The 136,802-nt window shown below is 36.1% G+C and overlaps 10 protein-coding genes and 1 pseudogene across 12 annotated transcripts; 6 read left to right on the top strand and 5 right to left on the bottom strand.

Annotated features, from left to right (window-relative positions):
- Nucleotides 1-7,610: 7,610 nt before the first annotated feature.
- Nucleotides 7,611-11,835, top strand: LOC110699645 (annotated as a pseudogene).
- Nucleotides 11,836-16,463: 4,628 nt separating this feature from the next.
- Nucleotides 16,464-20,681, top strand: LOC110699642 (serine/threonine-protein kinase SRPK-like). The gene is given in 5 exon segments (XM_021877154.1): nt 16,464-16,912; nt 17,864-18,581; nt 18,584-18,780; nt 19,612-19,659; nt 19,868-20,681. Coding segments are annotated over 5 exon segments (1,572 nt in total). The 5' UTR covers nt 16,464-16,723; the 3' UTR covers nt 20,288-20,681.
- Nucleotides 20,682-25,510: 4,829 nt separating this feature from the next.
- Nucleotides 25,511-29,846, bottom strand: LOC110699643 (magnesium transporter MRS2-11, chloroplastic-like). 2 transcript variants are annotated; one of them, XM_021877156.1, is made up of 12 exons: nt 29,338-29,846; nt 28,968-29,040; nt 28,727-28,797; nt 28,320-28,405; nt 28,111-28,201; nt 27,827-27,895; nt 27,476-27,556; nt 27,222-27,387; nt 27,095-27,137; nt 26,723-26,803; nt 26,264-26,390; nt 25,511-25,867 (listed from the first exon to the last, which is right to left on the bottom strand). In XM_021877156.1, the coding sequence occupies exons 1-12, from the start codon at nt 29,701-29,703 to the stop codon at nt 25,772-25,774; spliced, it is 1,350 nt and encodes a 449-aa protein (XP_021732848.1). In that variant the 5' UTR covers nt 29,704-29,846; the 3' UTR covers nt 25,511-25,771. The 2 variants fall into 2 exon arrangements, with proteins under 2 accessions (XP_021732848.1, XP_021732847.1); XM_021877155.1 differs by having other exon boundaries at nt 27,095-27,140; nt 29,338-29,845.
- Nucleotides 29,847-31,013: 1,167 nt separating this feature from the next.
- Nucleotides 31,014-33,797, bottom strand: LOC110699644 (40S ribosomal protein S4-3). The gene is made up of 5 exons (XM_021877157.1): nt 33,648-33,797; nt 32,432-32,509; nt 32,166-32,346; nt 31,816-31,913; nt 31,014-31,653 (listed from the first exon to the last, which is right to left on the bottom strand). Exons 1-5 carry the CDS (start codon nt 33,648-33,650, stop codon nt 31,222-31,224), a joined length of 792 nt encoding a protein of 263 aa, XP_021732849.1. The 5' UTR covers nt 33,651-33,797; the 3' UTR covers nt 31,014-31,221.
- Nucleotides 33,798-56,707: 22,910 nt separating this feature from the next.
- On the top strand, nt 56,708-57,917 carry LOC110699640. Its single transcript, XM_021877151.1, has 2 exons — nt 56,708-57,109; nt 57,198-57,917. The coding sequence occupies exons 1-2, from the start codon at nt 56,854-56,856 to the stop codon at nt 57,812-57,814; spliced, it is 873 nt and encodes a 290-aa protein (XP_021732843.1). The 5' UTR covers nt 56,708-56,853; the 3' UTR covers nt 57,815-57,917.
- A 71-nt stretch (nt 57,918-57,988) lies between these two features.
- On the bottom strand, nt 57,989-58,978 carry LOC110699639. The gene is made up of 3 exons (XM_021877150.1): nt 58,753-58,978; nt 58,257-58,673; nt 57,989-58,172 (listed from the first exon to the last, which is right to left on the bottom strand). The coding sequence occupies exons 1-3, from the start codon at nt 58,765-58,767 to the stop codon at nt 58,032-58,034; spliced, it is 573 nt and encodes a 190-aa protein (XP_021732842.1). The 5' UTR covers nt 58,768-58,978; the 3' UTR covers nt 57,989-58,031.
- A 5,392-nt stretch (nt 58,979-64,370) lies between these two features.
- Nucleotides 64,371-65,195, top strand: LOC110699799. Its single transcript, XM_021877313.1, has 3 exons — nt 64,371-64,404; nt 64,518-64,645; nt 64,953-65,195. The coding sequence occupies exons 1-3, from the start codon at nt 64,371-64,373 to the stop codon at nt 65,193-65,195; spliced, it is 405 nt and encodes a 134-aa protein (XP_021733005.1).
- A 351-nt stretch (nt 65,196-65,546) lies between these two features.
- Nucleotides 65,547-68,315, top strand: LOC110699798. Its single transcript, XM_021877312.1, has 4 exons — nt 65,547-65,868; nt 65,921-66,877; nt 67,425-67,700; nt 67,807-68,315. Exons 1-4 carry the CDS (start codon nt 65,547-65,549, stop codon nt 68,313-68,315), a joined length of 2,064 nt encoding a protein of 687 aa, XP_021733004.1.
- Nucleotides 68,316-85,684: 17,369 nt separating this feature from the next.
- On the top strand, nt 85,685-100,872 carry LOC110699637. Of its 2 annotated transcripts, none has more exons than XM_021877148.1 (11): nt 85,685-85,981; nt 86,717-87,100; nt 87,806-87,871; nt 87,986-88,125; nt 92,555-92,681; nt 94,565-94,713; nt 95,825-95,960; nt 96,642-96,726; nt 97,055-97,326; nt 97,469-97,621; nt 100,487-100,872. In XM_021877148.1, the coding sequence occupies exons 1-10, from the start codon at nt 85,781-85,783 to the stop codon at nt 97,619-97,621; spliced, it is 1,713 nt and encodes a 570-aa protein (XP_021732840.1). In that variant the 5' UTR covers nt 85,685-85,780; the 3' UTR covers nt 100,487-100,872. The 2 variants fall into 2 exon arrangements, with proteins under 2 accessions (XP_021732840.1, XP_021732839.1); XM_021877147.1 differs by having other exon boundaries at nt 85,686-85,981; nt 100,502-100,872.
- On the bottom strand, nt 100,796-102,438 carry LOC110699638. The gene is made up of 3 exons (XM_021877149.1): nt 101,866-102,438; nt 101,679-101,740; nt 100,796-101,209 (listed from the first exon to the last, which is right to left on the bottom strand). The coding sequence occupies exons 1-3, from the start codon at nt 102,128-102,130 to the stop codon at nt 101,102-101,104; spliced, it is 435 nt and encodes a 144-aa protein (XP_021732841.1). The 5' UTR covers nt 102,131-102,438; the 3' UTR covers nt 100,796-101,101.
- Nucleotides 102,439-102,904: 466 nt separating this feature from the next.
- On the bottom strand, nt 102,905-105,382 carry LOC110699636 (GDSL esterase/lipase At5g22810-like). The gene is made up of 5 exons (XM_021877146.1): nt 104,688-105,382; nt 104,227-104,357; nt 103,855-104,088; nt 103,478-103,733; nt 102,905-103,277 (listed from the first exon to the last, which is right to left on the bottom strand). The coding sequence occupies exons 1-5, from the start codon at nt 104,929-104,931 to the stop codon at nt 103,084-103,086; spliced, it is 1,059 nt and encodes a 352-aa protein (XP_021732838.1). The 5' UTR covers nt 104,932-105,382; the 3' UTR covers nt 102,905-103,083.
- Between the last annotated feature and the right edge of the window lie 31,420 nt (nt 105,383-136,802).

Below are 136,802 nucleotides of genomic sequence, written 5' to 3'. Positions count from 1 at the left end.
TAATACAATACGATTCGATTAAAATGGGATGGAAATACAACATAATTTGTCTTCAAACCAATTTAATCATCTGAAAATCAATAAAATGGAGCTAATATATGAATAATCTGGAAAAAAAAAAATTACATTCCTTTCTTTTTCCACTTTTGAACATAAGATTCATACAAATAAAATAAAAAAATTAAATCACAAAACAGATCTGAAATAACAAGGATAAAGAACAAATAATTAAAAAAAATTGTACAACGAAACATTGTACATTCATATCAAATCCTGAAAAATCAAACAAATTTTTAAGCAAAAGATGAATAACTAATTTTTACAGAAAATATAGAAGAACATGAAGAACATGATATTATAAGAGGGAAACAATTGGACCACAAAAATTCAGCCAAAAAAAAAAGTGGAGAGAGAATAGGGTGATTGGGAATTTGGGTGCATTAATTGTGCCTTGAAAGTAGATATCAAATTTGAAATTAGGTTTGAAATTTGAATAAAAGAATTTTAAAATAGGTTTTTTTGGCCCCAAAGCAAACACTTATCACAGGCTGCTTCATCATTGGTTTATGTCTGGCCCCACATAAACCCAGTTTATGTGTAGGTTTTGCAGGGAAGTTCACAATAAGGTCAGTGTTTAGTATCATGCGGCATGAAACTGATACAATTGATGATGATTGTTGGAATGCGGTGTGGAAAGGTCCAGTACAACAACGCATAAGAGCTTTTCTTTGGATTGCCTGCCATGATCGTGTCTTGGGAAATCAGAATAGATACAAAAGGCAGCTTACAGACAGCCCCAAATGCTACATTTGTGGAGCACATGAGGAGAGCACATTACACGACATTCTTCGTGACTGCTCTGCCGCAAAGGTAGTATGGCGAAAGATTCTTGATCAATCTATTTTTGATCAGTTTTCCAGAGGAAATTTGAAGGAATGTATTACCAAGCATATAAAAAACACAGAGATCACATGGAAGATGAAAACTGGACTAATTTTGGCGTTGCGGCACGGTGGATTTGAAGGTGGAGGAATTGTTTTGTTTTAATTTTAATCGCCAAGATGAAATTCCAGTAGATATAGGTGCTTTTCTCCAAGTACGATATGATGAAGCTAGGAGTAGCATTCTTGGGTTACAAGAGGAAGTATGCTCTGGCAGCCCCTTGAAGAAATAGATCCACATTGCTTGGCAAGCTCCTAATGTAGGATGGTATATTTTAAATTGTACGTGATGGTGCGACTAAGGGGAGCCCAGGGTCAGCTGGTGGGGGTGCTGTAATCAGTGACCGGTGACCATATGGGTGGATTTGTCTTAGCTATTTTAGCCTGCTTTGGGGTATGTAATGCATTCAGGGCAGAAATCCTTGCTCTGACTCAAGGTATCAAGCTTGCTCGAAGTCTACAAATTCAGCATCTTGGACTCCGATTGGACAGCCTTGCTTGCGTCCAAATTCTTCAAAAAGAAAATTTAGGCAGAAGTGAATGCGTACATGAAATCACATATCGCCAGAATATGATACGAGAGGCTAGTTGGAAAATCAAAGTGGCTCACATCTATAGAGAGCAATCGCGCGGTAGATTGGTTGGCCAATCTCGAAGCCTTTAAGACACAGGAGTTCATTTAATTGAGTCGGTCCTGTTACAACTTAGTAGAATTTTAGAGGAGGACGCTAGAGGTGTGGCTATACCACGTTAGTTTAGTTGGCTTTATGATGACATATGAATAATGGAAAATCGCAACTCTAGCTTATAAAAAAAACGGGTGGAGGGAGTACTAAGAGAGCATAACTGTGATTTTTTTTTTTTCAAGTGTTGAAATTACTTATCACGTCATGAGTCATGACAATGATTTTTCCTTGCTAGACAAAAAAGTATCTAAAGTATCAGCTTGGGTCAAAAATGGAAAAATTGAATTATACGGAGTCTCGCTCTGAGTGTCTAGGGTTCCCTCTGAGGTCTGAGTTGGTTTCTCTTGCGCGTTCAAGCCTTGCTCTCCGTTTAAGGGGGTAACGGAGACCGTGGTTTCTTGTGTTTTGCGATTCGATGGCCGAGGATATCACTGAACAATGGGCGAAGCTTAAGGTTACTGCGGAAGAGGAGGAAATCGTTGATTTGGGCGATGCAAATTCTGAGTCGCAGGAATCAAAACTTGCGTTCTCTTTGGTCGGGAAATTGGTCACTGTTAGATCCTTTAATTTCGAGGCGTTCCAGAATACAATGAAACAAATCCGGGCCTTAAATCGAGGTGTGGTTTTTCGAAAAGTTGAAAATAATTTATTTATTATTCAGTTCTTCTATTGGAGGGATAAGGAAAAGGTGCTTGATGGGGCTCCTTGGAACTTTGAAAATCAACTGCTCCTGCTTACAGAAATACATGGGGATGAACAGCTGGAGTCGATTGAAATTAAGCATTGCCCTTTCTGGGTTCGGCTGTACAACCTTCCCTTGGGCAGTCGATCGGATGAAGATGTGCGCAAGGTTGCGGAGAAATTGGCTATGTTACAGAAGTTGAAAACGTCGAACTTGGATGGGACAAATTGAGAAGAGCCAGAGTTGTGGTGGACATCACTAAATCGCTTAGAAGAATTCAGAAAATTCGGAATAAAAAGGGGATGATAACCACAGTTCAATTCAAATACGAGCGGTTATCTACCTTTTGTTTTTAATGTGGTATTCTTGGCCACACGGAAAATGACTGCACGAATGTGGAAGAAGATGAGGAGTGCGATGCGAAGCCGTGGGGTCTTTGGCTACATGCATCACCGCGTATGGGTCGAGTGAGGCTCAAGGAGGAAGTCTCAAAGCTAAAGTTGAAGGCAAAAACCCTTACTTTTACCCATAAACCACAACCTGGAATGAGTAAGAAGTCTGCTATGATGGTTCATGAAGGGGGTGGGAATGTTGAAGGAGAGGTAGAATACACCAAGGATCTTATCTCGATGGATGAGGGGGAGGGGCAAGCTCCTGCTGGCATCCTGATGGCTCAGTTCGAGTGCAATGTTGGTGAGTTACGAGAGGGTATGAAGGGTAGGACCTGGAAGAAGATTCCCCGCAAGGCTTATACTAGTGGGGCTGCTGCTAATTGTGATGAAAATCTTGGAGAAAAAAGGGGTAGGGAGTGTTTGGGAGACCGGGGTTATAGGAAGGTGCATATTTTTGAAAGCGTGGTTGCTTCGGCGGAGGTTGGTGATGACCAACCTCGCCAACCCCAATGAGTATCTTAAGCTTAAACTGTAGAGGGTTGGGCAAGCCCTCTGCAGTTTCATCCCTTCGTGACCTTATTAGAAGGGAGGCCCTGTCTGTAATATTTTCATCAGAGACGAAATTGAGTAGTATTGAGTTTGATAGAGTTAGAGAGAGGCTTGGTGATTTTGAGGGTCTTGCAGTTGATAGTGTTGGAAGGGTGGTTGCTCTTGCTATGTTGTGGATAGAGGGTGTAAGTTTGTCTCTTTGATCAATGTCGGTTCATCATATGGATTTTTGGGTGGATGCAGGGCTTGGTGATGGAGGGTGGAGGCTTACTAGATTTTATGGGTAGTCGGAAGTACAAAATCGGCATCTCTCGTGGAGTCTCCTTACAAAATTGGCCGCTCAAGTTTAATCGGCTTGGGTTTGTATAGGTGACTATAATGAAATTCTTGCTGACTCTGATAAAAATGGTGGGGGTGATTGTGCGGATTGGTAGATCTCGAACTTTAGAGAGGTTGTGGACTTATGCGAATTTCGTGAAGTTCGTTTGGAGGGGTATGCTTTCACATATGATGATGGCAGGGAGGGGGTGGAGAATGTTCAGTGTAGATTGGATCGGGCTTTGGGGACAGATGCTTGGTTCGATTCTTTTCCCCGTGCTAAATTGGTTCACATTGACCGTGAATGGACTGATCATAGCCCCATCAAATTAATCCTAGAAGGTGACATTAGTGAGGTTGAAAGGAAGCAGAAATTGTTTCGATTTGAACAAATTTGGGTGGCCGAGGAAGATTGCGAAGGTGTCATTAGTGGTGCTTGGGATTGCAGACATGGGATGGAGCAAAAACTTCAATTATGTGCTGAACATCTGCGCTCTTGGGGTGACCAAAAATTCTGAAGTTTTTTTTAAAGATCTCAGGAAGAAGAGAAAAAAATTTGAAGAAGCTAAATAAGGGAGGGTTGTCCGCAAATCAGATGGCTCAAAGGCGCAACCTTGTACGAGATATTGGTAATCTTGTGCGGCAGGAGGAGGTCTTTTGGAAACAAAGATCACGTGTTCTTTGGCTTGAAGCAGGGGACCGCAACACCTCGTTTTTTCACCGTCAAGCTTCTGGCAGGAAACAAAATTTTTTTATCTCTTACTTGGTTGATGATGAGGGGAATGATAGGAGAGGAAATGCGGGTGTTGGAGCAGTTGCTAATGCCTATTTTTCTAGTCTATTCTCGGCTGGTGAATGTGTGGGACTTGATGATGCCTTGCGTGGAGTTGAGGGTCGTGTCACTCCGGAGATAAATGCTATTTTGTGTGCGGATTATAAGGGTGAAGAAGTTCAGGAAGCCTAGAGTCAAATGCATCCTATTAAAGTCCCAGGATCGGATGGTATGTGCCCTATTCTATCAAACTTATTGGCATATTGTGGGCCCTTCGGTGTGTAATCTTGTTCTTGGCATTTTGAGAGGTGATACTATTCCTAGCTTCTTAAATAAAACTTTTATTGTTCTATTCCTAAGAAGAAAGATGTTGTCCATATGACTGATTTCGCCCAATTAGTCTTTGCAATGTGATCTATAAGCTTGTGTCGAAGGTTTTGGCTAATAAAATTAAAGTCTTCCTTAATGAAATCATTTCGATCTGTAAACCAAAGTGCTTTTACTCCGGGTAGACTTATTACTGATAATTTTCTTGTGGCCTTCGAAATGTTTCACCATATGAAGTCGTCAAAAGCAAAAAAGGGGCATCTAGCTCTCAAATTGGATATGGCTAAAGCTTATGATAGGGTGGAGTGGGATTTTTTGGAAGCTGTGTTGGTCAAGATGAATATTGATGCTTCTTGGATTAGTAGAGTCATAGAATGTGTGCGTACTGTGAATTTTTCGGTTTTGATCAATAGAGAACCGAGTGATGAATTTTTTGCCTTCTCGGGGTATTCGAAAGGGTGATCCTATTTCACCATATTTGTTTTTTCTGGTGGTGGAGGCTCTCTCGGTTTTATTGCGCAAGTCTATGGAGGATGGTGCTATTCACGGCCTTCGAATCTCGACGGGGGCCCCTGCTATCTCTCATCTTCTGTTTGCCGATGATTGTGTGATTTTTGCAAAGGCCACTAGAGAGGAAGCTGAGGCAATTAAAAATACTCTCCATATCTATGAGCGAGCGTCGGGTCAAGAGTCAATTTTGATAAAACCACGATCTCTTTTAGTGGTGGCATTGATGAAATTAGAAAACAGGAGGTGGCCTCGACTCTTGGTGTTCGAATTGTTAACATTCATGATCGCTATTTGGGGTTGTCGACGGTTGTGGGTCGGTCTAAAAAAGTGTTGACTAGAGGCATCAAGGAGAAGCTTTGGAAGAAGTTGCAAGGTTGGAAGGGGATGTGTCTATCAAAAGCGGGTAGGGAAATCTTAATAAAGGCGGTGGCCCAATCTATTCCTACCTACGTGATGAGTGTTTTTAGACTACCCTCCTATTTTTGTGATGAAGTTCGCTCTCTCATTTCTCAGTTTTGGTGGGGTCAAAAAAAGGAAGAAAGAAAGATTCATTGGCTTGCTTGGAATAAAATTTGTAGGCCTAAATCCGAAGGGGGCTTTGGTTTTAGAGATTTGAAGATGTTTAATTGGGCTATTTTAGGGAAACAAGCTTGGCGATTAACTACGAAGACTGACACGCTCTTGCATCAGGTTCTCAAAGCAAGGTACTTCCCTCAATCCTCTTTCTTTGAGGCTAGTTTGGGTTCAAACCCAAGTTATACGTTGAGGGGAATTGTTGAGGCTAGGTGGGTGGTGAATAAGGGGATACGGTGGCGGATTGGCAGTGGCCAACAGGTTAAAGTGTGGGGTGATAGGTGGATTCCTGGAACACAATCTAGGAAGATTATCTCTCCGTGTCTTCCAGGTTTGGAGAATATGATGGTGGGAAAGCTCATTGACTCGAATGGTGGAGGTTGGAATGTAAGCAAGGTGCGTGCTACTTTTATTCCTTTTGAAAGTGATCGTGTGCTTGCCATCCCGCTTAGTGAGCAATTTCCTAATGATACTTACTGCTGGGACCTTGAAAAAGATGGCCATTACTCTGTTCGATCTGCCTCCAAATTAATTTTTGGTGAGCATTCTGAGGCTAGTAGCATGTCACGTGCCGACTACTTTGCCCTAGTCACGCACCGTGCGCCACCCGCTTACAGTCCGTCGTAAGACGAGTCAGGCTTTCTCCTTGGCACTTACTCCTTGTGCCCACGTAGCACAACTCCTTGTGCTGCTAGTATAAGTTTGCTAGCACGATCCCTTTGTGCTAACAAGTCCCCTTTGGTTGAACTAAGCACTCACCCTTAGTGCCTTAGTCCGAATTTACGACTAAGTGTCGTAGACAATTGAGCACCCAAGCTATCACCCTTGCTGGTATGCCCGATCACTCACTTGGCACCCTCGTGCCTTAGTTTTCCTCACACTCTCTAAGTGTTGGAAGGAAAGGATTGAGTTGCAAGAGAACACAAGTGCTTAAGAAAGGCTTTTTTGTATTGCTCTTAACTTATAGCTCTTAACTTGTTGATCTCTCAACTTGAATGTACAAATGATGCCTTGGAGCCTATTTATAGTGCTCCACCCTACTTACTCTCTTTCTCTAGAACGTTCCTAACCTCCTCAAATGGAGGGTTCTAGACTACAACAATCTAGAGAGTTCCCACCTCCAAAGGAACATACATACAAGGAGGTTTCTACATACTTCCTACCTAGAATGTTAAGGACTACCCTAGAACATTCTAGAACTTTACAAGAGTTATGTACATATGTAGAGAGACCTAAAAGACTCCTAATATGTACCAGACCTTCCTTGATTATTCTAGAGTCATCCACTCTAGAATAGTCTTCAAAAGAACCTCGTAGATAGCTCCGGAACCTTCTAGAAGCTTCCCACGTTTTCCGGACTACCTGCTGCCAAAACTCGTATTTCGGGACCTTGTCTCGGAAAACTGACACCACCATCGTCTTCCTTGGCCCAAAATACTGTGGACCCCCAAATTTGGGCCCATTTGGACTTCATTTGGGTCTCCAAACGACCCATTATTGTGTTACTGTCAAGTGGGTGTTCACTAGGATTTTAAGCAAGGTGCAATATAAAGCTCTTTAGGGGGAAGTGCTTACCTGAGCACCAAGGCAAGCCCCCTAGCCCCGATTGTTGCCTTGCTGCCTAGTGACCCTCTTGACGCTCATCCTTGGTGTGGGAGATGACCCGTGACAAGCAGCTCTTATGATCATTCCTTGCGCAAGGTGTGGAATTTGATTTGGAGTGAACCTGTCCTTCCCCCCATCAAAATGTTCTTTTGGAGAGCTTGCCATGAAGCTCTTCCAACGAACAACAACCTACATATTAGAGTGCCTACTATTGCTGTAAGCTGTGGCGTGTGTGGAGGTCAGTGTGAGGACGTTGCTCATGCTATTTTGAGCTGCCTAAGAGCGTGCAAAATATGGGAGGCGTGCGGCTCGAATGAGGATGTCTGAGGTAGGTGGATTTCTTTTCTTAATTGGGTGATTAATGTGTTTATCAATTTTGAGAAAGAAAAGCGTAGGCAAATTATGGTTTTTTGTTGGGCCATTTGGGGGAGGATGCCCCAGTTTCTCATAGGGAAATAAAATTTGTTTCTCATTGCCCACCTTGGGTTGTTGGTAGATCTGTTTGGTTTTTTAATTTTCCTCTTCTATTTGTAATCTTGTTTCGGATGATGTTTCTTTGATTGAATAAGTGTTCCCCTTTTTGGGTTGTTTAACAAAAAAAAAAAAAAAAAATGGCAATTGTATTTTTTTTTTCTTTTTTTTAGGCAAAAATGGCAATTGTATTTCGTACAACATTATTCAAAACATCCAAACCCAAAAAAAAAAAAAAAAATACAATCCATGCTAACGAACGCCTCTACTCAACATTTCTATATAAAGTTGACTACTTATTCCCTTTCTCTTTCTTCTTCATCACATTTTCTCTGCAATTTCTTAATCATCTCCATTTTTCTATCCTCTCATCATTTTCATCCTCCATTCAGCTACCTCTTCAAACCCCCACTATCTCATCGTAACCTTTTTTTTTTAAAAAAAATAAAAATTATACTGTATTTTTTTTCTTCAGTTGTCCATTTTTTCTTACAATTTTCTCTCTCCTCTTTCCAGCTTAAACGATGTCGTATCGTGGGGGTAGCAGCAGCAGCAGAGACGGTGGACGAGGCTCTGGAAGAGGCGACTCCAGCGGACGTGGTCGCGGCGATTACGGCGGTCGTGGTCACGGCGATTATGGCGGTCGTGGTCGTAGTGACTCAGGAGGAGGAAGAGGCTACGGCGGTAGCAGTGGCCGAGGAGGACGCGGTGGTGGTGGTTCAGGGCCACCGAACGAAGGGATATTGACGAAGGCAAGCTGGGAAGCAGCGACGGGTGTTAGGCTGATCGATGAAATGAAGAAGCTGAAAGTGTTGGAGTCATCGTCGTCTTCGCTAGGTCAGGTTCGAAGGAGTCGTAAACCGTTAGTGTTACCGAAACGGCCTGGGTCTGGTACTGTTGGACTCCGCTTTGCTGTGCGCGCTAATCACTTCCTCGTTCAACTTTCTGATAAAGACTTTTATCACTACGATGTAATTTACTACTATCTCTCTCATCTTCTCCATTTTTGTATAAACTTTTATTTCATTGATGATCACGTCATTATTTCTGTGAATCTGGTTGATGAATGGGTTTTTAAGTTGATGGATGTTAAAATATGTTAAGTTTTTTATTTATTATTATTTATTTTAATTTTTACAGGGTTTTGATGGTGGCATAGTTTTGTCTTAATTTTGATGCTACCTTGATTTTTGTTTTTGAGTATTTTTTTTTATTATTATTATTTATTTTTAGAAAAAGGGGGGTTGATGGTAAATACGAAGAATGTCACAATGTTTGTTGTAAGAGTTACAGCATTCTTTATATTTCTCACTGGTCAATTTGTATATGTAGAAAATGTATATTGGTGCTACTGTGTCTTACTGGACTTGCTTGAGTTTTTCAAGTCTAGATCAAGTTTTAGTGCTGAAGTTTTGTGAGGAACTGGTTGCCATGTGCTCTAGCAAGGGAATGGTATGGTTTCATTAGATGAAAATTACCACTTTCTTTGAATAAATGTTTCCTTTGTTGATTTTCTCTTCATTGTCAGGACTTCAGCAAGAAACCTTGTATTCCTATATGCATTTTTCAACCTGCTCAGATTGAGAAAGCTCTTTCAGAAGTGGGAGATTATTCAGTTAAGGTGCAGACCGTGCAGTTGCTAATTATTACTTTGCCAGATGTTACTGGGTCCAATGGTATGTGATTTTGTGACTTTGTCTATTCTCTAGATGTATATGTTGTGCTTGTTGGTTGAAAGTAACAGAGATTTCTTTATCCATGCAGGGAAAATTAAAAGAATATGTGAAACTGAGCTCGGTATAGTTTCTCAATGTTGTCAGCCTAGGCATGCTAAAAATTTAGCATTCAGTATCTTGAAAATGTGGCTTTGAAAATCAATGTGAAGGCGAGTGCTGAAAATTATGAGTCTAATGTGAGTACCTAACACTTAATTTAGCATTTTCTTACCTACTGCTAAGCCAATGTTTGCCGTAGGCTGGAGGAAGCAACACAGTCTTGTGTGATGCAATACAGAGAAATATACCCCTCTTGACTGATCGTCCAACGATAATTTTTGGTGCTGATGTCACACATGCTCAACCAGGGAAGGACTCTAGTGCCTCAATTGCAGCTGTATGGTTGTTCAAGCTCTGTTGTCTTTCTTGTTAGTGCTATGGATTCAAGGTGTTCAGTTGATAATTGTTGCTGGCTATTGCAGGTTGTTGCCTCAATGGACTGGCCTGGGGTGACCAGGTACCGAGGGCTTGTTCATGCCCAGGGTCATCGGGAGGAAATTATTAAGGATCTGTATGCATGTGTTAGGTAAAATAATTGTAAATGTTGCTCAGGAAGTTGCCAAAATCATTATTCTTACTAGTGAGTTTCTAATCTATCTCTTGTGCTTATAGAGAACTTCTGAGAGCTTTCTACCAGGCAAATAATGGGCGGAAACCTGAGAGAATTATCTTCTTTAGGTATAATTTGTAGCTCAAATCGTGTGCTGCTCAAAAACTTTGTTGTCTCTCTCATACTCACTTATTTTTAATTGGGCAGAGATTGAGTAAGCGAAGACCAATTTGCTCAGGTTTTGCTGCATGAGGTTGATGTGATACGGCAGGTATCAGTCTATTGACATATAGAAAACTGAGCTTAATTTTCTAAATGAGTTGATTATTATGCTGTGACATGTAGCTGGTAGCAACAAGTAAGCGAGTCTGAAATGTTAATTGCAGTTGAAGTGCATTCTGCGGTGTTATTGAATATTTATTTATCTGTTCAATCCTTATTGTATAATGTTTTTGTTTTCAAGGCCTGCGAATCCATAGAAGAGAACTATCAACCACGTGTGACATTTGTGGTTGTGCAAAAAAGACACCAAAATGACTGCTAGGAGTGGCAATATTCTGCCAGGTTATTATATTTCCAAATTCATGCTAATCTAGTAAAACACTGTCTCTATCTATTTATGATCCTCGTAATGACCTTTTCCTCCCTAATTATCTATCCCAGGAAATGTGGTCGACAGCAAAATTTGCCATCCATCGGACTTTGACTTCTATCTATGCAGTCATGCAGGGATACAGGCAAGTTATTTTGGTTGGCTTCATTCTGTTAGTTTGCCTATTTAGGTTTGACTGTCTATGATAATTCACCACCTAATAATCAGTTAATATTACTGGTCATTGACTATGTGCATTTTGCTGCCTAGTTGATTTCACTTACTGCAACCCAATCTTATGGTTTTATTGACATTGTGAATGACATGTTTAGGGAACAAGCCGACCTACACACTATCATGTGCTTTATGATGAGAACAATTTTACTGCAGACTTGCTCCAGCTGCTGACCAATAGCTTGTGTTACACGTATATATCCATTCTTACAATTAGTTTCTTGATGAATGTAATTATGAGTTTTTACATTCTCTTTACGAACTCGTGTGTTTGAATCCTGTTTTTCAGGTTTGCTAGGTGCACACGCTCAGTATCTGTTGGTAAGTGTTAAAGAAAAGTTGTTTCTTTCTTTCATCACCTCTATGTGTTTGGATACACTAACCATAAACCTTGATTGGCAGTTCCTCCAGCTTATTATGCACACCTTTTGGCTTTCCGTGCTCGGTATTATGTTGAAGGTATGACCATGTCTGATAGTGAATCAACCAATAGTCCAATACCAAAGATCTGACCAAGGACAAACAAGCAGAGGTTCAGCCCCTTCCAAAGATCAAGGAAAATGTGAGGGATGTCATGTTCTATTGCTAGGAGGAATTGCAGCGTCCTCAACCTTGTTACTAGTTTTTGCAGTTTTCACTAATTTTCTGGGGCTATGAAGTACGAGTTTGCTATTGAATCGAATATCGATTTTAACTTATAACCTATTTGTATATACCTATTATAATAGAAGGCATGACTTGTATATGTATAAACGGTAGATTTTGAAATTTAAATTATAGATCTCGATGAACTATGCTCATTCTTGTGAATTTGTGATTGATCAAGATGGAGCTTATTTCCTACTTTTCTTATGGTCTTATGCTTATTGCTTAGTACTCGTATTATTTTGCAAAGCTACTCATATTTTCCTACTAGCTCAAACTAGGAGTTTGAGTATCATAAATGATATCCCTTATGTATCTCATGATCAACGGGGTTACTTTACTATGATTTCATTTTTTTTTTTTTTTTTTGACATGAGTTTAAACAAACTAAAACGCATTTTTAAAGGAAGATAAACTACTATTAGCCATGATAGCAAGGATACGCGTCTTGTGAACTTGTTCCCTTTGAATCTTGTGGATGCTTGTGTTACACCATGTAAAGGCCTTACTAGTTCGGCGAATATCATCTATCGTCCATCTAAGATTGATATCAGTAACAATTTCCTCCGTGAGCATCTTAACCAAAGAAACATAATCCATGTAAATTGTGATAGCATGCAATAAACGCTTTGCTCCACACCGATGACCTTCAAGACAAGCATTCATCTTCGCATGTAAGGCTGATTGAACCAAACCATGACACCCCCCCCCAACATTCCCTGATACCAACCTCCTCTATTTTTGGACACCACCCCCATCTCGAACCATGAGTACCTTTATTCCACGAACCATCTACCAATATTGTCGTCGTAAAAATACCACCCGTGCCATCATTATGTAAAATAGCTTGTATGAACCTTGGTGGATGATCTAGTCCTCGCTTTGGAGGGTGCAAACATCATAGATTGTCCCCTATATATTCTAAAATAGACTGTGCTGCCTCAATCCTTCTGAGATAATAGTCGGCATCAACAATTGACTGCTATTTGTGAAAGGAATGATGTCCTTTGAACAAGTGTATTATTCCGATAGAGGGTTCGGAATTAATTAGAAAACTAATTATTCAGTGAGGTCAAGTGATCGGAATGCCTAGCTGGAGGCCACTTCCGATTAGTAATATTAATGAATAATTAATATTACAGCTTAATCCTGACTTAACCCTTCGAGTCACACCCAATCGTGTAACCGAACCGAAGTGACGAATTAATCCGAAGGATTAAATAAGTCGATAAAGATTTTACGAACAAAACGTCGAATTCCGAGCTTAGAGCGTCGAAACTGAGCGTCGTACGTCGAGTCAATTTTAGGAATCGACGAAGACGAGAAAAATAAACAAATGACGTATCGTGCTAAAAATTACAAGGATAGCAAGAGCCTTAGCCACGCCTTGGATCGAAGGCAAGTGGCTAGGGGCCGCAGGCACCAAAGCACCAAGCCATCGCAATGCCCAACTAGGTTGGCCGTTGCGTACGGGCTGCCTGGGCAGCCTGGTGCACCTGCACTGCAAGGCCAGCAAGCAGGCCAAGCTTGCTAGGTTACTGCTGGGCTCGTGCGTGCTGCTGCATGCTTGCGATAGGTGCATGGCCTGTGCGTGCTGCTGCGTGCTTGCGGTAGGCGCATAGCCTGTGCGTGCTACTGCGTGCTTGCGGTAGGCGCATAGCCTGTGCGTGCTACTGCGTGTGGGCTTGCGGCATCATAGCAGGCCAGCCGAGGGCAAGGCTGCCAGCTAGGCGAGCCTTGAGGCCCAAGGCATGTGGCCAGTCTTCCTTGTGTTGACCAAATATGTGAGTTGGTGGGTTTATGCTTGCTCTCCAAGGATGGGTATGTGGTCCTTACCTACTCCCTCCCTCATGTTGACACTTGTCATTTGATTATTGTTTCATGGCTTTTGCTTTTTACCAACTATCCCACATTGAAAGATGATGGGAATTCTTGGGGAGATTTCCCTATAAATACCCATCATGGGGTATTGGGATTTTCACTTGAGTTGGTGAACTCCAAGGGATTTCCAAAAGCGAGAAAACCTTTGTTCTTAAACTCTAAGTTATTTTTTGTCTAGCCCCAACTAAGCTTCGGGGTAGGGACCGGTTACGGTTCGGTAGCGAGGGTGTGAGCCGTTGGAGGTTCTCGCACTTGCGAAACTTGAAACTTTCAAGTCCGAGCTCGAGGTTGAGCGAAGCACGTTACAAGGGTGAGCATTCTCTCTCTTCTCTTATGTTTATGTTTATTTTGCATGATTTTATTTATGTTGTAATTATTATGAATGCGATCCGGTTAACGGGTTTTGTTTCCGCGCGATGTCGGACATCGCAAAACCCAACAATTTGATCCTCCAAAAATTCTGATGTTTCTTGCAACCAATAACCCCCAAAGTATGGCTATAAACAAAGTAGTCCTATGAACACTATTTCTATCCTGGCCTATAAATAGGCGGATATGGTACATAATTCAGTCAACAATTGGCTGGTCTGCATTTGCTTCTAAGTGGATCTGTAGTATTCTACCCTTCTAAGCATCCGTTGTAGTCGTGCAAGATCTGAAAAGATGCTATAAATCTTCCTCTTTGAGCCGACACAGATCACAAAGTGTATCAATAGCCATTCCCTGCTGTCCCAAACTACCCTTTGTTGCAATCCCGTTTGATAACACTCTCCACATGAACATCTATCATTTAGGGAGAATATTGAGAGACAACAAGACCTTAAAAAAGTCCTTCATACCTTCCAAAGGAATACATCCCTCTAAATTCATCATGAAAGCATAGCCCGTTTTCACCGTAAAACTTCATGATCTATGATGCTACCAGTACATATAGTCCGCTGAAATCTAATATGGTATTCCAAGCTCGCAATTCAAAGCAGGACAGTAGCTTCGCCTGATTCCATCCACACCCAAGGGGTGCCATAAAGTCAATTGCTTTCCATATCTTCGCTTGTGATAAAGTCACATAAGTCTTGAATTCTGGACCTTACATGTCATGCATCTATCCTTTCCTGCCACAATAGATTTGCCATTCCCTATCTTCCAACTACAACCCTTGATGAGCAAGTTTGCCACTCTTACAAGATCCCTCACGCCCCATGAATAATTTCTTGTGTTGAAGAAAAGGCGAACACCCCTTGTGAAGCCCTGCGCACACTTTTGAAAGAAGCAATTGAGGATTATGGCTAATCCTCTATACTTGCTTCATTAGTAGAGCTTTATTAAAGGATGTCAACCTGTGAATTCCAAGTCAACTCATACCTTTCAGAAGATGCATAGTCTCCTTGTTCACCTATGCATACCTTTGTGCTCCTTAGTATCCCAGAAGAACCAGCTAAAAGAGAATCAACCTTATTTGCGATGGATATGCAGGAATTTCGAAACAAGTCAAAACATGTGAGGCAATCGCCAGGCTCCCAGATTAGGGTCTATATAGAGCGTGTTAAAACAGAGTTAATCAATATAAGTTTTTGTGGCTGTGAAAGAAAGACTACATTCCAAGCTGAGATTTTTTGCCCAATGTTATCAATGATAAAGTGAAAAGATATGACTTTCCGTCCTACGATATTGGTTGGGACCCCTAAGTGCGGGCCAAACTGATTAACCTACTCCATACACAAAAGTCCATTGAAATATTGTTGGACTTCAATTGGAGTGCTAGGGCTAACCTTGAAATGTGATTTTCCTAAATTTAGTTGTTATCCCAACACGCTGCAAAACTTATTCAGCACGTCAGTGATTGACCGATAACTTTGATCTGTAGCCCTAAAAAAAAGAGGGCATCATCCGCAAAGAATAGATGAGAAATATGAGGTCCCCTCATACCCAATTGTAATTCCTATTACCATTGGATTTACCACCTTTAGTGTTAGCTATTTTAATTAGTTTCCAAAAATCAAATTTGTTTACATGATAATGTATGGTAATTGATTCATGTCTCTTATGGGTTCGATCGTGCAACACGCCGGTATCCATTATTCATTGTTTCATTTAATCCATGACATCAATTAGATTGAGAAAATTGTAAATATACATTATTTCATTTAATCCATGTCATCAATTTAGATTGACAAAATTGTAAATAAAGTCTATTCGAAATTCGATCATATAACCTCAAATTTTAACATTAAGTTCCTAGCTAAACAAAATAGATTTGTCATATTTCATGTTATCTTTTGCAAACATAAGATTAAAATTTAGTTTGACAATGTGAAAGATAAATATTTAACAAACAAAATATTTATTCCATAATTAAACATATAATCATTAATTCCATGTCAAAAGCCACACACCACACCCTCCTTCATCTTCTTCCTCACCACTTTCATGCTCTTCTTCCTCCACTTATCCTCACCCACCTTCATCACCAACACCACCATGTCCATACCCTATCCTCTTATTCGACATACACCGACGTCATCACCAACACCACCATGTTCGGCGGTGAAAGAAAAAATGAAGAAAAAGGACATGGTTAACCCCACCCAAATGGTAGATGAGTTTTCCCTTTTGATATCTCCATTGAAGATTCTGAGCTTTCTCCATGGATGCTTCATCTTCTTGAATGTTTTTGAACTTTCACCATAAATAACTTGACCAAACGACATTAATTATGCTGAAATAGAGTTGTTTTTGTACTATTTGTTAACGCACATATATCGAAGCAATTTTATTTCATATTTGCCACTTGATAAACATCAAGATGATAATAAATTTAGTAGCGTAACACACGTTTGATCAATAAATACCAATTCATAAATTCATTCAATTAATAAATACTTAGTTGCAATAATTAGAGTAGAAGAGTAGAATCAATTATAATCCACCAAATAGATTGGACAAAAATTAAACTTTCCTCTTAACATAAATACCGTTGAAAAACGTAGTAGTGACGTAAACAACTACTCTACTTAATTTAGGAGTCCCTTAAAATTTCCCGGCAAACTTTTTAGACGGCGGCGTAATCCTTTCCTATCTAATTCCTGCAAAACCCTAATTTCCAAACTTCTCTCTCTCTTCCGACAAAATTATCTCAAAAATCCCCAATTTATTCAGTTTTTTCGAGAATCAAGCTTAAAGTTAGGGTTCTTATTGATGTAATTTGCTGTTAATTGCTTTAATGGCGGAGGATAGAGACGAAGAGAGCGATTACACTTCGGATGATGAAGGAACTGAGGATTATCGAAGAGGAGGTTATCACGCAGTTCGAATTTGTGATACTTTTAAAAATGGAAGATATGTGATTCAGAGGAAGCTTGGTTGGGGCCATTTTTCCACTGTTTGGCTTGCTTGGGACACTCAAAATTCTGTAAATTTCTTGTCTATTGATCTTTAAGTTTATTGTGATTTGTTCGTTTTTATGCGGTTTGAAATTTTGGTTGAATTATTTGTGTTCTTCGCTCTGTTATTGATTCTCTATAGTTTGTTTTTTCTGCTGGGTTAGTGAGTTTGATATGAATTTCCGGTAATATGTAAGATACGGAATGATTTTTGAGTTAGGAATATTGTTTTTGTACGGAATGAATTGTGAAAATACAATTTGAAGTAGCTTTGTAATTAGAATGAGGGTAGAGTTGACTTGGAGAATGATTATAAGTTTCGGAGGAAATTATAGTTGCGTAGTATGATGGAATTGCTGATGAGTAGTCTGTAGCAGCATTGATGCTGAGAGTGAGGTTGTGCGGAGACGGAATGTGAATGGGAAGTTGGAAACGTAGAAATGCGTCATCATGTATTTTCAAAAGTGAATTAAGAAAATGGCTTTGATAGTACAAATTATGTTTGTGTAAGGTAGACAGAACCCAGAAGTTTGCTGTGTGAATACCTATTGGAAAGGCTACTTTTGTGTAATTATAACTAGACGAGGGATTTTGGGAGCCAAAGGTTATTGAGGTTAACTGAAAGTGTGAACGTATAGGTAAAGGTCCGGTTATAGTATAAGATTAATTTAAGAGTTTCTTCCATAGTACATATCCGAAATGTGGAAACATGAGGTTTCATGTACCACTCCTTGAGGAAAACATAGGTTGTATCACAGATTAAGAAAGTCAAAAGTGAAAGGCCCAAGTAAAAATATTTTTGTATTGTCTTTTTTGGATTCATATATATGTTGATATTTGTTTAGTTTGATAATATGCTCAAGGATTTTTTTAGGAAAATGATTTATGATTTTGTCGCTGCAATTTTCTAACTTGAAATAGGAGAATAATTCATGTCCATTCCTAATGAACATAAAAATACTATTACTTGCTTCTGGTAGATGTATGTAGCTCTGAAAGTTCAAAAAAGTGCAAGGCATTACACGGAGGCTGCAATGGATGAAATAAAAATCCTCAAATTGATCGCGGATGGTGATCCTGATGATAAAAAGTGTGTTGTGAAACTTTTGGATCATTTTAAGCATTCAGGTCCAAATGGGCAGCATGTGTGTATGGTGTTTCAATATTTGGGGGACAACCTCCTGACCCTTATCAAGTATTCAGATTACAAGGGGATCCCACTTCACATGGTTAAAGAAATTTGTTTCCACATTTTAGTTGCTCTGGATTATTTGCATCATCAATTGTCAATGATACATACTGATCTTAAGCCAGAGAATGTCTTACTATTGTCCATGATGGATCCATCAAAAGATCCAAGGAAGTCAGGCGCATCTCCACTGCTTCCAGCTAGTAAATGTAAACCTAAGACTGAAATAGAGCCTCCGGTAACTACTGAATCCACAAATGGGAACTTGACTAAGAACCAGAAAAAAAAGATTAAGAAGAAGGCCAAACGGACTGCACAGAAGGGTACTGGAGAAGAAACCTCTGGGGATTCTGAATCCAGCATTGGGTTGCCCGGTCTAGAAGTATCTAGTCATGAAGTGATATTAAATGGAAACTCTGCTGAACAAGGAAAGAAGAGTAATAGAGGACTCAGTCGTGCCACAAAACAAAGATTATTGAATTCAGTAGATGCTAAATGCAAGTTGGTTGACTTGGAAATACTTGTTGGACATACAAGCAGTTCACATTGGATATTCAAACCAGGCAGTATAGAAGTCCAGAGGTTATTCTTGGATCCAAGTACTCAACTCCTGCAGATCTATGGTCGTTTGCCTGCATATGTTTTGAGCTTGCCACTGGCGATGTTTTGTTTGATCCTCATTCTGGAGACAAGTACAGTAAGGATGAGGTATGGCTTCTAGTATCATTTTATGTCCCTTGATAGAAGAGCTTCTTTTCTTTCTTGAATTATGGAATCATGTTTCTGTGAATGGATTGGATGCTAAATGAATCTTTTTACAAGGATGAAGATTATTTCCTAAATTCTGAAAAGGATTTTTTTTTTTCTATTCTTTTTTTCCTTTTTTTTTGGGCATATTGCTAATTTTGTTGATAGTGAATGCTGTCTATTTATAGTAATTCTTCCTTGAAATCCTTTTGTGGACTTTTATTTACTGACAAGTGAGTGAACTGTTGAACTTGAGTTATCTAGCTTATCTTGTATCCCGTTCACGGTTCACTGCAATTACCTGTCATTGAGTTGTTATCTCTGGTCCAGATTGTTATAAATTAACCTATTAGAACATTCATCCGAAAACTATAGCTTGACATGCTTTATATGCACGATATATGAAGCTGTTGTTTACTTTTGTAGTTTACTGTTTTTATGATTCTTGTAAATGTTGAACTCTTTCTGTGCAAGGGTCGTATTTAGGTCGTGAGCATTAGTATTTGAAACTGTGTTGATTTGTACTATAATTGGCTCTTTCTTTTTCTTTTGAGTTTTATCAGCAAGATAGGGTAAAATTGTTAATGATTTGAGCGTATCTTTTGATTGTTGGTCTGTGGCTTAGATCTTTTGAGCACTGCCTCAGTGGGTTGACCAGGCCAGGAGTATGTGTAATGGCTAACGGGTATCTTAATGGCCAAGAATTTATGCCGATGTCAAAACCTCTGTGAATATGTATCTTTCAGCGACTAGTTTAAATCAGTGACTTATGACTATAACGTTATTCCGCAGGACCACCTTGCTCAGATGATGGAGCTGCTGGGCATGATGCCTCGCAAGGTAAACTAATATGTTCTTCCTTTATTGTTTTTGTTTCCTTGAATCTTTTGTTCTTGTTGATGTATTTGTCATGGTTTCTTTATTGTAAATTCTTGAGAAGACGGAATATTTAAACCTTTTTTTTTAAGGCAAACGGAATATTTAAACCTTGTTGCAACTTGCATGTTGATTTTTGTGAATACTGTTTGAAATTGCACAACATTTGCAGGTAGCTCAAACCGGACGTCGTGCAAATGAGTTTTTCAACAGAAATGGGGATTTAAGACACATTCGTGATTTAAAAATTTGGCCACTCAATAAAGTGCTTGTTGACAAGTATGGTTTTGGGGAGCAAGATGCGAAGGACTTGGCAGATTTCCTCATCCCTATCCTTGATTTTGTTCCTGAGAAGAGGCCAAAAGCTGCACAATGCCTTAATCATCCATGGATTAGTTCAGGTCCTCAGCTTTCGGTGCTTAGCAGTCAAGTCCAGGCTGCAGGGAGTGAAATTTGTGATGATAAAAAGGCAGAGATTGGGGATAGAGGGGATATTGAAGCTGGAGTGAGGAATCTGGTTCTTGATACCGACTCCAACTTGACAGAAGATTTGAAACCTATCTCTATCTTGTCAACGACAACTGCGGGATAGTTTGTGCTTAAATTGGTCCTGTTCTGTTTCCAGCTTCAAATTATGCTTCTTATAGGGCACAGTCTGAATTTTTATTGAAGTACTTGTCAAGTTGCCATGTGGTATGTGCTTAACAAGATATACTTCGGATCATTGGTAGACGGCGCTGGAGGTATTTATGATTGGCTGAGCATTTTCAGTTACATTATATAATGTAGTAGTAAAGGAATGATGTACCTGTCGGGAAAAAAAGGAAGGATGTGAAAGTGGTCTTCCAAGCATCGTTCCTAGTTCTGGGTCAAATTTGGCTCTAATTTTTGCCGGATATCAAATGTACATTTGAGTGGGATATACAACTTTGGAGCTTGTTTCTTTTACACTTCCTGCATTTTATATACTGCTATTTGAACTTCTATTTTTATCTTTTTTTTTTTTTTTTTTTTTTTTTGGTGGTGGGTCTCCAACATATGGCAGTAGCCCAAGAGTTTAGAAATTCATGAAGTGGGCAGAAAACCTGCGTCAAGGATGATTCCTTATGGAGGAGGGTGGTGTTAAAACTTTGAGAGAGATTCTTTATGGTATGCAAAATGAGAAGATGGATAGGGAAGGAGATATGGGGGTAAAAAGATAAGTGGCGGAAGGGAGTTCATAATGAATGGCAAGAGCGACATATTGCCAAACCCATCATCCCAAATTATATCCAAAATATGAATTCATACAACAGCTAGCAGAGCAAGGGGTTCTTACATATCTTCCAGGGTTAGATCTGAAAATAATCAGAAGCTTGTTAGGGTACGTTCACATGATTGTGGCGACTATAATTTGTTTAAAAAGGATGGCCATTCTGTGGGATCCAAGAGGCTGAGCCTGCTGGGATCCAGTACTGTGATTTTTGCTGTAAGCTTAAGCGGGTGATTAATCTGATTATGTTTGCCTGGAAGGTAATGTCTTTGACTCTCAGTGTCAAATTTATTTTCGTTGTGAAATGTAGTTTTGTCATGTAAAGGTGCTTTCATGAAGAATTAAGATATCTTGACAATTATCCACTCTTAAGAGTTCAACCTGTTATATTAATGCGCCAACAGTCCAACTCAGTAACTCATAGATGACCTGATGCAAATGTTTTAGTTCCTTGTGGCTGGATCATTGCCTATGAATACTAACATGGCAGCAGGTCGAAGTCCTTGGGAGCAGTATTAGTTCCTTTAAAATTTTGGTCTCATTCTCGGTGTCCCTTACAGTACATACGCAGATGTCATTTGAGGCAGCTGCGGGAATTACAGTAAGGGGAAAAGTACAATATCAGTTGTTTCAAGGCGCGACGACGACAAACATCTGGAATTATCAGGTGGAGGAATCCACTTTGATGTACTTTGGATGATCAGACATTCTCCATATAACACTTGACATTTATAAATTATGCTATACTAAATGTGTAAATCAAAGCAGTAAAACTGACCTCGACAATAACCACAAGTAATTATCAGGAATATTCACAAGAACCTCGAATGCAATATAAAGTTTGTATGTGTATATCAACAATACTTGTACACTTGTATGATAGAGTATCCTTGCCCAAAAGAAAGGGTGTGAGTCATTGGTAGTTGACTCATTTAAATAGTATGCATGTTGAATACGAGTAATTTTGTTAACTTTCCTTATCATTTGTCCTCGCCATTCATCCAACAATCCAGACGCCCGAAAAAAACTTTCTAGAGAGAGAGCTGTCTGTTCTTATCCCACCGCTTATAGCACCGCCTTCCCCACCGCTCCCCTGCTCGCGGCGTCTGGCTTTTCTTCTCCTTGCAGTCGCCGGCGAGTCCTGTAATCTCTTGTTTGCTTTAGCCAACTCTTAGTTTCTTTCAAATAAAGAAGGCCAGGGAGTTCGAGGACGAAAACATCTGCCGAAGTAGCAGCGTTTCGGTGTGAAGTTGTTGTTTCTCCCCTGCACCGTTTCTTTGAGGGAGAAGAGTATTTTGTCTACTTCAATTATACTTCTTCTGGGCTCTGTATTTTCATCTCCCAAGCTAAGCTTTCTCGTTTCTACCTAGTTTGCTGTGTGTTGGCTTGGACTTTAATTAAGTTATTCTTGTTGTTATGGTTGATTTTAGTGTCAGTGCCTGGGTTTAATCTAGTTGTGTCAGAGTTTCAAGTTGGTGGCTTTGGTTTAATTTCGTTGGCTTGGGGTTTCATTTTGTTGCTGTGTTCAAATTTGTTCTTCGTTTGGATATTGCTCCGTCGACTATCCGTGGTCAGTTAAGGGACGTGTTCTGTTCTTTTAGCCTTGGGTGTTATTTTGTTCTTAGTTTGGAACGCGTTTTGAGATGGAGTTAGGAATTGTGTCCTGCTTTTGCTGAGTTCCATCTTCCCAATGAATTTAATGACAAGCATGTTGTGCGTATTCTTGATTCTTTGGTTTGTCCGGATGATGTGTTAATCTGTTCTAAAGTTTTCAAGGAGGAAGGTAATTCCTTGTTCAAAGAAAGCAAATTTAAACTTGCTCTGTCCAAATATGATTTAGCGAGTAAATTGTTGTGTTTTAGTTTGCCAGGCTTTTGCTATGTTTTGCTCATTAGCATTTGCTTTACATCTCAATCTGGCTACGTGTGCCCTGAAATTACAGGAATTTGATAGAGTAATTAGGTAATGTTCGTTTGTGTTGAGGTTTGACTCCTATCATACTAAAGGCTTTTTTTAGGAGAGTCTTGGCTTTTAAGGGGTTAGGCGATCTTAAACCCGCCAAATCCGACCTTTGCAAGGCAGTTAACTGAGATTTGAGGAATTTGGAAGTGTTAAAAGAATAACCGGAGGTTGAAAGACTTTTAGGTTGTGCCTCTTCCGTAGATCACAATTTGGGGAGTTCAAGGTCCGAGTCAATCCTTGAAGCTACCTCTACTTCGGACATGCAAGGAGTTTGTGATATGGAGGTCATTGCAGAGGTGTGGCCTAGTGGGATGATATGAGTGTGATGTTGTAAGTCCTATGAGTGGGGTTTCTTCGCTAGAGTCAGATGCTGAGGTCCCTAATGTTTTGGGAAGTGAGTCTCATCTCAGCTGGATAATGGTTTACACCAGCGTAGGTTCCGATCCCGTGGAAGTTCTGGTTCATCTCTTCAGATTACATCTTCTAATTTGCAGCGTCTTATCCACGATGATTTGCTCAGTTTTTATCATTCAAAGTTTGTATCAGTAATGACGGTTCGGGTTGTCCCGAGTAAAACTCAAATCTTGACAGAGGTCCCCCTAGGTGAAAAATCCAGGGAAGCGAAGACCTCTATTCCTTTGGTTCCTCCAATGTGTGGCTTGAAGCACTAAGCGGCTCCCCTTCAAAAGGTCTCGCGTGCTTCTTCTCAATCGCCCACAATTTACACAGCTGCAAATCATGTTTCCGAAGAGTTGATCAAGGCCTCAGCATTTCAAGCTAGCCCGCAGATAGAGGCTAGTTCTCCTGGGTTTGTAGGCAGTCTTCGGGATTCTGCATTTCGACTTCCAATTTTGCCGTCCAGGCTTAGGGTTTCGTCTCGCTTGAATCGCCAACAACGGACTATTTCTCATTCTCATATTCGGACGTCAGGTAAGATGTGCTCTGATAAGGTTTTTACAGGTTGCGGGATGGATCGTGTGGGTTCAAAACAACGTGCGGCTTCGCCTCTTGTTCTGGAGTCTAGCAACTTAAATCGTGTGAAGCTTGCTCACATTGGTCCTTCCTAGGTTTAAGTCACTTAATGTAGTGGTTGTCTTGTGTGTGTTGTTGTTTCGTTTTTTTGTTTTTAGATCCTCTTGTCAAAAAAAAATTAAATAAATCCAGTGAAGCGACTCCCTAATAGTGATATATAACCAATTATAATGCATCCTTCCAATTGAGGTAGAGATATTGCTATAATTTGTATGGGTGGAGTAAAACTGGAGAGCATGACTAGAACTCCTTTCAACTAGGGGTGTTCGCAGTGCGGTTTGGATCCTAAACCGCAAAATTACGGTTTGTAATTTTTCAAACCACACTTCTAAAAAAATCACACCAAACCACACTGCAAAATGCGGTTTGGTGCGGTGCGGTTTGCGGTTTAACTATACTTTTTTAAAATTATAGTTATTCTTTTTAAAACAAAACTTTTATTTTATTTTGTAATTATTAATTTATAATTCAAATATTAAACATTTTTTTTAACCTTTAATTAACTAATAGTCAAAGATTAGCTCGTATATTTTAGTTCTTTTATATTTTTTAATATAAATATACTAAAACCGCAAATCGCATTAAAGTGCGGTTTGGTCTAAATAGTTTTTGAAACTGCACCAAACCGCAAACCGCGGTTTAGTCATTTTCAAAAACCTTACCGCAATTTTCAAACCGCACCAAACCGCAATTGGTTTGGTTTGCGGTTTGGTGCGGTCTAAACCGCACTCTATACAGCCCTACTCTCAACCTCAATCTAAATATAAGCCATTTAAAACGTTAGTGTTAAGAAATTAAATATTCTCCCTCTATTCTATATATTAGGCCCGATTCTCTTCAACAACAAGTCAACAACAATAACAAAGCTTTAGTCCCAAAAATAATGTTTAGTAAATAGTAATAACAAATTTAGTTTCGTAAAAATCAGTAATTGTAAAGAAGAAATATAATGGAGAACCAAAAAAATAATTTCAAAATAATAAAATTAATTTCAATTCAGTAAAAATAATTTAAATTCGGCAAAAATAATTTCACTTTAAAAAAAAAAAAATTGAAAAAAAAGGTCTTATACTCGTTATTGTATGCAATCTTGAATAATTTTGATAATTTATATCTTTAATTATGTGGAGTTATAAAATATGAAAATTTGATAATTTTAAAATAAAAATTGAAACAAATCTAATTACATAGATATTACGGAGTACATCCTACATGACCATGTAATTGAATACAACATACAAGTATAATATAACAATCAATGTTATAAAAATTTAACCACATGAACAAACAATAGTAACTGAGTAGAACTTTATAAAACAACTGTAGTACGAGCAGTATTATTAGTGATAATAAACCTTGTGATCATAGAGAGTATATGACAATAAATACTCGTATGTACTAGTATAGTACGAAATGCTTCATAGTATCGTAGAACAGATTTTATAAACCAACAATAAGTCAATAACAAGATTGATTGACCTTATCTGGAATTAGACTATTAGAGGGAGTAATTCACAATCCGTTTCTAAAAGGTCAAGTAAAAATTGGGCACAAGAATGAAACGGAGATGAATTCATAAGCCAAACAGCTTTATTTAGATATTCTGTGATTTTGTCAATTACTACCAGAAATAATGAGTTTTTTACATGAAAAATACATGTAGTAATACACCCCCGTTTACATGATCTCTCTTCTACACTTATACAGCCTTCCTCCCTAAAATTACAATAAAAATAAATTAAGCTAGCTAACCTAGTGAAGCGGCCCAACAATGAGATGATTATACTAAACTAAGATACCCACTTTACTTAGATTTTTGAGAGAACAAAGCTACAATATTTTCCTTTTCTTGAGATATACATACATAAGGTAAAATCCAACCACAATACCAATCATGATCCCTGCTGTTGTCGTCCAAAATGCAAACTGCATCAAAAGAGCGAACTATTAATTTCACCTCAGATTGAAAATCGACAAACAAACAGTGCTTTACATGAATATGCACATTTTTTAAATGAACATGATCGTGATCCATACAATATTTGTCTTGTATGTAACAAAAGTCATTATGAGTATATTTTGGAAATTGGTGTTGGTAGAAAAAGAATATAGATTGTGATTTTTTTTAAAAAATATAATGAAAAGTGTGAAATTAAGTGAGCATTTGAAGGGAGAAGATTTCAGGGTTTACCTATATCTATCTTAAGCATGCAATCTACTTAGATCTCATATTTCAAAAAAGCTATATTGTAGTGAAACACATGTTGGCCCTATCTTTGAAATAATGATATTCAAAATATAACTAGACTACCAAAGACATACCACATGTTCTTCAAGATAGGACCTCAAATTCATGCCAAATATGCCTGCGATCAAAGCTCCAATTGCTACGCAGAATGTGCCTACTTGGAGGAGTAACTCCACTTTGCTTACTTCGAGTCTCCGGGAACTGAAACATGAGAAGACATTTCTGTCATTAGCAAATGCCCGCAACAATAACTAAGTCTCTGGAGCAAAAAATGAAATACGAGCATAAAAGATCAATATATACACGCTTCTTGATTTGCCATAAATATGATCCTGCTCTTTAAGTTGAGGAATGATTGGTAGGCGAGGCTAACATAGTATGCATGTTCTGGGACTACTTACTTCGCATCCTAGATCAAAAAGTTTTAAATTACGGTTTGGGCAATTAGAGACATGCCTCAAACCTCCAGTAACCTAGGTTGCACAAATCAAAATAATGAAGGGTATAAGTACAAAAAGTATCCCAAAACTGACCTTAAATTTACAGCAATTGAGTCTTCCATCTCTTTGGCAGAGTCAAGAAGCCTTTCAGCTTGACCATGGATAGATTCACACCTGCAAATGCAAGCAATGAGATTCGTCTCACAACTTTAAAACTTTCTCAAAATGAATAGGAGCTCTCTTAGACTCGCTTCCCCAAAACACACTACAGATCATCGCAGATTAATGAGTGTTACAGCCTACTAGTCTGCATGATGCATAATGAAGATATTAAATAAATGCACGGCATTACAAAAACAAGTAGATCATGGCAACATACAGTACAAGCATTCTTGATGAACTGCCTGGTATATTAAATAGATGAAAGAAATGAGAAAAAAGGCATGTTTGAAGGGTTAAAACTACCTTTGAAGATAGTTTTCCAACAACATTTCAATTTCTTCCTCCTCTGCTGCATCAGACACACTATGTTAGGACCCATTTCAAAGATTTCATAATACATGCACACAACAGTTTTCCCTTTATGACTCACCCTCTGCAATATCTTTGTCCAAGGGGACTGAGCATTCTAAGGAGTGAGTTATTCTATCAACTGTGCAATTCCTTCCCATAATACATATCCTGCGCAATTCCTGTGTATCTTCCAATAGATCAAGTAGCATCTGCCTGAGATCCCCAGCTCGAGATCCCAACTCGACCTTGACAAATTTAGGAATAGATTTCAGGTTCTTTACCACTAAAATCACAATACTATTGCTTGTTTGTTGAAAAAATGACAAGACATACCAAAGTTTGCTTGCTAGTGCGAAGTTGTTCCAAAATATCACCTGTTAATCGATTGGGGAGAACCTCAAGTAGTGATTGAACCTGAGGTGCATGAAATAATACTTCTCTTACAGTTTGGAATGGAATTACAAAACCAAAGGAATATAGAAATAGAATAACCCCAATCTCTAATGATTTTCAGAAATTTAAGAATAATTTGGCATAACTTTCCTGTTTAAGGACAAAGCTAACTGGGAAACACCCAAAACACAATTGGAATTTGGAATACAATTTTAGTTTCCAAGTTCTGGATTGCCAAGATATCAAATAAGAAAATAACAAAAACTATACTCACTGTGTTGCCATACTCACACGAGGTTCTATTTCCATCATCCTCTGCTCATAGCGCTGTATTCTTGAAACCAAGGCTGCTTCGACAACCTAGAAACATTAACCCTCAGAAGTTTGCAATTATAAAGTATGCATACTATACTAGACATTTCAATTAGTATGAAATCATCGGACATTTCGACTGCTTGCATTGATACAAAGAAAGTAACGCCAAAAATAAAGCAAATTTCACCACATAATAATGTTCTAGTCCATATGGACAGATTACAGCCTAAGATAACCAAATTCATGACAATTAAATTTACCTCCAGTACAAATGGCATAGATAACACTCCATTTGTGTTTACAGACTTTAAACGAGGCAACAACGAGTCAATGAATGCTTTTCCTCCCCTCCTGAGATAATTAACAAATACACACATGCACTGTTAATTCATGTTGAAAGGTATGTTAGAAATCAGCAGAGAAATAATTTTCAAACAGCAACAGCAATCCTGTTAGGAAATAAATTTACCGGTTATAGTTAAATATGAGAACACGTTCCTGCATCACTATCGCCCTTAATGAACCCAAATTCAGTAGAATAGCATGCTCCCGAACCTATAACATATATTCAAATGGATGATCAAACTTTGCTCACAAAAAAATAAAAATAAAAAATAAAAACTGAAAATGCAGCGGTGAAAAGGGTTTCGAGCCAACATAAGCAATTCGATGTGTTGTAACCAAACTCAGTGAGCTACCACTAGTCCATTAGTTCATTACTGATTACTGATTACTGATTAACATGTACTATTGTCTATGGCTTTGTACATAGTTTACTTTACTTCCTACATTAGCCTCATATGTAAATTGTGGTTCACTGAAGATGTTGACAAAAACTAGCTATGTCAATAAATATCAAGATATCTATTTCTGTACCAGTAATGAAGGCATCGAGTTTGTCAGCCACAAGGACGGATCAACACTGCGAATATCACGAGGACGAAGACCTGACATTAAACAAGCTCATAAGCAACTGGCCAGTTAATCATCCGAGTTAATAGTCATGTCGATCGTGTAATTTGAACTATTAACATGACAACTAAATCCGAACAAAAAAGAGAGCATGTATGATCACAAACCATCACCTAATCAACTAAAAGATCTTTTATCAACTCACCACTAGTTTTCAGCAAATTCCTTCTATTAATCGTTTTCGTCGATACCATTCCATCCGACTTTACCTCCACCACCTATACATCCATTACATCAGAACATAATATAATCGAATTCAAGAGAACAAAAATAACATGATTTTAAGAGAAAGCAACTAAACTTGCAAATCAAGTGGCATTTTCGTAAATAAGTCAACAACTTTACTCAAGGCATTTTCTTACTAAAATCAACAAAGTCCTACAAAAATGTCATTTGATTTGCATATTTTGTTTAAACAGTTACGCAATGATAAGCTTGGATTATCTATGATTTTAACCATTAATTAGTAATTAATGAAGTATTCACTAAAGTACAAGTGAAAGTCATGAACAAACCTGATAAACAGGCTCAGGAATTCCAAGAGGAGAAGGCGGAGGCGAATTCACCTTGGGAACATCATTACCAGAATAATGATCAACTTTAACATTACTAGCAATTTCTCTCTCATCAAAATCAACAACACTGGAATCATCGCGAGTCTCGGAATCGCTAATCTGATCTTCGGCAGTAGATTTGGCGAAGCATCTAGATTTCGGCGTATATTTGACGGCAACAGAGAGGTTGAAGTTGCGGTGGAGAGAGAGGGAGGGAGGAGTGGAACATGGCGGACGAAGGAGGAGGAGGTCGGAGAAGAGGTGAGAAGGTGGAATAGAGAAGAGGGAATGCGGTGGTGGCGAGGAAGTTGTTGTCGCCGGAAACATGGAGGTTGTGGAGTTGGAGTATGATCATCAACAGAGGAAAGATGGGATTTGATTTGAGGATAAAGTGTAATGGCGGATAATGTTGTTGTTATGTTAGTAGTCAATTTTTGAATATGTGGGGTTTATAGTTTGTGTGGTTTTGTGGTTGTAATTGTAATTCGTCATTCTATAAACAATGTAGTGCCAAAGTGGAATTTATTTGAGTTTAAATTACGCAATCTAAATGGGTAGCAACTAGCACGAGGTGTTAACGAGTAAAAATGAGTTCGACTTGAGTTTTTGGGACTTTTTAAGGTCAGACTACTTTGGCTCGAGACTTGATCAACCTTGACTCAAATCTCAAATATTTGATTAATAATGCTTGCATGCCATATTTCAGCTTTAGAACAAGGACAACATTGTTCTTATCCTCATCCTCTTACCTTTTCGTTTAACACCTCACTTTCTCTTTCCATGTACCGGACATTTTACTTTTTCCATCCTCTTACTTTTTCCCATCTTTTATTTCCTCCCACATCAATAAAGGATCCTCTTTTAATTTTCCCGATGCAACTAAAGTGTCACGTGTCTACTTATGGTTGGTTGGTCGCATGTTGCTGAGTAAAAAATAGGATATCAACAATTTTTTGGGTGAGCTTCCACGCATCAGACAACAAGCCCAAATGTGGCTCTTGCACCAAGGAGTGTACATCCTCCTTCTACAAAGGATGGTGCTTCATCCTCATCAATTGAGGATCCTCTACTAAGATTCCACAACCTCCTCTTCCTCTAAAGTCAGAAACTCACCATTTCGGAAGAAGATTTAGTTAGGGTTGTGGGTGCTCTAAAAGTTTTTAGAACAGACTAAAGTTTAGCATAAAATATGAGTATTATGAAAAATATTAACATTAAAAACATAGCGAAATTTTAAAGTTTCCCTAATGTTTTATCATCGGTCTAGTATATGTTACGGCAAATTAAAGTGTTATTCAACTGAATTGAACTGAATCAAACCCAAAAAAACAAATTGACCCAACCCAATCTAGCCTAAATATGACTGAAATGACCCAATCCTATTAAGCCCAAGTGTTGACTCAATACCCAACAGTTTATAAAACTGAATCAAACCCAAAAATCAAATTGACCCAATTTAACCCAACCTACTAGTTACTACACAAGATCATGCACATTTTATCCCTAAACATACATAGGCTCAAAAGTGTTCTATGTTTGGTTCTCAAAATGGACGTCGTACAACATTGATGGAATCAAAATCAATGAGGTAGAACTCAAACTTAATTACAACCGAAATTTCTAAAGCACCACAACCATTTTGCAACGAAATCAAAATCTTGCCATGAAAAAGATAAATTTTAGCTAGTCACATTCATCTCCAATACAGAAATAACATCTATCACAACCTCACAGCAAGTTTAAAAAGCCAAAATTGTAATGACAGGGAAATAACTAAGCCATTCATCTAAGAAAAATATGTAGAGCAGTTCAACACGAGAGAAACCATATTGGCATTACATAAAATTAAGCAGTAGCTGCTTCCTTCTGCAGCCTCTTCCTAGCCTCCTCAATAATAGACAACTTGATACCCTTACCCTTGGGAACAGATACCCATGGCTTGGTGCCCTTGCCAATGATAAAAACGTTGCCTTGACGAGTTGCAAATTCGTGACCAGCAGCATCTTCAACGTGAATGGTTTCAAAACTTCCCTTATGCTTTTCTCTGTTCTTCAGGATTCCAACACGCCCTCTGTTTCTACCTCCAGTCACCATAACAACATTACCGACATCAAACTTGATGAAGTCAACAATCTTGTTGGCTTCCAGGTCAAGCTTGATTGTGTCATTGGCCTTGATAAGTGGGTCTGGATAACGGATGGTGCGACCATCATAGGTGTTCAAATAGGGAATACCTTTCTGGCCAAACTGAATTGATCGGACCTTGCAGAGTTTGTACTGCAAAGTAGATGGATGTACAAAATAAGACACAATTCTCTATTATTATAAAGGAGACTTAACTGGTGGCATCATGGCACAAGAAGAGCATAAAAGATATCAAGTCAAATAAATGAATCAGAACTAAATGCAGTAAATTCTTAGAAGCAAATGACAGTATACCTTAGCCTCTTCATCTCTGATAGAGTGCAAGCGGAATCTTCCCTTAGTGTCGTAAAGCAGACGGAAATTCTCATTTGTCTTGGGAATGGAAACAACATCTGAAAATAAAGGCATTTCCCATTAACAGGTGCCAAAAAAGAGTTTATAAATAGTAATCAGGCATTAGTTATCCTAACAAAGATTGTTAATTTGTTATAATACTAATTGAACAACAACAATATGTATAATATGGGGGAAAAAACATCATGTCTGAACTATATAATGGTGAATACATCATGCAATCCAATCTTAAGGAATCTTACCAACTTCGTATAATGCTAAATTAAGACAGCAATTGAAAGAGAACATACCCATAAAACCAGCTGGATAGGTCTTATCAGTCCTGACCTTGTTATCAACAAGGACATGTCGTTGCATCAAAATAGCTTGGACCTCCTGGTACGTAAGGGCGTACTTTAACCTGTTACGCAGAATAAGGATCAAGGGCAAGCATTCCCTTGCTTTGTGGGGACCAGATGAAGGTTTAGGAGCCTGCATATCATATAAAGCAAACATAAGAAACAAATTACAGTAGCATTACAGCCAGATGAATAAAGTGCAAATTTGTGTCACTTACAAATGCACCACCAAGTTTGTCAAGCATCCAATGCTTGGGGGCATTGAGCCTCTTCAAATGTTTCTTCAATCCTCTCGCCTGCAATTCAGATAAACAGAAAGGCATGAATGAAAGCAACATTGGAGAACATATATGCATATCCTAAACTAGTAAACTAAACGATTGATAAGTGCAATGACAAAATAGAATACTAGAAAATTCTCAACAGCATTATAAGATCAACTCTGCAATTAATACTCTACTAGAGATGATGTCAAAAATTCAATACGAGCACAGGAAGAGGAAGCTCTGCAGCCAAGTGACCACCAAGAACAGTGTTATACATTTCCCACCTGAATTTAACTCCTACCTTACAACACACTACCATTTATAGCACGATTGAATGAAAAATAAGTAAAATAAAACTTTCATTTCACCTTTGCAATAAGTCGTATATGAAATTTAATAGCAAACTCAGATTAAATAGCCATTTCGATCAAATTGTTAAACATATCATTCGGCGAAAACAATGAAACATATCCCATCATCAATAGACGAAAATGCTAAAAAAAACGCGCTCAAACACTCTTCATCCATTTCCCCAACCGAGAGAAACCTCGGTCAGTACCACACTAAACCGGGTTACTAGATAGCCGGTAATTAGGGAAGCACCGTTACAACATAACCAAAGCAAAAGCTATAGTCATCACTCATCAACCACCTCACTATGGCATCATTAATACAATCAACTGATACCTTCAATTCAAAAGCAACACGAAATGTATCTACATTAGAGGCTTCAAACCACATTCCAACCAGAAATTACCCAAAAAACCAATATACAAAATCATTAGATCAAGATAATTATACAATTAACAAATTTCATCACATTTTTTATCAATTCACAGTCTTTAACCACATAAATCACCCAGTAAAATCTCAAAAATTAAAAAAAAAAAAAAAAAAAAAAAAAAAAGACCCAGTTCACATTTTCACAAGAGAAAAATAACAGAAATGCATATAAATGAAAAATAAAAAAAAAAATAAAAAAAAAGATTAAATTGATGAAAAATTAAAGACCCGTATACATGCAGCCGATCCCAGAATCAAAATTCCACAGAAAACAACAATTACATTCAGAAAAAGTTCAGATTATGCAATGAACAAAAATCATAGTATTGGTAATTAGAGAAAACAAGAAACGAGTAGATTACAAGAGATTAAAGAGAAGACTGACCATGTTTGAAGATTTGGGTGGAAGAGAGAGAAAGTTGTTCTCTCTTCAGCGGCGTTTGTTCGACAACAGAGATTGGTTAAGCAGGAATGAGTGAGGATTCAAATCAAAAACCCTAGTCTGTATCTGTTATCAAAAAGCTTTGCTAGGGTTTTCTACATAGTTGGGCCTTTTTATAAACAGAAATGTAATTCTAAACTTAGCCCAACTAAGTATCCCCTTGGACGGTTGGACTTGCTCCTCGTGGACTATGTGTATTTTTTCTTTGGATGACTGCAACGAGCCGAGCCGAGCCGAGTCGAGTATTGCTTTGTTTATACTGTATTACGGAGTATTTACTTTTTCTGTATTTTTTACAAAAAATTTGACACGTTTTGACTTATACACTGTTATCAAATTATATTTTGACTAATTTTTGTAATTTATAGCTACGATAAACATACATAGTCATGTGAGATTTTGTTTAAATCGTCTCAATGTGAATTCATAACTACTTTTTACAATTTTATAATGTTGATAATTAAAATATTAACTGTTAAAACTATGCTCTGGCAAACGTGATAAAGAAATATGTCAACTAAAAAAATGGAGAAAGTATGATTTAACTTAAGCTAGTTCAGATCAAGTTCGATTTCGAGTTTTCAACTTACAATAATGAAAATATATTCAAGTTCAATTGATTTAGGAGATATAATTTACTGATCGAGCCGAGTTTATATAAATGTTTTTCTTATATATGAGCTTTGCACTTTTGACATTTAAAAGTCCAAAATTAAAGCATAATTATAAAAAGGAAAATTTAACGGGAATAATCCAACCTTTGCTCCGTTCTCCCATTAATCCAACCTTTCGATTATTGCGCATTAATCCAACCTTTGCCTCCCATTTTCTCCCAGCAACCCTTGTAGGTCAACAACCAGTTTCAACCGGTTTTTATGATGACGTGGCACTTACCGTTGTTGTTTGAATTATTTTGTTTTTTTAAAAAAATAGAAAAAAACTCCCCTTTATTTAACAACCCCCCTCCCTCCTCTGTTCAGCTTTTCCCTTGTGTGTTCCTCCTCGATTCTTCACAACCATTCTTTCTCAATCCTGCTTTATTATTTGAGGTTACGAATTAATTTAGAAAAAATCTGTAATTATGGATAGGGCAAAACAGCGAGGAAGTTGCAATTCTGGTTCGTCTTCTTCAATGGGTTGTTTGTCGAACTTGAAATGCAAATGTGGAACTGATGCGGTGGTGCGTACTGTGAAGAATGGTCCAAATTCTAGAATGAAATTCTATGGCTGTCACTCATGGCCTGTGAGTTGCGTTGTTGTTGTAATTGAATTAGGGATTACAATTTAGGGTTTATTTGGGAATTTAATACTGGTTGTGTGTTTTTCAATTTCAGGATGCGGATTGTGGATTTTTCAAGTGGATTGGTGGTGTTAGAGAAATAGAGGATGAACTCCGCTTTCAGTTGTTCGAGAAGGAAACCACAATTGCGGAATTGGAAATGTAGAAGCAGATGGTTGAAGAGAAGGTTAAGAAGTTGCAATTGAAAAAGGAGAACATGGAAGAAGACTTGCAGGAGTTGAAAGCAGAGGTTTCTCAAATGCGAATTGAACTTATGAAGAGTTCTAGGAATGAGAAGAATTTTTCTTTGGCTTTAATGTTATCATGGGTGTTATTTGGGATTATTGTGATGTATTTGAAGTAGGTTGTATTAGAATTGTTGAATGTAATGTGTTGAAGTTATTAATAAAAGGAAGGTGTTTGGAAACATTCAATCTTTTCTGTGTGCATATATATGTATGTGCCTTGGTGAAATGTGTTGACAGTGTAACAAAAACCATGTTGACAGTGCATGACAAACCATACATAGTTGACAATAATTTGGCCAACAATGATAGGCATAAATTACATGCCACCATATTGACAGTGTAGCATAAACCATACATAGTTAATAGGCTAAAACATTGTTCACAAAATATTCCCTAAGTCAAAATAAAGGCTAAAATATTGTCAATACATGCAACTGATAGGCTAAAATATTCAGAAAACAGGAAGTACATATTGTACTCAAAATATGGCTAAAATTACATGCCACCATCTTAGTTTTGATCCAGGTACTTGTTGTTGTTGTGTTGAACACCTCATCACAGCTTGTCAAACTTGGTTGCCTTGAGTTCCAGGGTCATTCTGCCTGCCTTGAGAAGGTCCCTGTGAACACATGACAGCACAGTGTAAGTGAACAAAGAAGATCATAAAGACATGAAACTAAACAGAGTGAAATGAGCTAACTCACTCCTTGGATAGCACTGCCATCAGCTGAAATAAGCATCCCAACACCAACAGGAGGCATGTTCCTTCCTCTTCCTCTTCCTCTTCCCCTTCCTCCTTGTCCTGTTGCAGTGCTCCCCCCAACAGATGCAGTAGAAGAGGATCTGCCACCTCTTGAACCCCTGCCACCTCTTGAACCAGGTCCTCCTCTTATCATCCTCCCCCCCTCTCCCAAGCTGGGTAGGTTGTGTAGTAGCAAGGTGATGTTGTTGGGTGGCACCAGTAGGTTGCTGCACAGTAGAGGTTTGAGTTTGTTGGTCAGCAGACCCTTCTGAATGGGGTACCTGACCATCATTCCTTGGTCTGCCCTTTGGTCTTTTTGCTGGAGGTTCACTAGAAGTAGCTGTGTTGTTGTTTGGACACCTTCTTTTGTTATGACCCTTCTCTTTACACACACTGCAGGTCATTTCCATGCCAACCCTTGTCATTGTCCCTGGTTTTTTGGGATTCTCATGAGGATCCTTGATCCTATTCTTCCTAGGTCTGCCTGTTCCTATCTTGATTGGAGGGGGTTCAAGGCTACAATTCACTTGTGGCCAATGTCTTTCCCCCTGACATGGTGGAATTGACCCTGAAATTGAGAGCATAATCATATATTAACAACATTAACATTGACAGCATAAGCCTAACTTTAACTAAAAACAAACCTGCATAAGCTTTCATGTACACATCCTTCCTGTACCATTTATCAACATAGTCTTCAGCATTTTGGTGCAGGAAAAAGATGCATGCAATTGCATGGCAACATGGTATTCCAACCATGTCCCACTTTATGCAAGTACAGGTTCTTGTCTCCAAATTCACAACTAATTGATCTAACTGGTAGCTGACATTAAACAATGATTCAGTTGAAGGCATGACATCACAGTATGCAGCTTTGTCTTTCTCTTTCTCAAGCTTCTTCTGAATATTAGGGCAAAGAACTGAAGTACATTTCTGCATTTCAATCCTCTTTAGCACAAGCCTCTGCATCAAGGCAGCCCTAATCTCCTCAAGCATATAAATCAGATGCTTTGTTCTAGCATTAATGATATACCCATTAAAGGTCTCAGCCATGTTACTAGTGATTGCATCTATTTTCACAAATGTGTCCAAGAAGGCTCTACAGAATAGCTTAGGGTTGTAGCCTTTAAATGCAGTGGCAGCATCTGAGTTTAATGTCTCCAGCTTCTCTAAAGCATCATTATAATCAGCTAAGTTGTATGCCTTAGCTATTGTCCAAAACAGAAGCTTCAAATCATCCCCCTTATAAGTTCTATGCCACAGTGCAAACACATGCCTAGCACAGTGTCTGTGCTCTGCCCTAGGGAGGACAACTTTAACACCATTCAAGATAGCCTTCACAACAAACAACATAACCATATATCACAAATAAGGCAATAAAATGCATAACAATGAAATAACTTCAACAGACAGAAGACATACCATGTGTTCGTTTGAAATGATGCAGATCCCTTCTCCATCTCCAAGATCTAAACACTTTTAAAGTTCCCCAAAGAACCACTCCCAAGACAGATTGTTTTACCCCTCAGCAACTGCCCAGGCAATGGGATACATTTGCTCATTGCCATCCCTGCCAACTGCTGTCAACAGCTGCCCTCCCAGAAAAGTTTTCAGAAAACACCCATCCACACAAATCACCCTTCTACACCCCTCTTTCCAACCATTTTGCAAACCCTCAAAACAAGTAAACAATCTCTGAAAAACAGGTGTGAGTGGCTTTTTCTTCAGTGTTGTCACAGTCACCAACTCAAGTGAACTCCTTGGACTACTACTCTTCAAAGAAGTCATGTACCTTCCAACCTTTTGATAATGCTCATGCATTAACCCATGGAGCAATTTGTGTGCAGCATATTTCACCTTATATGCAAATCCCCTCCTCACTACCACCTTAAAAGCCCTCCTGATTGTCTCAATGATCTCTTTGGCAGGCCAATGGGGTCTACTTTTGAACACCTTTAAAAATTGCCTAGCTACCCAAGTAGAATTCAGTTGTCTATTTCTTTTCACGTTTCTTTGACAGGTATGGTCTGACTCAACCCTTTTAACCACAAATGTTGCTCTCCTAGAATCCCAAGCACCATACAGGTACAAACCACACCCTGGCACACACCCAACTCCAAGTCTTTGCTGCCTTTTCTGGTCACTGATCTCAAATACTAGATCCCTTCCCTGTAATATAGCATACTTAGCCACTACATCTTTAAAAGCATCCCTAGATGCAAACCTTTGACCAACCTTCCAAGTGAACACAGCAAAATCTGTGTCTGCTTTCACCAGAGTACCTGACCTCTTCTTTCTTTTTTCCCTAGTTTCATCCTCATCACTGTTTCCTGGAGTCAGTAAATCATCATCACTGTCATCATATTCACTCTCATTTCCTTCCTGACCAGTCCCTACTGTTGCTCCTCTTACTTGAGTCCGTTCCCCATGGTTGCCTAACCTCCCTTCAGCAGCTTCCCTCTGAAGTTGCTCTGCTATTTCAACAAGCTTAGCAGAACAAGTCCTCACCCTCTCTTTTGCAGTATTGAACTCTTCATCATCTACTTCTGTTTCATACCCTCCATCATCTAAAAGCAAACTTTCATTGAACCCCTCCTCCTGCTCATCAAACTCATCTTGTAGATCTAAACTTCCATCTGACTCATCCTTAGTGATAGGATCATATAGTGGATCTGAATCCTCACTCTGCTCAGAAAAGTTTAAAAGCTCATTCCATTGTAGTGGACTTTCTGGTCTGTTATCTAGCCAAGGGTCATCCTCTACCACACCAACCCCTTTTCCTTTATCAGTGATAGGATCATAGACTGGATTTGAATCCTGAGTCTACTCAGAATATTTTATAAGCTCATTCCATTCAATTGGGCTTCCTGCTCTGTTATCTACCCAAGGGTCATCCTCAATGATCTTTTGGGGTGAGTTTGGGTTAGGTTCTGTGGAAGGAGAAGCAAATGTTGTTTGACTGTATTGACTGCCAAAGGTAGATGTAGAGAGAGGTGTGGGTGTGTGTCTGTCTTTTTTTTGGTTTATTAAGGGTTGAGTGTAAGGTGGCTTAGATTTCTGTGAGACAAGATCTGAGGTACAAGCATCTTTCTGGTTGGAAGCATCTTTTATCGTTAAAGGTTTGGGTGGCACCTCCTTATTGGCAACTTCTGCTTATGTTGAAAATGTGGGCCCTCCATTCCATCACACACATAAATTTCAATACATCTGTTTTTCTCAACTAAACTCCTCATCTCCAGCACTTCAAGGTCTGAGTAAACCTTTCTCAAACCATTTGCTAAGGTCATACCAAGAACTAAATAAAACAGGAAGTCTATCTTATCATAGTCCCCACATTTTTTTGCAAAATCTTCCAACCACCACCAATACAACTTGTCAGGATCAATGCAGAAAGTCCTAACTTTTCCACTTTTATATACTACCTCTCCATTTGCATAAGTTTTGAAAACACCCCCAAAACAATACTTCAGTGTGACAGCAGAGAAAGGGTCATCAAACTACCAACAAACCACAACATACACAACAATTTACAACTAATTAACCAAAGTAGAGCAAAAAATTCGCAATAAAACAATCAATTATTATCAAACACCACATTCATAACACTACACCAAACATCACAACAATTGTCGCAATTACATAGCATAGGCATCCAAAAAAAGCAAATTTACCACACCTAACATACAATTAGCCATAAAAGGAAAAAAAATTTAGGGTTCGCTGATGACATACCTCCATGTGTAATGCATTGATTCGAGGACCACAGCAGTCTTCTGCGCGAATTCGTCCGGCTTTCACCAAGTACAAATTTAGGTAGAACAGAGTGGAGAGCAGTAATTGGAGTGAAAGGAGGAGAGTGAAAACAGTAAGGAAAAAAAGTAATTTGAAGGGAGTAGTAATGGCGATCAACGCTCATCAATTGATGGTAATGGTGACACAAGTGGTTGGAGTAGTAATGGCGCCTAATTCATTGAGGAGGGAAAGCAAATAGTCAACATGTCAACGGTAATAAGATTGACTTCTTTAGCCGGTTGCCAGTTAAAAAGGGTTGCTGGGAGAAAATGGGGGGCAAAGGTTGGATTAATGCGGAATAATCAAAAGGTTGGATTAATATGGGAGAACGGAGCAAAGGTTGGATTATTCCCGTTAAATTTTCCTTATAAAAATCCTAATCATAAAGTGTAGCATTTTATTTGAGTGATCAACTAATTTACGGCATGTTCTCTTCATCTTAGAAAAATAAGTTTTAGGTCAAATGAGTTCAGATAAGTTCAGAAGATCAGTTAAGATAAGTTATAATGAGGTCTAATAAGTTTAACAAGATCTTATAAGTTCCAATAAGTTTTATTCACCTTATTTTCAGTTATTTCAACCCTCCATAGGTGTGAACCAATGAGAGGGGTGAGTAATAAAATCAGATAAGATCAAATAAGTTCCGTGGAAAATAAGTTTTGATAAGGGTTACCTAAGTACAAATTACAACTAAAATAAGTTTTAATAAGATTTAATAAGTTCAATTTAATTCAGTTAAATTCAGAAAAGTTCAGTTAAGTTCATATAAGTGAAAATCAGTTGAATTCTTGAATATAACGCACCCTTAGTTTCAACAAGTTCTAATCAAGTCTAATATAATTATATCAAATACTACTTTTTAAAATAATAAAGTATTATATATAATCACGAAAATTATAGTTTAAACTCCCTCGAAAGAAAGGGTTCTCTCTATTGATGATAGCGAACTCCTAGTTGTGCCGGCTATTCTACCCTAGATAGGGTTCCGCTCCCCTTTAGCAATGGCTGAGGGGATTATCGAGAAGTGTGTGAATTTGAAAATTGATGATGAATCAAGAGAAGCCATAGACCTCAGTGCTATAAACCCTAACGATGGTGAGGAGAATTTGGGACTGATGCTTATAGGCAGATTGTTAACAGAGAGATCATACAACTTTGAGGCGTTCAAAAGAACTATGGTCAATATTTGGGCGCCATCAAAAGGTATTGCAATTCATAATTTGAGCCCTAACCTTTTCGCAATTCAATTCTTTCGTTGGAAAGATAAAGAGAAGGTTATGGAGTGGCAGCCATGGTGTTTTGATAACATGCTTATTCTCTTAAAGGAGGTGGAAGGGCATGAACAACTAGAAGAGGTGACAATCAACTTTTCTCTGTTTTGGGTGAGAGTGAAAAATTTACCTTTTAATTACTGTAGGGAATATTTCAAACATCAACTTTGAGCCCCACTGTGATCATGCATTTAAGTATGGTGGCGCCCAAAGGGAAAGAAGCTAGAGATAAAAGAATCGCCAACAAGTTTTAGGAACTTGTAATCCGTTCACGGGTGTGAAGGTTACACCCCATTCACGATCACGGAGATCGCTAACTCAACAGTGGTCCGGAACCATGACTGGATATTTGGGGATGATGGTACGAATCCAACCTAAAAGAGATTGAACCCGCCCTAAATCGGCCTCTACTTAATTCTTAAGATATTCATGTGCGCTTCCCGATTAACATCCATACAATAAGTTAATCCTAAACCTGTTTAATCTATATTGGTTGATTATTAATGCACAAATAAATCTATTATTGGCGATCACTTGAAATTAAAATCATATAAAACCTAAAATCAGATTATTAATTATCTTATTAGGCATGATTTCAAGTACAAATTCCCTTTAAACCTGCAAGAAAGGGCGTGATCAAGCGATAACAATGAACAATTAAGTAACATAATAATTATTGACACAACAAATCATCATCATAATCAAAACATCATTAGCAAGATCCTAGGCATGATACTAAACGGATTAAGAACAAACCCTAGCATGTCACTAAATAATAATCAAGATTAAAGCTTTAGCCTAAACATGATACTAAAAAGCATGAAGACAACGTAACATGACACTAGAAAGCAAAAGCATCCTAACATATACTAGAAATCACAAAAGCATCCTAACATGATACTAGGAATTAAAATAATATTTTAAGCATGATTTCTATATCAAAGGAATAAATACGTATTAGGGAGATCAAATTACTCACTTTGATGCCTCGTATCTCTTTCTATCAAAACAATAAACACGTTAGTAACTTCAAGAGAGATTAAAATCAAACAAACCAAATAAATCAAATAATAATTGAAATATAGATTAGGACCAAACCCTTAGAACTATCAACCTTCCACGTCGAGCTCGAAGGCAACTACGAGAAGGGCTTGGAGTATTCAAGTCTCGCAAAGGACGTATGGTGTGTGATGTGTTTAGGCTAAGGCTAAGAAAGAGAGAGAGAAAAGCTTATAGCTTAGAGAGGGGTTAAGATGATGATTGTTGGTGATCAAGCTTGTTGATGATTGAAAAAGAAGGAAAACAACCTCTATTTATAGGGAAAAAAGAGGGAAAAATCAGAATAAGAGTTAGAATTCAACTCGGAGTAAAACTGATAGTATCGTGAAACGCCAGCTATATCGCGGCACGATATTAGTATCGTAGCGCGATATGAGCATCGTTCAGCGATACTTTTGGAAGATAGAATCCGTACGGAATCCGACTTCCAATCAAATTGGGACAATCGTATTTCCGTACATATTCTAATTTTATCAGAATTAATCCTATTAAAAAACAAGTATTTCATCCGAAGTAAAATTATTAAATTTTATCATTTCAAAAAAAACAGGATAAATCAAAACCTTCTAGAGGATTGTAGAAGCTAATAATAAATCATAAGGGATTTAGGAATGATGTTTAAGGTTAATGGACCCTCCACATGATCATTGGGTCGTAGGTAAGGTAGACCTAGGTTCGGTTTGGGCTTGGTTTAGTATTTTGGCCATAACTTATTCGTTTTAAGTCGGATTTGGGCTTATAATATATCGTTGGAAAAATCTTTTCAAACCCCATCCAACTACACAATAATTGGACCAGGATTATGGACCAAAATAAACTGGTTTGGACGATTTATAAAGAGGACACGAAATGAATGATTTTCAAAGACACGAAATGAATGATTTTGGGTTTAAAGGCACGAAATAAATGATTTTTGGCTTAAAACATTTAAAGAAATGCTAGAAATGGTCAAAGATAAAGTTCACAAGACTCTTCAACTCTTCACCTAACTCGATAATCAAAGACGTGAAAGGTACTCATCATTGGGTTTGGTTTTTGGGGAGACACAATCAGGTGTCTACAATTACCGTTCGGATGAGCATGTGAAATCACTAGTGCGTGATATGGGAGAGATTTTGGAGCTTGAGGAGGATGTGCTTGGAATAGGTAGATATCGTAGAGTTAAGGTGATGCTTGATACCACACTCCCATTGAGACGATTCTAGCGCTTTAAGGACAGGAAGGGGCATGAATTGAAGGTGGACTTTGCCTATGAACGACTACAACATTTTTGTTTTGCGTGTGGAAGGATGGGTCACTTAGAGAGATTTTGCCACTTTGTGCCTGACTAGGAGAAGGAAAGAAAGTTAGGGTGGAACTCTACTCTTAAGGCTACTCCCAGAAAAGGTAGACTTAAAGAGATGGAGGAGGTGGAAGGAATTGGTGGAAAGAGAGTTTTATTTGTGACAAAAGCAGGGGAAGCTTCTTCAGATTCGGATATAGCCAAGGAAAATCTCGAGGTGAATGTTACTAGTGGTGTGGAGACCAGTGAGAATAAGGGGGATAGGGCTACACCTTATGAGACGTCTGTTGTTGTGCAAGAGAGGCAACTGACTGCTCCAAACCTGTTGAAGTAGATGCATGAAGCTCATCAATCAGCCTCTGCTACCCAGGTCCACCTTACCTACGACCCAATGACCATGTGGAGGGTCTATTAACCTTAAACATCATTCCCAAAACCACATTTGTGGTGATGTTAGGAATAAAGGAGGGGTGGTTTGGAGGTTTGTCGGCATCAACGGATGGCCGAAGGAGGAAGACAGGCATAACACTTGGAAGCTCATCACTCATCAATGCGAGAATAGTGAAGTACCGATTTTACTTGGGGGCAATTTTAATGAAATTTTATAGCATAGTCAGAAGGAAGGAGGAGCTGATAGAACCCGGAAGGAGGTGGAGGGATTTCATGACTGTTTGAACACTTTAAATCTCCGTGACCTTGGATATGTGGGTCAATGGTATACTTGGGAACGGGGTAACACTGTGGAGACTCGAGTGTGGGAAAGATTAGATCGGTTTCTGGCCTCTCAAACTTGGTGGGACTTATATCCAAATGCCTTTGTTAAGAATATCCTTCGCTATAAATCTGATCACTCTGCAATTGTGTTGAACACGGAGGTCTGAAAAGAAAAAAGAAGAAGGGAAAAAGAAGTTTCAAGTTTGAGACTAGTTGCCTTCTTGATGACACTTGTGAGCTTGTAATAAGGAAGGCTTGGTCAGATTCTTGTGGGCTGCCTATCTTTGATAAAGTTGCTGCAGCTGGTCGTAAACTAGTAGAGTGGAGTAGAAAAAAATTTAATGACCTTGGTAGCCAAATAGAAGAGACCGAAGCTCTTCTTCGTACAGCCCAACAGAAACCAATTACCAGAGCCAGTTGTGAGGAGTGTGCTTTACTAGAAGGGAAATTGGATGATTTAAATGATAAATGCGAGGCTTATTGGTATATTTGATCGAGAGTATCGGAGGTGAAGGACGTTGATCGCAATACGAGCTACTTCCATCATAAGGCATCACAGAGAAGAAAGAAAAATCGCATTGATGGCCTTTATGATGAAAGTGGTTACTAGAAGTCGGAGGAGGGGGAAATTTTGCAGATTATTTCAGATTACTACAAGAACATTTTTTTCTTCTAGTAACCGGCCGTCTCATGAAGACCTGTAAGAAGTCCTTCGTTTGATAAATACGATTATCTCAGGGAGATAAACAGTATACTTCTTTGTCCTTTCTCCAGGGAGGAAATCTTTGCGGCTCTTCAACAAATGCATCCCTGAAAAGCTTCAGGCCCTGATGGTATGCACACTAGGTTTTATCAACGGTTTTGGCATATAGTTGGTGATGATGTTTTTAATTTTGTTAGTACTATTCTACATGGAAACCTCTCCCCTAGAAGTGTAAATAATACTAAAATTGTGTTGATTCCGAAAGTTAATTCCCCAACTAAGATGACAGAATTTCGACCCATAGCTTTGTGTAATATCTTGTATAAATTAGTCTTTAAGGCGATTGTTATTAGATTGAAGAGTATTCTCCCCAACATTGTAACGGAGAATCAGAGTGCTTTTGTGCCAGGAAGGTTAATTACGGATAATTCTCTTATTGCCCTTGAAATTTTTCACACTATGAAGAAGAGAAATAAAGGGCATAGGGGTATTGTGGCTATGAAATTAGATATGAGCAAAGCATATGACAGTCGAATGGGGTTTTCTGAAAAAGCTGCTATTGACGATGGGGTTTGATGGGAGATGGGTCAATCTAATTAAGGACTGTGTCTCAACGGTGTCTTATTCATTCGTAATAAATGGGGTTATTTGTGGTTCGGTAGTTCCCGAAGGGGCCTTCGACAGGGAGACCCCTTATCTCCGTATCTTTTTATTCTGGTAGCCCATGAATTTTCAAGAATGATACATTACAGGGTACTAAAAAAGAGGATTCATGGAGCCCGGGCTAGCCGAAGTGGGCCCGAAATCTCACATCTTTTTGCATATGACAGCTTACTTTTTACTCGCGCCACCCGACAGGAATGCTCATCCATTGTTGATATTCTCAACCAATACGAAGCAGCTTCCGGGCACAAAATTAATTATGACAAGTTGGATCGGAGGTGTCTTTTAGTAGAGGGGTTACTGTCGCTTAAAGAGACGAGATTTTGGGGATTCTTAACATAAGAGTGGTGGACAAAAACGAAAAATATCTTGGCATCCCTACAATTGTCGGAAGATTAAAAAAGGCAGTATTTGGTGCACTGTTGGATAGAGTTTGGAAGAAACTTCAAGGGTGGAAAGAAAAATTTCTTTCTCGCGTCGGGAAAGAAATTTTACTCAAGTCTGTAATACAAGTCATTCCTACGTACCTCATGGGAGTGTATAAGTTACCAGTTTATGTCATTTAGAGTATCCATTCGGCCATGGCTAGATTTTGGTGGGGGTAAAAGGATTCACAAAGAAAGATCCATTATTGGAAGAGTTGGGAAGTCTGTTCTCCAAAGTGTGTTGGTGGGATGTGATTTAAGGTCCTAGAAGTGTTTAATGTAGCTTTGTTGGGACGTCAAGCATGGAGGCTAATTCGGTTTCCAGATTCTTTATTGGGCAAAGTTCTAAAGGCAAAATATTTCCCGAATACTTCTTTCCTTAGTGCTTCTTTGGGGCCGAACAGTAGCTTCTCTTGGAGAAGCATTTGGAACTCGAAGAGTCTTGTGATGGAGGGTATGATATGGAGGGTTGGGAATGGATCTTGTATTGAATTATGGTCTAAGCCTTGGCTTGCTAATGAACACGGCCAGTTTGTTATGAGTGAAGAGGTGGATAGTCTTTCGACAGTGCAAGATTTAATAGATCGTGAGAGAAGGGAGTAAGATCTTGAAATTATTGACAATTTTTTTGATGATCGTGACAAGAGATGTATCCTTTCAATTCCCTTGATAAGTAGCCATGATATTCTTGATGAGATCACATGGGCATTCACACAGGAGGGTGCTTACTCAATCAAGACAACTTACATAATCGGTAAAGGTTGCAATCTAGATGCTTTTCACAAGGCGTTTGTTGACATATGGAAGCTAAACGTGACACCAAAAGTGCGCCACTGTTTGTGGAGATTGTGCACTAACACACTGCCAGTTAGAGACCTCTTGCATATGCGTCATGTAATTGATTCAACAAGCTGCCTTTGGTGCCAGCCAGAGGGTGAGACTGCAACCCATGCTCTCTTCGAATGTGGGAGAGTTCGTGACTTATGGTCGTATTGTGAGTGTGAGGCCATGCTGATTGAGGAAGCTGGGGATAATATGTGTGACCTGGTCGAATGGGGTAAGTTAGACAAGATGGTGCGGCGAGGTGCTTTTTTAGCCGGGTGTATTTGGGGGGAACGCAGTAAAAAGGTTTTTGAAAACAAGATCACTCCAAACTCAGTGCTAGTGGATAGGGTGCGATGCTTGGTGGAAGAACAAGGCACATATGTAAAGAAGATTTATGTTAGACCTACTATGAGAAGTGCTACCAGCCCCAAGGTTTGGCATCCTCCCCCTACTGGCTATGTGAAACTCAATGTTGATGCATCGGTCTCAAGTGAAGGGATAATTGGTTTGGGAGTAGTGGCTAGAAATCACGAGGGCAAGGTCATCTTTGTTGCCACCAGAAGGATGCACGCATACGAGTTTCTAGAAATTACAGAGGCGAAAGCTCTTGCAATGGCTGCTCGTTTAGGCAAGAGGTAAGGGCTCAAGGATGTCATTTTGGAGACTGATTATTAAACTCTCACCAAGAAGCTTGATAAAGGAGTCGTGTTTCTCTCAAATTTAGACTCTATAATTAGTGATATTTTCTTTATATGTACTGCTTTTGATTCTATAAGTTGGTCCCATGTTAAGAGGGAGGGCAACTTTGTTGCTCACCGCCTTGCTAAGCTAGTTCCATTTGGGGTAGAACAAGTGTGGGAGAACTTTTGTCCACAAGAATTTACCCCTTATGTACTATTGGATAATCTCGTTTCTTGATTAATGCTAGCTTGCTTTCCTCAAAAAATAATAATAATAATAAAGTATTATATATTATATATCATATTAACAGTATCATGTTATTTCGTAGTTATTTTAGTACAGTGAGCTTTGTGTGTGGCTTGTCACATGGTGTGGTCGCTTGTAAAATAACAAAGTAACTCCTATAACAACAATAACATTTATATGAGTTACTCATAGACACCCTTTCTATGAATGATTAAGTCATTCTTCCCCACGGAGAAAAAAAAAAAAAACCCTTCTATAACACTAACCGAGTAACCCTTGTAATAGTAGTAATAAGCTTCTACGTCACACTAGCATTGTTGGTCTTGGTGGAGCCTTTGAAGATTCGTTGAATCTATTTAATAGAATTATGGAGTCTGACATTTTGTGTAATCGTAGTGGGGTCGCTGCCCCTAAACTCATGAAGAAATTAGCATATATATATTTCGTTCACAAAGGTTACCGTATCTGTAGAATCCACCTTTTTTTATCTCCTCAACATCACACCTCTGCTTGCCTTCATGCGATTCTTATATCGGATTTGGGATAGACGATGAATGCGAAGACTTACCGTTGTGTGTTGTGCTACTGGTTGGGTGTTCCTTTATTCTCTATATCGACACCAGGCCATGTTCTACTTGCTCTAGAGTTTTTGCGAGGGATATCTTCGGTGATCATGTGGTGTCATGTGCTGGTATTATGGGTATTAAACATCGACATAATGTTGTTCGGAATACCCTTGTTGATGTTTGTTACCGATCTGGGATTTCAACAAGGAAAGAGGTGGACATTGGGCATTTACGTTAATTTTTGCCAAATATGAGCTTAAATTAGATCCTTAAAGCATCAAAATGACCCCCCAAACCTTACCCGATCATTTTTTATGGTTAAAAAATGACGATACGCTAATCGAGATATTTTTCGTCACACAAAAGGGGGCATTTATGTTATTGTATTGCCAATGCTATGCTTAATTTGAATCCATAAAAGGGTCAAAATGACCCCCAAAACTTTACCCGAACAATTTTTGTCACGAAAATCGAGAAAAATATGTTACTTTATTAATTAAAATAAATGATTAAAATGAATCAATCATATCATGACACGTGTCATGATTTAATCCTAATGACTAACGGAATTAACAACATTCTGTGAATTTTTTAAAAGCTCGATGACATTTGGTGAATTTGTTTTATGACATTTGGTGAATTTTTATAAAAATCAGTGGCATTTGGTGAAATAGCCGTTATGATGGAGGACCTTCGTAACTCTGCGTACGCCCCTGATGACATCTTGAATGGTATGACATGACTCTCCTTTGTGTGGGTGTATACCACCAAAATCATGTTTTAGCTGACAATTGCTGGTTGATTTACTATTGCCTAATTTACTACTGGCTGAGTCTCTACATTGACTCCCTAGCTAAGTCTCTACAGATTGACTCTTTGGCTGAGCCAATAAGTGCAATGACTCCAACTGCCAAATAATAATAATAATAATAATAATAATAATAATAATAATAATAATAATAAGTGCAATGACTTCTGTCTGGTTACAAGCGGTCCCGATATCAGGTTTGGGTCAGACTATGAATGGTAAGACTTACCGTTGTGTTCTTTGCTACCAGTTGGGTGTTCCCTTGTTCTCCGTTTCAACACCTTGTTCTGCTTGCTCAAGGGTTTTCGATGGGGATATTTTTGGGGATCATGCAGTGTCTTGTGCTGGGATGGTGGGTATTAAATATCGGCACAACGTTGTTCGTGATACCCTTGTTGATATTTGTTTCTGCTCAGGGATTTCTGCAAGGAAGGAGGTCAATGTTGGGTTGACTGGAGGGAACGACGGGGCTTTTCGACCAGCAGATGTGTTGCTTTACTCTTGGGATAGAGGCCTAGATGTATGTGTTGACTTGACGGGGTCTTCTCCATTGACACAATCTGGGTTGTCTGACTTCGTTCCTGGTCGTGTTGTGTCGGCTGCGGCTCAGCGGAAGCGAGACAAGTATGGGGCGCGTTGCAGGGCTATTGGCTATGGTTTTCTTCCGTTCTCCTTTTCTTCATTGGGGGAATTAGAGAAGGATGTTGTTGCGTTGCTGAAGCGGGTTCAGGCGTTCTCTAGGACTCAGGATATTGGTGCTCGTGCGGCTACTCACATCTTCAACAGGATTGGGTTCGCTATACCTAGAGGGTGGGGGCCCAGATTGTATCTCGGCTTCCCACTAATTTCTTGTAAATCATTTGACTTTGTAGATTTTTGTTATAATAATAATAATAATAATAATAATAATAATAATAATAATAATAATAATAACGAATTTCAAACCACTTCAGGTAAAATTAAACAAAAAAAATAGAATAAAATCGAAAAAATACTCATAGCTAAATTGGAACAAAATAGAACAAATTATATTAATATTATTTATAAATTAACAAATAATGTAAATTCTGCATATTATTTTTGTCATAATTTGACAATTCAATCTTTAACATCATCATAATTTGGTACCTTAGTTTCAAATATTTGGAGATTGATATTAGGTTAATCAATGTCATACAATAATTTTTTTTTTAACTATGACATGTGATTCGTACAGTTTACGGAGTTTTAATTTTTGGTTGTTTAGTTTAACCTTATTTCTTTCTTGACGGATTCCAAACAACACTCTTAAATACTCCTATTCTTTCATTATTCAAAGAGTACTTAGAGTAGTATTTACTTATTTTTCTCTTCATACTACTTTGCTTTCATTATTCTAGTTTAACTTGCATCAATTGAGTATGAATTCAGAATTCGGAATTCTGATGAGAATCACAAAAATAGTTTAACTCAAAAGGTTTGAAAGAGAAAGAGAGAAGTAAGTATACCTTATTCTTCCTCTTTAAATATTTTAAATCAAAAAATTGAAAATATGATGCATCCTTTGTCCTTTTATTTTCTAATACATATAACTTAAGTATATTATAAAATAAATATAGTTTCTTCAATTTAGAAATATATGATAGTGTTATGAAATATTGTGTGGATGCCCATTATACTCCTTGTATGTTGTATCATTCCAGAATATTCTAGATAGATCTAGGGTTTATATTCTTATCCAACCAAACCCTAATTATATTGTATATATATATATATATATATATATATATATATATATATATATATATATATATATATATATATATATATATATATATATATATTATATATATATATATATATATATATATATATATATATATATATATATATATATATATATATATATATATATATATATATATATATATATATATATATATATATATATAGAGGAAGGCTCATGTAAGAACCCTCCTCTATATAAGAACCCAATCTTATATAAGAACCAATCTCAGCCCTTTATTAGTTTTGATCTAACCACCTAAAATGATCCTTTAGTAATGGCATTTCTGTAATTTTGAAAAGTTTACATTTAAAACATAGAAAAAAATTTAGAATATGGGAAAAATTTTAGAACATAAGCAGAAAAAATTTAGAACATACAAAAAAAATTTAGAACATAAGCAAAAAAAATTTAGAACATAAAAAAAATAATTTAGAACATAAGTTGAAAAAATAATTTGATTTATTTTCATGTTTTACTATTAAGTTATTATTGTTTACTTTCGAATTTTTTTTTTTTTTTTATAGAGATAACCTATGTAGGAATCGAACCTACATCCTCTATGCATTTGCATAGTGCTCTACCAATTGAGCTAATAGGTTTTAGGCCTTTTAGCATATGTTCTTCTTTTTTTTCATTTACCGTAAATGTTCATAAGTTTTTTGCTAATACTTTAGTTTTTCAAAAGTTTTTTTGCTAATACTTTAATTTTTTTTTTCTGCCAATGCCTTTTTATATGTTCTAAATTATTTTCCTATCATCTAAACTTTTTTTATCCATTACTTAAAAATTGTCTGTCTATGCTTTGAATTTTCCATATATTTCTGAAAATTTTCACCATATGTTCTAAACTTTTTCTATCTATAATCTTAGAACTTCTCACCCTATTTTCTAAACTTTTATCCTATATACTAAATTTTTTCACTCTATGTTCAAAACTTTTTCCTATTCTAAACTTTTTCTGATGTACTAAATTTTTTCGCCCTATGCTCTAAACTTTTTTTTCCTATGTTCTAAATTTTTTTCACCCTATGTTCTAAATATTTTCACCCTATGTTCTAAACTTTTTGACTATGTTCTAAACTTTTTTTTCATATTCGACATTTTTTATCTATGTTCTATATTTTTACCTATGTTCTAAAAGTTTTCATCTATGTTCTAAATTTTCTGTCTAAGCTCTAAATATATGTTCTGAATTATTTTCATATGTTCTAAATTTTTTCACCATATGTTCTAAACTTATGTTCTAAATTTTCTTTTATGTTCTAAATTATTTTTCCTATTTTCTACACCTTTTCTTAAGTTCTAATTTTTTTTTCCCTATATTATAAATTTTTTAAAATTTTTTGCACTTATGTTCTAATCTTTTTTCCCTATGTTCTAAAATTCTTATGTTCTAAATTTTTTTGTTGTGTTCTAAACTTTTTTTTTTCTATGTTCTAAACTTTTATCCTATGTTCTAACCTCGATCTTATACCCATATTGAAAACTTTTATACCTATGTTCTAAATTTTTCTCTAATAATCAAAATAAAATGTTCTAAAATTTTGACTATGTTCTACTCCGTAAATTTTTTCCCCTATGTTCTAAATTTTTCTTCCTATGTTCTAAACATTTTTTTCTATGTTCTAAATTTTTCATATGTTCTAAATTTTTTACTTATGTTCTAATCTTTTTTTGTTCTAAATCTATATTATTCTAAATTTATAATAAGATTAGTTTTCTTCACTTTTCGTGCACTACTACTCTTGCAATAACTAAGCAAAATTTGTGGCTTAATCAACCAAGCTATCTAGTTTAATTCCAATATATGATAATTAGTTAAAATGACATGGAATCAAGAATAAAGATACCCAACTACATATATAAATAACAGCATCCAATTAGTCGGTCATCAACTCATCATGGCTCCACATATATATATACCCAACAATCAAATTCAAATAATCTCAAAAAATTAGTAAGCCAAATTACCAAGCTAATACAAATACTAGCATTCTCTTTAGAAAACGCAAACAATATGAGCAGATATGAGTACGAGTATAAACAAGAGACGACTATTCTATGCCACAACTCACAGCCACCCCAACACCACAAGCAGTCGCGGACCACCAAATCACCATTCAGTAGCACCCCACGCTGCTCCTAACCACCGCACCACCATTACTCACCCTCGATCTCCACCTTCACTCACTAAAAATGACGCCAAAAAGAAAAAAAATCGAAAAAATGGGCTGAAATTATCTAACAATCAAGAGCAGCGGTGAAATTACCCCATATTGCTGAAATTCGAAACTAAAATCGCTAAAATTCGAACATTAAAATCGCTGAAATTCCAGCCCTAAAATCACTGAGTTTGAACCCTATAATCGCCAAAAATTAACGAAAATCAAATCAGAATAGAATTCGAACTGAATAATAGGACTTAATAATCGTACCCAAAAAAATCGAATAGAAATCGCAAGATGAAATCAAAAAATCGAAAGCAACAAAACAATTAAAAAAAAATGGAACAAAAATCACACAGAAATCTAAAAATTGAAGTCGAAATTAAGAAAAAATTGAACATCATGCGAAATTTGAATAAAATCTAAAAAAAATGTACTTGATTTGAACAATTTAAGTTGGTTATGCGAAATTCATGCGAAATTTGAAGAAAATACTTCAATAAGTTCAATTTACAGGATTTGAGGAGAGAGAAAGTAAAGAGGATTGAAAATTTGAGGAGAGAGTAGATTTTGGACGGTTGGGGGAGGGTTTTTGGTTTTAATCCTGACCGCTCATCCTAATATAATTCTACGAATGAGATTGGTTCTTATATAATTAAGGTTCTTATATAAAGAGGGGTTCTTACCGGATCCCTCCCCTATATATATATATATATATATATATATATATATATATATATATATATATATATATACCCCCGTCATATGGAATTGAAATATACTGATCGATTCTCTCACAATCTCTATCATGTTTCTCCTTATTTTATAACACGTTCTCACCACTATAACTCTACCTAGTGGTTCACCACGATGCGGTAATTATCAGTTTGGTCCACCACAACACGGTAATTATCAGTTTGGTCCACACAACATTAGGATAAGTATTTATCGTTTTATTTACTTATTTTACTAACAATCTAAAAGATGATTTATTGATTTCAAATATATGATTTTTGATATGTCGAATTTATAATGATTTTATTTGGAGCAAATTCATGTTGTGCATATGATTGATATCGTTGAAATTGGTGATGGAATTTATTTGTGGCTATCACTTACGGTGAGAAGGGATGTAATTTGTTTCGCCGTATACATTTTATTCAAATAGATAGATCGTTAGGTGGGTTTATTGTTGGGCCTTCATCTTTAGTTAATTTAAGAGCACATGTATTCTAATTTCTTTTATTTAATGTGTTCTGTTATGCATGGAGGTTGTGCCGCTTAATTAGATGTCGATCGAGTACTCTAATTCTTTTATGGCTTTATGCTAATTTCGAGTAGTTAATGTTTACTCGTTAATTTCATGCTCTATACAATATTTTAATTTTAATTGCTAATGGAAAATATATTGTTATATGCACTCTTGCAAGTATAATAATGATTTGCAATCTTATACGCTAATATGATGGAATGTTAACAATCTTGTATTTTCTCCATTGTTATTTTATTGTAACATTTATTTGGATTTTCTTGTTTTCGGTGATCGTATGTCTTATAGACTTTGCTTTATTTGCACATGATTTTGTCTAATATATTTGATCTTCCTCCAATTACTAATTAAAAAAAAAGGGTGTTCTATAAGTGTCTAAAGAAGGATGAGGATTATATATGGGACTTGTTATTCATCGCCCGCAAATCTCTACATAAAGCCCACATTTTATAATTTTTTGACAAATTTGCCCTTTTTATAATTTTAACGGAAGATAAATTTTTCGCACTAAAAAAATGTGGAGCAGCACCGGATCGCCGAGGATCACCGGAGAATCGCCGTCGTCATCGGAAAACGAGGTTCGTAACGCATCGTAAGGACGAAATGGTGGCTGGCGCCTAGCCAAAAGGCCATGCCGTGGTTGTGGCGCCTAGCCAGGACGCCGCCACCGTGGTCACGGCGCCTGGTGGAGAAGCCTCGACCATAGTAGTGGCGCGTGGCCAGGACGCCGTAGCCACGGCCAAGGCGCCTGGCCAGGACGCCGCCACCATGGCGGCGGCGTCCTGACCAGGCGCCCCGGCCGTGGCTCCGGCGTCCTGGCCAGGCGCCAGTAGGGGAATATTTTTTTTTTTTATTTTTTTTTTATTTTTTAATTTAATCCCCTTTTTTTTTTTGTTTGTTTTTGTTAATTTAATCTTAATGTAATTATATTTATACGTTATATGTTATTGTTACAGGATTATGGTGGAGACGGAAATGATTACAGTGGGATTTTTGTACATGATGGCCTGTTCGAAGATGCTCAACAAGCGATTGATTGGGCAAAACAGGTTGCAATTAGATCAGGCTTTTGTTTAGTAGTAGCAACTCATAAATCTCAACGGGATGGTAGAATGGATCGCATTTTGAGATGCGACCGTTATCGCAAAAGAGAAGAACGAGATTTCAGTAAAGCGATTCGGTTTGACTCAAAGCGGAAAGGTTGTGGGTGTCAGTTCCGAGTTAAGGTTCGACAACATCAAAGGCGTGACGGTTGGGAAGTGAAGGGTTACGGCAAATGGGGATATCACAACCATGAGCTGATAGCATACAAAGTGGGGCATCGGCAGTTAAGCGGCCTAAGTCCAGCTGCGAAACTAGTTGTAAAAGAAATGAGTGATGCTCAAGTGAAGCCCGCTAAAATATTAGCGTCTGTGTTAGAGAAATTCCCCGAAGACCAGCCAAACCGAAGACACATCTACAACGTCAGACAGAAATTGAGGTTTGAACGGTCAGAGGGAAGGAACCCTATACAGCAGCTTCTGCACCAGGCACAAGCACGTGGTTACCTTTACTGGTTTGAATCTGACGAAGACACATCGGAGGTAACTCATTTGTTCCTTGTCCATCCTGATTGTGCTGATATGATTTCGTCTTGGCCATCTGTGATTTTGATCGATTCAACGTACAAGACAAACAAGTACAAGTTCCCACTGGTTGAGATGGTTGGGATGGCTCCAACGAACCAGAACTTTCTGATTGGTTATGCAGTCATGAAGGATGAGACGGCTGCGAGTTACCGTTGGGTGTTGGAAAAGTTGAGAAACTACATCGGCCCAAATGTACAGCCATCGGCCATCGTAAGTGATTGTGAGGGAGGTCTTTTTGCCCCTATAGCGGAGCTGTTTCCGGAGTCGAGCCATTTACTGTGCACATGGCACATCAACAACTGCGTGAAAGTCAAAGCCTACAATCTTTTCAACAAGAATTTAGTAACAGCAGAGACATTGGTAAATGGTAAGTGGCGGAAGATCATGCAAGCTACCACAGAGGCAGAGTACGATCGAGCCTTGGAAAACTTCAAGGATGCGTACAAGTGGTGCCCGCCAATCGTAGACTATGTGATGCATCAGTGGGTACCTCAGAGGGAAAAGTTTGTCAAATATTGGACGAACCAAGTTCTTCATTTTGGGAACACTACGACATGCAGAGTCGAGAGCGCTCATAGAGCTTTGAAGGACTGGATTGATTCTTCCACGGCTGCTCTGGATACACTGTTCGAGAGAATAAACAAGGCTATTGATACTCAGAGGAACGGCATCAAGAACTATCTCGAGGACTCCAGACGACGACATGGCATGTTGTATGGCCATTTCATATTTAAGATTCTCCACGGTCGTGTGTCACACCACTGTTTGGGGTTGATTCTGAGCGAGTATACCAGGATGAGGGAGTTGGGCGATGAAGTGGCTATTCGGTGCGGATGTGCTATATCAATGACTCATGGATTACCTTGTGCATGCACCATTCACCGCGTAATTACGCAAGACAGGGCGTCGTTACATGTCGATCAGGTTCATCCATTCTGGCGGACGCTCGTTATCGGAGAGCATGCTGTTCCGCATACGGTTCACCGTGAACAGGAGGAGTTGGAGCAGTTTCAGATGATGTTTGACCAAGTGTCCTCCAGTCACCCTTCGATCATTCGTAGTGCTACACACATACTTCATGACATGTTCAATACATCGTGTTTGGATACCGAGGAACCGGAAGGGGTCGAGCGACCTAGGGGTCGACAACCACGGCGGAACAAGAGTGCGTTTGAGTACATTCGCGGTCGTGGCCGTGGCCGTGGCCGTGGTCGTACATCCTCATCAAGTGGCAGCCAATCATCGTCGTCGGTGAATATGCCCGGCACCGGTAAGACATTCGACTTCAATTTCTTTTGTTGACTATTTGATTAGTTTACTGTTGACTTGTTTATTGTGTTTATTGATGTGTGTAACAGGGAGAATGGACATTGAACATTTTCCATATAAGGACAGGATCCCTAATATCATGATGCCATTCTTGGACGGGTGGAATGATGTCATTGCAGATGGTAACTGCGGATTTCGGGTTGTGGCGGATGTGTTTCAAATGGGTGAAGACAACTACGGTTTAGTGCGGCAGTTGATGTACAGTGAAATCGCATCAAACCGAGATGTGTATGGCCATGTGTACGGCGAGGACTTGGATAGGTCTCTGCAGCGTATCCGGTGGGGAGGGGGACCTTGCGGTCAAAATCATTGGTTCGATGCGCCACTTGATCTCTTTGCCGTTGCAAACATCTACAAGTGTGCAGTCATGCATTTCGGCCTTGGTTTACATAGTCGAGCCTATTATCCATGTACAACGGTTCTGCCCTGGTGTTCGCGCGAGACCGTCACCAGACCGGTAAGGGACGTTGCTATTGGATTTCTTGGGCCGTCATACAGACATTTTATCCGATTAGACATGTCACCCGATTTTCCGGTCCCAAATATCATACCGAAGTGGTATGAAATTCGTAGAGCAAGCGTGGAGGGTTGGGATGCTTTGTACCATGCTCGCGTGCAACAGTGGAACAATTTAATTGCCATGTAGTTTTTGTTGATGTACACCTACCTTTTACTATGAGGCCTTGTATTGTCAATACTATGTCATTTCTATGTGTTCATTTTTAAAAGATAATGTTTCATTTTAAAAACTAACAACAATAATTTCAAATATTACAAATTAAAAAGATAATATTGAATTTTAAAAACTAAGAACAATAATTTCAAATATTACAAACTAAAAAGATAATGTCTAATTTCAAATATCAGTAATCCCTCTGTGACGCCCACTGCCACTGCTCAAGGGTCCGTTCCAGATCGTCAATAACAGCTCTGCCTGATGCACTCGTCATGCAGTCCCTTTCCTCAAAAAGTCGGTGTCCCAACTGCATAATCTTGCCCATCCACTACACAAAACAAAAAACATGAAACGACGTATTATACATATATATATTAAAATAAGAGAACAACAAATAAAAGATGAGACGTACCGCATAAGAGGCAGTGGCAGGTGGCACATCGTCATCATCTGCGTCGTCGATGTCTTTGATCAACCTCGGGTGCGAGTGCCGGATGTACCATTCCATGTAGTGCTGGTCACACATGGCAGTCACCCCACTTGGCGGCCGCTGCAGCTCCGCCGTCCATAGGCGGGCAACCATCGGAAACTGCTCCCACATGGATATCATGTTTGACGGCCATTGGACGACGTACTCCTTCGACGACGCAGATCGTACCGCCTTACTGGGCCATGCCGGTGGAGGTGGGACAACTTGGACAAATCCAAGCTGGCGAAGACAGCGCTGCGGCATGTACGCCTCTACGATCTCGCGATACTGAATCAGTCCAGTGTAGAGGGTCCTGGGTACCCTATTACTAGGGTTCTGGCCGAAAGGCATCCAGTTCACCTGCACATTATTTAAAATCAGTAACAGTCATAAAATAAAGCATCAGATTGTAAAAGTAGAAATAATTTAATCACTGTACCTCTAAGGGGGACATCCTGTCAAGCGATAACCGTATGGAGCGCAGGCGGTCAACGGACTTCTTCTCGACACGCGGACTCCACGCACAGGCACGTGGCTGGCCATCACCAATGGGAACCGGGTCGCGGTGTGGTCGAAACGCAGGAAAATACTCGTATATCCAGGTCTGTAACAACGTCAGACATCCAGTGATACCTGCTGCATCAGCCCGGCTCGAGAATCCTAACTGGCGATACAGATACGCCAGCGTAGCCGACCCCCAAGAAAACTGGCCTACTCTGTCGGGCTCACACGCGTCAACTATGTCGCGTGGCCTGAGCTTGTTCCCGCTCTTATCCGGAAACAAGGTACACCCGAGAAGAAGAAAAACATATGCAGCCAGCTGTGTGTCCTGCGTCCTACGTGCCGTAGGGTGCAAACATCGCTGCAAGACGGCTGCGATCTTAACGCCGCCGTGATCCCACACACCAAGTGCCGATGTGTACAGCGCAGCCCTATCCACCGCCAACAGCTCCGCTAGTAAATCTGCCTGATCCGCATCAGTGACGACAGATGCTCGGTTTCCCTCCACGGGAATCCCAAGGATGGCCTCGACGTCATGCAACATGATCGTCATCTCACCGAACGGAAGGTGGAACGAGTTCGTATCCGGCTGCCATCGCTCAACGAAAGCCGTGATCAGCGTCCAGTCAATCCTGTCGTGCATGGTGGCAGGAAGGTGACTCACTCTAGTGGCCCTCAATCGCCCGACCATCTCGCTCTCCTCCGGCCAAGCATCAGCCCAGCTACACAAAAACCTACAAGTCTTTTCCCGGGTTTGGCATTTCAAAATGCCTGTATCCAAAGCCCTCTCCTGGTCCTCCCAAATACGGGTAGCGATGTGTCCTAAAAAGCTAGGAATCACACTCCCGTCTATAGGTCCCCCGGCCACCTCACCCCTCACCATCCAAGAATCATTAACGGCCCTCGACCGTTTTCTGCTACCCGCAGACACAGTGGACGCAGATGATATGCCAGATCTACTAACAAACCTACCATCTCGACCCTTACGCACATCTACCCTATGCGTCTCATACGTATCATCAAGCCTCTGACTGAATGGACCGTAATCATCATATGGTCCACTCTGATCGTCGACATCCTCATCTGCATCATCCTCGTCCTCGACCTCCTCCTCCTCGACCTCCTCCTCCTCCTCCTCATCATCATCATCATCATCTTGATCGTCCGCAGAACAGTGCACCCGTTCTCTGCGGGCCGAGGCCGAAATACCACGGGATCTAACGTGTCTGGGCCCCGAGCTCTCCATTGAGTAGATCGTACTCCTCACGACGTCAATACTCTTCCCCGCACCAGGTCTAAATTGCGATGCCTAACTCCAAGTAAATAACGAAACATAATAACGAAAACAAATTAAAAAAAGTCGAAAATAAACACAAAAGCAAATAAACAAGTCACGGAAATAAAATTATAAACATAAAAAATATAAAATTAAAACAAATAAAAAAACAAAATTTAAAAAAAAAAAGATAAAAAAAAAAGGGAACATACAATTTAAAAAAAAGAAAAACAAATTTTTTTAAAAAAAAAAAAAAAAAAAATCGAAAATAAAATTTAAAATTAAAAAAAACAAAAAAAAAAATTTAAAAAAAAAAAAAAGAACGAGGCGCCTAGGCAAGACGCCCGTACGGTGGTGGCGGCGCCTAGCCCAGACGCCACTACCACGGCCGTGGCGCCTAGCCTCTGCGCCGCCGCCGTGGTAGTGGCGTCTGGGCTAGGCGCCGCCACCACCGTACGGGCGTCTTGCCTAGGCGCTTCCTCCGTGGTGGTGGCGTCTCGCCTTGGCGCCCCACCGTCGCCGGAGGTTTTTTTTTTTAAAAAAAAATTACAAAAATTAAAAAAATTACCTTCTGGCCGGCAAACCGCCTTCCGCCCACCGCCGGTGCCGCCACTTCCTTGCCGGGCCGCCTCGACATAGCTCTGGAAATAATTTAGAGAGAGAAAGTGGAAGTAGAGAGTAGAGAGAGAAATTGTGTGTTTTTTAGTATGAGGGCAAAAGTGTCATTTCACTCTTATTTTGTGGGCTTTATGTAGGAATTTGCGGGCGATGTTTAACAGTTCACTTATATATTTATACAATGAACTCTTGACGACTTAGCATTTATATTTCTCAAAAGTGAAATGTCAAGTTGAATTTGTTATTTTTCATAGTGCTTGACTTCTTGAATTATTTACCTATCAAGGATTAACATTGGCATTTTTTTTTATTTTTTTTATTATTTTTTTTAATAATCCTCCTATAATGTGGGGTGAGTGATTAGTTCAGTTGCTGCCAGTGTCTTAATATACTATCGACCCCTTAGAATGTAACCAAGAGTTTTACTGGTGAGTTTGCGCTTATTTGTGCTACACTTTTAGCTAGAATCTTTTGTTGTTGGGTTAGTTGTTCCTAATGTTGCTTTGTTGGGCAACCTTTGGATCTTTAACTGTATGTATATATTATACTAGTAGATATTCCAATCAACTAATCGTTCATTAAGTAAATGGATAATTATGCCACTAAAATTTATCTTTTTCATGTTTCGCCTTCGGAATTTAGGGCTATCATTAATTAGCCTTATCGTATGATTTTTTTTTTTGTTATGTGTATGTCATGTGTTCACTATAATAATCTAAGAAGATTTCAATTACTCATGATATGATTTATTATAAATATTTCTATCTAAGCTATTTCCTAAATCCGCATTTATAATTTTTATTTGTCAGGCTATGTTTATATCTTATAATCCATATTATAGATGGCGTGCGTTTGGTATATTGGTATATTAATTAAGTTCACTCCTAAGGAAAGTACATATTGGGTGATAAGTCTATCTAAGCTAGTTGCTCAAGGAGCCTAACGTTGATTAAATTAATGATTTTGATGAATATGAATTAAACTTTGTAGAGTAAATTTTTATGGGAATGCAATGAAGTCTTTGACGATAATCGTAATATGCCGGTACTTTATGAGTGAGATTATTTGAATTTGGGTGATACATAATTTCATTGATCACATGAATATTTGTTTACAGATATTTGACGTCATTATTAAGAATTAAAATTTATGAGTATGATTTGGTTCTTTGATGATAGCATTGTTTCTAATTACCCTTATGAGTGAGATTGCTAATATTTGCATGATGTCATAACCTCCATTAATTGATGTGTGATTCTATAAACACAATGTCATAAGAAAGAATACACAATTTTTTTTTTAATACATAGTACTTTGGATATCCAACTCTGGGTTAGAATCGATGATTTAATTTATAGATTATTAGATTTACTCAATCCCAGAATCGAATGAGAATTTATAATATTAAAAAGGTAACAAGCTTGTTTTTATATGATATACTTTTGATTATAATTCATTTAAAAGTTCATTAGAATATCTATTTGAACAAGCTAGAAATAGTGTCATGAGCTCAAGAAACTAATCATGACATTATGAGTAACTTATTTAAAAATATATATTTATTATGCCCATACTTATAAGAGATCGATTAATATAATTGGGCAAGAGTTACGAGTTTATAAGAATAATTTTATTATGCTTGATACATGCATTGCTAAGAGAATTTATGCCTTAAAAGGTGGAATTGTTGGATTCATTTCATGCCCCATATGCAAGGATTAGGGGGAGATTGTATTTATTCCATTATTTTATGTAATCCTTGCACATAAATAATAAAATATATTGATGGTCAATTTGGTACATACATTAACTTAAATATCAACTATTTATTTAATAAAAGTGGCCACATGTTAATTAAATATTTTGAAACGATACCATCCTGCAGATGGATAAAAATAAATGTCATTGATCATATATACTAGTTGTAAATGCTACAATCAAAATTGATGTCCCAGAAGATGATAAGCCGTGTTATGTGCATAATTGTTAGCTTATTTCTAGTTGTTTTTATTAGTTTAGTATAGTATTTTAGTTCATTTTGGTTTTATTTGATCTAGTTTCGATGATTCGATGCTTTTATGGGTAGTTTCGTTGTTTTTAATGTATTTTAGGATTAACGGAGCTAATTTGGAGATTTTATGAAGTCGTGAGGCTAAACCGAGGCCCACGGACCTTCACGAAGCTCGTTGGTCGAAGAACGAGTCATTTGGGCCCTTTTGGAAAGAGGCACGCCCATGCCCAGCCGAGGCACGTCCGTGCCTGAATCTCAGTAGCTGAAGAATTAACATTCGATATGAGGCACGGTCGTGTCTCATAGAGGCACGTCCGTGCCTGCTGCTACCATCAAATTTCATGTGAGGCACGTCCGTGCCCAATATAGGCACGTTCGTGCCTGGATTCCAGAAGACATGAGGATTTACACTCGATTTGAGGCACGTTCGTGCCTCTTGTAGGCACGTTTGTGCCTCTTAGGAAGATTGCGCGATATATTTTTGTTGCGTTTTCTTATCTTGTTCGGAGTATAAATACTCTAGACTTTGTATTATTTCATTATTGAGTATTTATTAGCATCTAGTTTTTATTATTAGACCTAGTTCTCTCTATTATTTTTACATCGCTTTTGTAATTCAAGATTTGACATTCTCCATTTATTTAAGATTTAGTATTTTCTTTTCATCTTTTGTTTCTTAATTATGTTTTCCTTGATTATTATTGTTATTGTTTCTTTCAATATGCGTGAGTAGTTTTCTTATTCCAAGATCTAGGGTAGCCCAATTATGATTGATGCATGATTTAATTCTTTAAATTCTCTAATAACTATTACAATTGTTTATGCTAAATTAATTGTGATTATGCCAATACTAGATTAGAGATAATTAGTATTGTTATTATTCCATAGTTTCAATCACAACGAGAGGTGGGTTTTAACGGATTTGAGTAAATTGATTTAGGGTTTGAAATTCATCACGAGAGTAGTTGAATTGATAATTGGGAGGTGAAGTAAAGTGTTTAACGTCTCTAATTTGCATGATACCATGAGAATAGGCTTGATTGTGGGTTAGGGAAGCCATTGATACTCGAGAGAGGTCCTTGGTATTGGTTAGGGTTTGCTTTTCCCCGTGTTAATTGGAATTGTATGTTAGGGGTAGATATATAATTGCATCGATCGTAATTGTGGTGATACTTGATCTTGGATGTTTTAGCTTATTGATTCATTATATTCTTTTGATTTATTCTAGTTTTCCATATTTTAGCTCTTAGTTTATTCCATCATTGATTGATTCTTGCTTAGTGATTACTTGAGTCTAGATAATTTAGGTGAACCATAGTCTCTGTGGGATCGACCCTGACTTACCCTACTACATAATTAGGAGGTCTAGTTAGGTATTATTTTTGTTAGGTGTGCGACCGCCTATCAAATTTTTGCGCCGTTGCCGGGGACTAACAGTTTCATTTGATTATTTGTGATTCGTTTTTACTAAGCCTCATTCGTTGCTTCGGCTATTGTTTCTTGTGTTTTTGATACTCTTCTTTTAGATCCTTGTTCCATGCAAACTCGAGGTTCAGGATCAGACGATTTAATTCCTTTTGATTCTAAAATCAAAGCGACCGCAAGAAGACGAGCAGGTAGAAGAAGAAGGAGAAACCAAGCCAACAGAAACATGGAAGATGCCACGAAATCCCTCTTGGAGTACGGTATTCCTGATACAACTACCGGACTCCTTTCTAGCATTGTCAGACTGTGACAGCTCAGCACTTCGAGCTAAAGCCATAGTTCATTCAGTTCATCTCCAATGATTCATTTGCAGGCTCACCGCATGATTGTCCGGTGAGTCATATCGATAGTTTTCTAGAGAAATGTGATACAATGAAAATGAATGGTGTTATAGATGATGTTATTAGACTTCGCCTTTTCCCTTTCTCATTACGGGATAGGGTAAATTAAAGGAGTGGTTGAGAGATGAAGGCACTGGCTCGTTCGACACATGGGACAAGCTAGTGAAAGCCTTCTTAGTAAAGTTTCTAGGACAGGAGAAGACTGCTAGGTTGAGAAACGAATTATCCACCTTCAGGCAGTCAGATGATGAGTCCCTATGCGATGCGTGGAGGAGATTCAAGCGATTGCAGAGGCAATGCCCCCACCATGGTATTCCTGAATGGATGTTAATCCAAACCTTCTACAATGGTCTAACTCACGAGTTCTGTATCTACATTGATGCTGCGTCCGGGGGTTCTTGACAAAGAATCCAACTGATGCAAAGGAGTTAGTTGAGAAAATGGCGGCCAATGATAACTATCATCCAGGTGGCCGAAATAGTGTGAAAAAAGGAGGTAAATTAGATGTTGATGCTTTAACTCTTTTGACTAGTTCTGTGCAGGCATTGACAAGCAAGTTCGATAGGTTCCAAGCTAGAACATCCACTAGCTCACTTGAGATTTGTCAATTGTGTAATGTGGAAGGTCATATTGCACCCAATTACCCATAAAGTTTAAATGAGATGTCGATTGAGGAAGCTAATGCATTCTACACCTCTAACCCCAAAAGGCCATATGACCCCCATTCAAACACATACAATGAAGGTTAGAAGAATCACCCAAATTTTTCCTACAAGAATACCCAGGCTCAACAAAATCCACCTCCACCACCACCTCGAAACAACAACTACAATGCACCACCTGGTTTCCAACCAAGGCCACCTCCAATCCAACAACCTACTCAACCACCTCCTTAAAAGTCCAACCTTGAACTAATGTTGGAAAACTTTATCACCACAACCAACAATTCCATCCAACATCAAAACAGTTCCATACAACAGCTACAAGCCCAGAGTAAGCTCATGGAAAATCAGATAAGCCAACTTGCTCACCAAGTTGGTCAATCCTTAAAGACACCGGGGACCTTTCCGGGTCAGACAGAGCAACCACAGAAATGGCATTTGAATGTTGTTACTTTGAGAAGTGGAAAGCAATTGGAAGATCCTCCTATCAAGGAGCCATCGAAGGAGATCATTGAAGAAGTAGGTGAAAGTGAGAAAGAGATTTATAATGCTAAGGTCGAGGATGAATCAAAGGAAGCAACTCCAAAGCCGCTTGCTCCGTATGTGCTTAAGGTTCCTTTTCCTCAAAGGTTAGCCCAAGCTAAGCTTGAGAAAAAGTACGGTAAATTTCTTGATATCTTAAAAAAAACTTCATATTAATATTCCTTTTTTAGATGCTATATCCGAGAGGCCTTCTTATGCTAAATTTTTAAAGGATATGCTTTCTAATAAGAAAAAGTTAGAAGAGAATGCTACAGTTGCTTTGACTGCAGAGTGTAGTGCTATTTTGCAGAATACTCTCCCTAAGAAATTAGGTGATCCAGGTAGCTATTCAATTCCAGTGAAGCTTGGAGATATTGAAATAAACAGGGCACTATGTGATCTTGGTGCAAGTGTGAGTCTCATGCCACTGTCCATCTGTGAGAAGCTGCAAATGGGTGAACTTAAACCCACGCGCATTTATTTGCAACTTGCAGACAGGTCAGTTAAATTTCCTTTGGGTGTACTTGAGGATGTACCTCTTCGTGTAGGTAAGTTTTTCATTCCCTGTGATTTTGTTGTGATGGAAATGGAGGAAGATGTGAATGTTCCAATTATTCTTGGTAGACCTTTCTTAGCTACTGCAGGCGCAATCATTGACATGAAGAACGGTAAGATTACTTTTGAAGTTGGTGATGAAAAATTAGAATACTCACTTTTAAACGTTATGGGTACTCCCTCTATGGGAGAAACTGTTTGTCAGGTTGATGTGCTTGATGAGTTGCAGAATGAGCAACTACCTCTAAGTCAAATAGATGATGCACTCGAACAAGTGCTAGTAGGAAAGGATGATGGTGATGGAGATTGGGAATCAAGGGAGTATGTCAGGCTACTTGAAGAAGCAAAGGCCAACCCAATCGCTAATCCAATCAGAGAAATACTTAGTGCAGTGAGTATTGGGGAGAGTACTAAGCCTCCCGAGGTAGAGTTGAAACCTCTCCCTTCTAATCTGAAATATGCATATCTTGGTCCCAATAATTTATACCCTGTTATTGTTAATGCTGAACTCAAGGACACAGAATTGGAGCAATTGCTCAATGTTTTAAGAATGTATAAATGTGTAATTGGGTACACCATTGATGATATTAAGGGTATTAATCCTTCTTTCTGTATGCATAAAATTATTCTTAAAAACGATCATGCCTCCTCTGTAGAACCTCAAAGAAGGCTTAATCCAAACATGATGGAAGTAGTGAAAAAAGAGGTTCTAAAATTGCTTGCTGCAGGAATAATCTACCCTATCTCCGATAGTAAGTGGGTTAGCCTTGTACAAGTGGTACCAAAGAAGGGAGGTATGACCGTTGCCAAGAATGACAAGGCTGAGCCAGTCGCCACTAGGACTGTTACAGGGTGGCGAATGTGTATAGATTATAGGAAATTAAATAAGGCCACCCGCAAGGATCATTTTCCCCTACCCTTCATTGATCAGATGCTTGAAAGGTTGGCAAAGCATTCATTTTTCTGTTTTGGATGGATATTCTGGTTTCTTTCAAATTCCTATTCGTCCTTGTGATCAGGAAAAGACTACATTCACATGTCCATATGGCACCTTTGCATATCGTAGGATGCCATTTGGATTATGTAATGCTCCTGCCACTTTTCATCGTTGTATGATGGCTATTTTTTCCGGTCTTATAGAGAACTCTATGGAGGTATTTATGGATGATTTTTCTGTCTACGGAACATCTTTTGATATATGTCTTGGAAATCTCAAAAAGGTGCTCCAAAGATGTAAGGAAGTCAATTTGATTTTGAACTGGGAAAAATGCCATTTTATGGTGCAACAGGGAATTGTCTTAGGTCATGTTGTATCCAATAAGGGTATTGAGGTTGATAAAGCTAAGATAGAGGTTATAGAGCGTTTACCACCCCCGAATTCTGTAAAAGGAGTTCGAAGTTTCCTTGGTCATGCAGGTTTTTACCGTCGTTTTATCAAGGATTTTTTCTAAAATAGCTCGGCCTCTAACTGAGCTTTTAGCTAAAGATGTTCCTTTTGTTTTTACTGATGCTTGTCTTGAAGCTTTTAACAGGTTAAAGGAAGCTTTGATATCTGCTCCTGTCATGCAACCTCCAGATTGGAACCTGCCCTTTGAAATCATGTGTGATGCAAGTGACTATGCGGTAGGAGCCGTTTTGGGGCAAAGAAAGGAGAAAAAGCTTCATGCCATTTACTATGCTAGCAAAACTCTTACTCAAATGAATTATGCCACAACTGAAAAAGAGATGCTAGCTGTAATATATGCAATTGACATGTTTCATTCCTATTTGGTCGGTTCTAAGGTTATCATTCATACAGATCATGCAGCACTAAGATACTTGATGACCAAAACCCATGCAAAGCCTAAGTTGATCCGATGGATTCTTCAACTACAGGATTATGACATAGAGATCAAGGATACAAAAGGGACGGAGAATGTTGTTGCAGATCATCTCTCCGCTCTTCTCCTTGACCCTGAGGATGAGGACGATACTCCTTTTGATGATTCTTTCCCTGCAGAGCATTTATTAGCCTTATTGATTGCAAACTGAATCACCTTGGTATGCTAACTTGGCTAATTTCCTCTTTACAGGTACAAAGCCTCATGGCTACTCCTCTCAACAAAGGAAGAAATTCCTTTTTGAGGCAAGGAGATATTTCTGGGATGATCCGTTCCTATACAAGCAATGCGCGGATACTATGATTCGAAGATGCATTCCAGAAATTGAGGTAAATCACATTATTTCTCATTGCCATGACTTACCTTGTGGTGGACATGCAGGCCCTTCGAAGATAATTGCAAAAATCTTGCAATGTGGATTTTATTGGCCTACAATGTTCAAGGATACATATGCCTATGTCAAGGCTTGTGATAGATGTCAACGAACGGGCACAATATCTAAGAAGAATAAGATGCCACTCAACAACATAATCGAGGTCGAGTTGTTTGATGTGTGGGGGATAGACTTCGTGGGTCCATTTCCTTCTTCCTATGGCAACCGTTACATCTTGCTAGCCGTTGATTACGTGTCAAAGTGGGTGGAAGCCATAGCTACTCCAACCAACTTTGCTCGAGTGGTAAGTAAGTTCTTCAAGAAAATTATTTTTCCACGATTTGGTATCCCACGTGTGTTGATTAGTGACAAGGGCACACATTTCTTGGAGCATCGATTTGAGGCAATGCTAAGGAAGTATGGAGTACAACACCGGCTTGGAATTGGCTATCACCCTCAAACAAGTGGCCAAGTCGAGGTATCCAATCGAGAGATTAAGTCCATCATTGAGAAAAAAGTTGCAAGAACAAGGAAGGATTGGTCCGCGAAGCTAGATGATGCGCTATGGGCGTACCGAACGACCTTCAAAACGCCAATTGGTACAACCCCATATAAACTTGTCTACGAGAAAGCATGCCACCTGCCCGTTGAGCTAGAACATCGAGCATTTTGGGCCATTAAAAGCTTGAATTTCGATGCCAAGGCAGCGGGAGAAAAGAGGTTGTCAACTCAATGAACTAGATGAGCTTCGTCTCGAAGCTTATGAAAGTTCAAAACTATATAAAGTGAAAACAAAAAGGTGGCATGACAAGAACCTTGTGAGGAGAGAGTTCAAAGAAGGAGATCAAGTCCTTCTTTTCAATTCTAGGTTGAGATTGTTCCCAGGTAAGCTTCGGTCTAGATGGTCGGGTCCATTCAAGATCAAGAAGGTGCATCCCTACGGCACTATTGAGTTGGAAAACGCAAGAGGAGAGCCCTTTAAGGTCAATGGGCAAAGAGTAAAGCATTACCGAGTTGGTGACCCCATCGATGAAGGATTGGACATCACACTCTCCACCCCGCCGCAGGAAAATTGAGCATAAAGGAGGTCGAGCTTAAGACCTTATAAATAAGCGCTAGATAGGAGGCAACCCATTCTCGATCTCTTATTTAACCATTTTTGTTTTTATTTGTTTATTTATTTATTTATTTATTTATGTATTCACCTCGTTATCTCTCTTATGCAGGTATCAAAAAAAAAAAAAAATTGTGTTCTGCCAAAGAGACACGTTCGTGTCTCTTAGAGGCACGTCCGTGCCTCAAACCCAGAACCCCAGCTGCAGACTCTGCCTAAGAGGCACGTCCGTGCCTCAGGCCCGGCTGCAATTCTGCTACAGAGGCACGTCCTTGCCCCCCCTTTTTATACCAGGCACGCTCGTGCCCCCTCACTCCACAACTTCAATCTCTCATCTCCCTCCCCACGCACACCTTCTTCTCTAAACTTCAAATCCTTCAATTTCCCCCATTACCCATTCTCAATTTCATCAAGATCCCAATCCTCTCATCCTTTCTACTCCACCTACACACACCATTGTCATCAAAAGCACAGTTTAACCCCATTCTTGCCAAAAATTCTTCAAACCCTATGTTTTGAAATCAAATTGGGGGTTTTCATTTGTGGTGATTTTGAAGTAATTGGGTGACCAAGATAACTTCCTACGGTGTTTCAAGTTGCAATAGTGGATCATTTGCGGGTATTTGACACCCACCACACCTTGGGTATACTCTCTTCATACACTTTCTCTCTCTAAGTTTTCCATGCTTAATTTGTAAAAAAAAAAAATTCTTCATAAAATTGCTGGAGTAAGTTGTTTGTGATTGAGCTTTGCCTATTTTGCTATAGGATGATTGTGCTTGAACATTGGTGATAGTATAGTTGTGGATTCATTATTGAATCTTGTTGAATATTGTGGAAAATTGTGAAGTCCCTACTTTTGTAGTAGTATAGTTGGTTGATTCTTGTGCTTGAATTACAAATTTTGTTTTGGTGTTGTGAATCATGGCTTATTCTTCTAACCCTAAACGAAATCGCCCAAGGAACACATCCACATCGGGTCTAAGAAACCAACCCCCACCACAACCAACCGCCCAACTCCCTCCCATAGAAACCTACGGAATAAACTTCGGAAACAATGAAGAACACATGAAAAACTTTCTAAGAATCCGAACACGATCCATTGTCCCCACTAGGTTTTGCGACCAAGAAGCTATTGCAACTTTGGGGATGGGTGATGAAGTCCCTAGGATTTTTAGGCGTTTGGGGTGGAGTGGATTCCTAACGAAACATGCCCTCACATACTCCAACATCACTTACGAGTTCCTGTCGATCTTAGTTGTCCGACGTAGATCAGATGGAAACACACCTAGGGATATCTCATTTAATTGTTTTGGAGAGCGCCACACCCTTACGGTGAGGGAAGTCAATGTATTGCTAGGTTTCCCCACATACGGACAGTTAGGCAGACCCAACTACGATAGGTTAGATGGATATAGTGATCTCAATACGTGGCGGAACCTAACCGGGCTAGATAACTATGATCCTAGTCACTCGAAATCCACCTGTATCATTCACCCAGCCATACGTCTAATCTGCAGACTCTTCTCATGGACCCTATTTGCTAGATCGAACACAGGGGGAGTTTGTTCGACTAAGGAACTCTATTTTTTGTGGCATTTGCTAGACCACCCCGACCCTTCTGAACATGAGGAGTCAATTAACCCTGGGGCATGGTTTATTGACCATCTATATCATGTAGCTCTAGGGAGTAGGGATATTGCTATTGGAGGTATGATTACTTTGCTTGTTAGTGGTTATATTACTGACTTTGCAGATTTGGAAAAGTACAAGGTAGCCGGCCCCACCCTGCTGAACTTTCAGGGGCTGCAGCAAATGAATTGGGTGAGGAGACGACGTCGTGGTCAAGGCTACGAATGGCTTGTAGGTCGACCCACATTACCCCGGCCCGTACCTTATGCATTTCTCCCACGGGAAGGGATTCCACCGGTCGCTGGAAAGGATACCTGGATCATCCCCCCGATTTCATGTGGCCCCCTCAACATCTAGAGGCTGTCCCATTACACGTGGGGGAGGGCCAGGGACACATGGACGAGGATATCCCGGGCCAGGGCCGCAAGCACCACCTACCTTGGAGGAGAAGGTTGCCTCCATGAGGACTGATTTGGGCCACGTTATGCATGACATGGGTGAGCTGAGGAGAGATGTCAGTGACACTCAAAGGGCGGTCACAAACTTATCGATGTCCCATGACAGCATGGCGACAACCTTTGGTGATTTGAGAGACCAGATCACCGCCTTTCAGTCTGAGTTCTATGATATTGGGGGCATGATGCGTCAACATTTTCAGGGCGGTCCTAGCTCCGGCCCGAGGTATGATTCTCCCCCTCCCGCTCGGTAGACCTGTTTCCCTCTCCCCTTGTCCACTTTCCACTGATTCATGCATACATTGAGGACAATGATATTGAGTATATATTAGTTTTTTTATAATGTTTGGTCAGTTTTTCTTTCTTATTAGTGTCTTTGATATGCCATTCCACGCTTATGCTTCTATGATAATGATCATACATGTGTGCTTTGTGAAAAGCTTTTCGAAAACCCATTTACCAATTTGCTTGGAATTGAGTAGGTTTGTGGCTAGGATGGTCTCCCCGCTCTACTTATGTGAATAGTTTGTGTACCCGGTGAGATTTTTGAGCCATCTTTGACTGATTTCACTCTAACTCGGTCTTATTCTTTCATGTGTGATTAGTTGTCCTTCATATAATTGAATTCTTGGTTTTGCTCTTTGACTATTTGAGAGTTGAATGATGCATGTTGCAGAAAAGTGATTGAAATTTCCTTTGTAGAAAATAGAGCCTTAACATTATAGGCCTACATAAATTTTATTTTTTTTATTTTTATATTCACCCGTAGGTTGAGCCATTTTGAGCCGTGTTTTCCCTTTTCTTGATACCCTACATTTAAAGCCATAGAGCCATTTTCCTAGGTTCTTTTGAAGGAGCATTACACTTGTTTAAGCCCTATGAGTGATCAAAAAAAAAAAAAAAAGAAAAAAAAAGGAATTTAATGTTATTGGAAAGAAGGAAGGAAAAAGAAAAAAAAAAGGGGGTTTTGAAATTTCATATATCCGTACCTCAAAGCAAGGAGGAGTTCTAAAAGTCTTCCTAAATCGTAAAATACTATAATTCCCTTCTTTTTGCAAGTTATAGAAGAAAAAAAGTGTGATTGAAAAGAAAATAAAAAGGGCTTATGCTTATATTGTATGAAGATTGGAGGAAATAAGGTTGGTTTGAACCCAATATTTGTATGTGTAGTAGGATTAGGATTTGTTATATTTTGAGTACCACATTCCCAAATAACGTCGTCCAACCCTTCATTTTCCAAGCCTACCCTTTTTGGATTTCATGATTTTCATAATTGCATCAATCTTTAAGAGTGGAGAAAGTCACATTGCAAGTTTAAAGAGGACAATTCATGTGAAGTTGACATGCATTCTATGCTTAGGTTGAGTGATATCATATTTCACCCGTAAACACATGAGCGTTTATTGTTTTTATTTTTCACAACTAAAGTGAGAGCTATTCATGTTTGTGTGAGTTGGTATGGGGAGATGTGTGGTAAGATGTTTGTCGATTCCAAGTGTGAGAGGTTTATGGTGGTTTTATACACATTAACTCTAATTTTTGCTTTCCTCTTGATTTCAAATGATGACACATTATGATGACTTGAGAAGTTATCTTGTTCCTCCTTTGTGATTCATGGTTAAATGCTTGAGGACAAGCATTAGTTTAGCTTGGGGGAGTTTGATAAGCCGTGTTTTGTGCATAATTGTTAGCTTATTTCTAGTTGTTTTTATTAGTTTAGCGTAGTATTTTAGTTCATTTTGGTTTAATTTGGTCTAGTTTCGATGATTCGATGCTTTTATGGGTAGTTTCCTTATTTTTGATGTATTTCAGGATTAACGGAGCTAATTTGGAGATTTTATGAAGTCATGAGGCTAAACCGAGGCCCACGGACCTTCACGAAACTCGTCGGTCAAAGAACGAGTCATTTGGGCCCATTTGGAAAGAGGCACGCCCATGCCCAGCCGAGGCACGTCCGTGCCTGAATCTCAGTAGCTGAAGAATTGACATTCGATATGAGGCACGACCGTGTCTTATAGAGGCACGTCCGTGCCTGCTGCTACCATCAGATTTCATGTGAGGCACGTCCGTGCCTGGATTCCAGAAGACATGAGGATTTACACTCGATTTGAGGCACGTTCGTGCCTCTTGTAGGCACGTTTGTGCCTCTTAGGAAGATTGCGCGATATATTTTTGTTGCGTTTTCTTATCTTGTTCGGAGTATAAATACTCTAGACTTTGTATTATTTCATTATTGAGTATTTATTAGCATCTAGTTTTTATTATTAGACCTAGTTCTCTCTATTATTTTTACATCGCTTTTGTAATTCAAGATTTGACATTCTCCATTTATTTAAGATTTAGTATTTTCTTTCATCTTTTGTTTCTTAATTATGTTTTCCTTGATTATTATTGTTATTGTTTCTTTCAATATGTGTGAGTAGTTTTCTTATTCCAAGATCTAGGGTAGCCCAATTATGATTGATGCATGATTTAATTCTTTAAATTCTCTAATAACTATTACAATTGTTTATGCTAAATTAATTGTGATTATGCCAATACTAGATTAGAGATAATTAGTATTGTTATTATTCCATAGTTTCAATCACAACGAGAGGTGGGTTTTAACGGATTTAAGTAAATTGATTTAGGGTTTGAAATTCATCACGAGAGTAGTTGAATTGATAATTGGGAGGTGAAGTAAAGTGTTTAACGTCTCTAATTTGCATGATACCATGAGAATAGGCTTGATTGTGGGTTAGGGAAGCCATTGATACTCGAGAGAGGTCCTTGGTATTGGTTAGGGTTTGCTTTTCCCCGTGTTAATTGGAATTGTATGTTAGGGGTAGATATATAATTGCATCGATCGTAATTGTGGTGATACTTGATCTTGGATGTTTTAGCTTATTGATTCATTATATTCTTTTGATTTATTCTAGTTTTCCATATTTTAGCTCTTAGTTTATTCCATCATTGATTGATTCTTGCTTAGTGATTACTTGAGTCTAGATAATTTAGGTGAACCATAGTCTCTGTGGGATCGACCCTGACTTACCCTACTACATAATTAGGAGGTCTAGTTAGGTATTATTTTTGTTAGGTGTGTGACCGCCTATTAGAAGGACAACATCAATTGCTAATGAACCTATAGCACGCCTGAAGCGTGATAGATCAATAGGTTCTAAAGATAATTCAGTATCGTCGCAAAGGAAAGGAACAACTATTGACAATGACAAATTTGAGAAAGTGATAAATCCCATTACATTTCTAGAAGAAATCACTTTTAGTAAAATTCATATGTTCCATGATTATATAAAAGACTCTAGAAGAGTATGAAATGTCCAACAATATTAACATGTATCAAGATTATAGTCAAAACTCCAGCAGAGTATGATTAATTATTGGATAAAATATTAGTTGATTGTCTTGCCACTAGTATAAAGAAACACATGTTGGTGTTCAAATATCACATCATATTCATGGCCATGCATAAAGTAAGTTTAATAAAGTGATCACTAGTTTTGGAAAACTGACCAGAGTTCAAATTTAGAGAAGTGATTGGATGTGAAATTAAATTAGGCCATCCGGGTTTAATAATTACCCGTTATGAAAACCCGAAGTTTCATTTGATAATGTGCTGACACTCTCTCAATTTTAGATATATGAAATGAATTGAATGGCAAGACATAACATTGAGATTGATCTATAATAATTTGTGTTGATGAAAGTTTCAAGAGTTAATAAGTTTTGATTTTTATATATACGAAAGAGTAATAGGTGATCAGAAGTTCACCAGTATAACTTATATATTATTGTCAAGTGTTAAGTGACAAGAAGCTCATCAAATACACTATTTGAGTCTTCAGAGATCCAGAAGATCACCACCTAATAGAATCACAAGCAAGCAAGTGATTTACGCTTGTATACCAATTCTTTTAATTGGGGCTATTATATGTCAACACATAAGAAATAGGAGAAGAAGGAAAAATGTACAACTGCACAACACATGTTTCCCCCTTGACATTGATCTCCAGAAGAGAACATATTATGGAAAATGTAATAACAAATATATATGCAATGTAAAGTTAATGAAGAAATGATTCTTCATTGAAATTGTTCTTTAGAAGAGATAAATCTTGATCTTTTAAGAGATTATTTTTTATTGTGATCCTCCCAATGAAATGAATTTTAATGCAAATTTGTATACTAAGTTGGTATAGAATTAAACATCCCTATAAATAAGATATTTTTACCAACTTAGGGGGAGATGAATTAACAAAAGTTGGAAAAATAAAAATAAATAAATAAATTGATGATCCCTATAACGGTAGTTTGAAAGTTACATGCCAACTTTTGTCTATATATTATCAAGATATGTTGCACATTTATGATTTGATTTGTATTCAGTTATGACTCATGTTGCATAGCGTTGAAGATACATTTTGGTCATATTAAATTATATGTATACATTGAGATAAAATCTTGTCAGTTATACTTGAATCACTACACCTGAAGTGTAGGTTGTATGACCGGTTCTAAAATAAAGATATGATATGTGGCAAGATAGTGCAGTTAACACTTTTAACAGTGTAATAGTATATAAATACCATAGTGTATGAAATACCCCAAATAGAAGTGGTATACATAGATATATGAGAATTATAATAGATGGCCTATGATATGAAAAATGTTATAATGGTACCAATTGGAGATGTATTCAGATATCATAGTAAATTAGCATGCGAAATTATGTCTTACTGAATTTTATAATACCGGATTACTATGGAACCGATAAATAATATGCACATGCATGATAGAATGAACTAGTGAATAAGGGATCTGAAATATATATGTCCATCTTGATGTCGACATAAAATGATAAAAAGTTTATTATGGACCAGAAGTCCAATGAAATATGGATTTTTAAATCCGCATTGTACAGTGTCTTGCATCATTTTGAGTCTTATGTTCATGTGCATGTGTGAGTCATAGGTTAATGGATTATTTATTGCATATGTAGGAAGTTGTTAGATCCATTACTCATTGTACATTTTGTTTAATATGTTATCATGTTTTCTATATCTCATATTGCATGCATTAGTTTCTTACAATAACTGTGGTGTATGTGAATGTTCATTCAAAGTATAGTAAGACATATTTACAACTTTAAACTTTGATGAAAAATTAGAAAGAGATATTTATATTCCAATGGGCTTATAATTGTGATGATTATTGATGACACTGATTTATTTGCACGTTGTGAATCATGTAAGAAGAGTTCCTGAAGAACTTATATACGACGTATTTAAATATCCAGCCCTACAAAGTTTATATCTTGAATATTGCAATTATTATCAAATTCTTGAAAAGTCTATGTAACTACATCATTTACATCTCAACCTGAAGTTTGAGCATATGAGAGTTAATGAGATTTACTATTTGTATTTGCAAGAGAACTATCATGTCAATTATGAAACGTCTAAAAAATATCAATGGGATAATTATGCGTGAGAATGTTTTCTTATGGTCCAGAAGAACCATGATTAGCGTATATAATTACATGTGTTATATTATAATTCATGTGAGATTGAAGAACGACATTAATAATACAAGTTTTGTCATCAAATTATTATTAATGAATGTTTGATCAAATAATGATCATCAGTATTTATTATTAACAACTTCCAGAAGAAGTCATAACCGCATAAGTTTAACCTTTAAATCAATTGTTAAACAGAGATTTGAAATAATGATACTAGAGATAAACACATGTATGGTGAAATGAAGACACTTCACATGTTCGCGTGAAGAGTTGAAGACTTGAAGATGCAATTTCAGTTTAGGAGGATCAAAGATCAACGAGTGATATTTTACTACATATGAGAAGATATCCAACATATTGGATTCATTGCTACGACACTAGTATATCTCAAGTAATGTATTCATCAGGGGGAGAAAATACGCGTTGCACTCTTTTTCCCTTGACCATGGTTTTATCCCACATTGGATTTTTCTCGTAAGGTTAGTGAGGCAGCATATCGAGCGTATTACTAAGAATGTTGTACTCTTTTTCCTTCATTAGGTTTTTATCCCACAGTGTTTTTCCTAATAAGGTTTTAACGAGGCACAGTCTTCGATAATGGACATTCAAGGGGGAGTGTTATGAAATATTGTGTAGATGCCCATTATACTCCTTGTATGTTGTATCATTCCAGAGAATATTCTAGATAGATCTAGGGTTTATATTCTTATCCAACCAAACCCTAATTATATTGTGTATATATATATATGTGTGTGTATATATATATATATATATGTGTGTGTGTGTGTGTGTGTGTGTGTGTGTATATACACACACACACACACATATATATATATATACCCCCGTCATATGAAATTGAAATATATTGATCGATTCTCTCACAATATCTATCATGTTTCTCCTTATTTTATAACAGATAGTAGTTTTTTTTTTTTTTTTTTTTTAAATTATTAAGTTATAAGTTAAAGGGAAGTTAAAAGGGAGATAGAAAGATAGGCATGGTGGAAAGCATTGGTAAAAGACAAAACTTTTAATTTTTGACCGGACAACTCTTAACTATGATATTTTAGATTTGGTTTTGCCATTGTAAAGTAGATAGAAAATTATGAATTTTTACATTATCTGACAAATGTTGCTCCAAGTATAACTTAACTTATTGAAGTATGTTACTAGTAGTTTTATAAGTTTTATTCTCTCGCTTCTTCATTTTGTAAATCATAATAGGTCAATATATAGTGTTCTCACATAAAATGAAAGGAATATTTCAATGGTCGCATGCTTACATTAGTTATCTTTGTGTGTACGGAAAAAGATGGGTCATACTCCCAAAACAACAGAAAGTAACATATTGGAAAAGCAAAAACACAATAAAAGAAAAATAAAATCCAAAAAAAACCCTACAACGTAAGCAACTAGTGAGCAAAAATGAGTGGAAAAAACCCTACAACGTAAGCAAATATGAGAAACCTCCCTTTAATCTTCAAAATAATAAAAGATATAAGAAATTTTGTGTAGAACTATCTTAAAGGTAGGCTGCTTTGTGAATAACTACTTAAATTTTGTTTAGAACTACCCATAAGATGACAAAAGTTTGTCTAGCACTACCCATAAACGATTTTCGTTTATGGAGCCATTTGTAGGGCCCACTCTTACGGCTTCCCACCCAATTGACTCCCCTTACCAACTACCTCTCTCTTCTTCATTTACTTTCCTTCCATTTTCACTCTTCTTCTATGATCTCTACCTTTCACCATCATAATTTGACCTAAGAAAATCTCTGAATTCATCCCCCCAGAAAATTATTAAATTTGTGGCCATTAAATTATATATTGCTACACATAATGTAGAAAACCCCAATTTTTTACTGCTCAAATTTAGAATCCTAAATTTTCAATTGACGAAATAAGAAAAACCCCTAATTCAATTCAAGCACCAAACCCTAAAAATTAAAATCCCTAAATTGAATTTAAGCCCTGAATCCTAAATTGAATCCTTAACTATGTTAATTGAAGTAAATTAAAAAACCGTAAACCAATTAAATAGACCAAGAATTAAAATAGTGAATTGCTCAAATTTTTTTCTCTTGGATTTTAGGATGAGTTTTGAGGGAAAGTAAATGAAGGAGAAGAAAATTGAGTGGAAAACCGTATGAGTGGACCCCACAAACGGCTCAATTGGACGAAAACCGTTTATGTGTAGTGGTGGACAAACTTTTTCCATCTTATGCGTAGTAAATAAACTTTTTAAAAACAGGTAGTTGTTCACAAAACAACCTATCTTTAGGGTAGTTCTACACAAAATTTCCAAAGATATATAAGAGAGATACTTTAGGAGGAAGATAGAAGAAATTGTTAAACGACAACTTTTAAAAGAAAAATGTGTCTCATCCATTAAACTTAGCTTGTTAGATAATATACTTAGAAAACTATTCTCATAGAGCTATAGGTTTATGTCATATGGAAACCATTATACTCTTATCAATATCAACTAGTGCGTACCCAGGTTCACTTCGCAATATTTATTTTTAGTTCCATTTTTTTTAAAAAAAATTTTAATTCCTTATGTTTTAATACTCTTTATATTAAATAAGGCGTTTGTGGCAAATGAGCCCCATAACTTAAGACATATGTGCAAAATAGCCCCCTAAGTACTAATAACAGCAAATTAACCCCACTACTTTTTAAATCGTTCAATTTAACTCCATCAGATATTTTCTAGTGACATTTAATCTAAATACATATAACAAACTGGAAAACAACTACTACGTATTTTTTTCCCCAAATAACTACTATACACGTATATTTATGCTATTATAGTTCATGACATCTGTATCCCATTATTCTCATCTTACTTACTTTTGGTCTTCATCTTCATCAATTATAAGACACAACTTTCTCCCTCTACCCACCATTTCCCATTTTTCTCTCTCCTCTCAATGACAAATTATCTTCCAATTTAAGTGCAAATTAAAGTAGCTAATAATGAGAGGAAGAATTGGGTTGTTTACAAAACCTATTAGTAGTCAATATTCACTACGACCTTCTACCTTAGCTTTCAAAGAATTTCTGTAGAACTTCCAGCACTTTCCCATCGCCATAGTCATCGTCAACCGGGGTTCCAACCAACATAGCGCAACTAGGGACTACAATTGCAAAGTTATTGATTTTTTTTCATCAAACTAAATATTCAAAGGTAATACTCATTTGTCAATTACAAAGTTGTTAATCAAGTTCATATTTTTATCTTATTATGAATGTTATAAGTTTATTTGTTAATTGATTTATAGACTGAAATAGTTGCACAATTTCACGTATAAAAATGAATGTTGTAAGTTTATTTCGCAATTACATTATATCTTGATGTGTTTCTAAAGGTACAATTTAAAATTAGGTTTTAATCATGGTTTACATCATGAGAGAGAAATCAAGTTACTGTAGAGGAAGCCATGGAAGAGAGTTGAGATGTTTTGGAGAGCGTAGTGCTTGAACATGCTGCTGCTGTTCATGTAGTTCAATTTTTTTTTTTCTAATGTATTTTTTAATTTCATTATAGAGTTATTGTATATGGGTTATAAATAACGTACTTCAAATGTACAAGGGTTGTATATGGATAGTATAAGGATAGTATAGTGGTAAAATTATAGTGGTATTCCAGCAAAATTATAATTTTCAAATTATATATGGCCGGAATATATCATTTATGTGTTAATTACACGTTTACAAAAGGTGCAGGGCTTATTTGCTTCAATTAATTCTAAAGGGACTGATTTGCACATAAGTCATAAGTTATGGGGCTCATTTGCCACATATTCCTATTAAATAATAATAGTACATTTCTCACCATAAAAACCTTCCTTTTATAGTGTGACACAACTATTGTGACATTTTCATTTTAGGACTGTGTTGCAACTATAAAAAAACGGAGGAAGTAGTAATTTTCTAGAAGGCATTATCATTAATGTGTAAATTTATCCATGTTCGAAATATTTGTTAATTTAAATCTTTATAATCGGATGAGTAGTTTAATACTTTAATTTCAAGGTTTCATTGACATTTCACAAATAAATGAACCTTTAAAAATCAAAATTATGACCATCAAGTTGAATAGGCTATAATATAGCAGTAGTAGTAGTTGTTGCTACAGTAGTAGTAGTAGTAGTAGTAGTAGTACGGACTCATAGCACTTTGTTGTTGTCAGTTTTCTTAATAATGATGATTTCAACAAGTCATACTATGTTTTGATTCTTAATATGACATACCCTATGACTTTAAAAAAAAAAATGAAAACTGAAAACTATAGTGATATCGAACGAATCCTTATAAGATTAATTGATATTCGTACTAAATTATATTAAATTAGATGAAAGCCCGTGCGATGCACTATTTTTTTTATACCAAAATGTCATGAAAGGATAAATTTCTTAATTAGATTATATAATATTTTGATTAATTTGCTTAGTTTGTTGGAAAAGGATAATTTTTATTAAGTAGTATTTTTATGCAACTTATAATACAAACCTTATTTATTGATGTTAGATATATGGAAATTGAATATATAATTAATAATTAGATTATAAATATGATATCTCATTCATCGGATATAGAATTAAAATATTTAATATATTGCTAAAAGATTTTTTATTTTTAGTTTTTTTTTTAAATTTAACAGAGCCTTTTTGGCGCAGCAGGTCACACGGTGTGGCCTGCTGCCAACTCAGCAAAAATAACAGAGTTTGACACTCACGCGCAATTTCAAGTAACCCCTAATCTCAAGTACTCCATATTATAAGTAACCCCTTATTTCAAGTAACCCATAATTTCAAGTACTCCATATTATAATTAACCCCTAATTTCAAGTAACCCCCCCCCCCCCTCTTTTTAAAAAAAAACGTAACTGATAACTTGCTATTTGATATGATTTTAGGGTGTTTTTGAACCTAGTTTACTTGATAAATTTGTGTTTTGGTTCACTTTTACTCTATTATTATGCAATTTTTGTGTATCCTATGCTTCACGGGTTGTTAGTGTTTTTGTTGAGATTCTAGGTCCAAAGAAGACCAAATGAAGCCCATGGATACTAAACCGAGGTTAGAAGCAAGAAGATGGTAGATAGAAGCCAAGGAAAGGAGCAATATTGAAGAAAAGATGAAGAAAAGGGCTTAGAAGAGCCTTGCACGTCCGTGCAGGAGTGCTCCAGCAACATAAGAGCTTCTGCCTTGCCCTGCATGTCCGTGCAAATTAAATTTAGGCACGTTTGTGCAAGATACCCAGAACGTCCGTGCAGATATCTGCACGACCGTGCAGGAGTGCTCCAACAAGTAAGAACCTTCTGTCAAGGCCTGCACGGCCGTGCAGAAGAGGCTGCACGTCCGTGTCATAATTGGCACACCCGTGCATGATTTCTAGCCCAAATAGTAGCTTCTGCCCTGCCCTGCACGACCATGCTTAGGGCGGCACGTCCGTGTAGCTTAGTCTGCACGTCTGTGCCAAACCTGGCACGTCCGTGCCGACCTGCAGTCGAGCCCGATTCTTGTTTTCTCTGTCCTTTTTATTTGGGGGTCTTATAAAACCCCCTTTGAGCTCATTTGTACGGATTATCAAGGTTTTTAGTGCTTTTCTCTTAGTTTGTAATCTTAGAACATTAAATTCTCAAATCATTAGCTAGATTCCAATTGTTAGCTTGGAAATATTCATATTCAATCATTGTAGAAGACAAGTTCCACCATTGTTGCTCACCTTGAAGCTTCATAGTAACTATTTCTTACTCTTCTCTTCCATTTCTCTCTACTTTGTTGTTAATTACTTGCTTAATGCTTGTATGCTTAGATTGTTAATTAGCTTAATCCTTAGTTTGAACTTGTTCATGAATTGCTTGAAATGTTTAATTGCTTTAACTTCCATGGATTGTGAGTAGTCTAATTTTCTAGGGTTTGGGTAAAACCCTAAATGTAGTCACTAATTACTAGTTGCATGTAATAATTGGGTAATTATTGCGTGTTAATTAGTTGAGCTTAAGTGGTTTAATTGCTTAGTTCTTGTATATGGCCATTGCTAGAACTATTTATCCCAAACCGATGAACTTGAGTTAGCTCCCTTATGCTTAATTGACTTGAAATGCCATGAGAATAGGAATTTCCGGTCAATGGAATGTTTATGTCATCGTGATTATGCTTTAACACTTGTTTTATGCTTTGTAACCACGAGAGTAGGTTGTATTCATGATTCAAGTAATCCCTATAGCTTGAGAGAGTAGTTGGGTGCCTTAGATGACTTCCCTTAATTTATCCCCTTAATTTACTTTGATTGTTGCATGCTAATCGTGATTTGTGATGAAGTTGAGTGGTATAACCCGAGCCTTAGATTCCTCTAAACATTGTTAATCTCCTCTTAGCTTTAGTTGAATTGAATTAGTAGAAGTTACTCAAAACCAAACCGATTTCGACTTCATTTAGCTTTTTTAAACAGTAGTACCTCGGTGGTTGATTCAACGCCTCTCTTGGGTTCGACCCTTTCTTACCCTTGCTATTAGTTAGTGAGACCAAGATATGAATTTATATTTTGGTAGGCTTGACGACGGCCTATCAGTAACCCCTAATTTCAAGTAATCCCTAATTTCAAGTAACTCCTAATTTCAAGTAACCTATTTTATAACATACCCAAAACAGAAGACAAAAACAAGTAACCCATATTATAAGTAACCCCTAATTTCAAGTAACCCCAACTCTAACTCCAACCCCACCAAAACAACCCAAAAACCCAACAAAACGATAAAGAAATGGGATTCATCATCATCTTCTTCTTCTTCTTCTTCTTCAATGGATCTCTTTCATAGCTACTCCAATGGCGCTGAAGAAGACAACGACGACGAACAACCAACCCTACAAAATAACCTAGAAAACCAACAAAAAATGAGAAAGAAATGCGACGATTTGGTCTTCAAACTCGAAATTAGGGTTAGGGTTTGGAATTGAGAAGGAGGATTTGGAGGAGAGAGAAGGAGTTGCAAAGGAGAAGAAAAAGAAGATGAAGAAGAAAGTGAGGAGTGAGAGAATGATGATGATGATTAGGGAAAATGAAGAAGAGTGGAGATGTTTGTTGCCATTGTTGGAAGGTTGGAGAGAGAAAAACAAGAGAAAGGGAATATAATGGGGAGTGAGAAGTGGAAAAACAAAAATAAATAAAAAATAATGTGGCTTGTACCAATTACTCCATGGTCCCCATCGCCGATTTGTGGGTTTCAGTGTGTAAGGGATAGATTTAGTGGGTTTGAGGATGTGTTGGGCCGCGGGGATGCGGGATTGAGTGGGGGTGGCCGCGACTAGGGGGGAGGGGAGGGGCGATGGGGGGTGGCTGGGGAAAAGGGGCGGTAGGGAGGTGGATGAGGGGGTAGTCAGAACTTGAAAATGGATGAGAAGCGGCAGGGGAAGGGGAAAGTGGGTGGCTGGGAAAGTAGAACTACCCTAGAGATAGGTTGTTTTGTGAGCAACTACCTTTTTTTTTTTTTTTTTTTTTTTTTTTTTTTTTTTTTTAAGAACTATCCGTAAGTTAGCAAACATTTGTCTACCATTACCCAATAACGTTTTCCGTCCAATTTATGCGTTAGTGGGACCCACTTCTTTGCTTTCCCACCCAAATAACTCCCCTCACTCATTTATTTACCCGCCAAACTCATCCAAAAATCAAAGAGAAGAAAAATTAAGCAATTTAACGTAATTACTCACTAATTCCGGTAATGTTTTAACCTAAGTTTTAGTTCATGGTCTGTTGAATTCGTTTTAAGGTTTTAATTTATAACAATTAGCTTAATTGGGGACTCAATTTAGGGTTTATGGCTTCTATTCAGTTTGAGTATTTTGATTTCTATGGTTTAAGGATATAATTGAATTGGGGATTTTGCTTATTTTGGCTTTGGGATTGAATTCAATTGCATTCTAATACTTTCACTCATTGACTTGGAATTACCATAAACAGCAACAAGATGAGTAGGAAAGAGAGAGACAGCAAAGAAAAGGCTGTTAGGGTGTCAATTTTCTGAAAAGGAGATGAAAATTATGGTGGAGATTCGCTTAGGTCAGAATAATATGGTGAAATGTGGAAGGTGAAAGAAGAAAGTGAAAATGGAGGGAAAATAAATGAGGGAGGAGAGATGTAGTTGGGGAGAGGAGTTAATTGGGCGGGAAAGAAAAAAAGTGGGCCCACTAACGTCTAATTTGGACGGAAAACGTTATTGGGTAGTGCTAGACAAACATTTGCTAGCTTATTGGCAGTTCTAAACAAATAAAATAAAACGGATAGCTGCTCACAAAACAACCTACTTTAGGGTAGTTCTACTTCTACACAAAATTTCCGTACATTTATAAGGAGGGTATGTTTATAAAGTTGTGTTAAAATACGGGTATTACCCGGTAAATACGAGGTTAGCTATTCACGATTTGTAAATTGGGCAGCCCTCCTTAGCTAACAGACTAACGGTTCAAAGCAACCAAATTAAAAAGCTTACAACAAAATTTCCACATCCGGGAATGGCAGACGACAGAGAAATGGCGCCGGAATCACACTTGGAAGCATCTCCTTCATCAAACACTCTTCAATGGCGGCAACACCGCCATGAAAATGGAGTTGAGGTTGACGAAGCAGAAGAAGAACATGTACACGAAGGCCTTCAACTTCAACCTGATGATGATAATGGTCCTACTCATCATCCTTCTGCTCCTCCCGACGAGGTTTTCATCCCTATTTTCTCTCTCTTATCTCACAATATTTTCAGTTAGGGTTTTAGCTATTCCCAATTTGATTTCTACTGCTTCATAATTGAATTTTGCAGTTTGGATTATTGTTTGGCTTCATTCAATTTATTGCTTAATTTTGTAATTTCATGCAGTTTATACTTGAAATAATTTGAAACTGAACATGTCAACATTGTGGAACTTTTGTCACGATTGCATTTTCCACAGTTAATAACACTTGGAGATTGGAATACTTCATGATCTTGTTTGTTATTTCTTAAAAAATGGTTGTTTGGGCTATGTGATTGCTGAGTTGCTTGCTTTTCGGATGCTTCGGAGTAATCTGGTAATTGTATGAGAAAGCTCCTGCCAAAAATAAATACTCTTAAGATATGGAGATGAAAGTTATGATATTAATCTGATTTTTAATTATGCTCTTGATTAGTGTAGTCTTGAAAGCATCGTGTTCCCCTAAGAAAAATGAAGAAAGCATCGCGTTTCATACTTTCATGCCTTGATTTTCATGTTATATATCATTTGCCCTAGTGTAGTAATTACTTGTGTTATAGAGTCTGAAAGTTGTATTATCAATGCTTTTTCATTGTTTCCATTTGCAGCTTCATATGAGTAGTTTAGTAATAGTTATGGTACTCCTTAGGTTTCCTTGTTTGTCTAGTGTTTGTTAACTTGTAGAGGTTCTTGTTACCCTAATACTTGTGTGAATTTGACCAGATATTTGACATCTCGACGACCATTGATCCTAGATATATAATTTCCTTGATACGCAAGCTTTTGCCTGTTGATGAAAGACAAGGTGATGACCTTCAAGGACTTGCTGAATGGAGTAGCTCCACTCAAAGACCAGATAATGATCAAAGGGCAAATGGTACATCCTCTCCAAAGATAGATAGTGGTCTGAACAACTTAAATGGTCATTTAGCGAGTATAGAGACTGTAAATTCTGAACCTGTTGATCTTGAACAACCTTCAAAATCAGCAGGGACTGATGATAATGACATCGAGCCTCGTGAAAAGACAGCTAGAGAAAAGGCTTGGGAAGAAAGTGGTTGTGTTTTGTGGGACCTCGCTGCTAGTAAGGAACATGCAGAATTTATGGTACTCGATTTTATTCTTTTACTATGTTTGCATGCTGCAGGTTAAAGTTTAGGTTTCTTTTTTCTTACGAATCTGTCAAAAGTGGATCATGTATGGGAAATAATTGGTAGTGGAGCTTATAAGATGTAGAAGAGTCAAGGCCTCAAGGGGTTTGAGATTAGAGTGTTTTTCTGATGCATACTCCCTCCATTCCCTTTTGCTTGCCCTATTGAGGAGAAGTCTCTTGTATAATTTTTGTTTGGGGTTGAGCGACAGTGGTGGGACCAAATGAAGTGGCTATGAGAGTAAAGATGTTATCCCCATTGACCATTGTAGTATGGGAAAACTTAAAGGGATAAACCAAAAAAGAAAAATAGGGCAAACATCAAGGGACAAATGGAATATATAGTAAAAGATCTAAAAATGTGTATGGGGGAGTCTGGTTAAAAGTATTCTTTAATAGACAAGGGATAGTACTTGGCTCACTGTGAAAAATGTGAAGAATTATAGGGAAAACTAATGTCCTATGTAACTATGTTTGATTGGCAATAATTTCCTAGCATTAGTGAGTATAGAGCCCACTAGTTTCACAAACTTCTCTGTAGGATCTTAGGTACATGTTTCAACGGGTAAATGACAAGCAAGTAGCAATCATATGCCACCTAGAAGTTATGTCGTCATGTTGATGATACAAAGAAGAAATAGCTGACTACAAGTTTTCTTCAGGTTCAGAACTTTGTGCTGGAAGTCCTTTTGGCCAATCTTGTGACTTCTGACTCTGTCCGTATTACTGTAAGTGTTTCTTATGTTGGCTTTTGTAATTTATCTTAGATTTACAATTGTGAAGTATCAGCAAATGTTTGTCACAGCAAAAACAAATTCAGGTGGCTACAATTTATTCTGCAGGAGATTGACCTTGGAATTTTAGGCAACCTTGCCTGCCATGAAGCACTTATGGACCAGATAACCTCCAATAATAAATTGTTGGAGACAATCGTAGACCAAGTGTTCTCAGATGATGCTCTTTGCCTATGTGAAGTCTGTCGGTAATGTCAAAAGAAAATTTTTCTATTCTAGTATATTATGGAACAAAGGTCACTTGAGTTTTGAGTGTCCATAAAAAAATCAAAGCATATTCCTACCTTGCATCATTCCTGCACTCTCCCTATCAAAATAAGGAAATATAACTTTGAACAATTTTTTCTTGCTGCTCTTGGGAGAAAATCGGGTTAGGTTATTGAGTTTGTTGCCTTGTATGTGATTCTCAGCCTACAAACTGTAAATTACATTTTGATAAAATTTAAATTTGTGTAAAATTGAAATTTAAATATGCAAATCACCTTTTGGTAGTTAACTTTCAAATTTGCTTCATGAATTCACCTGTTGGGTACATGTATAACAAATTATCCTGAAGCATTTGTGTGCAAAGTGAGCTGTAATGAATCGATATAGGGAGGGGCATTATAGGTATCGCTTAATAAGTTTGTTAAGATTAGCTTGGAGAGGAAGCTAGCAGTGAGTTTGCTTTATGAATAAGACAATACTAGGGATAGGAGGTTGTGCTGAATATTGTGAAGAGTGGAGACACTTTGGAGAGCTCCAACCTCTCGAATGTTGGTTAGGGAGAGAACAAGCCTCTCGAAAGCTTGTACTACCTTTCTTATTTTCATAGTTCAATGCAAATTCCATCTTCTTCCTTTGAATTTCTGCTCCAGTTCATAAGCTTTATTAGTCATAATCATCATTTTTAGGGGTGCTTTTAATGAAGTTTCCTGTTGCTAAGTTTAATTAGATGTACCAATTTGTTTATTCATTCTCAACTTCTTTGGGGCAGTACTAAAGCAGGATGTATCATCAAACCAACTTGTCGTTAAGCTCAAAATTAGCATGATTTGGTGGTTTTGCTTCGCTAGTCTATTTTTTCTTTGATTTTTTTTAGCAAATATTGTATTGTTATCAGTTTATCTGTAATCATATTCATTGTTTGGGAGGCAAGATGGATCACCTCAATTATTAAATATTATGAGTTCCGATTTTAAGTCTTTTAATATGTGTGTGTTTCACATCATATTATTGTGTGACTAATTCTGTTATTGTGTTGAGACTTCAGACTCTTATCCTTTGTTTATGTGAGGGGTTGGACGGAAGCATGATGAATTGCTACGCCATGGTTATTGGTCTGTCACCTTGTTGTTGTAGAACCTCTTAACAATGGCTAAGACGGACATTGGTGCAGGTAGATGAAAGGTGAATTTGTTTGTAGTCCCTCAGGCATAGTATTAAGGGATGAGTCATATTGGGTTAGGGAGCCTGGGAATTTGAACTATAAAGCCTAGTACAAACTATGATATCTGTGTGGTGCAATAAGAGAAGAGATTTGAAATCGCAGTAGAGTCTCATGGAAGACTTATGCTTAAAAATCTTTGGCGTGAACATGGTCTAATGGATCTGGAACAGTTTTGGGATCCATTGCCATCTCTAGGTGCATATTGGTCATATGGGATTACATTGCATATTTTGCTCTGTCTATCTTACTTGGTATCACTTTTGCTTGAGAATTTTGGTAAGGAGCCGATGGTCAGTCTTATCCCTATGACTTCTGTTTGTTCTTGGATGACTAAGAGTGTTAAACGACAAGTATTGGCATTGGCGACTTGAAATCTTGTCTAAAATATCAACAATGTTGTATATCTAGTAAATGTAGTAATCAAGCTTCCCAGTTTAGCAATATCTCACTCCGCTAGTGAGTTTAAGAGGAGAATAATGTTTTTTGATACGTGAATATGTAATAGTCTAGGATTCGGACTTCATATTTCAGATTTGACAAGGTAAATGAATAAAGCTTGATTGGTCATTAAAGATTGATAATGGCAAAAGGGATACAAAATGATTGGTCAATAGCTTGTGGCTATTACTCTCTTGATAGCTTGTGGCTATTACTCTCTTCGTAACTTTAGGTTACTATTCTCTTAACATAGTTCCTCACAATTCACATAATGCTCCTACTTCCCATACATTCTTTATATATACAACCTAAGACTGTCAAGAAGGACTGAATGTTATCAATTAATATTGTCTCTTTCTACCTTGCCTTGCCTTCACCTTGTATCCACTACTTGTTGCACTTGTCTTCACCTTCAACTAATTCTCTTTGTCGCCTAGTGCTAGCTGGTCTTCCCTTCCTTCTGATGTGGCTGCTGGTCCCTTTTGTATGCTCCCGTTTTCGCTCCTTTGGTGTTGTAGCCGGATTGGTGGCTTGCGAGGCCCAACTCACGAGTCCATTAAAGAAAATACGTAAATTCAAGACTTTGACATACTCTATGGAAAAGTAACTATAGTGACTGGGACCTCTATGCTGTACTGATTAGGAGATTTGTGGGCGGGGACTGGAATGTTTCATCTATACTTTACCGCTTCCTTTTCACTAATAGAGTGGGATAGCAAGTGCCTTCTGGACTATGTCTTGGAGTTGCATTTTGGACCTTGTTCTGATCATTTTCTGTGTTTACTTTCTTATACTGTCTGATATAATCCTAATCTAGCACTCTGTTTCCCTTAAGAATTTATGGCTTTCCCATCTCGATATTTTCAGGATGGTTAGTGAGTTGTGGAGGAAGAGTGGTATGCAGAGTTCCGTGTGGATACTTTCTTCAGTTTTTTGTGTAAAAACTTAACTTTAGTGAAAGAAATTGAAAGTCTAGAACAGGGTAGCTGAGTACCAGGAAAAGTGAGGTTTGAAATGACCTTCCTGTGACTGATTCCAGTACAAATTTGAAGATTTTTACCCTTATCCCATAGGACCTCTGTACTAAGTTAAAGTTACTGATCTTTATGAGATTTGACTTAAGTTTTCTTTGAGAGGGAATCAGCAGGTCTGATCATAAATTATTGCTCCTTTTTGTGGCACCTTTTGTGCAGGATAGACAATGTTTGATTGCTGCTCTGAATCTATCATTGTAATTGGAAAGGTTGGAATGGTTGAAGAGACAAAGTTGTAAATGTGTGCTTCTAGGTTAAGTTCGAGAAGGCTTATGTTAAGTTTCTTTTATAAGTTTTCTAAGAGCAAGGGCTTTGACTTGATGGAGGCTTTGATTCAAGGTTGGTTTTTAAGATCTGATTTTTCTATCCTTGCTAGTGGAGCTTCTAGAAAGTTGTTCACTATCTTCTCTTTTGGTTTCATTGTGGTAGGTGTCTAGTGTAAAATGGCTGAGACAAGGTTTGATGGTGGAGAAATTGATATTCTCATTCTGTTCTCCTTTGAGACATGGTGTAATAAAGTGCTACTAAAATTTGAGGCTATTTGTTGGCTGAACTGCTGAAAGTGAATATTTTAAAATGCAGCCTAGCTGGTACAACTAACAACTGACCTTGCATCTGCAATGTATTAATGAATAATGGTCCTGCTGTTACAATATTGCCATTCCATAAAGATTTTTTCAAGTTTTATTTTAGCTGAACTTTGACCTGCAACATGTGGCTTATGGTAATATTTTTACATCTGTTGTAGACTTGTAGGCTGCACAATCCACTATTGAAGCCATTATGATTTACAAATATTGGTACTAATTTACTGTCGTAATTCATGCCTAATTTTGAAGTCCCTAATTCTTTAACATAGAAAAGATAGTAATACCAGCTGTATGGGATAATATCAGCTGCAGCAAGGCTTATAATGATAGAGAGTTTCCTAACATTCTCATTGGGTAGCACACCACAGCCTCCAGCATTATCTGAAGCCAATCGTGATCCATCTGTATTTACTTTAATGTATCTCTTTTGGGAGGTCCCAAGACCTGGTTTTAGTTAAGACTTAAGAGAATGTTGCTGACGTGCTGCTTCCTTGTTGATCTTCTAAGATCTGTCACTAGCTATAAATTCTTCTAGGAATATATTGAGTAAGAGGTTGGAGTGGATCATTTGTCTCTAAAAAATGGTTTTGTTCCTGGATGACTAAAAAACAGAGGTGTCATATTCTAACACAGAACAGTTGAAGCTAATATTGTTTTTGTTGTACATTAAAAACAATCCATGAAGATGAGAAGATTAAAATCAGTACAATGGAGAAAAATATTTGAAATAGCATATTTCAAAAACTCCAGTGCATTTCTGAATAGGTGAATATGGTTTCTATGATTCGTATGCCATCTGACACATATTGGGTTGAATTAGGGATTTTTAGAACAAAGCCAAGTTTTGATGAACTAAGTTCCAAAGAAGCATATTATGTTTCCAAGAAACCTTCATTTTCTACGTCTTTTCCAAGGGATGATTGAATTATGCTAGGCATATATGAATGTTAATGTAAATATAAGGCGGTTTTAGCATGATACTATGAAATTGGTTTTTCTTATTCATGGCCTCATGGTTGCATTTTGCAATTCATAAGGTTTATTTCGTAGCTTAGCCCTTAGTATAATGCAGTATAAGCATATTGGGTTCTTTGTCACTTCATGTATTTACAATATATTTTTGTAGGTTGCTAACTTTGGGCCTTCAAGGCTGCCAACGTGTTGTGTGGGCCAGAGCACTGCAATCAGACCACATCTTGAGCCGTATCCTTTGGATTGTGGAGAATACCTTAAACCCAGTCCTCATTGAGAAGGTGACTGGTTTCTTCTTCTTCTTCTTTGTTATCCTCCCCCCTCCCTTTTTTTTTTTTTTTTTTTTTTTGTGTGTGTGTTAGGCTCTCAACATATAAGAAACAATATTGGTATTTTGTCAAGTTTGACATCTGTACATCTGTTACACATCAGGAATGAATAGACAGAAAATGAAAAAGTTTGATAACAAGTATGGGCGTTTTTTTTTTGGATGATTTAAGAACAAAATAAGACCTGGCATGGCCACATGGTCATGCCAAAAGCTAGGAAAACTGGGATTTTGAAGGGAGTAGGTCTGCTAGTTGTGTACTTTTACGCTTTCTTACTGCTCTACAATACCATGTTGTGGGGAACTTAGGGTAAAAGGCGTCATTGACATGAATCTTTTTTCCATTTACTCTTTAAAGAGCTCCTAGATTTGATACAACTTTTTTTGGTAAATTAGAAAACAAATCCCTCAAATTGGAAAAAAGGTATCAAAAGAGTCATTTCACAGCTAGTGTGGGGAACTGATAGAAGCATTGTGGCTTTCACTTCTTTGTGTGAGTTGACAAGCAGTCTTAATCTGTTACAAAGGATTCTGTTTGTGGCAATCTATTTGATTTCTGTTGTCGTAATTTTTGTTTGCAAAAGGAATGTGCTCATGAATTGTTATATATCATTTTATTTCTCTTTGGGAATAATGGGGTGATTGGTGAGAAGAGCAGGGAGTCAGGGACTGGCTAGTTGTTTTTCTGTGCTGTAGAATCATGTCTAAAAAGAGAGTATTTGTTTTGTGTTAGCTTGTTATCAGACTTTGCTGGAAATTGTTATATCTGTGAGATATGATCTTTTGAGGACTTGAGGAATTGATTCCCTAATGAATTCCTCAACCTTTGGAGAGACTAATTTAAACGATAGAATAATTTAAAACATACTCTGGTAGAATAATTTGAACAATAGTTAAATTTTTTTAGCGGGGGGAGACCGGGAGTAGCATCCATTTATTTACCGAAAGGATACCAGGAGAAGGGAGGCTTAGAATAGACCGACTGCCTGATGGAAAAAGTGTAATGTTAATCCTTTGAATTTAAATAAAAGAAACAGGAGAGGAATTAATTAACTTGCATATAATTTTGTCAAATTAGCGGGCAGGGTGAATACCTCTTTGCAAATTATGAACTGTGTTCTTCTCTGAATACACCAATGTTGTTTTTTAAAATGCTCCTCTATCTTGTTTCACTTTTCTGATATGCATGTAAACAATTGACAGCCTATTTTCCATCTTGTTGCCTTTGATAATTTGCTTTCGATCCTTTCTAACTTCCAAGCATCTGTATCATATGCTTTTACTTTTAGTGTGCTAGTGATCATATAGTTGGTGCTAAATGAGTTTATGTTTATTAGTTTATATTGCACCAAAATACTGCCATTGGCAAGACGTTGTTTTCTTTTTTCTGGAATAATCCAAAACAAAGTACTCTCCTGCCTCTTTTTCATTGTGTGTTTTTTTTACCATCTATTTGACAACTGAATGTGCTAACTTTCATGTGGAAGGCAGAGTCAGTAGTCGCTTTTCCTCTACACAGTATGGTCACTGTAATCTGGAAAGACATTCAGTATATGATCTGTAGTAAGAAATTGTTGTGAGAGGTTTTGGCAAGATATTATCTGAAGCAAGTGAACTGGATGCCATTTGTTGGACTTTCGGATGATTGCCACTCTCTTTATCTCTCTATATAGTTTACCTAGCATTAATGCATATCCTGTGACTGTTAATATGCTTGTGATAAGAGAGAATGTATTATTACCATTACAATTATCTTGTGCTATTCACAATAATAAGATTATCTTAATAGTATGCTGAGTGATTTTTTTTTTTTTTTTTTTCCACTGCCTTGAACAGAGTGTTGGGTTATTTCTAGCAATTATGGAAAATCAGCAAGAAGTGGCACCTATTCTTCTTCCAACTCTCATGAACTTGGGGCTGCCAGACCTTTTGGTCAATCTCCTGTCTTTTGAGATGGGGAAATTAACAAGTGACAGAACTGAAAGGTAAACTTTCTGAGTTGGGGTCAATTTCTGCATGAGAACTATTAATGTTGATAGATTTAATTGCCTGAGTGCTTCTAGCATTTTATGCTTTATGTTGACGTGTGTTATTCCTTTTTATCTTCACTACTTTGTAATGTTCTTTGGTTTTCCTTGCAAACTGAGTTAATTTCTATCTGTTCAACCAAGTTGTAGTTTGTTTATTGCTTCCATAGTTCTATGTAGAGATGTCAAGACTACATTACCTTTCTGGTTCTTGTACTTATAATTTACCTTACACTAAATGTATTCTTTTTCTTTTTCTGTTTTTTTTTTTTTTTTTTTTTCTTTCCCCCCCCCCCCCTGATAGGATGTGTGTACTTAACATAGATCAACTTTTCCGGGCATTCTATCACATATATGTGATCAATCGCCATCTTTGGGATAGGCTTATTGCATAGGAGATTAATTAGTAATTGGATTGAAACGCTCAGCTGTGGCACAATTAGTTTTGATGTTTCTTGGTGCAAATGCTTTGGGACTTGGGGTTATTTGTCCAAATAGGAGATACAAGTAGCAATTGGATAGAGATGCACAACTTCAGCATACTTGGCTTAAAAATTTGCTGATCTGAATTCTTTTGTATAATCCATCATGCATTAGCAGCTAATATCTGAAATCCTGGTTTCGCAATAGTCACTGTCTGATTCCAAACTCGATGCTTCTGATGCCTCTCAAGTCTCAATTTTCAAAAATGATTCTGGAATAAGTTCAGATAAAACAAAAATGTTTTTATTACTCAGACAGTTTCAAACAAAATTAAGTTTTTCAGACAATTTCATTTACAATTAAGTTCTTTCAGTCAATATAAGTCTAATTGAACGGAGCCTTATTTTGATAACCAAAACTTATTGTCTTTAATTTCTAATGGATTAGAAAAAAAAATATATATACTGTTCTGTCCGTGTATGTGTTATGATGATGAGCTAGCTTTCATGTGCAGAATGACATACTCGTGTTTGAACAGACTTACTTAAGACACTTTTCTCTTAATTTAATCCAAATATACTTTCAAAGTTTAGGAATCTTGTTAGTAATGAGTGAATTATGGTTTTTGTTTCTGTTTTATTCTTAGGTATCCTGCACTTGATTCAATTCTTCGTGCAGTTGAAGTTCTTTCCGTGACTGATGATTATTCAGAACGGATATGTTCAAATAAGGAAGTTGTTCAGATGGCTATAGAGCTGATCAAAATCTCTGAAAAGACTGAGGTGGTTCCTAATCTAATCCCTAAAAACTATCTGTACTCCCTTAGTATTCAATTTAGTTTGATCTTCAGAAAGTTTAGCCTTTATTCTTCTTTGGTTATATCTAGTGTCTTGAAATATAAATTTGTGTTATTCTTCCTGATGTTAGCATAAAGATATTGCCGAATCACACTAGTTTTCCTTGTCTTGAGTTGGGTGTAGAAAGCTGCATTTACTAAGTGACTGGTCTCACATCTTCTGTTTATTAAAAAATGAGGCTTGGATAGTAAGCTCCCTTGAAGAATTGACAAGAAAATTCGATTGAAATTATATATATTAGCCAAGTCACCTCTGACCATTAACTAATTAAACACATTCTTTAATATTGAAGTACCCTCACCCATTTCCGGAACCTAAGATAATCAAGAAATCCTGTCAAGTGAGTAGGTGTTATTCCGTATTTGCTTAAAAATGGCTCTGAGTGCACATTGCCCTGTTTAGTCTTGCCTAAGAGGCTAAGACACTAGCTTTAAAAGACAAAATAATTCAGCTCTTGGCCTATTATTGTTATATAGCGATTGTTCATAAATTTGATTGTATTGTCACTTAGTGTTGACCTAAGTAATTATTATATGAAGCTATTGCCGGGTTTTCCATTGCTTTCAAGTTCAGGCTTAATTGGTCTACACTTGACTTATTTTGCAGATCTCCGGCTCCTGTGTAACTGCAGCAGTTTTGCTAGCGAACATATTAACTGATGCTCCTGATCTGGCTTTCAAATTGTCAGAAGGTGAATACATCATTCTTATTACTTTCTTGTGTTGTCTACATTCATAACTTTGTATTGGACCCCTATGTCCACCCTCACCCTCACTCTTTCTATAAAAGTAAAAGAAAAAAGCAATCAAATTTTCTAATCTGAGATTGTAACTAAATGGTTATGCCAAACTTCAGAGGACCAATCTCATGATTCAAAATTTCCTATTCTATTCTTGGGTTCGTTCAACAGAAATAATTTAAGAGATGATAAAATGGCAGCTTTTACTTGCAAGTATTTTCCTCAGACAATTTGACCATTGTTTAAGGCTCATTTGACATGCTAAATGCTCTGTATGCAGATTTTCTTTTGTTGCAGTCTCTCCTCGATTTATTCCCTTTTACTTCAGAAGATTTTGAGGCAAGAAATGCATTATGGAGTGTTGTGGCCAGACTTCTGGTTCGCGTTCAAGAAGCAGAGATGAGCCCTTTAAGGTTAAACCAATTTGTATTGATGTTTGTGCACAAATCAGATATGATAGAAGATACCCTCCTTGAGAGCAAGCAGGATGAATCCCCAAAATGTGATACTCATACCACATCAGAAGCAAACTTTGACTCTAGAACTGCGGCTGTATCCTTTGGCACCTTTTATTGCATTGCATAATATGGTGCTCTTTATTTGTTAAAGTATAAATGGAAAAACCCCTATACCAAACCGTTGTTTAGGTGCATTGTTGCTTGTCTTATAACTCTTATTTTCCTTAACGGAAAAGATTAAATGCATTGTTAAATTGTTGGTTCACTGGAATCGGGTGAAAGAGGAATCTGTAGCACACGATGACACAGACAACTTAGAGAAAAGTTATTTTCCCGATGAAAGAGATGTTCAGAAATTATTAGACTGTTGTCTCAAGCATGCAAGTTAGGTAAGCACCAATTCATTTTGTGCTTGATGACTTGATGCTCCATTCTAGGCATTCTTCCCTGGAAAAGTGTTTATTTTCCGCTTCATATGAGGTGAACTGCTCCCCCCCCCCACCCCCCACACACACACACATTTCTCCCTTCCAAAAATACTTATTTGATGACAGTCTTGTTTCTTCTGCTTAAGTCTTTTGTTTCTTAAACTAAATTCCGTTTGAAATGTCAACTTATTAGTTTCTTTTTTGTCAGAGAGAAATCGTGATCTCCTTCCTGCATAAATGGCATTTTGATTAACTAGTTCAAACTTAGAAAATGAACTACGCTGAATTATTAAACTAATAGTATGTATTATGCCTTAACTTAGATATTGATGATCTAGCTTCATTTTAGGATGTCCACAAAATATCTTCCTATTACTTAAAATAGAGAAATTACTTACTCAATACATGTGAAGTGGACCCCTCCACTAACTCTTTCTCTCAAACTCTCACCCTTTCCTAATAAATTCCTTGATATGCATGCCAAAGCTTAATAGGAGGAATTTTCAAGGATGGAGTATTATTCTTAAACTACTAGTGAAGCTAGGTTTAGGGCATCCAGTGCCAAAATGTCTTAGGTATGAAAGGCTTCTCATTACGTTGAACGCAGTGAACTTGCTGAACAAAATACTTTAGAGATGGCCTTGGAAATTGTTACCAGTCGGACCTCTTGGAGTCTAGCCACAACATTAAGGTGCCTTAGTATTTTGCTTAAATCTTTAATTTTTTTTTTTGTTTGTTTTTTTTTAATTGATAACCATAACTAGAATTTATTATTCAGACTTGAAAATTAACCAGAAACATACTTCAAAGCCTAAAAGTAATCACACTATTTTGCATCAATATTAAAAGTTTAAAACTATTAACCCAGCTTATGGGATGGTTGAACAAGTGACCTTTCATATGTAAAAGATTAATATACATATCCTACCAAATCAAGCAAAACGCCTGAATCTAACTTGACAGCAAACCTAAAAACAAACAACAGAAGCAAACTAGCCATAAATTTTAACAAAGTGACAGAAACTATCAGTTTAGTGCCAAAATTCTGTCAGGAATATCAAATCAGTAAGGCAGATCTTAGCTTATCAGGACACCTTTAAGCCTCATTCAAAAGAAGATTTCTTTGTTAATAGCTTCCCAAGGTTTAGTATGGCATTGAAACCAATTTGGTTTCCCTGAAGCCAAAAGCAGTAGTCTCTTTGCTTTACTTAGCAGCTATTTTGATTTCATCTTTAACTTGAGATATAGTCCTGTTACAATGTAACAACTGAAGAACTATAACAGTTGAAGTAGAGATGAGTAGTAGATTCTTGATCAACTTCACAGAAGTGTGCACATTCTTCAATTAGGATCACAAGTGCCATCTTTGTAAGCTTATCAGCAGTAAGCAACCTTTGATGCAGCATATGCCAAGTAATAATTAAGCTTTTGGGAATTAGAATTGGCTTTTAATGACTCTCTTCCCCTTCGCAGTTTTCCTAGGAACATATTTCTACCCTCTAATATCAATTTATTATCATCTGAGTGAGAGGCTGTGGTAATGTTACACGAGGCACAAAATGGAGGAGCCCAATTAGTATCTTCAATTTGTATGTCCTTAGGTAAGGAATTTTTAACTTCCATCTCTATGAGCACTCTGCACTGTTGGAAAGAAGTGTATTCATCCACAAATAGAGGAACCAAATAGAGGAACCTAGAAAGCTTCCTATCTTACTTAGGCTGTCTTATCTCCAACAGTTCAAGGGAAGGTTTGGAAACTTTACCAATAGAGATGTACCTTTTGAACCTCTTCATGAAAATTAATTATCAGGGATTCGAGCCTTATCATCCTTGACTATAGAGCTACACAAGACAATGATTTAGTAGTTAAATGAGATCTAGAAAAAGAGGTTAGAACAGGTATATTCAACGCTCTGGTAAGTATCTTGAGTCAATCAACGATTAGCAGTCAGGCACTGAAATCGCAGCAGAATTCCAATAAATTCACGACTGTTCAAAAGGAGAGGTAATAGTTGTAGGCTTGTAGCACGTTCATCACTGTTCGGTTTAATACAATTTTATTGTCTTTTTTCAGGTAAAACAACACCAACTGAAGGATTGAACCCTATTAAAATATAATAACCTCCTAAAGCTTCTCAGAGTGTGACTGATCTTTATCTAAAGCACCCACATCCCTTTAATTTACATTACCTATAATCTCAAAATGGGGTTTTCGATTTTTCCTAGATGTTGTTTAGTTTTATAGTCTTAAATTTATGTTTAACCATCCTTGATATGATAGTTTCTACTGTAATGTGCCTACATAATGCAATGTGGTAGGCATGCAAACTGTAAAATTTTGATTCACTATAATGAAATTCCTTTAGGAGTGATGTTCCCAAAATTCGCTTTAGTGCAATCACTTGTGTGGCATAATAGTTTTCAGCCATTTTGACAATTATCACCTGGCCACCTTAAAAGTTAAAACTCAAGTTAAGTATGCCTGACATGCTGCCTGGTTTGTTTGCCAAACATGGCTCTCTAATGATGGAAAACATCAAGGCCTCAAACTGTCATGTTTCTGAGTTATGTAAATCATATTAAACGGCTTATATCCCTTGCTTTCAAAGTCTTATTCTTGGAGCTACTTCTGAGCTTGGACTAACGAGACTGTTAGTAAGGGTTTCATGATGCATGTTCAGTCTTAACACTGAATTAGACATTTTGATGTGAAATACTTTTAGTTAAGTTCTGCTATCCTTGACAAAGATGTTATTTTCCCATCTTTACTGAGTTATCAGATAAATTTCTTTGGATTTTCTTGTTGAAATGATATAGGATTTACAGATCAATTCTTTGCAGGATATGGATGTACTAATCTTCTGGAAATTTGTGGCTTTTTGCAATTGCATAATTGAGGAACTCATCTTCAGCTTCGATTTTTCATCAAGAGAGTGCAAACCTCAAGAATAGTTCAGTCAGGGTAATGGAAACATTTAGTCTGAAAATTTTGCTAGGAATAGGAGCATGTATACTAGGTACAAACTTGTAAATTTTTCAGCAATGTTTTCCAGCAATTGAAGAGTTGTTTAAGCTTCAATGTGTGCGTGGAACATTACAAAAGAGAAACAATGTAAAATGATATTGTGGCTAGGATTTAAAAGTAACAGAGCAATGTAATTCATGCAAAGTATTATGACTTTCACAAATCTAATTGTTTAGCGTCTTTTTCACAGACCTGACTGTCGTAAAGATACAAATGTCAGCAGTATACAGCAGGTGTTTTTGACAATCCACTAAATTAGTAGTAGAGCATGCTACTATGACAGCGAGCACTTGAATAAGCAAAAGGGGTGAAGCAAAGAGGGGCAATTGTCATTACAGAGTTAAATTTTGTTAACCAAGAAAGTTACAGAAACATCAACTCTGGTGGCTGAAATTCGACGCTTGGAAATCCTGCATTCAATCTTCAATAAGAGGTTGGTAGAACAATCTGTAGGCTTCAATGACTTCAAGATACCACATCGCCTCTCTATTAGGATTTGCTGAAAGATCAACTATCTTGTGAACCTGCAAATTAGAATATGAATGAACAAAATACGTGAATGAAGAAATGGTTTATTTCACAGGTTATCAACTTGTTTGTCAGACTGTTTATCTAAAAAACTTGTTTGTCAGACTGTTAACCCAGGAAAGGGTGATGGTTGTGGTGGCAGCGCCAATACTTTACCTCATGCTGCCACCCCTGTTGCAGTGCTACTCTGTCTCGGAACAATCGCCCCATATGATTGAGGGTCACTCTTAAGAATTCGAGTTCTATGCCCCACCAATTTAGTACTTCCTATTTTAAAATTTCTTGCTTCGACCTTTTGAGACAATAATCGTCCAAACAGGAAGAATTTTGCGAGATGATTAATTTGAAATTCGCAAAAAGATGGTTAAGATTTTACTTTTAATGAGTCTGATATGGTGAGAAAATTGATGAAGGAATTAAAACAAACATATGGTGGGCGATTCACATGGAAGATGAATATAGTACCTTAATCAATGGGTGTTTGCCGGCAGGAACATGGTAAGATCCGACTACCATCACATACATCCCTTGATCATCGAAACGAAAACAGAGCACAAGAAAAGAAAACAAATTATTAAACAAATACAAAAGCAAATTCAACTAAAGAGGTAAAATTGACGAATAAAAACAGAAAATGGCAAAATAAACGTACCAGTAACCCATTTATTTTGTTTGAGGTAGCTCTCAGAGAGGAACAATTCGATAACGCTTGTACCGTCATCAAGAAGAAAGCGAGAGCGGTTATCATCGTCGTTGTCGTCGTTGTCATCGGGTTCGGGAACAGAGACGAGAAGGCCCTGGACCCAAGCGCGTTGGAAGAGGATGCCACCAAAAGTGAAAGAAGACTGTGAAGGAGTCTGTTTGGCTTTCTTTAATTGTGCACACATTAGCTTTAGCGCTGCTAGTGTGTAATCCATCTTCTGCCTCTTCTCTCTCCTCTATGTTTCTCTCTTTACTCTCTCCCAAATTGAGTTTGGAATGTTTAACTCGTTCGAAATTTTCAAATGAATCTGGCGGGTTAGTAATAGAGCGTTGGCGCCATTTTTTTTTTTTTTTTTTTTTTTAAAGAGCAACTAAATTATTCTATCTATTTTCTTTAAAAAAATTATTCTATCTATTAATCACTTTAGGATATTCAACATATTTGCTTAATAAGTATTTTAGAAATAATTAGATAGATCAAATAAACTTTAGGCTATGTTCAGTTCATCTGATCTGATTTGAATTTTTCTAATTTAATCTGATTTGACATTCAAATTTTATCAGAATTTGACCATAAATAGATTTTATAGACTTTAACTTTATTTGCACAATATCATATTTTATTATTTATATCTCTTACCTAAAATCCTACTAAAAATATTTTATCATTACTCTTTTTTAAAAGTCCCAACTTAAATTATTAAAAAAATTACTCTTTCTTACATTTGATCTCTTTCAAGATCTCATTGTACAATGCAAACAAAATAGGGGCATAGGCTTGAAAAAGTGTTCTATATCCTTGGCAATTTGAGAACAATTCAGGGCCTTGAGATATATGTAAAGGAAATTGTACCAATTGAGAATCAACAATAAATTTGGGATGAAGGGAGTTAAAATAACCTGTAATCCTGTATATCCTTGGCACCAATAATTTATCAAGTTACGAAAAAGACTAGAGAGTACTGCTCAATATAATAAGAATCAAGAAAATTCATATAAAATTTTATCAAACCAAACCTTTTTCAAACAACTTGTACTGAGTTTAACAAAGACAAAATGTGATCCAATTTCACACACTTTTATATGTAAATGTAAAATACATATTCTGATAGTAATTGTATAGAAAAACATATCTTAAACAACTGATACGCAATTTTTGAAAGAAATTCTAAGAGATAAGGGAAACGGCAGCTGCAATAAGATCATCAGACAGAATTCTATTGGTGGCTTCTGTTGGATGAAAACCATCCCAGAATACATACTCAGACGCGTTTTTACAGGTTCCTGGCGACTTTGCATTGCATAGATATGATGTTTCTAGCAATCCTGTTCCACAACATGCCTTTCTTGCCTCAACAAACCCTGCATTTCATTTTCAATTTCATCAGATCACACCTGCATGTTTTCGAAAAAATTCTATTTGCATAACATAATAGCTCAGAACCGCGGTCTTACTGTAATATGATCACAGATCAGAGAATAACGTGATTTTTTATTCATAAGACCATGGTTTACCACATATATAATATTGTTAAGTATGATAGATGAGTTAAAAGTAGTACCATTGTCTTCAGGCTTAGTGACCAACTCGTAAAGTGGCTGGTAAATATCAAAGACCACCAAAGTAAGATTTTTAAGCTGTGTCTGCAGCTCCTTTGCAGTAGAATTAAGCATATCATTGAACGTAATTGCGTCTTTGTTTATGTGATCTACACATTCATTACTGTCCTTTCCAAATATGGTGATTGCAGCCGGTAAGCATCCTAGAGGTGGTAGCGACGTTACCCCTACTTTTCTTGCTCCAAGCCAATACAACTTCTGCATTACACAAGAAAAAAATAATTTTTTTCTTTTTTTGCCTGTTAATTTCTAAATTTTCTTCTGTTTTACCCCTCAGCAGAAATACAAAGTAGAGCAGTTAGAATGAATGAAAACATACGCGAACAAGTTGTGCAAATTCTTGTACAAGAAGGTTAGAGAATGCCTCAGGAGAGTAAAGCTTGTAGAGAAGAGGGTTGATGTAATAGTTCTGAAGGAAATCACTGCTTCCAGCACTAATCAGATAAATTCCCTCTGTAATTATTGATGTCGCGTTGGTTTTTCCTGCAAGTGACACTAATTTCTTCTGGTAGTCCATGTAATGTTCCAGCTGCTCGCTCAATGAAATTGTGCTCTTCAACCAAAAAAATCATATATCAAATTATAATCTATTATTGTTACCAAAAACATATACTAGTATTTATTTTTTTCAAGTTAAAAAAAAAAAATTCACTTCACATATATAGTACTAAACTACTAAGTATAGACTTACATATATCTTGGGTGTACTGGCATGATACCCTGAAGAAGCAGAGGCGAAATTGGCTCCAATCAGCAGGTTTTTCCCCGTCGCATCTATGCTTAGGTATGCTGGTTGGTAAGATGTAAATCCTATAGTTTCAGCTGTAAAAGAAACCCAAAAGAATCTGATGTTAGTTTTTATTGTTTGTTAGACTATTAGCATAAGCGTTGATATAAATTGGTCATATTTCCTATCATAAAATAAAAACATCGCGAAAACTTATCCAGTAGGATGACTTGTTACTCTGTACGTCGAGGGCCTTACCCAAGAACAGCTGATTATCTATAACACATTAAGATTTAAGAAGCTTGAAAAACCTTCTTTTAGGCATAAATCTTTAACATGACTTAAAAATCTTCTTTTAGGCATGAACTTTTCATAACAAATAATAAATGGAACGAAAACGAAATAAATGAATGAATATAACACACCAGTAAAGTCAGTAGCAAGTTTGCCATTGCAAAATCTTCCTGTAGGCTTATGATGGGAAAAATCTCTACCATAAGGAGCAAAATTCGACTTCACAATTGTATGAAGATCGTTGTTATTACCCACATCAACTACTGAATCTCCAAATATGAACAATGCTGGTACAATTGGTTGTCCATTTACAGCAATACTTAATAACACAAAAATAACAAGGCAATATGCTACCAAATTGCTCGAAATTCCCATTTTTTTTGGGTGAATATATTTCGCTCTTGTATATTACAGTATTTTTATTTTTGATGGTTTGATTTGGTTTTAATTTTGAGGATATGCAAAGTATTTAAATAACATTTGGAATAGAATTATTAATTGTTGGTTGGTAATTTAGTATGTACATGTCTAAGAAACTTATATATTTCCTGATTTTGCTACAAAAAGATTGACGAGGTGATGTTTTAACTATGTGACTATATATAATATGGTTAGTATTTTGGTCATTTGTCACGTTATTTTATATAACAAGCAAACAATTAGTATTGTCATTGTAAGATAATAAGATAAGTCTTTTTTTTTTTTTTAATCTATTTATAATGTGTTTCTGGTGAGTGAATTCTATAGTTTAAGTAACCAAATTTATTTACAGAGTAATTTCTTACCTTATTTCTTAAAAAGCCTAAAAATTTACCATTTAAAATACATTTTTTCCAATTTATGAAAATGTTCCCCACTCAAAAACCCGATAAATCCAAATAATTAATCGAAAAGTAGTACTACACGATTTATCTTTTAATGATACACAATAGGTATAGGTCACATTTCTATTTATGTCGTCCTAAAAATTAATAATTTTTTATGTTAACTCTAACTACATATTTCAAAAATGATGAATGTTTGGGATACAAAAATGTAAAAAGTGAGAACTTAAGTTAAATTTAAAAATATATTTGCTTACACGTTTTTATTTTTGAAACAAATTTCACATTTTAAAATTTGATTAATTGTAATGATTTATACTTAAATTTTTTCATATTGTACGTTTTCATAAAAAAATACATATTATAGTTTATAGTTAGTTAGTTTTAATTAAAGATATAGCTAGACAGCTAGTTAAAATTATGATTAACATACATAATAAAAGAAATGTGTCAATTTAAAGAGAACTGAATAATTATATTTAGGACGAAAAGTAATATAATACTAGTACTTTCCCAAAGATAATGTTTATTGGTAGCTTCATTATTTGTCCCAATAATATTTACTGTAGTTTGTTGATAAATTAAGAACTGCATAATCTTGCAGGTTCCCTCATTGTGTGCAGGATTATATTACCAACCAATTCTGTGTGTAATGTACTAGAATGAACTTTGAAAATGTGTTATGTGTGTATTAATAATATTGGAAATGGAAAAGAAAACTTATTTGTAAAGTTTAACATACTTAGTCAAAAGCTTAGTGCTTATAATAATATCTACCCCATGAAATTTCAGAATATATATATGTATGCAGGTTCAACTTAATTAATTAGTTTAAGTAACTTATTAAACAAGAATGAGCTGTTGTTGCTCCTTTGACAAACTTTAAGTACCCAGAATACCATTCTATCAGCATACGTTAGGAGCACCATACACAATTAAAAATAAAAAATAAATAAAAAATAAATAAAATAAAAAAAAAAAACAATACTGGGATTTATTTTATTTTATTTTTATGGGTACAAGACCAAATTGGTAAAATAGTTCAAAAAAATGACCTTAAATATGTAGCTAATTTTTTATTTATTTTTATTTTTATTTTTTATTTTTTATTTTAATACTCCGTACTAGCTTATGGTGTCGTGCAATGCACGGATTTACCAAAATTTTATAAAATTTTGTATTTCAACCAACCTTTATGATTTTTTTTCTCTTTATAAATAGTATGACAAAGGTCAATATTCTTTTTAAAAAAAATGCTTTGTAGTAAACTTTAAGTTGTACATACCCGTATAATATATCACAACTTCAAATTCTTATATGTGGATAGCCACATGGTGTGGCCACTTCACATATAAGACAATTAAATAAGTAATAGGAGGTTACGGTGATGAGCAAATGGAATTACCTTGACGTATGTGAGTTACTTAAATAAAAAAAAGGGGGGGGGGGGGGTTTACTCTCTTACATAAGTGGAATCATTCTTTCAATTTTTAAAACAAAAAAATAGGGGTTACTCGAATGAACAAATGGGGTTATTTAATTCTAAATTAGTTGATATTACTCATATAATGAATTGGAGTTACTTTAATGGACAAAATGAGGTTACTCTTTTGAATAAATAGGGTTACTCATATATATAAATAAAGATTATTCTTATAAATCAATGTGGCTACACCATGTGGCTAGCCACATACAAGACTTACTTTATATATATATATATATATATATATATATATATATATATTCCGTACAAATTTATACTATATTAAAAATTATGCATATCTTTTTTAATAAAAATATTTTGCTTAAATTTTCTATAAGTTGTTACAAAATTGTTTTATTGAATTTGGGAGGGAAAGATTACCTTATATAAAATATATGGAAGATTTTATATATATATATATATATATATATATTGGTAAAATAGGAAAATATTACAAATTTCCTAAGATAATTAATTTGACAAAAAAGTAAATAAAAAATTGGCAATAAATTATTTAACCAGATTTTGCCACATGTCATTTTATATTCACCTTTAGTATATAGTTATTGATTATAGAAATAAGTACTCGCACTATCGAAAATATGCTAAATTATTCCACTTGAGTCTTACACTTTGTTTGGATTGAAGGAAATAGATGGAAAGGAAGGGAAGGGAAATAGAGGGATGGATTATCTTTTATTTGGACAACAAATGAGGGAAGAAGAGAATTGAAGGGGGAGAGAAATGGAGGGAATAAATTGAAGAAATTGATCTCTCCAACAATGTGGAGATTTGGAAGGAAAACACGTCATTCTTCCCTCCCCTTCTTTTCCTTCCTCTTTCTCTATCCAAACACACCGTTAAAGTATCCTTGTGCTAAATACTAGAGTAATCTTGAGTTGTAATTTGGGTTTAGGGTTTGAGTGAACTCTAAAGAGAAAGGCTTTGAGTGAACCTGGGAGAAAGAGAGATTTGAGAGTACAACTAATTGAGGGAGCATTTGTTGGATGCTCAAGTTCGTTGAGTAACTTGAGCTTGAGTCTTAGATTGTAATAGGTTATTTACCCTATTATAATTAATAAGAATTGAGTTTTAAATCCCGAGTGAATCGTGATTTTTCTTCTTATTTTTCTTATTGATTAGAGCCGAGAAGTTTTCCATGCAAAAATCTCTTTTATTACTTTTAGTTCCTTGAGTTTACATTAAATAATTCCGCAAATTATAAAGTTTCCCAAGTTCCTTGCAATAGAATTCACCCCCCAACTTCTGCTATCTTCATACTACAATCAGGGGTACCCTACATCAGGGGCGGACCCACCTTTAGTCATAGTGGGTCTGGTGACACAGTATTTTTTTAAAAAATAAAATATCAAAGAGACCCCTTATTATAGATAGGTGGTCTCTTTGATGCTGCTATTGGTAACAACAAACAATATCAAAGAGACCTCTTATTAAGATAGGCGACTCTTTAATGCTGCTATTGCTACAAAAGACTTGCTGTGGTTTTTTTAAATATTAAAGAGACCTGTTATTTATATAAGAGGTCTCTTTGATGCTGCTATTGCATTTCGCAACTTTTTTGTGCTACTTTCTTTTTCATTAAAGAGACCAGTTATATTTAATAACTGGTCTCTTAAATTATCTCACTTTTTTTTGTATAATTTTTTAATAATTTTTTTTCCCTTTTTATATCTTATATTTGTACAACCAATTTTAATATTTTCCCATGAAGCTTATCAATTAACTAAAAAATCATAAAGTTAATTCAATATAATAATTTTATTGTACCATTTGTTTATAACATGTTATTTGTAGTATTTTCGACTTGTAAAATTGAATTCTTAAGTACTGTATTTGGTTGTGGTATGAATTTTTGTGTCCTATTTTTGGATTGAAATCAATTTGGTGAAATATATATATATATATATATAATTTTTGGATTGAAATTAATTATGAACAAGACATGGAAAAAAAAAATTGTACTTTCACAAATGATCAATAATTGATGGTGACACACTATCTCGGAAATCCTGGATCCGCCACTGCCCTCCATAGACTTGGACCTCAACAAGGTGCTCAAAGAAATTGATCATCTAGCTAGGTTGGGAGAATCTCTTCAACGATGAACAAGTCAACCATGAAACCGACTTATTAGAGTTAATGGATTATGACAGCAAAGGTGACATTGATTGTTTAACGAATATACATGGAGTTATAATGGAATTGGAGACGTTCAAGTCTTCCTTTAAGCAGAATCCTGAACACTTCCTTCGCTTTAATATCCTCTGTTCCGACTTCCGATTGAGCGCCCTCGTTGGAATACTATCCTTCCGGTATTTTGCCATCAGCATTAGGTTCTGATTTATGAAATTCTGCTGCATACATTATATTAGTACATTAGTTTCGCTAATTGTTTCTTTATAATTTGCTTGCACTTCTGTTACGTTGTCTTTAAACTCTTTATTATTTGAACTTAATTAAATAAAGTATTTTGGTAATAACTAATTTGAAATTTTATGTGTTTCGATATAAACAATGTAGACCAAAGAGGGTCCTTAGTCCAAAGGGTTGAAGACGGGCTCGGTCCGAAAATTATGGGCCGAGGGTTTTCTGCACAGCAAAACACATTAACTAATCTCGGGGGGTTGTTTGAGGAACGCCCCTCCGAAACTTAAGTCGGTCCTTTTAATACCAAGAGAGAGTATTAAGAGCTATGCAAGCATATAAGCGATAAAGGCTAATAATGGATACCTGATTATGTTGAAAATTGGACTATTTATACCCAGGGGTAGTAAATAGCGCGAGGCCCTTAGGACACGAATCAACCCCTGAGCGTATGGGCTCCTTGGATGGACTTTAGCATACCTTTGGACTGATTTTGATGATATTGGACATGACTTAAGGCTATTGGACTTGGCGGTCCAATTGATAAATGAGGCCCAAAATAGGAATTCATTTTGACACCCAAACAATATGTACAATACAGCTATAAATTTTCGTGCGTTAAAATGACCTGCAGGACGCTGATAGACGCCTAGCTATATAGTTGGTTAAATTAGTTCAAGTGTTTGAACACAGAAAGATTTAGTAATCATGTATGGTCATTCATTGATTTTAATTACATTCAATTTTGCTCAAATTAAGTCGGGTTTTTTTATAGATCTTCTTAAGAAACTCAATTGGAGACATATATAGTCCCTCCGTTTTTTTTTTAATAAATGCATAACTTTGACTTTTTCACTATTTACATATAATATTTGACTTAATTTTTTTTGCTATTATAAAATAAATAAATGTTATTATATAATATATCATTAGATTCATCACAATGTTTACTTTCATAATATAATTTTGTTACAATTTTACTAATAGACAATTAAAGATATTAATGGTCAAAGTTACGTCTTGGCAAATATGCCCGTCAAACTGATACATTTAAAAAAAAAGACAAAAAAAAAAAAAAAAACAAAGGGGTACCTCTTGATCGTAAGACCATCGATATCGAAATCCTCCAAATGGATTTTTGTACAATATGATTGTATGACACTCACATCCGTCTGATGGACTGCTAGAGATTTAGTTAGAGACTTGAGAGTGCTATGTTCCATTGTATAATAGTTGTAAACTATGGACTTACATATATAATAGTTGTATAATAGGACTGGGATTCGGTGAGAAGTGTGTTTATGGTGAGAAGTGTGAGAAGAACATGTATATTGAGTATATAAAAGAGATACATCCAATGTGCATTATAGGTACATTAAAATAACATCATATATACATCAAATAATTTCCCTTTTAAATACGGACAAATCGGCAATATGACACCTTCACATGCCCGTTATAGAAATTTTTAGGGGCCGTTTGGTTTGCACGGGGTAAACGAAATGGAATGAACAAAGAGAATGAAATGGAATGGAATGAAAATCCCTCAAATTTAGTATGTTGTTTGATTGTAAAAAGACAATGGGAATCACTAGATTCACCACTAACACACCCTCACCGCGTGATGTCGAAAATTAGGGCAATTAAACAAGAAAGAATCAATAAACTTAAACCCATATGCAGATTTTCACGACATTGATACAGAATTTGAGCAATATCAAAAGGGGTTAATGTGCGATAGTTATGAAAGTAAGTGGACTTACCAAGCTTCAAATTCAGAAGGATTTAGTCAACCGTTAGAGAAGATGGTACTGAATTTAGTGAAATGGGTTGCTGGGAAATTGGTGGGGGAGGTGCGGCGAAGGGTAGGCGGTGGTGCAGTTTTCCGGTGAAGTGGGTAGGTAGGAGGGTGGTGGTATGGTGGTGTGGTGGTGGCCAAGGAATGGAATGAAAATACCATGGGGGGTGGGGAATGAACTTGGAGGGATTTGGGGGAATGAAGGGAGAAAGGGGAAATGGAAAAGTGGCCTAACAAACAACAACAAAGGGAATGATTCCCGTCGATTCCCATTCCCTTTGTTGGATACCCCCAACCAAACGGCCTCTTAACTCTTTCTCATATCTCGATTAGAACACTATAACTTCATAAACTTATTAATTATTAAATTTGAAAAACAAAACCCAAAACCCCCTCGATCTTTTTCGCCTTTCTCACTTTTGCCAACAAATATATCATGTTATTTGTTGCAACAAGCTATAAACAATGACCCTGGTTGAAAAAGACATAAATTTAAAGCTAATTTATAAAGTGAAGAAGCAGAGATGAGCATAATAAATAAGATGCTAAATATAGAAGAATCGTATTGATACATAAAAATTATCTTACAGATACATCAACAATGCTCAACAGATACATCAAAATTATTTTAGAGATACATCAATAGCATTTTCATTTAGAGTTTACAAAAACATTTGCAGATTAGATTGTAACACTATAAAATAGATTCGATGTATAAATCGTTGAAACAAATCTGCAAATCACCGGATATATATATATATATATATATATATATATATATATATATATATATATATATATATATATATATATATATATATATATATATATATATATATATATATATATATATATATATATATATATATATACGGGGAGGTTCCGCTAAAAACAGAGCTTATGGTGAAAACTAAAAACAAGCAATCTTAGCCATTCATTACTAGCACAAAAGATCAGACGGTTCTAAAGCCCTAAGATCATTCCAACCTTACATATAATCAATTCAACTGTTTTAAAGGTTTTTTTTTTTTTTTTTTTTGACAAACGCAACGTTTTAAAGGTCACTACATGCTAAAATAAGGTAACTTTATCTAAATTGACGATATTTACATAAAGTCACTATATATAAAAATAACGTAACTATATACAAAAATAGGATAGCTATATAAATTTTGATCATATTTACATAAAGGTCACTATATACAAAAATAAGGTAACTATATCAATTTTTAGAATATTTACTTAGAGGTCACTATATACAAAAATAGGGTAACTATATCAATTTTGAGCATATTTACATAAAGGTCACTATATACAAAAATAAGGTAACTATATCAATTTTGACCACATTTATACAGAGGCCACTATATATAAAAATAACGAAGGTCACTATATATAAAAATAAGGTAATTATATAAATTTTGACAACATTGACCATATTTATATAGATGTCACTATTTACAAAAGTAAGGTAACTATCATCAGATAACTTCTCCTTCTCCGGCCTCCTTGTCATCAGATAACTTCTCCTGCTGCTCCTTATCATAAGATAATTTCTGCTGCTCCTCCTTGTCACCACCAAAGGAGTAGTCCACTGGCTCCAAACCCGGCAGTCAAAGCTCATCAAACGGACAAACTTTCCTGCTTCACAGTCAGTCATCACTTGTTAGATAGCAGCCAGATTTTGGTAACATTGTAATAGTACCCTCCCTGCCACAGAACTTGCACTGAAATAATGAAAGGGTGATTGATTAGCAACAAGCCAAAAACACAATGTAACTATCACCATTACCAATGTAAGAAAATCCAAAATTTAGAAGGCAATAACACACAAAAAGCAACAGAATTTTAATAGCTGGAATGGAACAAAGTTAACAGCTCACAGAAAATTTATACATTGTAATATAATTCAGGCATCAAATGTCAATTAAGTGTAAACCAGAAAAATGCAGAAATGCAACACGTGATTCATACATATCAAAGCATCAAACACATTCTATAAGCTGCTGGACATTATTCAAGGCTTAGTCAATACAGATATAGCAACAACGTAAGCCATATATCACTTGAACGGGCACACTATTATTGAAAAAGATGGAATCAGTACAGCAAATGACTGAACAATAGATAAAAAAAAAAAGAATTCTAAGAGCCAGAGCAGAAGTACTAGTACAACATCAATACACTATCATAAACCATTCCCCAAGTGCCAATACAAGGCCATCAATTGACATCCGGAAGAAACATATTAAACAAGTCCTAATTCCTAAGCAAATAATCCTAAGATAACAGAATTGCAGAAATTTCATACCAAACTTAAACGCTATATCATGTTGAATAGTTCAATAAATCAGACAGGTATCAAAACAACGAGGAGAAATTTCCAGTTTGCAACCCTGGTTTTCATAATCTTTAAAACATGTTCAATACTCCTGTAATGGATGAAGAAGCTTAAGGGGTATTCAACTCGCTTCGAGCAAATTGACGAAAGATCATCACTAAACATAAAAGATGAAAGTTCAAAGCTCCTAGAACCCACAAGTTCTCAAAAACTTTAAAACACTTTCCTTCACTATAAGATACGCTAGAAATAGACTTCATAAACACTGATCATCTTACAGATAACACACATTTTTGTAACATTCAGTAAGATAAATACAGCATATGATTCATTGATCAACACATAACTACAATCACTACAATAACCATGTAACATTTACAGTAAGATAAATGCAGCATATGATTCATTGATCAACACATAACTACAATCACTACAATAACCAAGAAATAGTCAATATAATGCTAAAACCCTCATGAAACTAAATGGCAAGAAATTAGTCCAGAAAAAGAAATTAACACTGACAAAGCCAATCAATAGTGCCAAAATACTACCTCCATTCAAATATAATTGTAACATTACTCATTCAAATTACACTATCAATGCGACAACTAAATCTCAAATAGAGCGAGCACAATCAAATCAGAATAGAACAACAGATTATCAGAGAGTAATAGAGATAAACCTTCTGAACAAGATTAGCCTGGCCACGACTCTTAGAGATAGGAACAACTTCTCCCAACATCACATAACTCTCCTTCTCTGTCACCTCTCCACAATTCCCACATTTCACCTGCAAAAACCCACAAATCAAAAAAATTGAAAGCAAAAAATGAGTGAATAAAATTGAACAAAATTGAACAAAATCAACCAGGAAATCGAACAAAATTGAACAAAGTCGAACAGGAAATCGCAAAATCAAACAATATCGAACAAAATTGATGAAAAAAAGTCAGAAAAATTGATGAGCAAAAGTCGCAAAATCGCACTGGAAATCGAACAAAATTGATGAACGAAACACGCAAAATCTCGTCATAATCAAACATGCATGTTACTAAAATTACCCAAACTTAATTTACTAAAATCAGAAACACAAAAATCGTGTTACTAAGAAGGTGAAGAACAACAACAAAAGTAGAAATTCGAGCAAAAATACTCCTACTAAAACGAACTTAAGTTGAAAATCAAAAAATCAAATCAAATCAAAAAAATAAATAAAAAAACTTGCAAAATTACAAAATTAAACAAAAAGTATACACGAAAAACACAATAGACATTAAATTTCCGGTTGAATCTACAAAAAAATACTCATGAAATTCCAGCAAATAAAATTTCAGAAACCTAATAACCTCAAATCGTGCAAAAATAGCGAAATTACTACAAAGAACTCACCTGATAATAGATCGTAGAGCTGAGAAATTGCTAAAAATCAAAATAATTGAAGCGGTGTTTGAAAAAGTAGCGTGAAAATTGGGGAAACATGTCGAGAAATTAGGAGAGAGAAAGTGAAGAGAGAAGGAAGAGGAGGAAGAAAATAACAGAGGAGAGAGAAGGTGTTTTCGCGGGAGGAGAGAGAAAATTAGGTTATATACATTAGATGTCATCCGCTAGATTATAATCTACGGCTAGGATTAATTGTTTTCAGTTTTTACCCTAAGACTTGTTTTTACATGATCCTAATCCCATATATATATATATATATATATATATATATATATATATATATATATATATATATATATATATATATATATATATATATATATATATATATATAGGAAGACTCATGTAAGAACCCTCCTCTATATAAGAACCCAATCTTATATAAGAACCAATTTTAGCCATTTATTAGTTTTGATCTAACCATCTAAAATGATCCTTTAGTAATGGCGTAATTCTTTTTTTTATGTTCTAAATTTTTTTGCCTACTCCTATGTTCTAAATTTAGTCTATTTATGTTCTAATTTTTTTTCCCTATGTTATAAATTTAGTCTACTTATGTTCTAAAGTTTTGTTTTCTACGTTCTAAATTTTTTCTATCTATGTTCTAAAGTTTTTTTTCCTATGTTCTAAATATTCTTTTACCTTTTGCCTATGTTCTAAATTCAGTCTACTTATGTTCTAAAGTTTTTTTTTTCCTATGTTCTAAATTTTTACTACCTATGTTCTAAAGTTTTTTTTTTTTTTCTTATGTTCTAAATATTCTTTTACCTATGTTCTAAATTTGTTTTTTCCTATGTTCTAAATTTAGTCTACTTATGTTCTAAAGTTTTTTTTTTCCTATGTTCAAAATTTAGTCTACTTATTTTCTGCTCATATAACTTAGTGCTAATTTAATTTGTTTTATTGGATTTTTTTTTAAAAAAAAAAAAACATTTGAAGTTTTTTTTAGTTATTTATAAAGATAACCTATGAAGGAATTGACCCTACATCCTCAATGCATTTGCATAATGCTCTTCCAATTGAGCTAATAGGTTTTATCATATGTTCTAAATATTATTTGCATATGTTCTAAAATTTATTGCTTAAGCTCTAAATTTTTCAATCTAAGCTCTAAATATATGTATGTTCTAAACTATTTTCCTATGTTCTACATTTTATTGTTTATGTTCTAAAGTTTTCTGTCCATGTTCTAAATATATATCTTATATTCAAATTTTTTTGTCTATGTTCTAAATTTATTTCGTATGTTCTAAATTTTTTCCATATGCTCTAAATTTTTTCTGTATGCTCTAAATTTTATCCTATGTTCAAAAAAATTTCTACCTATTTTCTATTTTTTTTTCGTACGTTCTAAATTTTTTCTATCTATGTTCTAAACTTTATCATATGTTCTAAATTTTTACCTTATGTTCTAAATTTTTTCACCGTATGTTCTAAATTTTTAGTATATGTTCTAAACTTATTTTCTATGCTCTTATTTTTTTCCCCAATATTCTAAATTTCCAATTTTTTTTCCTATGATCTCTTTTTTTTCCCAATGTTCTATATTCCTATGTTCTAAATTTTTACTATGTTGCAAATCATTTTCTTATGTTCCAAATTTTTCCTATGTTCTAAAGTTGTTCGTATATTCTACACCTATGTTCTAAAGTTTAGTCTACCTATGTTCTAAAGTTTTTTTTTTCCCTATGTTCTAAATATTCTTTTACCTATGTTCTAAATTCTTTTGCCTATATTCTAAATTTAGTCTACTTATGTTCTAAAGTTGTTTTTCTTTTCTATGTTCTAAATTTTTACTAGCTATGTTCTAAAGTTTTATTAGTAACAATGTCAATAATTTGTGCAAAATTTGGGATAGTAGAATGTAACGAGTAAGTAACGGCACTCAATGTAGGAATTAGGTGTATTTGAATCAAAGGTTAGCCGTGAATTAACCTTTCCCTAATATGAGACAATGCTCCAATCGTGTCATTACCGTTACATAATCTAGGTTTAGTTAAGCATAATTAAACATGCCGCTCCTGAATGAGCATAATCCCTGCAACACACAACTGAAAGTTTAATTGACAGTTCATTGTGTTTACTGACCCAAGACGGGAAGTCATCACCTTAACCATTGGAATTCCAATAAGAGGCTCAGACTTTCGAATGCACCAGCTTATTGTCCTACCAAAACAAGACAGTTGAATGCGAAGAATATCGACAACACAAAAATGAAGGCTAAAGCAGTCCCATAATATAGAATGAACTATACTCTTTATTATTGCCAGAAATGGGGAACAAAAGAAAAGGCCAAAGATAAAATAACAAATAGAAACCAAAACACCAACGCCTAGAAACTGCCAAAAAAAACCCGAACAAAAACAGGAAACAGCAATAACAGCAAGCAGAAACAGCAGCAGCAAGTGGAACCAGCAGCACCAACCTAAAACAGCAGCAACAACCAGAAACAGACCTCAGCAGACCAGCTGCACCATCAAACGGACAACAGCAACAACCCGAGCCCAGAAGGCCAGCTGCAGCACCAGACAGCAACACAGCACAAAGAAACAGCAGCTAGCAGGAGACTAGGCTGCTAACACCAAGAACAGCACCAGCAGCACCAGGAAACAGCTAGCAACACACAGCAAGGCAGGCATCACAGCCTGAACCAGCACCACAAACAGCAGCCTGAAACAGAGAAAGCCAGCCTGCACACCAAGCAACAGCTGCACATAACAGCACAAAGCAGGAAAGCTGGAGCAGGACACAGATAGGAGCAAGAAACAGAAAAGAGCAAACCCAGCTAGGCAACAACAGTCAACACCAAATCATTATAGTTCACAAAAGAGAAGAGGACCAGTCTAGACCAGAATGGAAGAGCACCACATGTAGCTTCAAAACTTCCCATAAAACAAAATGGAGAATAACCAGAAGTGTTGAACGAATAATGCTGGTTACTTCATATATTTCCACTATGATCAACACCATGTTCTAAAAGAGTTTAGAACATGCTTAAAAAGAGTTTAGAACATGCTAAGCTATGTCAGTTGCTTGCATATCTTAAAAGTGTATTTTAGATCATAACATTGACATTCTATAAACATATCGACAGGAACAACGTGGAAAGATCAACACCATGTTCTAAATTATTTCAACCTATGTTCTAATTTTTTTCTATGTTCCAAATTTTTTCTACCTATGTTCTAAAGTTTATTTTCAGCCCTGCAATCACAAGTTCACAACCAACAACCCCTAACCAGTTAGATGCTGTTGCATAAATCAACCACCACACCACAACCCCTACAAGCAGGGGCAATCGCACCAACATCACCAATTTCGAAATCAAAATTCGAAAAAATCAGCAAAAATTGAACCCTAAATTCGAACTATAGATCCGCAAAAATAAGAAAAAATAGAACATAGAGAATAAGCCAGATTTGTTTTTAGACATGACGAATTGGTGCAAGCAGAACAAGTAATGCCAAGTTGTTCAAGCTATGCTTGCTCATTAATCGAGTTTAAAAGTTTTGTTTAGCCTGAATTGTTTACTTAACAAACAATTTTTAACAGAACTTATTCTTATTCTTGAGTGTATCGGGGTAGGCATTATACACAAGTAGTTGTTACACCATAATTTGGATGACTACTGCTATGAACTGAACTAATGACCAACAAAAAAAGGAAAAAATAAATGCTTTTCAATTTTAATAACACGAGTTTAATTACCCAAAGCCTGATATATTTAATCAATGAATCAAAATTGATACAGAACATTACAGCAATGAATATAAGCAGGGAAAAATGGCTGCAAAGCCACTAATATAATCATTGTGCTATACACACTATTGCACAAAAAAGAGAGAAAACAAGCGGTTTGTTGTGTGTTGAATCCTAAATCCTAAATTCGAATACCCTAAATTAGAATCCTAAATCCGCAAAAAAAGAACCCTAAATTCGAACGCGAAATTTGAAAAAATCGAACTCAAAAAAATCAAACTCCATGCGAAATTCATTAAAATCAAAACAGAAAAACGCAAATATCAAATCACAAAATCGCAAAATCAAATCAAAAAATCGAAAACATAAAATCGCAAAAATCAAATCAAAAAATCGCAAAATCTATGAACATCATGCTAAGTTCATGGAAATTTGAACAAAATCGAAAAAAAAACATACCTGAGTCGAAAATCCTTCAAATTGCAATTTCTTTGGAGATTTTTGGGGGTTTGCAGAGAGAGAATGTGATGAACACGAAGAGAGAGAAAGTTAGAGGAGAGAGAAAATTTTGATCGGTTGGTAGAGGGTATAAGGAAAAATACGTGTTTTAATCTTAACCGTCTAAATTACCTTAATCCTACGGCTGAGATTGGTTCTTATATAACTAGGGTTCTTATATAAGGAGGGGTTCTTACCGGATCCCTCCCCTATATATATATATATATATATATATATATATATATATATATATATATATATATATATATATATATATATATATATATATATATTATATACTTACTCTTCTCGATCTCTTCCTAGAGAAATACCGTGCAGCCTTTTTGTTTTTTGAAACCAAAATGCAGTGCAGCTAGTACAAGTATTGAGTTATTGACCATCAAAGATAACAAATTAACAATAATATCTACAGCATGGTGGATGAAGTTTTGGGCTTTACCAATTCTTCCTAGGTGGAAAATCTTTGGTTGGAAATTGTTGCATGATGCTGCGCTCTTTCTTTGGCGGCTGCTCTCCATTCTCGAGGCCTCCCAGTTGATCCAGTTTGTGCCTTTTGTCATGTGGAGGTGGAATCTGTATCTCATACTGTTGACACTGAAATTTTGTTAATATTTAGGTATTAAATATATGTAAATTAGGAGATAATATAAAAAAATAAAAATATTATCTTCAAGATCTCGTACAATATTGATAACTATCTTGTTTACTACTCTACAACACTCTATATAAAAAGGGTTGTTTTTAGGGTTTAAGGGAGGCTCAAATGAAATAAGTCAAAAATACCTTATCTCCTCCCTACTACCAAACATTGTAGGTCCATAGTATGGAATAAGCCGACAAGGCCTCGTACTACAAACAAATATCAAAACCCTAGTCCTTTGGAGAGAGGAATCAAGAGATCTACGAGAGTTGTAACCCACAAATTATCAATGAAATAATTGTTCCTGTATATTTTTCTACCTCTTTAATTATGTATTGCAGGTTTAAATTTTTATGGTTTACACATACATTCAGAGATTGTCCTGCTATCTGCAATCTTTGGCTGTCTGGAGCGTTGGGCATTCACTAGGGTCTTATGCAGTTTCCTCCGTTTAGTGTTTGGTTCTCGAGTACAATTCCTCATTTTTCGTCGTTGAGATATTGGAAGGGTATTGCTTCATTATTTGCTCTTCTCTGGGCAATTTGGATTTTCACGTAATCAACTGAGGTTTAGGAAAGTTGTTTGGTCCCCTGGGACGATCGTTGGTTTAGCGACAGATTGATTTCTTCGTAGTATGCAGGCTATGGATTGGAAGAGGTCTTCGGAGTCTTCTTGTTTGGTTCGTTTGGAGGCTAGGCGGGATGTCTAGTGGATACGTCTATGGGGGTTACCTTATATTTCTCCAGCGGCTTGTTTGATTATAGATGGGGCTTGGGATTGTTCCACTTATAGGGATGGAGCAGGCTGGATAGTTTGTGATCTTCATTCTTCTGAGGTACTGGGAGGTGGATGTCGGGCTTTTATGGCATGTTCAACGTTGCAGTCTGAGCTTCAGGCATGTGTTTGGGGTTTGGAGTTTGTTATTCGTAAAGGCATCCTGAAAATTCGGGTTTATACATATTGTGCTTCCCTCCTTGCTTATTTTCCTCCTTCTAGTTCAATGGAAATTTCTGCTTGGTGGCTCATTCAAGAGTTGCGAGATTCGGTTCAATCTCTTTTGATTTGCCAAGTTCAAAAGGTTCCTCGTTTGTGGGTTAATCCTGCTCACTGGTTGGCTGGTTGTGCTAGGCGTCGCTAGTTATTGTATTTTCTGTTTTAGCTGTTTGTTGACAGTTGTTGGTTTTGTTTTTCCTTTTATTTGTTAGCTCTTTTGTCCAGAAAAAAAAAAATCGGAGACTCGTAGTGCACTTATTTACACTATTAAAACAAGAATTAAAAAAAGGGAAAATTTGTTAGAACACTTATTAAAACATAAACTATTTTTTTTAAAACATAAATTTGTCAGAAACTACTTTATAAAACACTTTTTTTTTTAATTTTATTTAAAAGAACACAACATAAACTACTTTTTTTCCCGACACCTTAGGCCGGATTTGGAGCATTGCCCTTATTTTCTGTCACTGACCACTCACGTGAGGGTCACATGCTATCATAAAACAACCTCTCTTTAATTTTTTCCCCCTTTTCCCCACTAATTAGCCTTTCTCACTCCTCTGTTCTTCCAAATAACCCTCAAATTCTCTCAATTTTAGAGACATTTCCATTGTTTTGTCGAATTGCTGCAAAAAAACCTCAATTATAGCTAGTATTTAGGGTATGTTTGGCACCATTATATTACGAGTTTCTGTTTTTTGGTTTTTTTTTTTTTCAAAATCATATAATAAATGTCATATAATGAATCAAAAATTGGTCGAACTTATTAAATCACTGGCTTAAGTCCCCGTGCAACACACAATTTTACTTAACCTAATTATGAATTACAATTTTAATTTAACAATAATTTGCAAAAAAAAAAAACGTGAACATTATATGTATATTGATGTCAAAAGTTATTTATTTATCATTATTAAACGTTTTTTTTAAAAATGTAAATTTTAATGATTATAGATTTTTTTTAATGAAAATTAATGTTAATTACCCGTGCAATGTACTTAATTATATGCCCTATTTTGTTGGCATACTTTGACCGGCAAAATATTTTATACAAATTTAATTGACTTTTTTTTTCTTTTTTTTTTGGTGATAGTTAATGATCAATTTATATTTATGGTTATTGAATAGTAATGTTATTATTATCTATACTAATATACTAAAGTGATACATTTTTTTCCCTCCAGAAGCATTATAATCCCGCCCATTTCCTTCTTGTGTTTTTTTTAATTATTTTATTTATTTATTTATTTTATTTTTAACACCTCCCTATTTTTTTTTTTTTTTTTTGCCATTTGGTTGGTTAGTTTACTATCCAAGTTTATCCAATCAAAGTTGTTACACTAATGATTTCAGTTATACGTAGTATTTTGCTTCTTGTGGTTTTTGTAATCACCTCCGTATTTTTTTGCTGCTATTTGGGGATCTTTTACCAAAATGGCAAATTTTACAAAAGTATTTAACAAAATGGCTAATTATAAATTTTAATTCCAAAACTAGCTAAATTTATTGACTTGGAAGGAAATTATTTATTTCTTATTTTCCTTTGAACCATTTTGGTTCACTTTATGGGTTTTTTATAAAAAGTTTTGGTTTTATTAAAAAAAAAAATAGTTCTTTTTTTATTTTGGTTTTTTGTTTTTTTTTTGGAAAATTCTAATGCCATAGTTTAAATTATCCCATTCATTTGAAAAATTACATTCAACAATAAATAATATATTTGCAACAATTCTCAATTTTGTAAAAAGTTACACAAAATAAAAATCACTCAAAAAATTGTTCCAAACTTCCAATTAACAAAAAAAAATAATAATAATAAATAAATAAAAATACAACTCTTTTTTCAACACGTTAAGATAGAAATATATTATGGACTACGGCTGTTTACATACTCCGTATATTTGTATATGGCTTAAATTTTCCAACTTAAAAAAAATCCTAAAAAAAAGTAAAATAAAACCAAAATAAACAAAATTAAAAAAAAAAAAAATCAATAAAGTGAACCAAACCGGTTCAAAGGAAAATAAGAAATAGATAATTTCCTTCCAAGTCAATAATTTAGCTAGTTTTGGAATTAAAATTTATTATTAGCCGTTTTGGTAAAATACTTTTGTTAAATTAGCCGTTTTGATAAAAGATCCGCCATTTGGTTGGTTAATTTATTATCCAAGTTTATTCAATCAAAGTTGTTACACTAATGATTTCAATTATACCTAGTATTTTGCTTCTAGTGTGTGTGTGTTTTTTGATTTTTATTACTTACCTATTTTTTTTTGCTGCCATTTGGTTGGTTGGTTTACTATTCAAACTTATCCAATCAAAGTCCTTACACTAATAAATTTAATCTAATATAATGCTGTAAATATATATTCAAGTAGATTTTTTTTTCTTTGCATATATTCCGGTAACAACTAATCTGATATTACACTAACTTTTTTTTTTTATTTTTAATTCAATCGTAGGAGATGGATTCCAATATTAATCTCATTGAAAAAATAACACCCATGAAGGAAAACTGGAAGGTTAAGGTGCGAATAATTTGTTTATGGAGATCTCGAAGTTCTATCAATCCATCCGAAGTAAATAGCATTGATATTGTCTTATGGACGAAAAGGTTAATGATTTCATTATTATTATTATTATTAGTATCCCATAGTGAACATTTTATTTTAATATTATATTAAACAAGTTTAATTCAGTGATTAATTTTTATTTGTAGGGTTCTAAAATTTCTGCGTATGAGAAGAAATCGTTGGTACATACATTCTCTCCAATGCTTTCGGAAGGCGATGTTCGTAACATAATACAGAGTAAGATTTTTGTAAACAACATTATTCTTTATATTTGTATCATTCAACTGTATAGTAAATATCTGTAATTTAAATTAGTAAGTTTGGCTACTAAATTTTTATAATACCGATAATTTTTAACATTTTTTTTGGCATTCTACCTGGTTTACTCTTTGGGCTAATCCGGATTCGGGGATTAGTTTTGGGTGGTTAGATTCCAGTCCCCTTCCAATTGTTGTTGCGGGGGATCGAACACGCGGTCCTTCCTACCAAGTGCAGTCCCAATCACCACTACACCAATAACCAATTGGTATATTGAGTTAACAACCCGAGCATCGCATGGGTACTACTTAGTTATAAATAAATGAATAAACATATACTAAGCTAAGTGTCAATCCCGGTTGGAGCAAAAAAAACTTTCAAAAAAAATACAAAGTTGAATGATAGTATATTTTAATATATTACCTTATACGTAGTATATATGAAAGATATGTAAATTTTTTTTGTTGAATGCAATATAGAATATACTTCACATATAATTGCCAAAAGAAAAGCGAAAAAAGGAAGTAAAATTATCAACCAAAGAATGACACGTGTCATTCTTGATTTCGCCTTTAGTATATAGTTATTATTGATGATTGATGATAACTTTGAAAAATGACAACAGAAAAGTAGAAACAACTTTTTCTTATTTTTGATTTTTTATTTCAGAAAAAAATAAAAAATAAAAAACTGAAAACAAAAAATGATACCAAATAAGCCTTTAATTACTAATTTACTAGTATATAAGTTTACTAAGTTAGCACGTGATAATTAACATCAAACTAAAAACAAGTAAATAGATATTACTTCTGCTTTGTTAACAATAACTAATGTCCACTCAATTTTTTTTTATTTTTTATTTTTTTTTAACAAGGATTTCCACTCTTTTGTTTAGGTTTGTTTCTAAAAGTTCTTCGCAATGAGCAAATCCGTTAGTTTTTACTACCTTATACCATCTTAGTCCATAAAATGTAGGCATGTACAAAACTATTCGAGAATCCGAAAATTCGAATAAAAAAGTACAAAACTATTCGAGAATCCGAAAATCCGATCCTAATTTTTGGATAGGATATCTGATCCGAAAAAGCGGATATCGGATGTGAATTTTGATATTGATTTTCAAAATTTCGGATATCCGATATCCGAAATATAAAGGCTAAAATAGAGAAATATATATAAAAATTTTAAATTATTGTTCATATAAAAATGACCCTTTATTATTAACTTATTATAATATTCTTAATATATATGATGATAATATTTATTGCAAAAAGACTACTATTTTGTTAAAATATGTTGTACAACGCGGTAAAATTAGTGAAATTTAGAAAGTATTCATAATCGATTTTACTTAATATTGGATAATGGATATCTGAAGCATCCGATCCGAAAATTTTGGATATCCGAAAATTTCGGATCGGATTTGGATATCAATTTCTGATATCCGAGTATTCGGATATCCGATCCAAAATCACATTTCGGATCGAATATCCGATCCGTGAACAGGCCTAATAAAATGTACTCCTTCCATTCTTTTTTATCTACTCATTTGTATTATATATATATATATATAGTCTTTTAATGTACACCTTTGACCATTAATATCTCGAATTTAGTAACTCAACTAGATTAGGTCCCGTGCCATGCACGTTAATTTTCACTATTTATTATTATTTTAACACTATATTTAATTATAATAATTATTAAATTGTGAGATAAGATAAAAAAATTCATAATTACAAGGTAAAAATAAAATTATATCATAATAAAGAAAATAGTGGAAGTATTACATGCACGACTAATGAAATAATTATAGAATACGTCACAAAGTTATATGAAGGAACGAAAATATTATTGTATAGTATTAAATAAACGAATAATTTTTTTGTTGAATGTGTATAAATAGAATATAATTACCAAATAGGGAAACATTATTGCATAGTATTAAAAATTCTCTAAGAAGCTTTGGCAAAAAAAAGAAAAAAATTAAAATAAAATTTTGGTGCGAAATTTTCTAAAAAGGAGATGATATATGTCAATTTTTTATTTTATTTTATTTTTTTATTTTTTTATTTTTTTTGAAAGAGACATATGTCAATTCTAGTTTCACCTTTATTGTAATCAAAATAACTATATGCTAAAAATACACCAACAATGACACGTGTCATCTTTTGGTGTGTCTTTACTCTTTAGTATATTTTAGTAAAAAAAAAAAAAAAAAAAAACTTTAAAAAAATTGATAGAGAATCTATGCAAAATATCTCTTTTCAAAATTTAGAAAAAAAATCATAAAATAATATATTTACAAACTTAGATATCTAACCATATCTTAATATAAATTCCTATAAAAGTAATTACTTTTTTTTATAAAGATTTTTTATATTAAAAAAAATATGAATATATATCTTTCAACCTAACATAATTGGTGAATGAAAAATTATCAAATGTAAAAGAAAAAAAATGCCATCTGGTTCAAAATAGAAGAAAAGCTTGAATAAAAAAAAAATAACATTGTAAGTTGCTTGATTTGGGATAAAATAAGTGGACCAAATTATTTTTTATATCTAAATATAGTTTAAAATTGATACTCTGTAACAAAGAGTGAAAAATCGTGCATGACACCTATGGGATCTAACCTAGTATATAATAATATTTAGTTACAGTTATAGATTTATGTGTTAAAGTCAATTTGATGCAATATAACGTAATTTTTTTTTATTTTTTGTTTATTTCGTACTATAAATTAAATCCATGATGTAATGTGGAATGCTAAGATGTGTCACCCTAAAATTGTTGTAAAGCATATTAAGAATTTGTGTATGCTTAGGATTGTTGGGGTTAATGCCTAGGAGAGTCAGCGATAGAAACAAAGCTTGGATGTTGAGGTTACTTAGTTGATGTCTATAGGTGGGTGCTGCAGAGGATTTGATGGTCCCTTGAACCCTTCCTAGAAGGTGGCAAGAGTGGTCATCCATGATGCTTTTGCACCCCCTTATGCTTGCTTGGACAGTTGTATTGTATGTTTTGTTCGTTTTTTAATGGAATTTTAATTACCGTTTCAAAAAAAAAAAAAAATTAAATCCATGTGATTGTAATATATCAGAAAAATATCGCAAATAATATTAATATTAGTAATAAAAATCTTTAATTTCTATTATAATATATGAACTAAATATATAGAGAGTAGACAAAAGTCCCTCGCCTAGGATTTGTTCTCGTCCCTCGCCTAGGGTCTCTGTTTGCCCCTGTTTTCGTCGGTTCTTGGTGGTTTTTCGACTCTTTTTCTGCAGTTTCCCCCTGTTTTCTCTTGGTTTTTTTTATTCCTTTGCAAGCAATGGAGTCTCAATTGTTGAATGATTTGGATAATTTGTGGTTATTTGAGGAGGAGAATAAGGTATTCGGCAATTCTGATGATTGGGATATCGATGATGTACGAAAGCTCGAATTTCCCTAACCTTGATAGGGAAATTGTTGACTGTGAGACCGTACAACGTCGAGGCTATGAAACGCACCCTGCTGAATGTTTGGAGATTCCGAGACAATGTGGCGATTCGAATAGTGGAAACGAATTTGTTCGTCTTTCAATTCTTTAGCGAAGATGATAAGCGCAGAGTTCTTGAGGGCTGCCCTTGGTTTTTCGATAAGAAACTCCTTCTGCTGACTGAAGTTTCCGGTGATGAGCAACCCTTAGAGGTGCAATTTGGGAGTTCCCCTTTCTGGATCAGATTGCGTGATGTCCTGTTTAATAAGCGAACACCTGAGTTTGCCTTTGGTACCGGTGAACACCTAGGAGGGTTTATAGAATATGATGACTCGGACCCTCTTGGATGGAACGAATATCTCCGCGTGAAAGTGCAAGTGGACATTAACAAGCCCCTTCGTAGAGGGGTGAGGGTTGCAACTAGAAGACAAGGGTCGAAGTGGTGTGGCATTCAATACGAGCGTCTGGCAGATTTTTGTTATTACTGTGGCCGAATTGAACACACTGACATTGAATGCCAGTATGTGGAGGAGGAGGCAGTTAAGAAGGGGGTAGTATATGAGTATGGACCTTGGCTTGGAAATTTGCTAAAGAAACCAGCCAGACTATCGATCTTTGAGCGTGAAAAGGAGAAGGAGTGGCTGGCTAAACTGAAGGGGCAGGCTACGGTGAAACTCCCTGGTTATCATGACCCAAATGTGATCCGTAAGGGACCTCCGGTGGCTGCCCGAAAGCTTGTTTTTTCGCCTGAAAGGGAGGCTGAAACCGTGATCCTACACAAGGAGGATAATGTCCAGCAGAATGTTCAACTAGGGGCCTTGAAGGAGAGCACTACGACGGTTACAATCAGTGATGATATTGAGGTGGCAGGGATTCTTCCTAATACTCAGTCCGGATATAGCGCAAACCACTTGGAAGATGCCTCTTCCCCTATTAATCCGATACTTGTGGTTGACCCCCTAATAACTCCAAGGTTGGAGTTAGAGAAGCAAGTGCTTGGAGAGGAAAAAAGGAGGAGACTCTCACGGTAAGACATGGAAACGCATTGACAGAGATATGGATACCAATATGGAGGAGCAACCACCTCTTTATGGGAAAAGAAAACTTCTTGACTCTTCTGTTGAAGTGGAAACGAGTGAGACATCTTTTGGGAAGCGATTCAAAGCAAGCTCTGAGGTGCCTTCTCTTTCTTCTAGTCCGGCGGAGGTTGACATGGATCAACCCCGCCAAGACCAATGAGTACTTTATGTTGGAACTACAGGGGGCTTGCTAGCCCTCGTGTAGTTCGGGCACTACGAAAGTGGTGCTCTTCTTTAGTTCCTGATATTTTATTTTTGTCTGAAACAAAAGTTAATAAAAGCATTGCTGAGAATAATAAAATTAGTTTCAATTTTCCGTATTCTTTTGGTGTGAGTAGTATTGGTAGATCTGGGGGGGTTGTGTATTTATTGGAGGGACAGTGTGGATTTTTCTCTGGTTTCGTTCTCCCAAAATCATATTTGTGGTGATATTAAACTTGAGTCGGGTGTGGCTTGGCGTTTTGTGGGGATTTATGGGTGGCCGGAGTCTGGTAATAAACACAAAACCTGGTCCCTAATTAGACAGTTATGTGATGATGTTGAGGGGCCTATGTTGTTTGGGGGCGATTTTAATGAGACTTTGTCGTATGGTGAAAAGGAGGGCGGAGTTGATAATGCGAGAGGGCTTTGCCTGAGTTTCGGGAAGTTCTTCACGATTGTGAGCTTAGGGACTTGGGGTATGAAGGGCAATGGTTTACATGGGAGAAAGGTCGGACTGTACAAACACTTATTAGGGAGAGGTAGGATCGTTTTGTGGCAAATGGTCCTTGGTTCGAGCTTTCTCTCAACCAGGTGGTTGACAACATGGCTCGCAAAAAATCTGATCATTCACCAATTTTTCTGAAATTTGGTGAACATAGGAGGAAAAAGAAGAGAAAAAAGAAAAAGGGATTTCGATTTGAAACTCATTGGCTGGTCGATGGGAAATGTGAGGAGGTAGTGCGTGGGGCTTGGGGAGACAGTACGGGTGAGGTGGGTGACCGTTTGAAGAGGGTTGCGGGTAATCTAAAGAGCTAGAGTGGTCGTAAGTTCAAGGGGTTGGAAGTGTAAATTGACAAGCTCGAGAAGGAATTGAAAGAGGTGCAAGGGGAGGCGGTGTCAGATGAGTCTCTTGCTAAATGTGCTGACATTGAGAAGCAGCTGGAGGAATTTTTTGATAAGCAGGAAGCCTACTGGTACTTGAGGTCTAGGGTCTCAGAAATCAAGGACGGGGATCGCAATACCAAATATTTCCACCATAAAGCCTCTCAGCGTAGGAACAAAAATGAGATAAAAGGCCTCTACGATGCCGAGGGTAATTGGAAAGAGGAGCTAGAAGATATTGAGAAGATTGTCGAACAATTCTATAAAAACTTATTTGCTGCTGGCACTTTTTCCGAGGATGCGTGCACTAAGGTTCTCGAGGCAACTGAGAGACTTGTGACTCTAGACATTAATTCTGAGCTTATGAGACCGTTCTCAAAGGAGGAGATTTTTTCCGCTCTTAAACAAATGCACCCCTACAAGGCTCCGGGTCCTGACGGTATGCATGCTATCTTTTTCCAAAAATTCTGGCATATTGTAGATGATGATGCTTCCAGACTTGTTAGTAGTATATTGCAGGGTAATGAGTCAATTGGCCCTGTTAATCATACTAACATTGTGCTTATCCCAAAAGTGAATTCCCCTACTCTGGTGTCAAAATATAGGCCTAATGCTCTCTGTAATGTGTTGTATAAAATTGCTTCGAAGGCCATTGTGATGAGACTGAAATCTATCCTCCCTAACATTGTTTCGGAGAACCAGAGTGCTTTTGTCCCTGGTCGGATTATTACTGACAATACTCTCACAGCCCTGGAATTGTTTCATACAATGAAGACGAGATGTAGCAGTAAAAGAGGCATGGTGTCTATGAAGCTGGATATGAGTAAGGCCTACGATAGAGTTGAGTGGAATTTTCTAGAAAAACTGCTTTTGAAATTGGGGTTTGCGGACAGATGGGTGGCGACAATTATGGATTGTGTAACTTCGGTTAAATACTCCTTTATTGTCAATGGGGATGTTTGTGGCTCGGTTTCACCCACGAGGGGTCTTAGGCAGGGAGACCCTCTTTCTCCATATTTATTTATTCTTGTTGCAGATGCTTTCTCGGGTTTGATGCGGAAAGCTTTAGTTGATGGTTCTATTCATGGTGCCAAAGCTAGCCGCAGAGGTCCGGAAATTTCTCACCTCCTATTTGCAGACGATAGTCTTCTTTTTGCAAGAGCCAACCGAAGGGAGTGTTCCCAGATTGTTGAAATCCTCAACATATACGAACAAGCTTCCAGTCTGAAAATTAATTATGAAAAATCGGAGGTCTCTTTTAGTAAAGGGGTGAGTGCTTCGGTGCATGAGGAATTATTGGGGGTTTTGGCTATGCGTCGGGTTGATAAGCATGAGAAATACTTGGGGATTCCGACAATAATTGGTAGATAAAAAAAGACGATTTTTGCAGCCCTCAAGGATAGAATATGGAAAAAATTGTCAGGGTGGAAAGAATTTTTTTTATCGAGAGCGGGCAAGGAAATTCTCCTCAAATCTGTTATTCAAGCCATTCCGACTTATATTATGGGAGTCTATAAAATTCCGGAAGGGGTAATTGGGGAGATTCATGCTATGATGGCTCGCTTTTGGTGGGGAAATGATACTACCCTGAAGAAAGTTCACTGGAAGAGTTGGAAGGATCTTTGTTCTCCTAAGTGCCTAGGGGGTATGGGCTTCAGGGACTTACGAGTCTTTAATGATGCCCTCCTTGGTAGACAAGCATGGAGGCTAACCAGTAACCCAAATTCTCTCCTCAATAAGGTGTTAAGTGCGAAATATTATGCGGGCAAGAGCTTCCTTGAGCCAAACTTGGGTTATGGAGGTAGTTTCTCTTGGCGCAGCATATGGTCTTCGAAGGCCCTTTTCAAGGAGGGTTTGCTTTGGAGGATAAGGAATGGAACAACAGTCGACATATGGCATGATCCTTGGGTTGATAACGGCGAAAACAGGTTTATTACCACCCCTTGTTCGGATGTTGTGACTCGCGTAAGTGACTTAATAGATCATGAATCTCGCCAATGGGATGTTCAACGTATCGAAAATATTTTCAATGCTGAAGACATTCGTAGCATACTACTAATCCCCTTGTGTCCGAATGCTACTAAAGACTCTATAATGTGGGCCTTATCGAATGATGGTTGCTATTATGTGAAAACAGCCTATATGCTAGGCAAGTCATGTAATCTTGATCTGTTTCACAAAGCATGGATAGAGATTTGGAAGCTGGAGGTTACCCCGAAAGTCCGACACTTTTTGTGGCGAGTTTGTACGAGAACTCTCCCTGTAAGAGCCTACCTCATGCATAGGCACATGACTAATGTAGTGAGCTGCCCATGGTACGTGGACTGCCCAGAAACCGTCCAACATGCCATGTTCGATTGTCACACTGTGCGTGAACTTTGGATAGAGTGCGATTGTGTGGAGATGTCTTTTTGGCCAACTGGTATGTCTTTCTTGGATTTAATTGAATCATGGAGCAAGTTGGACGCAAGGAAGGTGAGTAGAGGTGCGATTTTAATGTGATACTTATGGAATCGGAGAAACGAAATGGTCTTCAATGGCAAGGAAGTTTATAATCCCGTCATTGTTGAGCATACTCACCGCCTTGCGGCTGATTGTAACACCTACATGAAGAAGATATACGGAGGGGTCAAAAGAAATACTTGCCGTAACCCCAAAGTATGGAAAGCACCACCGGAAGGTATTATTAAACTCAATTGTGATGCTTCCTTGTGTGATGATGGTTGGGTAGGAATGGGGGTGATTGCTAGAGATTGGAAGGGGGATGCCCTCTTTGCTGCGGCCAGAAGAGTGAGAGCTCATTGGTCTCCGATTATTGCGGAAGGGAAAGCGATTGCCTTGGCCATAAAACTTGCAAAACGCCTCGGATTGAAGGAGGTTATAATCGAATCTGATAGCCAAGTTATCATCAATCGCTTAACCAAAGCATCGATCTTCTTCATTGACTAGGATGCAATTTTAGATGATATTTTATCTTCTTGTTCCTCTTTTTCTTCTGTTGTTTGGTGTCATGTTAAACGGGACGGTAATGTTGTGGCTCATAATTTAGCCCGTTTAACGCCTTTTGGTGTAGAACAAGTTTGGGAGAACCACGTCCCTTGTGAGGTTTCTCCCTATGCTTTGATGGACAAGTTATCAATATAAGGCACCTACAACGTTTTCTCAAAAAAAAAATATATATATATAGAGAGTATAGCTTTATTGTCTTAAATAAGTTGTCAATAAGATATAAATAAAAAAGAAAAATAAGGTTAGGAATTTTTTATTTTTTTGGAAAATATTTTTGGAGGGAGAAACCGACACCAGAAAGTGACATGTGTCATTCTCGGTGTCTGTTTTAGTATATTTATTAAAAATTAAATTATTATTATTATTATGTTATTGATTACTTTTTTATTTATAAAGATTTTTTATAGTAAAAAAATCATGAATATATATCTTTCAACCTAACATAATTGGTTAATGAAAAATTATCAAATTTAAAATAAAAAAATAAAAAAAATATGCCATCTGGGTTCAAAATAGAAGAAAGCTTGAATAAAAAATAAAAAAAATAATATTGTAAGTTTCTTGATTTGTGATAAAATAAGAAATAGATTTTGGATCAAATTTTTTTTATATTTAAATATAGTTTAAAATTGATACTCCATAACAAAGAGTGAAAAACGGTGCATGAAACAGGACCTAACCTAGTATATAATAATATATAGTTATAGTTATAGATTTATGTGCTTAAGTCAATTTGATGCAATATAACGTAAAGATTTTTTTATTTTATTTTTATTTCGTACTATAAATTAAATCCTAGTGATTGTAAAACATTAGCAAAATATCACAAATGATATTCATATTAGTAATAAGAATTTTTAATTTCTATTATAATATGTAAACTAAATATATATACAGAGTATAACTTTATTGTCTTAAATAAGTTGTCAATAAAAAAGATATAAATAAAAAGAAAAATAAAGTTAGGAATTTTTTATTTTTTTGGAAAATATTTTTTGGAGGGAAAAAACGACACTAGGAAGTGACATGTGTCATTCTCAGTGTCTATTTTAGTTTATGTTATTGATGATTACCTCACATCGATATCATTATAATAAAAGCAATTAAATACCTAAAACAATGTATCAATCAGAGTATAACTAGATTAGTGCCCGTGCGATGCACGATAGTAATAGTCTTTGTTCCCATAATTAATTTGTGATATAATATAAAAATGAAGCAACTCATGTAGAATAAACAAATGCAATGCATATAAGAAAGAAATAATGAGGCAAAAATTATTAAAACTACAATTGAGAAAAAAAAAATAAATTATTTTTGATTAGTTGTGTTGAAAATATTTTAAATAGTATACATTATATTACATTAATGATGTATTTTATTCCCAATAAAACTATGCAATGTAGATGTTGTACGGCTTTTTATTAATGAATTAATTTAGTTCAAAAAAATAAAAATTAAAAAAAGAAGAAAAACTATACAATGTACTTCCAAAAAATAAGCTTAGTCGAATATATAAAAAAAAACTTAAAGCTGACATCATATATTCTATTGGCGGAAAATTTTTAATGATAACGACATATGTCCTAAATGATTGATGTAAGCATGACCTATTTTAGTAATAGTTAATAGATTGTTTGAAGGGAAAAAAAATTATTACGGAAATATTTAACAGAAACTTAACTTAGTTATTATTATTTCATAAGATTTCAAATCAATACCATGAATATAAATATATTTTTTTTCTGTTGAACCCTATTATTTTACAACTATATAATGGTAATTTTTGCCTAAAAAAATATATATAATGGAAATTTAAATGTTAATATTGTATTTTTGGCTCCGTTAGTTTATACTCTCTACCATATATCAACCTTCTAAATTATACCTTATTCTCTCTTAATTAAAAGGTCTCAAAGTCTTGTGTAACTATTTTAAGTAAATAGAACACGAAATAAAAAGGAATACAATTATTATAAAGATAATATATAAGATTAGGAATAATATATTATTATAATTGTATTATACAAATATTCCAAAAATAGAAGATTTTTGCTAAAAAAGGGAGGGGGAGTTTTGGAGGGAAAAAACAGCATCAGGAAGTGACACGTGTCATTTCTGGTGTCTGTTTTAGTATTATGTTATTGATTATTGATACTTTAAAATATTTTAGTTTACTTTATTTTTGCTTTTATTTGATTTGATCTAAACTTATTTTTTCCAAATATATACTTCTTATAAAAAATTTCATTACGAAATTAATATATTTAACAATAAGCTAAGATAGAATATACACAAGTATGTTTAAAACTTATTTATTTTATTTTATTTTATTTTTCTGATTTTGATATGAAATAAGGTTCTAAAATAAGGTGAACTAAACCTAGCCAAATGTTAAGATAAAAAAATAAACAGAGATATTATAAAGTATTATTTATTTGATTAGGTTAGGCATATGAATGAAAGTTTGTGATTGAATATAAAAAGATGCATGTAGCTTTGGGAAATGAGTTTGTCATAATATGCATGGAATTTATCAGTGAATTTACATGTACTGATGTACATAGTGTCATAGTGAGTATAAGCTTTGGCCTTTGCATGAAATTTGTCGGACAAAGCTTATTGTACTGTATGGTGATGTATTCTATGCGCTTAATATATCAATGTTTTCTTAATTATTAGTAGTATAGGTGTATTCATATTCATTTGACTTATTTAAACTTAACTAAACTTATCTGAATTTATTTTAGTTGTAATTTAAATTTAGGTAACTTTTATTAGAACTTATATTTCCTGAACTGAACTTATCTGAACTTATTTTTCTTAAACTGAACTTATCTGAACTTATTTTTCCTGAACTGAACTAATTTTAAATTAGCTGAACTTATCTGAATTTATTAGACCTGAAATAATGAAAATTAGATGAACTGAACATGCCCTTAATCTGCAAGTATATTCTATTAAAAAAAATCTGCAAGTATATTTATTTGTCTAAATTTCTTCTAAGTTATTACAACTTAATGGGCCGAGTATGTGTTAACCGCATTAATGAGCATAAAATGAGAAATGTTGTAAGTAAAAAAAAAAAAAAAGTACAACAGAATTACAACATAATACTTCTTATATTATTACTCCATACTTGAGTAAACATATCCACTTGTATGCCGCACTTTCTCCACTTGTTCATGCAAAATCTCAATCAATAATACTACAACTCAATTGTATGGCCAAATGTCGAGAATTTTCTAGCAATAATAACGTTATTTAATTCATCAACAAATGTTGAATATATTCTAACATAAAATCCAGCATGACTAATTACGAAGTATATTAATATCGTCAGAGGTCCAAACTCCAAACAATAAAGACAAAAGAGTTAAAATGCACTCAAATACAACAATACTACCAACAAAACTAATAGCGAATATATTTTTGCAAGGCCAAAACTAGGTAATAGACTAATAGGTACCTTCGATATCGCATTCATAATAAATTGATCAAAGATTTAAAGCTATTATACACCGTATATTCTACCTAAAAATTGAGCACATAAATATGGTCGTTGTATGGCAATTTATAGTGTTACTTCATATTTTGTAGCATATGTATATTTGTTATACATCATTGTAAAGGAATGTTTGTGGTATAGACGAATGACCGATGACTATAAGGTTGTTAGATCAAACGGTAGAATAATGTGCAACGTTACACAAAGTTGTGGCTTGATCGATTACTTTATACGTATTGAATTGGTTGCTTTGGTGTAGGGAGAGTTATATGTAAATGGTTTATTTGATTAGCGATTATAAATTGTGAGAATGGTAATGAATTTTTGTGTAAATTTATAAGTTCAAGTACATTATTAATTTACACACAAATTAAGTTTTATTATTTCATAAATTTTTGTTAGGACTTTATACAATAACAATGACGATAATTTTGAATATTATACTACAACTATCCTCAAACATATGTTTTTCTTCATATATTTTCATTTCCACTTTATACCGCATTGTAAGTTATATGGTAATGAAATTTTATAAAGAAATTGGGTATGTAGTAGATATGGACTTACATTACAATTGATGATGACGTAAGTCTTTCTTCACAAAATTCACTCACAAATTTACTATCCAACTCACGACACTTACCAAAATAGACCGAGCATTGGTATAAACAGAGATTTAATCCTTAGTTTTGATACCAACTCTCTCTATATATATAACTAAGCTAGATGTTGGTTGTTGGTTGCTATTTTACGTAGATAATACACTCAAATAGGGAGGATTAATAAAACTATATCCTACTAAGAAATTTCACGAAAATGTAACCCTTGTTTAAGATAAGGGAACAAAAAAATGCATAAGTAGAATTTTCCATAACGAAATAAGAATAAGGCAATGCATTGAAATAATAGAATTTGGCATGGACTTATTAGTTTAATAGTTTTCTTAATTTTTTAATGTTAATGTAGATTCTATGTTTAACAAGTATTATTTGATGGAATTTGGTTCATAGAGTTAATATTACTAATATTAGTATGTGTTTTGTACTATTGGACATATATTTTATTGAACATTAGGTAAATATATACAACGTATATTATTTTTTTTGTTGGAGGGGTTGGGATTTTGAGAGTGTACA

The sequence above is a fragment of the Chenopodium quinoa genome, unplaced genomic scaffold (assembly GCF_001683475.1).
Source record: "Chenopodium quinoa cultivar QQ74 unplaced genomic scaffold, ASM168347v1, whole genome shotgun sequence".
NCBI lineage: Eukaryota > Viridiplantae > Streptophyta > Magnoliopsida > Caryophyllales > Amaranthaceae > Chenopodium > Chenopodium quinoa.
This window is presented reverse-complemented; position numbering and strand designations above follow the sequence as displayed.

Bases quoted from the DNA above. Each gene is read 5' to 3' on its own strand.
- LOC110699798 (XM_021877312.1), top strand. From the start codon at position 65,547: ATGGAAAATCAGATAAGCCAACTTGCTCACCAAGTTGGTCAATCCTTA. The intron at 65,869-65,920 runs GTAAATTTCTTG...TTCCTTTTTTAG, and splicing joins TAAGCTTGAGAAAAAGTACG to ATGCTATATCCGAGAGGCCT. The intron at 66,878-67,424 runs GTATTAATCCTT...CCGGTCTTATAG, and splicing joins CACCATTGATGATATTAAGG to AGAACTCTATGGAGGTATTT.
- LOC110699643 (XM_021877155.1), bottom strand. From the start codon at position 29,703: ATGTTTCCGGCGACAACAACTTCCTCGCCACCACCGCATTCCCTCTTC. The intron at 27,896-28,110 runs GTAAATTTAATT...TAATGTTTCTAG, and splicing joins CTATGCCATTTGTACTGGAG to GTTGTCGAAGCAGCCTTGGT. The intron at 27,388-27,475 runs GTATGTCTTGTC...AAATTTGTCAAG, and splicing joins GCACTAGCAAGCAAACTTTG to GTCGAGTTGGGATCTCGAGC.
- LOC110699639 (XM_021877150.1), bottom strand. The intron at 58,173-58,256 runs GTACGTCTCATC...TGTTTTGTGTAG, and splicing joins CTGCCACTGCCTCTTATGCG to TGGATGGGCAAGATTATGCA.
- LOC110699640 (XM_021877151.1), top strand. From the start codon at position 56,854: ATGATGTTTGACCAAGTGTCCTCCAGTCACCCTTCGATCATTCGTAGT. The intron at 57,110-57,197 runs GTAAGACATTCG...TGTGTGTAACAG, and splicing joins GGTGAATATGCCCGGCACCG to GGAGAATGGACATTGAACAT.
- LOC110699636 (XM_021877146.1), bottom strand. From the start codon at position 104,931: ATGGGAATTTCGAGCAATTTGGTAGCATATTGCCTTGTTATTTTTGTG. The intron at 104,358-104,687 runs GTGTGTTATATT...TTTCTTTTACAG, and splicing joins ACTTGCTACTGACTTTACTG to CTGAAACTATAGGATTTACA. The intron at 104,089-104,226 runs GTAAGTCTATAC...TTTTGGTTGAAG, and splicing joins CCAGTACACCCAAGATATAT to AGCACAATTTCATTGAGCGA.
- LOC110699638 (XM_021877149.1), bottom strand. From the start codon at position 102,130: ATGGATTACACACTAGCAGCGCTAAAGCTAATGTGTGCACAATTAAAG. The intron at 101,741-101,865 runs GTACGTTTATTT...TCGATGATCAAG, and splicing joins ACAAAATAAATGGGTTACTG to GGATGTATGTGATGGTAGTC. The intron at 101,210-101,678 runs GTACTATATTCA...TCTAATTTGCAG, and splicing joins GCAAACACCCATTGATTAAG to GTTCACAAGATAGTTGATCT.
- LOC110699637 (XM_021877148.1), top strand. From the start codon at position 85,781: ATGGCAGACGACAGAGAAATGGCGCCGGAATCACACTTGGAAGCATCT. The intron at 94,714-95,824 runs GTAAACTTTCTG...TTTTATTCTTAG, and splicing joins ACAAGTGACAGAACTGAAAG to GTATCCTGCACTTGATTCAA. The intron at 96,727-97,054 runs GTGAATACATCA...CTCTGTATGCAG, and splicing joins GGCTTTCAAATTGTCAGAAG to ATTTTCTTTTGTTGCAGTCT.
- LOC110699799 (XM_021877313.1), top strand. From the start codon at position 64,371: ATGGAAGATGCCACGAAATCCCTCTTGGAGTACG. The intron at 64,405-64,517 runs GTATTCCTGATA...ATTCATTTGCAG, and splicing joins GAAATCCCTCTTGGAGTACG to GCTCACCGCATGATTGTCCG. The intron at 64,646-64,952 runs GTAAATTAAAGG...TTCTTGACAAAG, and splicing joins CTTTCTCATTACGGGATAGG to AATCCAACTGATGCAAAGGA.
- LOC110699644 (XM_021877157.1), bottom strand. The intron at 32,347-32,431 runs GTAAGTGACACA...TATGATATGCAG, and splicing joins ACAAACTTGGTGGTGCATTT to GCTCCTAAACCTTCATCTGG. The intron at 31,914-32,165 runs GTATGTTCTCTT...CTTTATTTTCAG, and splicing joins CTATCCAGCTGGTTTTATGG to ATGTTGTTTCCATTCCCAAG.